This window comes from Nelusetta ayraudi, unplaced genomic scaffold (assembly GCF_046127955.1).
Source record: "Nelusetta ayraudi isolate G7.1 ecotype Tasmania unplaced genomic scaffold, CSIRO-AGI_Nayr_v1 ptg000013l, whole genome shotgun sequence".
Lineage (NCBI taxonomy): Eukaryota > Metazoa > Chordata > Actinopteri > Tetraodontiformes > Monacanthidae > Nelusetta > Nelusetta ayraudi.
In genome coordinates this window covers 1,106,517-1,250,695 of record NW_027466063.1, presented here as the reverse complement: position 1 = coordinate 1,250,695, position 144,179 = coordinate 1,106,517, and the positions used below count along the sequence as shown (strand labels likewise).

General features: G+C 46.4%; 1 protein-coding gene across 14 annotated transcripts; it reads left to right on the top strand.

Moving 5' to 3' along the window:
• Window positions 1-26,413: 26,413 nt before the first annotated feature.
• adgrl2a (adhesion G protein-coupled receptor L2a) lies at window positions 26,414-118,900 on the top strand. 14 transcript variants are annotated; one of them, XM_076022634.1, is made up of 25 exons: window positions 26,416-27,308; window positions 47,628-47,816; window positions 64,400-64,613; window positions 74,082-74,191; window positions 75,907-75,966; window positions 81,438-82,238; window positions 92,132-92,434; window positions 93,023-93,126; window positions 94,156-94,341; window positions 95,215-95,253; window positions 97,746-97,929; window positions 98,663-98,785; window positions 98,975-99,180; window positions 99,834-100,007; window positions 100,935-101,144; window positions 101,915-102,135; window positions 102,800-102,866; window positions 107,604-107,695; window positions 109,025-109,069; window positions 110,181-110,349; window positions 110,970-111,098; window positions 111,648-111,744; window positions 113,328-113,456; window positions 113,943-113,960; window positions 115,981-118,900. In XM_076022634.1, exons 2-25 carry the CDS (start codon window positions 47,741-47,743, stop codon window positions 116,946-116,948), a joined length of 4,725 nt encoding a protein of 1,574 aa, XP_075878749.1. In that variant the 5' UTR covers window positions 26,416-27,308; window positions 47,628-47,740; the 3' UTR covers window positions 116,949-118,900. The 14 variants fall into 14 exon arrangements, with proteins under 14 accessions (XP_075878763.1, XP_075878749.1, XP_075878750.1 ...); XM_076022648.1 differs by lacking the exon at window positions 75,907-75,966 and having other exon boundaries at window positions 26,414-27,308; window positions 113,943-113,994; window positions 115,981-116,186; XM_076022635.1 differs by lacking the exon at window positions 75,907-75,966 and having other exon boundaries at window positions 26,417-27,308.
• The last annotated feature ends 25,279 nt before the right edge of the window (window positions 118,901-144,179 follow it).

Sequence of the window (144,179 nt, the reverse complement as noted above, 5' to 3'; positions counted from 1 at the left end):
GCGGGGTTTTCTCTCTCTTTCTCTTTCTTTTTTTCAGGGAGCAATTGAGGTATTCCAAAAAGTCGACCCGTGACTTTTGTTTAACGGCCTGTGGGCAGCCTCTGTTTAAACAACCTCCTGTGAGCGCGGCGCTTGTTTGCGAGTGCGGTTGGTCGGAGCGCTTGAAACTAAGCGAGCAACAATGAAGTTTTGGAAAGCTGTCTTTGAAACAAAATGCGCCACTTCACTTAATCACATCAAAACAAGGTCTGGCTATAACAAATCAGAGTTCAAATGCTTGCGGAGGGGGGGGGGAATAAAAATAGGAGATCCATGAGACTGCACTATGGTATTTTTTCTCCCCCCTCATTCCGCCGCGCGTCTGCTCGTCTCCTGCTGCTCAGCTCGAGCTCAGCCACCGTCCGTCCAGGTTGTTGTCCTCTGGTGCCGTCTTCAGTTGCACCGTCTCCAGCAGCGTCTACCGGAGAGGGAATTCTAACCAGGGCAGCGAGAGGCACTGCTGGAGGGTCAGACTAGCACCTCCAGGACCTTCTCTCTGTGTCCACCATCTGGGACTTTCCTTTGGGAGAGAAAAGAAGAAAAAAAAAAAACAGCTGCCACTGGCCTTTCAAAAACAACAACTCAGAAGGAATTCAAAGTGCCACTTTGGGACCTTTGGACCACACCTTTGGCCAGACCAAATATATGTTTGTTTGTTTTAATTCTCCAAATGCAACCTAAAGTTAATTGTGTGTCTGTAGGTCTTGTGATGTGATTCACTTTGTTATTCCAGTTTTTAACCAGCATTTGCTTACATATATATAAATATGTATATGCTTTTCTTTTACTTCTGATATCAATAAAACAAATTAAATGCAAATTTGTGGAGCGTTCGCCATGACAGATCTTTAAAGGCACACGAAAAAAGCTTTCATTGGCTGGGGAATACAGTATGTAGGTGGAATAGCTAATAAAATGACGCTATTTACTGATTTGCCTGAGACTAAAGCCATTGATATGATAATGTTGTAAATTACAACTCTGGGTTTGCAGCTCAACTTGGGAGATTGACAGTGTTATTAATTTGCCGTCACCTTTTGTAGTGCTGTGAAAACACAAAAATTGTTATTTAATCAGATTTATTTTCTTATTTGCAAAGAACGCAATTCCTTCCAAAAGGCTCAGACAAAAGTGCACATTTTACTCTGCCACTCTGAAAAAGGCTCAGTGGCTAATGCTAAATGGATGTGAGCAGATTTTGGGAAAAGTAAATCATGCAGTGTATTGAAGGGAATTAATTAAAGCAGAAGGTGAATCGTCGTGGCTGTTGTGAATCCACAACAGCCAAAAATGTGACTTTCATGTGATGAAGTTGGAATCAGTGAATTTCGCGCTACAGGAAATTGGACATAGCCAAACTAGTTATTTCTAAGGAGAACAACAAAGAAAAGGTAATTATTTTTACCGTAATCGAAATATATTTGGCTCGTGAGATGACGCTGGGGAAAAAAAAAGGTGTTGTTTGCCTTTTTTTAATGGTAATGTGGGAAGACAAAGTCCATTCACTCAAACCCTCCTACCCCCAAAGAACTGAGGTGCCATAACATTCTCCTCCCTTCTAGTTGAGATTTGAGCATCTGGATGCTAAACCAATGCAAAGCTTATTAATAGAATTTATGTGCCATCCATACAGTCTTCTTGGGGGGTGGACTGCCTAATTATGGCACCAGAGGAATGATACTGCTGCGCTTTATTAATGCTCGTTAGATCGTCGAGGGACGACCTATAAATACTGCACTGGGGATTCCGACCAATGAAATGGGAATATTTCTTCTTCTTTTTTTTGTCCTTTAATGAAGCTCTTCCGACGTGCGCCACAAAAAGCCACAATTACATGCACGTTTCTTCAAAGGCGTGTGACACACTGAATGGTGAGGCGACGGGTTGCTCCTCACAGGACGGCAAACAGACAGAATTCACGGCACCTTTTTTGTCTTCCATCACGTCGAGTGCTGTAATGTGTCCGCCCCCCGGGGGGGCGGTGACATAACTTTACCATTGTTTATTTCGGGTTGAGTAATTTGGCTGCAGCTACAGTGCACATCACAGGCGCGGACATTTATACAGGCGAATCAACACACCGGCGCTACTTTCTCCCGGCTACATAACAGAAAATCAAACACCATTATCAATACGGCAAGCTGTAAAAGACAAATGTGTGCGTTACTGCTCGCACGCTGTTTTCCTCTGTTTTATGCGCTCCCTGGGGCCTGTTGCACCACAGCTATAAATCCCTAACTCGTGGTTCTTTCTTTTTTTTATGTCTTTTTTTTTTTAATCGCAAACTGAGCTCGTTGTCTGGCTGAAGATTGACCACAGCTCAGGGCCACATAGAGACTTATGTGGCAGGCCCCACGGAGGACGGAACGGACAGCGGTGACTGATGAATGACTCGTCTCCGTCCCTAATCACCAGGAGAGACGACAACACAGGCGAGTGCGAGGGCTCCAGGAAAGTCGCTACAGCTTTCGGCCTCACGCTTCGGCTATTGGCCGGCTGTTTGATGACACTGATGCTCTGCCCACTCAAGTGGGAAAGTTTTAGCTTGAAAAAAAAAAAAAAGCCTTTGTCTGTCTTCAAGTTCTGGAAGGAAGCCGGAGAACCCGGAGAGAACCCTCGCAGACGCGGGGAGACAACTTTCTTGCTAACCACTGTGTCACCTCATGGACGTAATGTCTTATTTATTCAGATCAGGTGACAGTGGGATCCAGAGCTTTTATCAGCCAAGTCATTTCCATCATCCTAAGTTCTCTGTTGCTCAGTGTGACATCCAGCACTTCCACTCTAAGAAGAAAGTGATAGACTGGAACTAATATGCACATATGGCCCATTGCTGCACATATTGAATGTGACATTTCTACATATCTACATAAATATTTGTCACCTTTAGCCTTGTTGCAGTGAAGTACTCTTTCCCCGACAACAGTATGTACATATATATATATATGTATATATATACATATATATATGTATATATATATATATATATATATGTTAAAAAAAATAATTCAAAAGAAAGCCTTTTTAAAATGTTTTTTGCACCTTTCAAAGGTGTACCATGATTCTCTTTCATGAAAAAGTCTGACGTCTCGCTCAAAAACATTCTGCATCCTGTGCTTCACAGAGAACTCAAGAAAATGCTTATCGGTCAGACGGAGAGCGGCTTCTGGCAGAGGAGAAAAAGTGACTCTAAATGCATCCTTCATTCATCCTTCCCGAGTATAAAGATGCAAAAATTGTCCTTCAGAGCCTGTTTTCTTCTTCTTGTGTTTTATTTGTGCGAGCTATTGCGATGCACGGTGCACAGCGAGGCCGGAGCACGACTTGCATTTGCTGTACACTCTGCTGCAAAATGAGACTAGTCAAGCTCTAATGTAACCAGCAAAAGCTGGATAAAAATCTATACAAACTCAATTATGAATCAATTTGAGTTTGTGTCAGACAGTCTGGTGCCAACAGAGTGGATTTTTTATTAACTTATGGTCTGGGAAGAATGAAACACTTTTCATTTGTGTACTTCAGTATGTTGCTCCATGATTCAGAGGAAGGGTGTTCACACTTTGTCTTGCAGGGACGCCTCTCTCACCATGGACCGCTGCTTTTTGTCCTGTTTCATGAAGTCAGTTTCTACGTTGACTGGTAGAGATTTCAGAATTACTGTGATGCCAGGACAACTGAGGTGAAGCTTCTTCTTTATGTCGCAGAGCAGAGCAGGTAGCTCAACAGTTGATTGAGCAGCTAAAATGAAATCCCTCCCACGCCAATTCATATTAACACAGCACTGCAACACATTTGACTTGAGACTGATTTTATTTTTTAAGCCCAGCACCCCTCCGCCCTGCTCTCACATATCAAACTGGGTCATAGTTTGAATATTCATGACCCTCCATGACAACTTCCCGCTATTCCATGTCAAGACCTATGTTAATTCTGAGATTTGCTCGTTTAAGACCACTTTATACCCTTTCACTTGTCTACCTCTGCTTCCACAGTGGATAACAAAAGACTTGCTGGAAATAAAGGCAAATGTTTCCCTGCACCAGGCTCATTTGGTCCTTGTCCACACAGAGACAAGTTGAAGAGCATACATTTTATGTATATATATATATATATATATATACATTTTATGTATATATATATATATATATATATATATATATATATATATATATATATATATATATATATATACATATGTATATATATATATATATATATATATATATATATATATATATATATATATATATATATATATATACATATGTATATACATACATACAGTATACATGTATATGCAAGTTTTTGACCAACCCAATTGTTGATCCAAAGCCATATTCATGGAGATATTTTTGCAATTGAAAAAAGAGAGATGTAAGTGTGAGACAGTTTGCTGTAGTTGTTACCAGGCTTTACTCTGGGGTCCGGGGTTGGGAGGAGTGAAATTCTGGACAGCCACAAGGGCTCCAGCTGTAGCAGTTGCAGTAGATGTTATTGATTTGAACGAGATAGCCAGGTGGCCAATGGGACTTTCCGGGGCAATGATGTTGTTTTCTTTTTTTGGGGCTACACAGATTTTTTGCTCCAACTCTCAGTTGTCACAGAAGACAATGACAGCTGGGACTTCAACATGTTGAAGAGGCAGCGACCGCTCATCAACGCTGCAATCCGAGTGCCAATCATTGTCCATCGCACCCCCCTCGCCAGCCCCTTGCCACGTCTGTAATACAGCAAAGTGTTGTGTGTGTGCGTGTGTGTGTGTGTCTGCGCGTGTGCGCGCGTGCGTCTGTGCACGCAGACAAACAGGTCCCACTGGCTCCATTAAAAGTTGCCCTACAGTAGTTTTGTCCCTTTTTTGGTCCCTAAGTCATACACCTGCCACTTGCCTGAAACACTGTACTTGTCAATAAAGCACAAACAGGACGTGTGTTTTTGACAGCGTCGCCTCCTGACATTTAAACCAGGTGGGATGACCACTCATTAGCAAGAGAGCGGGTCATATAAAACCTCGTTGTTATCGACCGGCGCCTGGAAAAGAAGTTGTTTATGCTTTATCTCGGGAAATAAAACAAGCCTCCTGGTAGTCATTTACCACGTGGCTGCCAGGAGCGGCGTCATTAATTGGAAATGATGCGGGAGCGCTTGGCATGGCGCTTCTCTAACAAGTTGACTGAGAACGGGGGATTTTTTATTTATTTATTTATTTTTTGTCTTTCTCCCCTGCAGCCAAACCGTTCTGGACACGCCGGGGCAGGGAGAATGAATGCGATGCGAAAACAGAACGTAGGCGGGAGGCTGATAAAACCGTCGCGTTTGTGAACGCCAACCACCTCACGTTTATTGGGGTTTTTTTTTTTCTCCTCCATCTCCACTGTTTTGTCTGTTTTGCTCCCATCTTCTTCTTCTCCCCTACTCAGTTGTTGCAAAAAAAAAAAAAAAAAAATCACAGACGCGCTTGTCGATGCACCTCGACGATGATGATTACCCACTGAGACCGGGGCTTCTGTAGCTGAACGAGCCCAGGGGAACCTCATCACCCCCACTGTAATAGACGAGAACAAAAGCAGCCGCGGAAGCAGAGAGCCGAGTCGGGAGAATTCCGCCGAGCAACAACAAAGGAACTTCTCAACCGCACCCCACCTCCACCCAACGCGCCGTTTGACGGCAAATAAATAAATAAATAAATAAATAAATAAATGAAAAAATAAAAAATAAAAGCCTACCCGCTGCCGCTGCCCAAGACCTCTCAATCCTCTCCTCACCCCTTGAGAGGGGGAGCGGCGCGCTGAGACATATTGATCATTGTCTGCTTACATCTGTCATTAATTCAGACAAGTCGGCGCTTAATGAGAAGTTTCACTTCTTGCCTCTCGGCTCCGTCTTTTGTTGCTCCGCTGCGTTCGGGAGCCCCCGCCGGCACCCATCGCCCCCCCCCCCCCACCACCCTCTACTGACCCCCCGCTCTGGCCCTCGGCCCCCCCTCCCCTTGCCAAATCCAACACTTAGATTTATCTCTCAAATGTAGAACCTGTGGTAAACAGGCTAATCTGTTTGGCAGCGCTCGCTCGCCGCGGCTGAATAAAGCGTTTGACAACGGCTAAGCCTCTGAATCTTCCTATCTCTCGCTGGCAAAAGGCCTCTCGCTGCCTCCCTTCAGGGCTCTTCGTCAATCTGCCCTCTTCCTTTTCCTCCTCCTCCTCTACCACCACCACCACCAGCAACGATTGCATTCTTTCAGCTTCTTCCAGATTCCCCCCCCCCCCCTTCATACTGCAGGGGTGTGGCCAGGGCTTTTGTCTCGTCTGACGGAGAGTTTATTATGCGATTGGCGAGGAGCTAATGCAATAACGGCCCGTCACGTGCTGCTCACCGGGGCCCGAGTCCAGCCATTCACGCAGCACTCTGCCCGTCTTCCTTCCTCGCAAGCGCTCCTCTTCCCTCCCCGTCTCGCCGAGGCAGCCTGCCACGTCTCCTGTGGTGACAGGTTCCCTCGGAGGTATTTAAGCACTTGTCTTGCAAAACCCCTTTTAATTGAAATTACCCATTGGCTGATAAGCTTCTGGAGCCTTATCAGGAATGAGATATAGTGGTTTAGGGTCTTTCATGCTGGAAGGTTTGGCTGCTCCCCTTCTTTTTTCTCTCTCTCTCTCTTGTTGTCTTTGTCTTTAGCAACTCGGGTTCTCCAGTCTGTCTCCTTTTCTCACCAAACGGGCAGTGGTAACTCTTTATCTGCTGTTTTATTCTCTTTCTAGCCCTCCTTTTCATCCACTTTTTCAAAGAGGCAACACCTGTCAAGCTTTATGTCCGCCCACTGATATCGTCGCCTTGTCGGGTGCAGTGTACCACACGGACTGACGTACACAGACCTGTGAACCACTATATTAGGCTCCTAATGCTGCCGGCTGTCAGGATCCCGCGGTTAATGAAGCAAACACTGCCGTGTCACCGGGAGTCTCATCGATTGGCCGAGTTTGTGTTGGTTCAGGCGCACGAAGCAATGAAGAGCAGGTTGATTGCCAAAACTTTACAAGCCCTTCCGACAAAATGAACTTCTAAGTATACGCGGGGAGGAAACGTCTCTGTTGTCTGGTCTCATCCTAAGAGGTTGCAGGGCGACTCAGAATGCACTTTGCAAATACTGCTATAGACTTTGTCAGTCTTTACTTCCATCGCTTGCTCCTTCTTTTCAGAAATCGAGACTTAAAATGCACAGTTCAGGTCACCCGCCTTTTGTGATGTCACAAAGGGTGACTGTTACGGGTAACGTATTTTGGGTGTGTATGTTGGGGCGTGGGTGTGTTTCTAACTCCGTTCGCCAGGTGGTTCCCCGATAATCAGCTGGATCAACGTCACCAACTGGGGGGAGTTCCTGTCTCCGCCCACCGTGATTCGCTGATCGCCGCCACCTGCGCAACAGCGTGAGACGGAATCCCTCACAGCCATAAAAGCTGCCGAGATCCTGAACGCAGGGCGGCAGTCTGATCGTGGCGTCCCTTTTTGGGAACGGTTTCCCGTGTCGGGTCTCAGTCTTAGACCACTTTTTTTATATTAGGTTATTGATTTGGCGCCACCCGCTGCCCTTCCTCTGTTGTTGCTGCTGCTGTTGTTTGTTGTTGTTATTGCTTTTGATAAAAACCATTAAAAAACATCTTAAGTTTGAAACCTGCTCATGGAACGTGTTTGTTGGTCCCAATTTTGTTACTAACCATTTCCCCCTAGACTAAGTGGTTCGTAACAGTGGCGCTACCTCACTGGAACTCCTTCAAGGTTTGTGCCGACAGGTGAGAGACCATCTGTCTGACTGTCTGTTAGTCTCCAAAACCTTTGAAAGATACAACAAAGCACCAAATCATAAACAGCACTCTAAAACAAGTGCTAAAGAGCTAAATATACTATTTTCGTGAGATCTGAACTGGGTTTTTGAATAATGAATCACTCGGGCCTGCTGCGCTGAGTCCTCGATTTAAAAATAAAGAGATTTGAAGACGGTTGGACTGTGTGATCCTTGAAGAGCTCCAGCTTCTTCTTCTCAGCTTGAAGCATCTCAACGCAGCCGCGCCCCCCCCCCCCTCCCCCCCCCCCCCCCCCCAGACGGAGCTCCCTCGAGCTTTGCAGAAAATCGGTTGTATAACACTAAGAGAACGAACGCAGAGGCTGTTGCCCTGCCAGTGGAAAAGCGCATTAGCCTGGTTGGCAATCGTCTGCAGCCGCAGCCACGGCGCGCTGCACTTTTGAACGCTCTCCAGCTCAACAGGCTGGATTGAGTATGAAACTGCAATCAGCGCCGAGCAAAGTAAACAGCCCCCGCTGCATCCTGCGCTCTCCAAAGATGAGATGAGTGCACACATTGCAGGAAGCGCCGACGAGCGCGCACAGCCCCGAGGAGGGCCGCGTGTTTTAGCTGCGCACATCGCAGCTACCTGGGAGGATGAAGCACCCAGGGACTTTTTTCCCCATTGTTTGATATTCAAATGCTTCTCCCGCCAGAAAATAAACTTCAGCCTCTGGCCTGTTGAATACATTTTGAGGCTACGTCCTCCTGAAAGTAATCTGATGAGTGCTTACTATGCTGAAACCAAACCGCTCTCCGGGCATGACACAAATGAGCAACTCGGTGGTCATTTATAATGAGGCGCCTGGTACTATCACAACACTACGAACGTATCAACGTGACGCCAGCGTTACATCTGAATAATTCATCAGCGGTTATTAGACCCTTTTCATTTACATGTCATAATTGGAGCAACTGCTGCACACTTGCCTTTATGACAATAATTATGCTTAAGCTGTCATGTGCATATGCCGGCCAATAGATCTCCCCATCTTTATTCTCTATACGTATGCGCCTAGCCACGAGATTGCTGGAATGATGTGTCAAACTGGGAGTTGTTTGATTAGCAAGCAGCACACGGCTAACTGCGCTACATTTTTTCTTCTTCTGTCAGAGAAGGAAGGAACTGCATTCATTTCACTTGTGTTGAGCCAACAATGTAACTATACAGTTTTTTTGTGAGACACTTTTTAAAGGGACCATCAAACTACTGTAAAATGCTGACGCAACCAGCTTACGCATTCACTGGCCACTTTATTTGGGACAAAGTTTAATGACTTGCTAACCTGCCAATCACATGGTATTGGTGTGCATCCAGTCACGTAGTCTTAGTGAAGACAGCGTGCCGAAGTTCAAAGACTTTGACCGTTGTAAATGTGGTTGTTGGTGTCAGACTGGCTGCTCTGAGTATCATACATTTGGCCTCTGATCTAGCGGGATTTTCACCACATCACAGACATCTACAGAGTTCACAGAGAACAGTTTCATCGAGAGGCAACGGAAACGCAAATAACCACTGGCTTAAACTGCAGAGCAGAACTAAATCTCTGGATGCACAACCTTGAAACAGTGTGCGTGCTAGCAGGGTGTAGCTAATAAAGTGGCCACGTTTCATGCTATTACAACACTTTAGGTTACAGCACTGGGATGTAACCTGACTGACTAAAAGGAGTGGTGGCAATAAAGTAATCGTGAAGATAATGACTAGTCTACGTTCAAGAAAAGGACGCCTGGAGTCAAATATTCACTCTGATTACTGTTTTGCAGAAAATTAAGTTTCAAGACTTCAAGTCACATATTATGTAAATAGGTAGTTTTAATACACTTTTACAACACTGACATTGGAATGAAAATGTGGTCACACACACATATACAGGAAAATAACAATCTGGAAATAATGATGATTTATAGCTAAAACTGTTGCGGCATCTGTACCAGTGGTTACACAAACCTCTGCTCCAACTGATTGATCGGGATGACAGCTCATGTTTCTGTGATTGACAAGGAGGAAAAAAACGTTTTGACAGGAAGCAGATATTTAACATCTACATGGAATCGTACGTCCAAATTGGATCGAACGCTAAACTCACCCCCCCACCCCCCGCCCCCACCAAAAAAGAAAAAACTGGAACTATGTGAGTTGACGACCACAGAACCAATGTGGTCACTCTGTCTTGCCCCATGTCTCCTCCCTGCCTCTGAATGTGTTCAACTGAATGGAAACTTGGACGACTCTTGAACGAGAAAAAGTTGAGCTTGTGCGAGAAAAGAAGGGTAAAAAAAAAAAAGGGGGGGGGGGGGGGGGGAGAAGGAGCGATGTGTTGCAGATGGAAGAGAAGTGCGGAAGTGCCGGCATTCCGGACGGGCGCGACCTGAGAAACACCATGTGGAGGTGGAAGGGCCCGCTGGAGCCACCTGAGCCCCGGGTCCGTCTGAAACAGGAGTGCTGCGTTGACAAGCCATCACTCAGGGGCTCCGACGCGGCTTTCAGCAGAGCGCCTGCGTCCCCGTGCAGCCGCTCCAACACCGACGCGTATGTCAGCGCTGCCATTAGAGCAATAGCTGATTACGTCCACCATTGTCTCCCTCCACTCTGCCAGACAGGCGTCAATCCACAGGGGGGGGGGGGGGGTTTCCATACATGCAGTCGAAAATAAATTGATATATATTTCTCCGTTTGGAACGTTAACTTCTTGCCTCACTGACAAATCATGACCTCATGAACGAGTCTTTGTCCTTTTCCTTTTTGCCCCCCCTTCTGACCGTGTTTTTCTTGTAATATTTCCAGCCTGCCCGCTCCCACCGACCACGACGGCGGCGTGAGACATGATCGGCCAGACGTTGCACGCACGCACGCACGCAATGAAACCGCACGGCGAAATGCCTTTTTCGTTTTTTGAGGCCTGCTGACGGATAAGTGGACAATGTGTCATGGACAGGTAGATGTGAAAGATTGCCCTTGTTATGCCGGTAGACAGTCGAGGCATCTGCGGAATTCAAAGGAGCGAAAATTCCCGCTGTCTTTTTTATGGACAATCTATCTACCTCGCCGGAGGCAAAAGAAAGAACAACGAAAAAGAAAAAGAAAAATGATGTATAGCCTTTGTTGCCGCTTGTTTACCATCAAGTCAGCAGCTTCCGCGGCCGCAGACGGCAATTCAAATTTCACGTCGTATATTTTGCCAATTTACAGTTTAAACTGGGTGTTTTCTCTCTCTCTCTCTCTCTCTCTCTTTTTTTTTTACCCCCCTGAAACCATTTTAAAACGTTTAGCCCTGATTTTTAGCAGGCTCCGTGTTAAAGGGATTAAATTCATAACAAAATGTAAAAAACAAAAAAAAAAGCCTTGTTCAGTCAAACTCCAGAGTCAATTTACAAGAACATTTGGAGCCCGGTGCTCACAGAGGGGCTTAGAGCGAAGCGGCGGGGCAGGCACACCGTGGCTTTTTTTAGGGAAATGTAAAAAGGAACAGAACCTTCTCCTGGACAAACGCCCGCATTCATTTATTCCCACCTGACTGTGTGAAAACACTGTTGCGTCCGCCTTGACTTACAGCTCCTTAAGTGATGAGGTGTGAATTTTTTTGATTTAACGACCTGTGCTTTAGCCGGCCGACACATTCCCCTGCAGCCTGTTTGTTAGATTAATGTTTGCTCAGTCCCTGTGCTGATGTCTGACGGTCCGGCACTATGCAAACAATTCACTTTTCCCAGTGTTGGAACGGCTCCATCCCGCCATTGGACGCCCCTCATCTGTGATAAATATTCGGCCTTTGCCGCTTTTAACTCGCATTTTTCAGAGCTGTGTGTGTTTTAGCGCACACAGCTCTGGGAAGCGGCCCTTTATGATGTCACAAAGGGTGCCGCTCACATCCCCGAGGTTCGTGGGTATGCACCCAGCCAGGTGTTGTCTGAGACCCCGTGACCACCCTGTTTATAACCCATTTACAACGGGTTACAGCACAACACTGCTAAGCAGCTGTTTCCTGGAGACCACAATGTTGTTGTTTGTTATGTTTTTTTTTTTTTTTTTTTTTTGGGGGAGGGGGGTGATTCGTAATTAAATATGCAAAACTATTTTGAAACAAAAAAAAAACAAGCCTCGCCCATCCATGACTTGGATGGGTGAGACATTTTTCTCTTGTCCCTAAGGTATTGAAATACACTTATGAACGAGGCTAGAAATGAGCTGTCCTGGTTAAAAAAGAATGCAGGATTTTATAACAGCTCCATGATCATTGCATTCAGCCAGTCAAACAAAGGCTTACCTTTGCAATTGAACAAAGCAAGGAGGACTTGTGCCTCCTGCATTCATTTATTCCCGTCTGAAAGAGTGAACCCAGCATTGTGCCTCTCGTTACGTTTTTTTTTTTCATCCGTCCATTCATTCATGGAGAGACTGAGGCTTTTGTTCACACGCATGTGGGCATTTTTGAAAACACATTTTTCTCAGCCTCCCGTGAAATTATAATTATAACTGAAAAAAAAAAAACCCATCGAAACTGAGAGTAAAAGAAAAAAAACAAAACAATCTCTGACACACACAAAGAGATATGCAGGAGGTGAGAGGATGCGAAAACCAAGAGGTGGCCGCGTAACCTCTCAGAGCGCGGACAGGAAGTCTGAAGGAGAGTGGAATCATCAGAAACAGCACAATACAACAACAACAACAACAACAACAACAACGGAAGGGGGGGGGGGGGGGTGACATCGGAAACCTCTTGTATTCAGTTGTGTGGCAGAAGAGTGAAACGTGCGAGAAATAAAATAAAGTTGCTACCCCGAGAAGAAGTCTGACAAGGAGGATAAAAACTGCTGCCGTTTTGTGTACTGAGGCCACGTAAACAAACAGAGCAGCGAAGGTGGAGGCGCTCACGCTGGGAGGAGTTTGCCGGCAGCGTTCCCATGACCTCAAAATGTGTTTGCCTGTCGATGAATGAGAAAGGAAAAAGATGAAAAAAAAAACTAAAAACCTGTGTGGACCTGAGAGGCCTTCAGATATTCCTGTTGCGTCTGTCTCTGCGTCATTTAGATGGAAAATTGCTGCCGCCACCAGTAAGTTAAGGTGGGGAGGCCGCAGAGGGCGGAGGTGCGCTGATTGTGTGTTGAGGTCTTCCATCAGCACCAGGTTGATGAGTTTGTGTGTCCTCACTCCCGGGAGGGAGATCCTGCGGCGATGACCTCCCACCCTCCCTCCTCCCCATCAAACACCCCCGTCACCCTCCCCCTCCCCCCCTTCTCCCTCTTGCTTTCAGTCGACGAGTCCGACGCGGGAAGGAAGTCGCCCAGGGTTTTGGTGCGCGACAGGCAGCGCAGGCCGGCTTCCGCGTCCCAAAAGGTGGAGCCTGGCGGAAGGGGGGGGTCGGCGGCGCTCGTGCACAGCGGCCACGGCGACGGTTGTGCGCATTGTAATATTCTTGGGAGCCTGTCGCGCGGATTAGCAGCTCATTTCGGAGGTCGCACAGTTGGCCCCTCACACAATCCCACAGGAGCGGGACAGCTGTGCGGGGGTGCTGTTTAGAGAGAGCGGTCAGGAGTGTTTGTGTGTGTGTGTGTGTGTGTGTGTGTGTGTGTGTGTGTGTGAGAGAGATGTGAAGGGGGGGGTGGGGTGAAGGGGGGGGTTGAGGGTCAAGGCGACCGCTTATCTGACACCGAAGGGGCAAATTTGAGATGTCCCACTCCCGGCACCCAGCCACCACACACCAGTGCACTTAACTGGGAGTGCCGCAGCTGACTCCCACCTCCGCACGGAGATCATCTTATCACGCTGCTGCGCATTTTAAACAAACTACAAGTCGTCGCCGTGAGGGCGGTGGGGTGGGGGCGGGGGGGGTTGCGGGCGGAGCGCATGCATGTGTGTTCGCGAAGCGACCGAAACAAAGGGGTGACCCTCGGAAATCCAGGCTAATTTATTTATTTGTGTTTCGCGGAGCAGGCTTCACGGCTAATTTGAAAAGAAAAACACAAACACCGACGACCCCCCCCCCATTTTTTTTTTCCTTTTCCTGTTTTAAAGCAAAACAATCACGAGCGCAAGCGCCAGGTTCAAGTCTTTGCTTTGATAAAGACTCGCGGAAAAAACAGCTAACTTTAATTACATTGGCAGCCCCAGTACGACCCGCCGCGGTGGCTGGCGCTGATAGGATCCAGGTGGGTCCTATTAAGGAAAATGTGAGAGCGGCCCTGAGTGACGGCGGGGTCATGTGAAGATGTGCAGCCGTGATCTCACACGGGAGCGCTTCGTCTGAGAGGGAACATGAGGTATCTGCAGGGACCTGAACACAAATAAATTTTTAAGTGGGAGTCGGCTGCCCCTATTAGCTAGAGACCAGGTTTCTTGGCTACCAGCCTCTGAGGTGGCGAGGTGTGAATTCTCTGATTCGAAGACCTGAGCTTCACCCTCGGCACATTTCCTGCTGCCACTGGTTGCTACTTGCGCTTGAGAGAAAGAGAGAGGAGAAAAAAAAACAAAAGCTGCACATGCTTTACGGCATGAGATTAGCGCTTAATGCGGCAATTAATTTTTCTAGATGTGCTCAAATCCTTTTTGTGCGGCGGCGCGGGCGACGCGCTAATACAGTATAGTAAATATTGAATGATTGAAACCTTGTTGTTAAAGGTTTAGGATTTCCTGCTCCCCGGTGGGCCGGTTTGTGTTGGGTGTCAGCTCCAAAGCAAACACCGCCTGGCTCCGGGAGAGGAGAGGAGAAAGGAAACAAAGAGCAAACCCAGAGTGTCCAAGCAAACTGGAGAGAAGAGCTGGAGAGTAATACACTGTGGCATGAGGCAGGGACTGGCTCGGAGGGGTCGCTAACCCCAGGAGCTCGGAGGGTTTTACAAAAGTGGATAAAGGACGGCGAAGGATCCGCGCCGAGTGATGTCACCGTTTGTAATTTTGCACACAAAAGGAGCTTTTGCCGCGTTGGATCGCTCCCATTATGCCGGTCGGCGCGAACTGTTGTGCCGTTTATATGAGAAATAGTTTGCTCCGTAATCCTGTCGAGAGCCATGGTGCTGCCAGTGCCTTACCAATGCTGTAGCAGCAGGTGACTTCTTTGTGGTGCTAGGATTTTTTTTTTTTTCTCCACTGAAGACCCCCAATCCAGGGGTCCTGGGGTCAGTGGCTCTGCTTTCTTGGCTTCCTCCGACTGTGAAGACACGAGATGTGGATCGAGTGGGGCGGCGGATTGAAAAGGAAGATTAGCTTTGCATCAGTTGAGGAATAAAAGGAGTCTGGAAAAAGAAAAAGAAAAATGAAATTAAGCTTTATCACACAAGAGGTGTGCTGCCATACCATTACCCACGTGAGGATAATCAGCGTAACAACCTACTATTGAGTGCCTCACTGCTTTTAAAGAGTAAATCTACAAATTGCGCAGAAAGAGATCATGATTCGGTTGTTTATTGAAACATTTTTCAGCATGAACTCACACAGAGTGACTGTTAGGTATGAGAAAACCGCCCATTAAATTCAGCACGATAACAAAAAGAGTGATTCCCATCATTTTAAAAAAGACACCATGTGGTCCCACAGAAAGCAAGTTATTTATTTTCTATTTGGATGAGACCGCTCCAACTGTTCAACATCTAGAACTGCATCTGCAATTACCCATCATGTCTGCCAAGGCTGTGGTCTAATGAAAGCATAACCAATGTCAAAACTCACAGCGCCTTTTCCATGAAAAGCTGAGCAGATTTGAAGTGCACTCTTCAAAATCAGAAAATCTAAAAATGAAAAAAAGAAAAAACAAGAAATGTGTGACAAACAGAAATTCTATCAACTGGCTGAGTGATAGCGTAATAACTTTACTCAATCAGTATCTTATGTTACGACCAACACAGTGGAGATTCCACTTGGAATCTCCACTCCACATTTGCATCAATGCAAATAAAGAAGATGTTTTTGCCCGTTGGTCGGCCACTTTGCAACAGAGGAAGAGTAATTCTGCCTGTCCGTTCTCATTAGACGAGACCTTCCTGGTAATAATGCTCGTCAAACACAGACACAGACGTCCATAAATATTTACTAAATCTTCTGGGACAAAGTTAAGACACAATTACTCTCTGACAGACACACACTCCTCACTCTGCGGCACATCCTCTGCCAGGGATTCAGTGTTTGGTCGCTGGAGACGTTCGCCTCATTGTTCCGGGAGACAACGGCCGTGACTTAATGAGTCCATTCCAAAGTGCTCACCCTTTCGCCCAAGACTGAGCTGCCTCCAGCGCCGCCTCCTCATTGACCACATGACCATTGTCACCGGGGGTATTCAATGGGTCTTAATGGTAAGACACACAAGAATGCAGCAGCAGTTGCTGAGCCTTTTTGCCACCTCGGAGAGGTGATGGGAAAGCTCCCCAACTCAATTCCGGCAGCTTACGTTTACCATGAAAAAAAAAACAGTGACCTGCAGGTTCACTGAAGCAATTTTCGGGGTCTGGATGCACTCGCTCTATCTACAGCTGTGTTTAATCTGTCTCGCTGTGTTCCTGTTTCTGCATCCTAACAAGTCCACGAGGAAAGAAAGGGAGCGTCCGTCTTCCCCTGTTCATCAGAGTGGATGGAATGACGAGAGAAAAATGCCATGTCTCGCGCTCGGCCCACCAAATATTCTTACCAGACAAAGAAAAAAAAAAGTGTCATTCTGTTTATAACTGTGTCGCCGGTGACCTCCGTGGCTCCGGTTCGCACCGAGCTGCAAAGGAACCAGACATTTCGCAGCACAAACCTGCAGACAGGCGGAGGGAAGTTAGAACGTTGCCATAGCGATTTGGGACGAAATGCAAAACTGGCGTTTTAATTAAATTCAGCCTCTTGTGCAGATTTGACAGTGAGCGGCGCGGTGACAATGGGCACCCGTAATATTAAAAGTCCATCATTAGACGTTTCTCGTGGAACCGGGCGGGTAAATTCATTTCACTTCGGCACTGGTGCAATTTGGCCGCCTGGGCAGCAGGAAACGAGCTTCATGCAAATTAATTATTTGCAAATGTGGCAATCTTGTGATATATATATGTATATATATATATACATATATATATATACATATATCACAAGATTGTGTAGTTATATAGTCTATAATAAAGACAGCTGCCTGCATGCAGTATTTAGACATTTCAGATATTTCTGTAATAAGGTCTGATCGTGTTGAGAGTCTGCCAGCCTTTTCCATATGCATACAAAAGTGCCAAACGTCTTTATTAAGGACTGCGCAAACAAGACTCTATTAAGAGCTGGGAACAGAGACAATGCTGACGAGGTAGGAGTTACACGCAGCCCCAGGAATAACACAGCATGGCACTGTCATTTGTGTCAGGTGTCATTATCGCGGCGGGTCTCACTTCTCAGTCAAGGCTGGCGGCTCTGTGGCTCTGGCAGATTTCTCTTACGCCGTGGAAGAGGCTACACCCCAGAGCCAGGCGGTCGCTGCAAATGCTTCGCGTCAAAGAGGATTCCTTACGAGGCATTTGATGCATTGAAAGGTCTGCCACCTGTTATACTATAGGTACTTTTGGTATTCTGCACACAAACAATGCACATTTGTGTATTGTTTGTAAGAAAGACTGGGGCATTTCTTTCACATCCCATTTCCCTCTGAAAAAATGTTCAAAGCATTTTTTTTTTTTAAAGCCGTGTGAATTTGCCCAAACTCTTTTCCTGTCGCACCACAGGCTGGTAATTGAATTCCAGCCCTGCGTCCTGCACACACACACACACGCACACGGACTGAAGTAAACGGGGCAAAAGTCGCCCTGTGCAGCGCTGGACTTATAACTGTGTGATAAAGAGCCCGCAGTCAAGAAAGAAGGAAAAGAGATATTTAAGAAAGAAAGAAGTGACAGGCCCAATGCACGATAACCTCTCCCCCTCCCAGGGCGGCGCTGGAGAGCCACTTCTCCTCCGTCTCCCTGCACTCGTCTCCTGGACATGCCATGCGAAAGAGACGCGATATTAAAGCACTTCCTCATCAAGATTGAAAGGGGCTACATTCATTTTTTTCTCCCCTTTTTTTTTGCCTTCAAGCAGTCAATTATTTGACAAGTACACATAATGAACAATGCAAGACTAGTCAGAATTTAATCAAAAGGCAGTGACGGGGTCCCGGCGCAGATGGGAAATGATTAACACAGTTAATCAAACATTGCGGCGTTAGGTTAAACATGGCAAGTCAATCCCGCCCGTCTGTGAAAAAAAAAAGAAGAAGAAAAAAAAGGATGGGATCTGTTGCGCAATTCTATTTTCCATTTCCTCTCTTGCCCGCGGAACATTTCATGCATCTATTATGCTGACCCCCCACCCCTATTTATTCCGCTTCCTCGAAGAGGTATTTATGTTTTTACGCCCTGCTGTCTCTCGGCTAATTTCCTGTCTTTGATGAACCATAACGCCAATAACTCTGAGGTAGCGAGCGCGGAGACACGGCGGACCACAGTCTAATCCGAGTGGTATTTATGTAAAGGTTGCTTGATTTTGCTTCTCAGAGGGTTGCTATTGAGAGAACTTTTGACAAAACGCCCACGCAGAGTGTGTAACACAGGCTCTCTGGAGAGAATCCAATACATCAAGTAGGTCAAAGCATAATAGGTGAGAAACTGTACAGACGCTGAGACATTTGATCTTTGATCCGTAGTTTTGTTTTGCTTGCTATTGACAGAAACATGGTGGCAAAACAAAAAACGGGCCACTTCATCTGATTGACAACATTTTCTTTTTTTCCCCCTGCTGGATGACAAAAGAGTATGGCAACGCACTCAAGTACATTTGATTGAACGGGTTGCTATATTTACACTACGCTCTGTATTTTCCAGCCTTGATATTGTCCATTGGTGTTGCGTAAAATGCTCCTGAAAAATTTAGTACAATCCATTTGCAATGACATAGTCAGTTGAAATATCTCCTAAATGGGTAGTTTCAGCTTGACAGTCAGAACTTTCTGCGGCTGATTTGAATATCTCCAGGTTTTGCCGTCCTGTACGAGGTCTGAAACAACGATTGTTCTTTTCCCTCTTTATCGCGCAACAATAATTAGCCATGATTGCCAAGTATCTCTTGAGAAATTAGGACAGAAAAATTTAGTTCATTGTCCTCATAGATTGGAGTTGCCCTTTCTCCCCTTGTCTTCTTCTCGTCCCGCTGTTGTTTGATGTGTCGGGAAGAGTGCGCCGCTAATGAAGCGAACACCGCGATTGGCTGACAGAGATTTCATTTAGACTAATGATCTCCAAAGCGGCACAATTTCACTTTCCACATTATTCAACATTGCCCCCTTGTGAGATTAGGACTTCCCTCTATGGCAAAAAGTCACTCGTCAGCATCAACATTTTGTCAGACTACAGCTTTTCACGTCAAAGAATTCACTAAGTGTGATCACTAAAATAATTGTGTGTTGTTGCCAATTACACAGGCCTCAGCGATTTCCCACAAACCATTGTACACAATGAAATTTAAATTGTTATTGTAATTACACTCCACAGCTGTAGGTGAAGCCCAAGAGCAAGAACAAGTCAAAATATTGCGTGATGCTGGCTTAATGAACAATTGGGTTGACTGACAAGAACGAGAACGAATTCATATCGAAGTCGGCGCACAATAAATCAAGTGCGCTCGCTACTGGGAGTTTTTCCGTGGACTCTGAGCTCCTGGAGTCGCCGCCTTGTCTGGGAACACATTTCCAAAAAGTAATCAGCTGTTTAGCCATTAGCGCAAACTTGAACAACTTCAGATATTGTTGATAACTTGGTAATGAGTTTGGGCATCAACAGCAGCCAGCAGGAGACAGGAATTTGGCCTTTTGTCATGCCTTGGAGAGCAGCGGCAGCATTTAGAACTCTAATGTTTTATGGAAATAAGCTATATGTATTTAAAAGTTATAATTGTGTTCCTTTATACTGGCACAAAGCGGCTACTTTTAAATTAGTGGAATTAATCGGAATGCAAAATTAAAGGGAGGAATGTCAGTGATGAATGCTTAAGTAAGATTTTGCTTCAATTAAAATTTCAGGCAATTATTCTGAAAGATTATTGACCTCTGAAGGGACCAGTGATGTCACATGTTTTTCCTTCTATCCCCTCACTCCGTCTTTGCTGTATGGTATTCGTCTTCATTAGTGAGAACAATTGGAGGCTTTTTTTCCCCTCGCACACTTGAAGGTATTAACGCAGACAGATTATCCCCTGCACACTTCACTAATAAAGTTGATTTCTATTATTGTCCGACCAGGTAGAGGCTGATTTAAAGCCATTGTCTTTCCTCACAATGACCTACTCATCCTTCGCATCAGTGTGTTTCTCCCGCATCGGAAATCCATTTTTCTTACTGTGGCCAAGGCTGTGCAGGCGTACCTCGAGCCTCAGGGGTTGGAACTTTTACAAGGCCCTTCCAAACCAACCCAAGCACGTTCGTGTGTCAACATCCTGCTCCGCTGACTGACTTGCGGAAATAAACCCTGCACAATTGACGGAGAGTTTGTGAAAATATATTGCACGTTAAAAATGATATGCATGGGTAGATGTCACACAATCAGTGCTGAACAACGGATAGGGTACAAGTCAAATGTTTTCACGTCATGACAATTTTCTGCGAACCTGTGCGTTTGTTGATTCATTTACGTTGTCAGGCTCTGGGTTCTTCGGTTACAATGCAAATCTTTGGTTTTTTGCTTCTTCTTCTTCTTTTTTTTCTTTTTTTTAAGTTAATCACATTACCCTGTAGACTAAGAGTGGATAATGTCCTTTGGTTTCGTTTTAAAAATAGGTGAAAATCTGTTTTCACTATTTTTGATTGATGCACCGCAAGTCAACTGATATGGCACACACAGACTCTCACACTTTCCTCTGTGCTCAGTGGAAATATTGGGGGATATATTACCTTTAAATGTGCAAGAGAAAAAACAAAAAAAAACTAAATGAAGAATGGGGGCAGAAGAGGGCTCGCTTATTGCTTCACAGTTCTTGGAAAAGTGTGGGAGAAAAAAAAAAACCCACAATATCGCAGATGTTCTGGGTTGCTGACCAACTCTGTTTTGGAATTATAATGTATCAACTTGATGAATTATAACTGTGATAAAAATGGAACTTAGCGGGGAGAGCGTGCGGTTTTTGCCGCAACGCCGAACAAATGGATCTTTCTTTTCACTCCGTCATTCCGAAGTGTAACGAGCGCTCGCATGGTTTACAGTGAAAAATGCCACATCTTTTTGTTTGAAAAGCACGTCCACATTTACACAACACAGAGCACAACATGGCAAAGTGAAGCAAATTGGAGCCGCTGGCCTCTGCTGAACCATATTACTGGTGACCATACATCACTCTTTATAGGTCACAAAGCGAAGCACATCTGTTTCCACTCCACTGGGTTTCCATGCAAACATTTGAATAGAGATTCCTCACCTATATCTGTTATTCCCCCGTGCTTGTTTAAACCAGCGAGCGTCACGGCGATCAAACCTCTTCAAGCCCGCCCACCCCCCCCCACACACACACACACACACACACACACCCGCACACCCCCTTTCATGCCAAGCGGCGCATAACAAAAAAAAAAAAAAGATTTGCGAGAGAGAGAGAGAGAGAGAGAGAGAGCTATGATTCTTTAATGTTTACACCGCAACGCTGCTTGTTTTAAATGATCTGTTTACATAGCGGGCTCTTTTAACACTCCACTTATTTGACAGTTGTGTAAGCCAGAACCATACGTGGCGAATGCTGGACCTTGCCTCCCCTCCCCCCCTCTTTTTACTCTTTTTCTACCCCAATTTGATCTCAAAACCCCTCCTGTGTTTGACTTCTTTTTAATTGCTTCCTGTCTGCTGGGTCAATTATAAGTCCTGGGCCCTCTATGTAACGGGGGATGGACTGCAGCGGCACCGGCCTGACTAAAGACGTGAAACTTGAGTGGAATGATGACATCACTCGCTGTGAGGCTTGATTTGATAGTTTTTTTCCTTGATGTACCAGCTCGCAGGGTTTACATGTTGATTTGCTTTTTCTGACAGAGGTCGATTGCTTGGGATTCCTTTCTAAGGTCTGTTTAATGGGAAAAGGGGGGGAGAGACAAAGACTGTCTTACTCTTTAATCCGCTATTGATTTTGGATCAGGCACACTCCAGTGTAAACAGCCCATCTCCCATTATGCTTAACACAAAGCATGAGCTTGGAGAAAAATGCTCTGAAGATTAAGTAATCTATGATCCAATTAAAAAATAAAAAATAAAATAAAAACCCCATAGTAACAGGTCTTGAATAGCACAAATTCAAAGCAAGGGTACAATATGTTCATGAAAGTGTCTTTGCAAAACAGAGACATAGTGGTTGGCGGTCGTATTATAGTTAAACATTTTTCCAGCAACAGTTGGTACTCTTGTCTAAAGCCTGATTGAAGCCTGTGAATTGAACCGCTCTGGTGTAAGTCAGTGTGAATCCCAGGGATTAGCCTAACGCATACCTCTCTCTCAAAGTGCAACTGCACATTTCGGTGTTGAGCACTGCAACAGTTGTTGATCGGGCTCCTTGTTTGACAGCACTTTATTAGCTAACCAAAGAAGCGTGACAGGCTTTACATTTACCAAGGGCAACTCCCTTCAGGAAGGATGCAACGACATGGCACCGTAGCTAGCGGCGATGCAGGCAAAATCACAGAGGGCGATCACCATCAGCCTTCCGTGAATATACTGACACACTGATGTGGAGTTAGAGGGAGTTGATGTGTGACACAACACAAATCATTCGACCAACTTGACCACATCCTAAAAATATGTGAAATGTATCAATTCACTGGACAAGCATGATACATTCACTCAACTATGGTAATATAATGGTAATACATGGTAATAATGACAATACTGCACAAACCCAGCATCAACATCAGTGTGATTTGAACACAAGACTTATGAATATATGCAAATCTTGATTTTAATAAATGCATTGTCTTGATGTAATTGAAATGCATTATTATTTCATCAGCTAAATGTAAAAGGTAGCAACGAGGCTCACAATGAAAAACGATCAGGCAGCGGCACAGTAATTTTGGTACGTAGACAATCAGTAACTCAGGTTGTGTAAGGTCAACACACCAGTGAAGAACCAGACCAGACGACCAGCGAGAAGAGGGAAGAGGGGAATATATACACACACAGGTGGAGAAGGTAGTAATGAGGCGCAGGTTCAACGCGTTAGGCAGGGACGGCTAATCACACAGGAGGGAGGACAGGACAGGAACTGGAGGAGAACAGGAGGTGATTAACTAAAGCACATAAGACACGGACCAAAAATATCAATTAACGCTGACGTGACTTGAGCCCAGGGTGGGAATGTGACAGAACCCTCCTGAAATAAAACTTTACAGTACAAACGAGTCATATACCCGCCCTCGTTTTCCGCCCTAAAGTGTCTATGTGTCAAATAAACCCGATCGGGCACAGCGGCTCCTCGACGTTCTGCAAATGTGAGGTCAGAAGCTGCACGGCTGCCCGTGGCTACATAAATATTAACCGGAGCTCCGCTGCGTGGAGGGGCCTTCTTTGATTGTGGGTCTGCACGGAGGGTTTGATATCCAAGGAGACGACTAAAGCCAGCTTGACAAAATTGTTGAGAGAATACCAAGAGAGCCCGAGAAGCTGCGATACGCCGGCGCTTCACTCGGCTCTGCTCCGCTCGGAAGAGATCAGGCTGCTGGGTTTTCATGCAAATGAAGCGTCGCCGGTTCACAGTTCACATATTGGAACATCACTTTGAACTTGAGCTCCGGCGGAGGGCGGAGATGCGACAAGTGGGGAAAAAAGCGGCAGAAAAAACAAAACAAAACAAAAAACCGCAAAGCCCTTTTTGGCGCGCGCAGCTGGCTTGTTTTTGTCTGTGCAATTTTAGGCTCTTTAAATTGCCGGCGTGGTTCAGCGTGTTTGATTCTTGTTTGGCTACGTGGGTAACATATGGAAATGGGGCGAGCTCTTGATGAGCAGGAGAGCAAAATAAGGAACGACAACAGAATACTTGGTAGAATAGCGATTGAGTGGTCGGGTGGGAGGGAGGGGGGGCAGGTGGGGGTTCTACCCCGACTGGGGAAACTTGCCATCGCAGATTAGTGGGGAGCCGGGAAGCGGCCCTGCGACTGGTCATGTGTGCCAGAAATGTCAATCACGTGCAAATATTTTGGGAAGGAACCAATAAGCATTGTTAGCTGAACAATTGGAGGTTAAGAGGTAAGCTCGGAGCCACATGGGAAATGGGGACGCATGTTTGGCCTCACCATGGTCCGCTGAGATCCGTCTAAAGCATGTGCCGCCCTTTACAGACCATAAAAAGGAAGGGCGGGGGTACGTCTTTACTCAAGGAGAGCCTCCTTAAACAGTCGCAGGAGTCCAGTTACGATCCAACTCCACTCCGTTCCAATGTCCTGGCTTTCTACCTCCGCCGTTGGGTTTTTATTCGTCGCACATGATTTGGGGAATCTTGCGCGGCAACGGTTGTGATTCATCGTGATGTCTCTCAGAGAAGATACTTGAGGGGCGCAGGCACGCAGGAGCGTCTCACAGTCAGCTGGAGAATATTTCAGTCCTACAGGGATCCGACTTATCTCCCACTTCAAGCCGCTTCATCTTTTGAGGCCCAGTCGTGACAGCGACGCGGTCGCCGAGAATTGAGACGACACAAGTCTAATGCCCTCTGTTGACAGCTTGAGGAAGCGGACTCAAATGAATGCCTTCACAATTGCAGTTTAAGCTGCTCAACACCGGCAGACCACATGTGTTTTAGGTCCTGGCTTATAAATAAACATTTCTCCAGATATGGATGCCTGCCACCGGGTGACCTTTTATTACATCTGTTTTCCCTTTTATTGTCCCCGGCCCAAAAGAAATAGCAGCCCGTATTATTATGTAAAATTATGCTTATGAAAACATACGTCTGCCCCTCTCTCACGTTCACCTTCACCTGAGCGAGCATGACTCAACTGCGCATTCCGCCGCGGTGGGTGAAGGACGGCTCTTATTGGAGCCAGGTGCGTACCCACGTCCCGCCGTGGTAATGTTTTCGGACAGAGCTCCTCGAGCAGATCATAACACGCTCAAGTCTTCACCCAATGCAGAAATAAACACAAAGAGGTTTTTGACCCAGTTTTTCGCGGCTGATCTTTCAAGCATGCCGAATTGAAGATAAGCGACGAACAAACGTGAGGCCAAAGGGGAGCCTTGATTGCAATATTTAACGCGATCAAGCTTTTTTTCTTTTGAATATATTTAAATAGATGTTCTCAGCGTTTATTTATTAATGCTCATTTCAAATTTTCAAACCGTCCTGGGTGTTTGGGCCTGGATCGTTCACACTGAAAACTAAGAATCCTTTGTGGTTATATTTCTTCCTTCTCTCCTTTGCTCTTTTAAATCTGCTTGGAAATCCTGGATGGAACTCTATTTATCTGCTGTAAAAGGGTGAAGAGTGATTGACCATCGTGCAGAGCAATTTTGCAGCTTTTTTTTTTTTTTACTTGGAGAGCTCTCAAAAGAAACAGGAGAATTTGATGGTGCCCTGGTAAGTGACAGATGCCAACTCGGCCAAGTGACGTATCCGCAAACCAATATCCCAGTCACGAATTTGACATGACTGTAAGTTGGAAATTTAAAATGCCGACTCATTCAGGTTGGTTGCTGTGAAGAAGTCGCAGGACGCTGTTTGCCACATCTGCAGCACGACGTTGGCATTTATAATCACTAAACCCTCAATAAACCACGGAGAGCAATTTTATTTCCTCGCACTTTAAAAGAGCGCCATGTAAAGTAAACATCACCGGCTCTTGCACATATAAAATGCACAGATCAGAAAGGGGGGTATCAATATTTACCATTTTTATATATATATATATTAAAGACGTCCCGGCTTCTCTACTTGCATGCAACGACTGCACCTCAAAGAGAAGAGGGCTCATAACGGGGAAATTAAAGTCCATGTAAACACAGTCCTATGGAAATATAAAAATTAGAAAAAAAAAATCACTATCTAGTCATAAATGATTCAAAAGAGAGATGCCCAGTCTCTCGTTTCGAGAAAGGACTTGGCTGGGTGCAGCGGCAGCAGTGTGACCACTGCTCGGGCCGGAGAGATGTCCTGTGGGGCCCCGGCTGAAGAAAGGAGCGAGGGCGAGGAAAGAAAGGAAGAAAAAAAGAAACGAGGAGAAAACGCAACTCTGCTTCCATGTTCCTTTTGATGCTCGGTTGTATTACAGTAGAATGACTGTCATTGGTCGGATGAACCGGACAGCCTACTATGACAGAGTGAGGGGCCTTTCTCTACCGAAAGGAAGGCAGTGGTGCATCTCGAAGCAGTAAGAAAAAAAAAGGGAGGGGGGGCAAAACTGCAAAAACTGTGGATAATTTAGCTTCCTTTTTTTTTTTTTTTGAATGACGTAGTGGAATTTTCTGTTTGGACAGTTGGGGGGAATCATACAAAGGAAGAACAAAAAAGAGGGGTGGGGGGGTTGGCTTGTTCCTTGAAGTGATTAGTCTCTCCTGCTCCCGCGCGCAGATCCATGCCGGGTTTTTAGCGGAGTCGCGCGCTCAGACGGGCTCCCGCTGGCAGCCTCGCTCTCCACCGCACCGCTCCGCTCCGCACCGCGCCGCCGCTGCTTTTTTTCACTGGAAGCCCCGCGCGCCTCCACCACCACCACCAGCAGCAGCAGCAGCAGCAGCAGCGAGTGTGTCGGTCGGCAGCGCTGTAACGGCGGGCGCGCAAACTTGTCCCGGGGTCGGTGCCACTGCAGCAGCTGCAGCATAGGAGGAGGAAAGAGCGCGTGATCGGCGTCTTTAAGTAAAGAGTGCGACCCCCTCCACCACCACCGGGTCCATCAAGACACTGTAAACCCCCTCCTCCTTCACTCTGGTCTGTCCCTCTCTGGACGCCCTCCCCCCTCCTCCTCCTCCTCACCACCACCACCAGAAAGCTGCGCGTGTTGTTCCTGCTGACGCACCGCCGCCGCTGCTCCGTTGGAGCCGATCGAGGCGCACATGAGAGGAGACAAGAAGCGAGGAAGCAAAGGAGACTTGACGACACGGGACTGAGTGCAACAACCGCTGCCGCCGCCGCCCCCCCTTTTTTTCTTTCTTTCTGTCTTTCTTTTTTTTTCTTTTATTGCTTTTTGCTTCAGCTCGGCCATGGAAGCGTGCGCCCGGTGCGGGGGAATGTACGGCCACAGATCTGGACCCGCCGCCCGTTAGACCTCCCCCCCCCCTCGACGCGGTTGTCCTGTCCCGGTCCGGAGCTGGGAGGGGGGGCATGTCCGAGAGCTGCGCTGTGGACATCCACACGCACGGCGCGGCGCGTCTCTCCCTTCCCCGCCACTAGAAGTGACTCTCTCGCAGCCTGCAGCGCCGCTGCTTCCCCGCGACAACTCGCAGTCGGACGCCGACTTTCACCCGAGCCCCGTTCGGCTCCACTGCTTTTTCCAGAAAGGTAAGAAATGCTAGTTTCTCCCCTCTCCTCTTCGTCACCCTCTCGCTCGGCTGTTTACTCTCACCCACATTTTGGATTTTCAAACCCCCCCCACACGCCGCTGTTTGGACGTGGGGGGCAACTTTTTCTGTTATTGCCCGCCGCTTACTTTCAGTTAAGCGGTGAAGGAACTACTTTTTTTTTTTTTTTTTTCCCCCCCAGTAGTAAATGTTAATAGCGGTCAAGTCGTAAATGACGTAAATTCGAGGTGACGTTGTTTGATTTTGAATCAATTTACAAGGGGCTTCGCCTGAAAATCGATGAATCAAAACGTGAACGGTTAATGTGGTGGGTTTTAAAAGGCGAATTTCTTTCTCTTTTCCCCCCCTCCAAACATGTTTTGTAACTAAAAGTAAGACGAGCGTCACGTTTCAGAGGCAATGCGTGGGTCGATTTATTGGGAGCGTAAATCGGCTCAGTGAAGTTGAGGTGGAGCTTGTTGCTGGTGCTTTTGCTTTCTTCTTCTTCTTCTTCTTTTTTTTGGAAGCCCTCTGCCGCTCCTGTTGGCCTGAATGGGGGGATTTACGCCGGGAGCTGTGACCTGAGGAACGATGTTGGCCAGATTCACGGGACCATTCACTGCCCCTTAATCCATTATAATTGGGGCCGGTTCTATTTGTCCGAAAGAAAGAAAGAAAGAAAAAAAAAAAAAAGAGTGAGGGTGGGTGAAAGAAAACAGTCGAGCCTCGCCTACCGATGTAATAATTAGTTTGGGCTCAGCCTCTGATGCGGCGGAGGAAGAAAGAACGGCACATATATAATACACATATATCATAATAATAATAATAATAATAATAATAATAATAATAATAATAATAATAATAATAATAACAATAATAATAAAAAAAAAGAAGAAAAAAAGAAGAGAGACGCGCGCAAAAGGGTTCAAGCTCGGCCAGCTAAGATCTTGACTCAGTTGGCGCACACTGGCAGTAAAATTAGATCCTCTTACTGCGCATTTATTATTTAGCCCGGCCGATTTCGAGCGCGTCTTGTCAACCATGTGTTAAAGAGCAACAAGCGCACACACGCGGCGCCCAACGCGCTCCTGCCGGCCCGAGAAAAAAAACAGGCTGGCGGGCGGCGGAGGAGGAGGAGGAGGAGGTGGTGGCGGCGGTGGCACGGCAGCCTGGAGTGGAGCTGTAAATCTGGAGTGATCGATGGCCTGATCTGGGGGTTAAATTTGACCCCAGTCTTGACCTGTATCTAAAATTGCTCTTCTATACGCGTCTATTATATTGTGATTCGAGGGACGTGGTTTCAACACTGCCACGCAAAGCTGATGCGTCCCGTTTTTCGCCCATTGGACAGATGGCAAGTGGTCGATGTGGAAGTGTACAGTCAAATATACAGTGAGCCGATTTGGCTCCCAGCGCTCTCCTGACCCTGGGCTGAGCAAATAACGAGGCGAATTATACGACGCAGCACAATGAAAGTGCACCGATGAAGTTCCACCATGGCGCTCGCCCATATCTGTGGAGCCCATCCTATCCAGAGAGACACAGAGAGGGAGAGAGAGGGAGAGAGGGAGAGAGGGAGAGGGAGAACGAGAGGCGCCAGCGCAAGCTTCCATCAGCCTCGGCAAGCCAGAAATTCCTGCTAAATTCTCTGTGATGGTTGGGGGGGAAACTCCATCTCACATGTTAGTGCATGAGAACAGACAGAGAGAGGGGGGGGGGAGAGAGAGAGAGAAAGAGGAAGGAGGGGTGCAGGAAAAAAAAGAGAAAGTTTGAATTAATGCAGTGCAAATTCCAGCTGTTTGGATGGAAAACGTATTAGCATATCAAAGTGGCCAGAGCACTTCCACAGTGGAAGGAGCCGGAGCCCCGCTTTTTGTTCTGCCACTGTTTTTTTTTTCTTCCTTTCTTTCTATCTTCCTTTCTCTGACTGAGCCTGCAAGCAGTGAGAAAAGTGAAAAAAGGCTAGTGTACACTCTCCCCTCCATCCCTCCCTCCCGCCCTAGTCCCTGTAAGTATAGCTGCATAGCATGTGTATAACATAATCTGTTTACACACACACACACACACACACACACACACACACAAACACTCCACTGTACCGTGGACGGATCACTGTTGTCAGCGAGGGGAAAGACACCAAACAGTTTCTAAGCTGGGTAGAGAAAAAAAATGCTTTGGGAATAAAAAATATATTTATTTATACATCTCAAACGCGCTGCCCTTTAAACATGCACACAATTTTGTGAACTGGTGTTGGAGGAAGAACAGGTGTGCCTTTGCTTCAGTGTGAGGGTTGGGAGGGGAGGAACTCGTCCCCTCGGTAGTGTTCAGGGCTCCTCGTCTTCAGCTCCGACTGCTCCGCCGTCATCCCTGGCACCAGCGTGGCGGCACCGCCGTCTTCCTGGAAGTGCGTCCATGTTTTTTTTTTTTGTTGCCTTTCCCGACAGATTGCAGCTGCTCTTCATATCACGTAGCGGCGCTTCTTACACCCCCCAAACCCCCCCGCCCCTGTCATTTTTGCGTTCACGTCTCGTCCTCGGTGGGAGTTGATGGAGTCCAGCAGGACACTTTTTCTTTTTGTGTGTGTGTGTGTGTGTGTGTGTGTGTGTGTGTGTGTGTGCTACGCATGCAGGCACGCAGGGCCGCATTTCACTCCCCACACCGCGACTCTCTCTGGCGGCGCAACGACGGCCGACTGGGCGTAAATGCACATCGCAACTTGTGACTCCACGGGCCGTTTTCTCCACCCGGTCGGCAGCTTGTGTGTGAGTGTGTGTGTGTGTGTGAGTGTGTGTGTGAGTGTGTGTGTGTGTGTGTTGAGCGTCGTCGTGTTTGATGGCAGCGCCGCTTTCTTCTCCTCTCCTGAATTTTTTAAATGATGAATAAATACGCCAGCCGGGCACTTCCACTCGACGGCGGCTTTATTAAGGTAATTAGTTATCGATCGGATTCAGAGAGCAACAATGACCAGTGGCGACGTTTCCTCGCTGCTTTTTTGTTTTGTTTTTTTTCCCTCTCTGGTCTCTCACCGCGCAGTGTTTTGGCTGGCGGAGCCCGGCCCACACCCACTGATCGGGGAGAAAAAAAAAAAGAAAGGCTTTGCATTGTGCTCGCGTTGCACGGCGGAGTCGTCGTGCTTCTGTTATCGCCCGACCCGTCGCTGCCAAATTCAGGCTCATCTCGCCTCTTTGTTGCCCGGCGCTGCGGAGCGCACGCCGGCTGATTTCACGTCGCATTCAAAAAAAATTGTTGCTGTTTTTTTCCCCTTCTTTAGATTTGTTTCTGCAAACAAAAACAAATAAGTGACAGACGTTCCGGATGCGGATAAGTGTTGCGGGGAGTTAAAGCGCTCATATTTACATCCCGTCGCTCAGCTTGGCACGCAAATTGCGGGGTTGACGTGTTCCTTCTTTTTTTTTTTTTTTTTTTTCCTTTCCCCCGTTGCTAAATCTTCTATGAGGAACCATACTGTGCGGGTAACTGCTCGCCATTTAGGGGAAGAAACAAGGCTGTAAAAGGAGGTTATGGCAAATTTGATGTAATGGCAGGCCTTTGGTGGGCCAAAATACCTCCCCTTTCATGACTGATTTTATTTTACGATCAGCAGTCAGTAAAAAAAAAAAAAAGAAAAAAAAGAGAAAGCTCTGCGCCGGCGTGCGCGCACCCCTCCCTGCCATTTTGTGGAACATTTGTTTCCACTTGCCAAAGGCCTCTGGTGCAGCGGGAGGATCGGGCGCCCAAGCCCTCCCCACCACCGCCACCGCCACCACCACCCTGAAATGGCAGGTGAAACTTTCTGCCTGCCTAAATAATTTGCGAGGCAGAACATTTTACACGGCTGGGATGTCGGGCGGCAGGCGAGCGAGAGGCGATTGAAACGGCGGCGACGGGAAACAACATGGGTATTAGCCGGTGGCTCCGGCGTAGCTGCTACTGCCGCTGCCGCTGCAGAGCGCTGGTTAAGTGGCAGCCTCTCTGAGCTTATCTGGCGTCTCTCTTTCATTGCATCACTCCTTTTGTGCCTCACTGGAAGGTGCCGAGAGAGAGAGAGAGGGGGGGTGAAAAAAATGGTGGAAGGGGCTCAAAGTTGGAGATGGAGCAGTGAGGAGGCAGGTCGTAAAGCAGTGGACTCGCTGGTCGTTCGGAAGGGCGGTGGGAGGGTTTGCATGGCCAGAAATCTCAAAACTCCAGTTTATCACACGCTTAGCTCAGAAAATGATACATTTCAGCGGAGACAATTCGAGGATGTGTGACAACACGGCGTGTTGGCTCTCGTTGAGGATCTCGAAGCCGCAGAATAAATTCCCAACACGTCTGTAAAGGAGGATGAGAGCAATAATTATCTCAGAATCCTGTTTAATGCCCACATTTTTTTTTTTGCTCTTGTTTTATTTGTTTTCTCGGTATCATTATGTTAATAAGAATGTCAACACACACACACACACACACACACACACACGCACGCACTGGCACAAGCGGTACACACACTCTGACCCGGGCTCATCCCTTTGTGCGGTGCGAACACGGCTCGGCCCTTATCTGTGCACAGCTGCAGGACTATTTGGGAAAATATTCAATTTCTGTGTGACAGAGGAGAACCTGGGAGGCGAGGCTCTGAGCAAACAGCGGCTATATTGCGTCTCCTCTCTGCCATGGCAGCCGAGGGAGAGCGAGCGAGCGAGCGAGCGAGGGCCGGCTGGGAGAGAGAGCGCGGAGGGATGGGTTGGATGGTGGAGGCGGGGGTGGGTGGTGGATCTGCGGACGTCTGCCAGGGGAAGGAGTAATGTCTCGGCTGGATTAGAGTCGGGAGAAAAGGCGCATCCACGCTTTAAAAAGCCCTCCCCTCTTCCAACAAGGCAGGGCTGTTATTTAGGGATGTTGTGGGTAAACACACCACAGCAATATATCCCCTGTATATAGGCTTCTGCTGCTCATGCGTCTTCTGCTGCTGCTGCTGCTGCTGCTGCTGCTGCTGATGCCGTCCTTGACAATTGTGACTCACTGAGAGTGGAACCATTTTTTTTTATTTTTTTTTACTCCTGCTGTTTTTTTTACTTCGCTTATTTTTACTTATTTATTTTATTTATTTTTTACCCTTTTTCAAGGCGAAACAAATAAACATCTCTGGTCAAAATACCGCCACAAATTTTTTTTTTTTGTGTTTCTTTTTTTAAAAAAAGAAGAAGAAAAGAAATTATTAATACTCTTCTCTTTGAAATGGGTTTGTAATACTTGCCGCTATTGTCCAGCCATTCAGCTGAACTGCGATGACACTCCTTAATTAACAGAAGCAGCAATTAAAAGTAAAGAAATACATGTCTTAACATAAAAAGAAAAAAAAAAACATTCACCGGCGGTTTGGAAAAAAAAAATGAAGCTTTTGGTTCGTACTTCTGACAGTTTTTTTGGGGTGCGGATGCATTTTGATGTAGTGAGAGCACTTTAATTTTGGAAAACCAGAGTAGGTGCTCACCTACAGCGTCCCTTTCAAAGCAGCAGCAGCCTTGGATGATGAAATACGCCAAAGTCAAACTGTGAGAAAACACGAGCCAAGCAAATACTGCCGCTTTTAAACACTGCGTCCGTTTGGAATTTTGCCAGACACAAATTACATTAAACACTCGTGGCCGCTTTAAAAAGAAATAAAAATAGAAAAAAAGGAATGCACACAACGGTGCTCCATTCATAGCGTGTGGCGAGTGGGCTTTTTTTCTTTTCTTCCAGGGGGGCGTCTGAGGCCATTTTGATAGATGATATTTTATTGTACAGTATTTAGTTGGAGAGTGAGGAGGCTTTGTTCTTCCCACTTCGGTTGCCAAGTCAGATGGAGTAGAGCGTCTGGTCTGGGACTTTCAGACGAATATCGCGGGCATGGGAAGTTGCTAAAAACTAATCTAATCAACAGAATAATTGTCTGTTCACTTGCCACCATGCCAGAGACATCAAACACAGCCGAGCCTGAAAAAACAATCAAATTATCTCTTAATGATTGCTCACGCTGACAGATGAGCGCCTGCGAGATGGTTTTTTTTTGTTGGTGTGTGTGTGTGTGTGTGTGTGTGTGGAGGAGACATATGTGAGGATGGAGAAGTTTAGTGTGTGTGGACGCCCCTTTTCTTTGTGAATTCCGCCTGCGTTTTTCTTCGACTCCCCATAAGATATCCATCATCACCTGTAGTGGGAACAATTTTTTCCTTATTACACCGGCTTTTTTTTTTTTTTTTTTTCGGGGGGGGCCTTTGAAGGGAACATTAAGAGCTGCATTACGCTATTAATTTGCTGCAGTTAATCACGAGCCCTGCTGCTTTTATCCCTGCTACACTCTCCATGTGTGGTCCACCAACCCCCCCTCCCGTCCCAAAAAAAAAGAAAGCGAAAAAAAAAAAGTTGCTGCTTGTCTTCCATGCAGGCTGAAGTTTGGTCCTGATGTCTGGCTCCCTCTCTCCCTCCCTCCGCCTGCCCTCCCTCCCTCCCTCCGTCCGTCCCTCCCTCACTCCCTCTCTCCTTCCCCGTCTTTCTCCACGTAGATAATGTCTCAGCAAATGATTTAACCGCCCTCGTCGTGCCTCCTTCCAGTAATTGAACGAGCGGGGGGACTGGGTGCTTTACAGGAAAACAATGGTCATGTTATCTGAGATCTCCGCCGCTACTGAGATTTTTTACGAAACGCTACCATTGGATCGGACTCGGGGAACTTCTTCAAGGGGGCCCGAATTGAAGAAAGGAATCAGGTTGGCTTTCCAAAAAAACAACAACACAAAAAACCAAAAAAATCAATCGACCTTGTGCGGTTGCATTTTTTGGTGTGTGTTTTGAAATGCACGACTGTATTGCATGGCTTGCGAGGCGCACCTCCGGCTAATTTAGCAGTTGTTCGGTAACATAGCGGGGCGATTGTGTTGAGATAAAGCAACGCTTTTATTTATATATCTATCTATCTTTCTTTTTTTTTTTTTCTCAAAGCAGCGCCCCTTGACGGGCTAACAGCTTGACACGAAAATTGGAGGCATCGCTTCAGGTTGGAGTTTGCTCCGTGTGTTTTTGGCAGCGCGGGAGGGAGCTGCGATTGTGTTGTTGCAGAGCGCAGTCGACCTTGTGTGTCAGAACGAGGCTTTTTCTCTCCCTCCCTCCCTCTCTATCTCTCTCTCGCCCTCTCTCTCTCTCTCTCTCTCCGCCCCGGTTCATACGGAACGGCTCCTCGTCTGAAACGGCCCCGAGGACGAGCCCGTTCTTTGACAGAGACGCATTGTTTCGGGGCGGCCAATAAACCAGCGCGCTGAGTGGCTACATCTGTGAACCTCATCTTGACTACAGTGCGCGGGGCTCGCGACAACACGGCGGCTGTCACAGCTGCACCTGCCGCCGCCGCCTCAGCACAGAGCCTCCCCTTCTCTCGCTGCTCACGGAACCGCATCACTCTTCCCTCCGTGACGAGCCAGAGGCGCTACAGCTCGGGTCAACGGGAGAGTCGCTGCCTGCTTCTTTTTTTATATTTCCAAAAGGGGAGGAAAAAAGGTTTGAAGAAAGAGGACAAAAATGTCAGGGCCCGAAAAAAAAGATGTTAAAATAATGCCTCGCGGGAGGGCTGGGTGTAAGACATGTCGGGGCTGGAGAGCCGAGACTGACCGAGCGAGCGGCTACTCTCAGGGCGCGCCAGCGACTCGTCTCTCTCTGTGTAATATTGTAAATGACGGATACAGATAAATGGAACTGGCTCTACTGTCCTCTCTTGCTCTCGCTCCCCCCCCCCTCCCCACACACACACACAGAATCACGCACATGCACACACACTTACAGCGGCCCCTGCTTGTGTATCGAGGCCATTCGGAAGATGAGCTGATCAGCTAAGAAGAGATTCGGGCAGCATTAAAGGCTTTTAAATCTCATATGTGCTCATATTCGCGCCCGCTCGGGTTGGAAATCACAGGGGGGGGGGGCAGGCGGGCGGCTCGGGTGTGTGGGAGGGTGGCGGGGTTAAAACACTTGAGCGTGTTATTTAGGTTCCGTCGCCGTACCCATATCCATACCTGAGACGGGAAAACAAGCTGGAAAAAAAAAAAAGTGGGGGAAAAAAACAAAACCTCGCTAAACAGAAAGACTTTTTGGACGGCCGGCGCCCCGTCTCGGAGAAAAAAGATTATTGGAGCAGAACAATGCCGAGAGGATTTATCAAGCCGGCGCGAGAAGTGATGCAACATGTCCACTTTGCTGCCAAATTGAACTCGGGAGTGTGAAAAGCAAGACAGGGACAGGAGGAGCGGCGGCGGCGGCGGCGGCTGACGTGAATGTAGATAGTGTGGGATTAACACACATGGAGAAAGAGAGAGAGAGAGATAGAGAGCGAGACAGAGAGACAGAGAGACAGAGAGGGCGAGAGAGATTGAGCGACGGCGGCCGCTGACGACTCGGTACTGCCTTGCTTGTACAGCTGTGCCAGGCCTGGCACTGGCTGCTGCCTGCTGCTTCCAACTCCTCCTCCACTGCTGGGGCTTAGCTAATGAACATCTTAAATACGGCAGATAAGTCCAGGCCCCTGCATGTGTGTGTGTGTGTGTGTGCGTGTGTGTGCGTGTGTGTGTGTGTGTGTGCGTGCTCGCGCGCATGTGCAAGATGGAGATGTCAAATTATTTATGCATTTCCCGATGAAAAGTGGAATGCCCTAATATGGGACGCCTGGATTTGATCATCCTGGCAGCGGCGGCGGCGGCAGCAGCACAGACATGTACGGGGGCTGCCACCGTAATTCACCATGCCTCCATCTCCAATGAGGTGCGATGCAGCTCCCGCTGTGTGAAGCCTGCTGTAAATCACATGTACCCGGGGCCAGCTCTCCGTCCGTTACGTCAACCCTGCCCGTCCGATTGGGCTACGCGCAGCAATCAAAGTGGGCGATCACAGCGATTACCTCCGGGTGACGAACACGTCGTACGGACGACGGCCGTAGCGCCGCTGTTTACCTTGGCTTCTCAAACGGCGAATCGATGAACTCCCCGTTAAAGTTGTTTCTTCTCCACTCAAGGCAGCTGCTCTTTCGCTGCTGCGTCTCTGTTGCTAAAAGACAATAAAAAGTAGGGAAGTAGGGCATGAAAAAAAATAATTGTTTTTTTCTGTAAAAAAAAAAAAAAAAAAAAATCCAAGTTGTGCAATTTTTCCCCCCTACTCACTTCCTGACCGGGCGGCCGGCGTGAATGTTAATTTTAATTTGCTAAAGGTCAAGTTTCTGCGGCTTCTGCAGCGCCGCTTTATGAAGCCGACCAAGACTTCATAAAACAGTCAGTAAAAACCGAGCTCGGTTTAGAGTTTAAGACGCGCACCTTACGGTTTCAGTGGGATTCGATACAAAAGCATCAAAATAAAATCAAAATTGGTTTATTATTTGATCAACAAGCGAGAAAATAGTGTCGCCAACATGCGTTTGCCCATTATACGCCTGCCGTGAAATAACCAGAACAACAAAGTCAAATCGTAACTCGGCAAAACTCACCAGCATGTTAAGTAAAACAAAAAAACCTCAGTGCCCGGCAACACATTTCATTTTTAGCTTCAGCATCAGTAACTGAACCAATGCGATGAGGAGCTATTCTTAAGTAGTTGAATCAAATGAGGCTGGGGGGAGGGGGGGGGGGGGGTTCAGAGAGGACAGTTTGTGTGTGTGTGTGTGTGTGTCATTGCCGAGCAGCCAGGAGCGTTCATCAGTCTCAGCTGATTGCGAGTGAGTCTGGCCTGAGTTGACAGGAAGTGGCTCCTGCAGCCATAACCGTCAGACAAAAAATGAAAAAAAAAATAAAACGGTCCGGCTGTAGCTCCCGCTCCACCAGGCCGAGACCTCACTGCAGGGCGGAAAAGTTTTCCACATTTTGACCCGTCGATATCCGGCCAGCTCACAGTCCAGCCGTCGATGTTCGGAGCCGACAAGACCTCAAAAAAGTAGCAACACTGCGCGATTCCAGCGGCCACTGCGGGAAACGTAGAGAGAGCGAAGTCGACGCTAGGAAAATGGTGTAAAAAAAAAAAAAGATCTAGAAACAAATAAAACTTAACACCTCCTCAATTCACTTGCCGGTGTCGGAAATAAAGATTCTTTTTGTTCTGTCACCTGAAAAAAAAGCTGGTGGAGGCGGCGTAGCGAAGGGAGACATGAATCAGAGCGAGCGCACTGTTTTTTTTTTTTTTGTTTGTTTCCTCTGGATGTCGGCGGCACGACACTCTGTTACAAAGTTTAAAAGAAGTTAGACTCCATTTAAAAAAAAAAAAAAAGGTTTTTGCAGTCGAGCCATAAAAATGTGTAATGAGGCATCCCTAACACGATTCGTACAACTGGAGCGTGTAGAAACAGCCTCGGACAAAAAAAAAAATTATAAAAAAAAAAAATTGGGGGGGTAATTGACGCTGCAAGTGTTTTGCTGCGCAAAAAAAAAAAAAGAAAACAAGGGAAAAAAAAAAAAACAAAAAAAAAAACGCAGATTGGCTGGATAACATGTCCAAGGCTCGGGATGGATTTCGACAAGACTGATGAGAATTTCTCATTTTCTTGTGTTTTTTTTATTTTGCCAAGTGTAACAGCATCAGGTGAAAATTTAACGAGACCATCTCAGTAAAAGCTTTCCCCTTGAAATTGCAGCCGCAGCGCTAGGCCGCCGTCCGCGAAACCACCCCAAAAAAAAACAAACGCTCGTTAGCTTGAATTGCTGCTTGCAGTTTTTTTTCCCGCCTTTCTTCCCGTCGTGTGACTCGTTATCGCACTCGCTCCCGTATTCATAGCCGTCCGCCGCTGCGCAACCCCGAGCAAACATTACACGTCGGTGGATTAGCTCCCGCGGAGATACGAAGGCCCCAGATTTGAATCTCGTCCGCGACACCTCCGGCGTGGGGAGGGGTTTCAGAGGTGCAACGTTCGGGTGTCCACAAAATCCAACCTTTCCAGGGCTCGTTTTGTGAATCCCAAACCCTTTGGTATTCAGAACAGGAGGGGGCCTCGTGACGGCGAGATAATTTCCCGCCGCCGAGCGTTGGTTTTATCGCAGCGGGCCGACTTGACAGTCTCCCGTATTTCCTCCTCCCCCGCCTCCCTCCCTCCCTTCCTCCTCGTGTCTTCAGTACTCCTCCGACTTTTGTACGCAGAGGGGTGGACGGGTGCGGGGGGAGGCTGGAGGAGGAGGGGGCGGGGGGGGGGGGGGGGGCTGTTTGCCCACCTCTCCTTTCGCCCTCCCCATTTTTTGTTATCACAAAAGAGCAAACACATATTAAACATACACAAGGTGCAGCCGCGGTGATTGCAGTGTCTCCTGGTCCTGCTGTGGGTGGCAGGGGGCGATAAAATAAGCCACAGTCACATTTACATATTTTTATTATTATTTATTTATTATTAATTTTTTTTTTTTGCAAAGCCTGAATTGTGGTCAGGTAGAAGCGGGTTGTTTGCCTAAAACAAAATGAGATGTGTTTTTTCCCCTATAATTTCCTTCAAAAAAAACAAAAACAGTTCGGCCTTTGTCTCCTGCCGCTTGCCGTCTCTGGATGAAAGTTAAAGCTCAGCAGCTTCTCGTTCTCTATTGTCAACTTCTTTCACGTCCAAATTGGAGTTGAAACTATTCCTGAATGAACTGAAATAAATAAATAAATAAATAAATAAATAAATAAAAGAATTTAAATAAATAGATAGATGTAAAGCGCCCCCCCTCCCCTCGCCCCCCTGCTCTGCCCTCCTCCCTGTCTCTGTCCTTTGTAAAAGGGGCTGATCCACTATACAGGATCCTATAGCACCTTAGTTATTAGAAAGGGGGGGCAGAATGAGCCGGGCTGAGCTTGTTTTGCATCACAATCCAGTACCCAGAGCTGATGTTATGCTAATGAAGACCGTGGAGGAGGCTCATGCCCCCCCCCCGAAAACCCCCCCCCAAAAAAACCTGTCCTCTCTTTCACTGTGCGGGAAGAGGGCAAAGGGAGGAGTTACGCCCGATACTACGCCAGGAAATCTCCCCACGCAGCCTGGAAAAATAAGCCAAACATCTCCAACACCAAAAAAAAAGCCACTTTTTAAAAGTGTTGCATCAAGATCATGTGGCTGAAGAGCTTTAAGATCTTTCAAAGACGTAAAGAAACAACGACGACGATGACGCCGACAGCTCCTCCCGCAGCCCTTCAGAATTGCAAAAACGCAACGCAATCAAGTACGAGTGAGCGGCGTCACCTGCCAGGAGCCGAGCCGAGCCGAACCGAACCGAGCCGAGCTCCGGGGGGTGACAGGTGATTCCGCCGCTCGGCTCGTCTGACATCTGACGACGACGCATCACGCCTCCTCTTCGGGGTTGACGCGGGCATTTCGGCGCCAACACTTTAGATTGGAAATAGATCGGGACGGGCTCTGCCGGCTGAGATCTCCCGACATCACCGGAGCAGCATCTGCCGCGGAGGACGAGGCCACTTTCGATTGCGGCCGAAGGCCGATATCGGCGTGCAGGCCGCTCAGCGCGGCCCTGATTTCCCTCCCTGCGAGGCGAGGCAAGGTTAAGAGCCTCAATTAGACTCCGAGCTGAGAGGTCAGCTGACGTCCGATGGAAACAAACGGGCGGGCCGACCGAACAGAGCGGCGCCTTCCGCGTCCGCGCGACCTCAAGTTTTCTCTTTATTATCATTTTGTTAGTATTCATGGAGGGAGCTTTGTTCTCGCGCTCAGAGAAAATACCATACTCTTCAAGAGCGACGCTTTCGGTGCATCCAGGTGAAAATTGTCCTGGAGCTTTCCGGCGCAGCAGTCACAGGAAAGAGACATAACAAGCAAACAACGTGAAGAGAGGAGGATTGCACAACTCTTTGCAGACGCATTTGGGACGGGGGAACTTGCAGAACACGGGCAGCGGCGCCAACACGGGCCGCACCAGTACCCAAGAACTGGCTCGAAGACACTTTCCCCTTCCAAAGGTGTCTGCGGCAAGTCATCTTCTCCATTACCTTTCATGCTTTGTGTTGCTGCCCTTAAAAATTAATCAGCCTGTTTTAATAACGCCTCACGATCACAGTGCATTATTGATGGTGAGGTGCTTAATAGAAGGTGGGAGCAGGTTTTTTTTTTTTATTCTTCAATGGTGCGGCTGCTCATTTTGACCGGGTGGTGGTGGGGAGGTGGAGGAATTGGTCGGGAGGTGGGGGATGTGGGGGGGGGGGGGGGGAATAAAGCTGCGTACTGGTGCGTGTATGAATAAATGCAGCTCGCCATTATCTCATTGTACCACCATTCCCTTTGGATCCTAAAGGAGTTGGCTCCCCTTCCACGCAAAAAACAAAGACAATAAAACAAAATATAGCATTTTACGCTAATGCTTCTCACTGACCGTCACCCTAATGAGCAAATTGAGCAAAACTGACCTCAGCTGTTTGTTTAGTTTTCTGCACTGCTCTTGTACGCAATTGGCTTGACTAATTATAATTCCCTGTATTTGCCTTCGGTACAACCTGCAGTTGGTCATGTTTCCCCGGCCGCTGCTCATCCAGAGACCCTCATCGCTCTTTATTATTGCAATTTTCATATTGCAATTGCGAGGGGAGGGACCGTCCCAGCCAAATGACAAACCTTGTTTTTATGTAATCCCTCATTTAATTGACACCATTCATCCATGTCAAACTGGATCAGGCAGCGACTGTTTCTTGTTCTCTTCTGTGCGCCAAGTCTAGAGTATTAATATGCACGGTTCTAATTGGACCGCGTCTCCGTGTGGGTGACGGGTACGGCCCGCGTCAAATGCACCTCCGCTTATACCAAGGTGAATTATGACATGTCAAGGACTTATTGGTCTTGATTGGCAGCTACTATCGCCATGAGGTGCCCATATAATGGCAGGTCTTCCCGCACCTGACCTTCCTATTTATCTCGCCGTATTAATGTCAACCTATTAATTCCTCGGCGGAGGAACACTTGGCAAAGACGCCGTTTAACGGGCCGGGGCTGAATCGTCCTTATCGCAGCAGACCTGAAAGGAATAGTTTTGCGCTATCAGCAAGTGGAAATGGCATTCTGAAATTCCATTCGAGATAATCCACTTCACTTTGCCGGTAAAACATCAAAATTACAACCGGAAAAAAAAAAAATGCATGGCGGCTGCGTCGGAAACTTTGTCGCCGTGGCAAATCGTCGAGCTATAATCCGCGTGGACGGACAGGTGAAGGTATCTTTCGCCGCTAATAGGATTTTGTTGCATTCCTAAAGTGATTATGAGGCTGCGGTGTAAATATATGTTCAGTCCAACATAGTGCTCAGAGCGCCTCGGGGCACGGCTGGGTAAGTATGTATCTATATCTCTTGCCTGTGAGGGTGGGTTTCCAGTGCAGCGACAGCGCGACTGTTTTCTATTCCTCACAATGCTCGTGCTTGTTTTGTTTTGTTTTTTTTGCCATTTCCATTTTTGTTTGCATCCGTTTGCCCTCGTGGACGTATCGACGGGACGCAGCGATCCGGGTTTTCGCCCATGATTGCTTTATTCTGCCGCCATATGTCTTGACCGACGGGGGAGTGCTCTAATCGATTAATTGAGTGGCTCATAAAAATGATCAATGGTGCAGACGCTAAGAGCGGCGAGCGTGAGGCCCCCCCGTGCCCCTCCCCCGCCCGCACGCTCGTGACGCGCGCTCCGCCTCCCGCTCGGCGCGTGTTTGCGGCGGCGACGCTTCGTTTAATCCAAACGTTACCATCCACAGATTTAAAAACAATTGCTTTGATGCCCTCTCGGACGATGATGATGATGATGATGATGATGATGATGATGATGAAATGGGTCGGGTAATGCGATGACAACAAGCCCCCCCCCCCCCCCGCCACCGACAAACGCGGTGTAACTACAAGAGAAGTGGAAACACAGCCGTCCCAATCAGACGTCCGCTCCTGATAGGTGCTTATATAACGGCCCTGGCAGCGGCTCAGCCAACCAAGAGCAGCCCTGGTGCTTTCCCCTTTGTCTTTCCCCTTTTCCCTCCTTTTTATTACCAACACAACCAACCCCCCCCACCACCCCTATACAGCCGTCCTGCTGGGCAGCGTGCACGTTTGACCTGGTATTTCGCTGGCGGAGCCCCATCGCGGGGTCAGGGTCGGCGTTCGGGGGGCCACAGGCAGCCGCCCAGTGTTTGGCGGGGCGTCGCCGGTTGGGCCGTTGTCGGGGGAGCGCAGGAGGGCAGGGTGGGGGTATGTGGGGGGGGTTTCGCTCTCAATCACTCTCCAAGCGCAGGGGTCACCCTCTGAGTCCTCGCTGGCCCATTTCTGACTCAGCGGGGGAGGGGAGGGGGGCGCCTCCAAACTCATCCTGCCGCCGGCCCAATCTGTCGCCTCTGGAGTGCGAATTTTCTGATTTGCGCTTGCAAATGGCACATCTTCAGCGGCATCAAGGCAGCAACAACAATCTCTCCCAGGAATACATTTCCGCCGCGCGTTTCTCCCTCTAAGACCGCAGCGTCCCCAGGTATTTCCGATCACCCCGCCGAGACAAGGGGGTGGTGGGGGGGGGTCCTATACTGTAGTATGTATGAACTCATGCGCGTCTGAGGGCTGCCGCCGGGGGGAAAGCCCGGCCGAAAGCCGAACACGCGGCTCAGATTAATCACGTGGAGATTTATTGGCTCTGATTTACATTTTCGTGGAGTCTCCGGCCGCAGCTGTCCCTTCCTCGGCGTCCCTGTGATGTTCCGTGACACTCGACATCCCGACTCTTTCTTGAGGCCTGCCGAAAAAGCTCAGGGGCTAATTCAAGGGTCAAGCAAGACTTGCAAGCTGTCAATCTTTTATTGTAAGCCGGCGTCCCCCCCCCCGTCCCAGCGCCTCCCCTTCCTAAGCCCAGGTTCTTTATTCTTCGCTCCGCCCCTCTCCTCCATTCTTCCAGACCTCGTTTAAAGAATAGCCTGACTCTTCTTCTATTCTCCCAGGACCCTCTTGCAGCTAGACAGGGACAAGCGGGACCTTTGTCTAAAGAAAGCTGCATTCTCTCACATCTGCCTTTTGTTTTCTGCCCAAATTTAAATTTTAAACTGCCCCCTTTCAATTAGGGTTCCTCCACCGCCCCTCTAATAACCCCCTTCCTTCCACTCATTGAGCCCTTTATTTACTTTTCTCCAGGCCGACCGAGTTGCGAGTCACAATTTCCTCAATCAGGTGCCAATGACAAAGCGCTCTGCTGTACCTCGCGCACGTGTTTAAAACCTCCGAGCCCAAGCCCCTCGCGGCTTAGCCATTTCTCAGAGCCCGTCAACGTCTGCCGGCGCCGACATTCATATTCAGGCCGAACACCGTGTCGACAGCCTGTTGACATGATAGCAATCTGTGGTTAACAATCATAGAAAATTGCCTCCACCGTTTGCAGCGCGGCGGCTCACGTTGGAGACGGCGGCTCTTTATCACCTGCTCGGACGCATTCGCATTCACGGAACCTGCTGTGAAATATTGGCCGAGTGCAGGGCAAAAAATAGAAAATAAACACATCCATAAACAAATCCAAAAAGTGAGGGAAAACGGCCAAGGTTGCTTCTGTCTAAAGGCAGAAAGAGAGAAGAAGCCCCCAGCTGAGAGGGGAGACCTCAGCACGTTTAATGAGGAGCACGGCAGTCAGCCGGCCTTCCTCCAGTCTTCGCCTTTGGTGCCTCAGCAGGATTCACAGCATGATGCAAAATATATTAAAGTATAAGACTGTTGTCATAGCTTTATTGAACATCCATCCCCATGTACTGGGGATCTACATACTGATTTTTTTTCTCCCTTCTTGGCAGGGGGTCTTGTCTGCCTTAAAGGCAAAACAGTTTAAAAGTGTGTTGTCTTTGTCTTTACGTTCCGACGCAGGAGGGCTGTTGAGCGCGCTGCCTTTTTTTCTTTTTTCTTTTTAACGCTAAGCAGTAGTGACAGGCAAGCACGTATAATCATATTGATTCAGCACCGTTACGTCAGACTGAGACTTGTTATGTTAAGCTTAGAGAGGAAAGCACAGGCTAACCGCAGCCCGAAGAGAAAAAATGTTTTGTATAAATCCAGATCTTGTTTTACCGCAACCAGGTTTGGGGTATTAATTGCTCCACATTGTTCATAATTCATTTCACCAGTGTTTTCTGTCAGTGTGCTCCCCAGAATTGAGAGAAGTCCAGCCTTTATTCCCAATCTGCTCCACTTCTCAATAAGTGTGTGTTCAAATGTGCGGTTCCCGGAATCCGCCTTAATGATGTCACAAAGGGCACTGACTTTTCTCCTCGGTTGTAAACAATGTGTAGCTTCCACCACTTTTTTTTTTGCAGGAAAGGAAAACCAAGTAGGATGCTGCAAACTTTAAAGATGACATTTTACTGGATAGCTCCCAGTGCAAGACTTTGGAGTCTGAATCAGAATCTTTAATGCTAATATACAAAAAACACAATGGGATTCTGTGTAATCCCATTCAGTACATGAAGCAATCAAACTTTCTGTCTTAAAAAAAATTATCTAATCATTTGCACAGCATGGAACCTTTTAAAATTGGTCAACGAAGGAGCGCCGCCTGACTCCAGAGACTTGCGAGACAATCTGACGCGACAAAAGACTTTTAAATGGTCATCGGATAGATTCGGACAAGTCTCGGGAGCAGCAGTTAATCCGGGGGATTAATCTGCTCAGCTGTGATGAGCAAATCTTTGTGTTTACGTGCCCGCGGGTAATTCCATTACGGCCACGAAAAGCAGGGCAACGCGTCCATAACTGCGGCGATCATGTGGCAACCTCAAGCAGGTGACTCGGCAGGCGTCAAGGTCACAGGAGACGCCGCATCCTGCGCTGAAATTACTCTTGGCATATCCCATAGTGCCCGTGTGTTTTGATTCTGCGCACGCACCGCAGAGGTCACCCGGTGAACCAGATGCAAAGTGGGACTATATTTGATAAAAGAGTGACAAGGCCGCAAGATGGCGGGAGGGAAATAAAAAAGGCATTTTACTGAGTGACAGTGAAGTGAATTTAAAAGTGCAGCCGGCACCTCCAGTGGCGAGGCCTCAGTGAAAACCCCTCGCTCACTCTCCAACTGACACAAGACTCACGTACTTTGCTCCATTGCCTTTATCTCGCACCGCTGAGGCACTGCCTGTGCATGCTTTAACGTCACAAGTCTGATATAGCGGGTCGACTTTAATAATAAGGTGGCAAAAAAGGAGGAGGAGCGTTAATCTGGTTTTGCATGTTAATTATTCTGTGGCCACGTAATGACTGAGCGGGATTAACATCGCTCAGGTCTCGATCTCGTGGAAACCTGCGTGATCTGCGGCGTTGTCCGTCCCATAGGGGAGGTGGACCAAAAAAAACCAAAACAAAACAGTGGGACTTTGTGGGCACCGGATGAAGCTCCTTAAGTCTATATGCTCACAATGCAGCTTTACAGTGGACACAATCTGCTTAAGGCTCTTTTATCCTCCATGAACCTCCCGCCGGCTGGAGCTGATTATTTGGAGCCGTGGCAGCAGCCCTTTCGGTGTGCCCTCAGCGATCAACTTTCATTTGTTGAGTCTCAGGACGGCGCGTCGCTCCGTTCAGTCGAATGCACCGTGGCTGCGCGTACGCTGCTCCTATTAACCTCTTTTAAAAGGCTCTAAAATTAGAGGTCTCAGGTGAGGCGTAATGTCATAGCAGATGAGCTGATTATGGTGGGCTTAATTATAACGCAGTCGCCATAATGTGCCCGCACATTATAACTCGCCGAGGAAACACCGCGACGTCTGAGATTTTGGACAAAGTGGGCAAAAAAAAAGGCGACGTTCTCCAGATGCTGATATTCTCCAGCACGGAGGAGACGGCCAGCGTTGATTCGTGTGACTGTACCCCGCGGAATTCCTCACCGTCTTTTCACTCGAGCTCTCCTGTTAGCCGCTAGCGCGATGGATTCAGCCCCTCGGAAATCTTAACAGTTCTGTGCTGTAGACAGAAAGAAATTGAAAAAAACAAACAAAAATGGAATGTTGTTTTCGAATGTGCTAAAAAAGAAGGCGGAGAGAAAAAAAAACACAGTTTCTAATGGGCTCCTATGTGTCTTGTTGCCGGAGTGACGCCACATCCCACGGTGAATGTGCTAATGGTTCATGGGAGCGAGAGTGCCGAGCTAAGCCCCGGCCGTGTAAACACGCAGACAAAAGGGGGGGGGGGGGGGGGAGTGTTCATCGTTTGAAACGCATGCCTGGGCGTGCAGGTAGGCAGCGGGTTTCGGCCTGACGGCGCTCCGCCGCTGTATCAGTGACAGGCGAGGAGGCCGTTTGCTTTTGTAGTGAAACAGCAAAAACAAACAGCCAAACAGACAGGTAGACTGGCGGCGGCAGCGGCGGGGTGGGGGCAGGAATTCGGCAATCGGAAGAAGAAGCAGTGGAGGGGGAGAGAGGAAGGAGGAGGGCGAGATAAGGCAGTTTGGTGGGAGAGAAGTGACCATTTGCTCGCGCTTTGTTGTTTGTCGTCTCGCTCTGGTCACCCGTGGGGCGATGGTGGTGGGGCGCTAGGGGGGAAATAACAACATGTCCATGTCTCGACCAGTGAAGATTTCCATTCGGCGGCGAGCGTTTCTTTGTTGCTGGCTGCAAATTTAAAGTGGCTAAAGGAAGTGGGGCCGCTCCGACCTGCCCCCCCCACCGCCCCCGCCCCCCTCCGGTTTGAAGCAACATTTGTATCAACCAGTCACCGAGTGTTTACCCGACACTCTGAGTCTTACTTTTGAAGGACCCAGACACCGGCCAGCCTAATGCCAACCAAAGTGACTGCGGGAGGAAAGGGAGCTTTCTCGCTAATGCTCATCAAGCCATTATCCTGGCTAATTTTCTGTAAATGTCATTTTTAGTTTCAGCGTCTCTCTCTCGACTTTTAATGGCAAGTTGTCGGAATCCCGCTGGAACTCTGAAAAGTGGCCTCAGCGACAGACGCGGCATCACGCGGGTTTATCGGACTGTTCGGGAGAAGGGGCCGGAGTGCTGGGGCGTGTGCATTGCCACGGCTTTATGAAGATGTCAGTTGACACGGCACTGATAAGGTTCGCATCACAGGTCACCGGCAGATGGAAAAGGGCGGGGTCCCACCATGTTTGCAAGGCCAACCCAACCCCGCCTTCAGTGGCAATGGTTATTCAGCTGCCATCAAGGGATTTGCAGTCGGAGGATTACTGACCTTCCGGGTCTTATTTAGCGGCCCGCGCCGGTTTGTCACTTCTCTTGGGCGAGTGCGACGCCGAGCGCCTTCAGAGGCGAGCGCGGGCGAAGGGTGGCGGCGGTGGTGGTGGTGGGGGGGGCGGGCTCTGGCTGGGAAGTAAATGTCATCCTCTGAACCTGAATGTCTTCGTCTTGGTCTGCTCCACAGGTGAGAGGATCAAGGATGAGCATCTCCTCCACCGGTCGGCTCGGACTGTATTAACCAGAACCTTTTAGTCGCAAACACAACGTCTGCCTTCAAAACCATCCACTCGGGGCGCCATGGCAAGCTCCCTGCGGAAACTTCACACCCTCTGCTGGTTCCTCATCACGCTTGCCCAAGTGCACTCCACAGAAGGTAAGCGCATATCAATTAAGTCCCTTTTTTTTGTGCTTTGAAGGAAGCAAAAAAAAAAAAAAAAAGATTTGCTGCCACGCCGGGTTTGTGTACCGTTCCTTGAATGAGTATTGTTTAGTATCAATGGCAAACACTGCCCGAAGATATCTTCTCTCTTTTGCCATTGTCTTATTGAAGAATATGAGCATGAATAGTGAAGAGTGTGAGTCATGCCAGATCCGCTCCTCGGAGTGCAGCCAGTGCTTGCGTAAGTAATGCAGTGTCGAGGACAGTGGGCACAGAAGGATTGTGGTTCGGTGGGGGTGGGGGGTGTAATCTTAAGTGGTTTCATTAGTTGGTAAATTGTGATTTGTCTGAGATTTTCTGCTTGAAAGCGTCGCCTGTTCCCAGTGGCATCGGCGCTGGATCCATTTGTGAATTCCTCGCTTAAATGTTCCATCTCATACGGCGGGCACGCACGCATTTCACACCTCGGGGAACACAAAGCATGGACGTGCCTCTAATCATAGCACGTTTAGCTGATTGATTAAATAAGTCTCCGCCGCATTGTAATCAGCCGACGCGTTTCGCACAAACTGCGTCCTTAACATCTTAGGGGTTAATCACGAGAATTAATTCAGATATTTGACGGCGAGGCTGAGAATGAACCAAAGTCGGCTGCCTATTTAGCGCCGATATCAAGGGAGCCGTTTGATTGGATTTTTCTTTGCGTCAACACGTGACCTCCTCATTGATGGAAGTGAAACGGCTCCGAGAGAAGCTTCTTTCACGCTGCGGCCGCGATATATGTTCACATATGTCTTTCTCGCGAATCGCACCGGCCCGGTTTTGATTTTTCCTTTTTCCTTTTTCATTTAGGTAGTGTGAAATTGGAGAAGTGCGCGGTGTGGATAGGCTTTAGCGGATTATGTGGGGGGGCTAAAAAAAAAAAACAAGTCGTCGCAGAAATGCCTTCAGAAAGTGTATCTGAGTGATTAGATGTATTCCAACACAGCATGTCAGCAGTTTGGGGTATCATTTTTTGAAAAAAAAAAAAAAAAATCCACATGCAAAGATAAGATATGACAGTTTTGAGGTTTAGGTGTATATGGATAAGGCCGGTTAAGAGGGCAAGGAAGTTTCAATCCTTGACTGCAGGCGACCCAGGTTCCTCCAGGTGCTCCCCACTCAGACCCTAAGGAATTCTATTACTATTACATGTGATGATATTATTTATTGACACTGGGTCTGGATACAGGGCTAGCCAGTCCATGTGGAGTGAAAGTCGGCAGGTGAATGGAAACATTGTGACAGTGAGTCTGTCGCGCTGAGGAAATAAATAAATGAAAAACAAAGGCATCAGCCCCAGTTATTGATGACACTTGTCATCGGCATTTCCCTCATGTTGCTGCCTTCGCCCTAAGACAGCTGGGATAGGCTCCAGCAGACCCCCGTGACCCTGAATAGGAAGAAGCGGGTATAGAAGATGAATGAATGAATGGATGGTTTTAAAAGAATGCAGTTATGAAACACATGGGATTATGAATTAATGACTATTTTTTATTATCACATTCATTCCTTCATTTGACGGCGAAAACCTTCACTGCGGAAGCTCCGTGGCCTCATTCCTTACAATATTTATGAGAAATCCATCGGACTCAAGTCCACATTAATGCCTAGATTGTAATCTGTATTTACTCAGCTGATTTATTGCTCACATAATCTCCCATTTTCCATATGTTCTTTGCATCGTAACCATGAGACGCTGCTTGGGTGCATGCTGTCAGTGACTGTAGGCCCTCAGGGCCTGAAGCCAAAGCCAGTTGCTCTAATGATACAGATAATGAACTGAATGTTATACACAGTCAGTGTGGTTTTCTGTTTTCTCTTTATTTTTTTCCATTTACTTGGAAATGCCACATTTGTTCCATCGGTGGCTGCTAAATCTGTGGCTTCCCTTACTTTACTGGTTCTAGATGCACGTTGATGACCTGCTGTTGTTTGACAGACTTGGAATTTGAGCCTGTGTCTCTGCCGGCGCAGTATGTCTGTAATCCAAAGGCCCATGAGGGCCATGTTGTGACACGGATACTGTAATCGATAGCAGTGTCAATACGGATATGATGATATTGAACTAATTATCGTGGGCTTTACGAATGACTGCAGACACTGTCCCTATTTTAAAGAAGCAATAATCATAAGTTTTAATGTGAACAAAGCTAAAAAGTTATCAATTCTATTAAGGAGCAATGTTGTGCTTGTGTTTGTCATTGTAACAATGTAATATTCAGTGGCATTGCAGTAGTTCTAGGGGTTTGATCAATGGCCAGCTTTTAGATGCTATGGAGTGTTTTGTGCACTAATTACCATTTTAAAAAGGGTCAGCCTGGCTAAAATGTTAAAGACATGTCTGCTACTTAAGTCTGTATGGTTTCATTGATTATATATAGTTTTGCATCAGTATTAATGGCTGTCAGATTTTCAAAATAAGGTTTCTCAACGCTAAATACTTCTTAGCTGTTTAAGACCACATCTTATATGACACGCACACACTACAATATACTATAACGACTATCATACTACTATAATAATCCCCACTAAAGGTGTTATTTTTCTTCAAAGCAACTCATGGCTAAAGTTGGTGCAGGGCAATAGGTCATTGATATCTTGTGTAACTGTGGTTTTCAAGAATTCCTTTTAAGGGACAGCATTTTTTTCTCTCTCCCATTTTATTGTAGATTCCGCAACAATCTGATGATATAAAAGCTGGATTTAAGTGGCAGAACTAGTTCAAACAAGTCAGAGACACAGTTTCTCTTCCTCGCATACACCCTGAAACTGCACCATTGTTTTTCTTTCAAAGCTTTGAATGTTTGAAGTACTTGAGATTTCTCAAGGGCAAGAGGGATGGGTACCTATGAAAGTCCTCTTTTTGTGCAATGTGAAAGAAAAAGAGTGCAGGCTCACAGCCTTCATCTCATAGTGAAAAGAGTGAATTAGACAATCAGGGTGTTCTGAAATGTAATTACTGGAAGTAAAAGCCTCAGGCTTATTGGGAGCCCGGAACCCACAAGAACAGGATCCAGCACCTTTTTGGATCTTTTCTGACTGGCCTACATTTGTTCCACTCCTATATACCCAGACACATTGGCACACATGTTGACTAACACAGTTTGACGGAGATCCACTTACTATCTTGCGCAAATCCAATAAGGGAAAGTATGCAGGTATCATAAGCTTAGTCTTCAGTGGCAAATTCACTGCAGGAATCGGCAGTTGCCAATAATCCACTTTCAGAAACCCATCATTGCACGATTGTGACCCCCCCCCGCCCGCCCACCCCACTCCCCCCAAAGAATTGTGCAGCAATAGACAGTAATGTTACTAGTTTTGAAGAGCTATATCAAATGTTGTGATAATTTAAATCCATAAAAAAAAATGCGTCACCCTCATCCTGCTTCTCAACCACTTAATTTGACTTTTAACAAACTCACCAACAGCTCTCCTGCTGCTAATTTGCAAAGAGGGGAAATTATTTTCTGGTCTATCAGATGGAAGTCTTATTAAGCTACATTTTTTTTCCTACTTTCGTTGCAATTTGACTTTGTTTTCGATAGTAAAACAGGGATGAAGGGGTCTCCCCTTTCCCATTATCTCCTGGATCTTTTGTCAACAACTTCTGTTGGTTTTGTCTTTCTTCCTCAGTCTTGATGTCACCCCAGTTGTTTGTGGCAGACTGTGGAATCTGGCTTCCCATGGAGCCATGCAGGCATGGGGCCTGTGTACGTAGGCCCACCATGCTGTCATGTCTCTTTCATCGCCAGCCAGGCTTGGCCAATGAGGAGATAAGGAGACAATGACTGGGAGAGCAAGCAGTGGCAAGGTGTAACCACAGCCCCCGGGTCTCCTCCCTGCCGGGCACTTCAAATCCTCATTAGGATTTTCAGCAAAGGAAGGAGGGATTTTCTGGCTTAGGGCTTTGTCACTGCTGGCTCCAGGTTGCTGTTTGTCATGCAGGAACATTGCAGAGCCCTCGACATCCTGCCATCTCGCGTCCACGCCAAACGCGGACCCTCCTCTCCGCGCAGCCACGAAACAGCTGAAAGATGTTCCACTGACCTAAAAGAACCCCTTCCACCCCAAAAAGAAAAACTCGATCTAATTGCCTCGCTTCACTTTTTTCTTTCAAAACCATGATCCCGGTGGCCTTTGATAGGCGTCTGTGGGTTTGTGTTGCTAAATCAGCGTTCTCCTTAATGGTTATTTATGCACAGATAACCTTGGAAAGCATCATTAGTTTGTGGTGGGCTGTCACTGCCCATAACTCATGGGGTGATGTGGACCGTGACAGTGTTGCAGTGCTCGGGAAACACAATACCCTGTTTCAACTCCAGTTACTCCTCCACACGTGCTGTTTTTAGCAGAGGGCAAAACAAATGCCATTTTATCAGGCTGAATAGCCAGAAACCAAAATTTCACTTCATTTGAAGGCTTCTGGACCGCACATAGTTATTTTTTTCCATTGTAAGATATATATTTTTTCCAGCGAGGTTGTAGTGCGTTGGCTTAATGAATTCACAGATTTTGCAAGACCTCTCCAACATAACAATGGACTTTGTTTCTTGACATGGTGCTCTACCTCCAACGTGGTCCTTAATTGGGTTTCAGACTTGTCTAGGAGAGTGGTTCAGCGTGACAGAGCCTTGGAGTTGGTGTGAAACCCACACCTTCTCTGGTCATTCTCGCTGCCGATCTTTGTGGATAATGGGCAATGCACACGGGTCCCACGAGGAACCACTCTGGGTGGGATTCCAGGAGCCCCAGATTAGTCATCCACCTACATGTGCTTATCTGAATCAGATTTCGCTGTCACGCTTTGTCTCGATCCAACTTTTTTTTTCTTTCCCCAGGTACAAACATGTGGGTTTCTAACTGGCATATCACAAAAAAAAACAAAAAACAAAAAAAACACACAAAACGCATTCAGACAAAGCGCCAAGACTCCCCCTCTCCGTCCCAAACGCAGACAATAACAAACATGACTTATCAATCGCCAGTGCAGTGGTCTAGAACCAAAGACCCATTATTCATGGAACACTTTTTGTTTGGAGCTTTTTCTGGGTTGTAGTGTGTGATGTGGCGCCGGGGCAGATGTGACTCGCAGCATGTGGGCATCATCTTGAAGCAGCCTTCCATTTGTCAGGGATATGCCTTCGGTTTAAAAGTTCTCTCCAGTCTGCGCATATATTGTTGCGTGATACAGAAAGAGAGAGCGAGAGAGAGAGGGGGAAAAAAAGACACATTGCAGCGGCAGAATTGCGAAGGAGCAGGAAGTATGCCGATCAAAAGGCTTGTGTTCAGGCCAGACTCTTTAGTTGTCGAGTGTCGTGTATGTGTGTGTGTGTGTGTGTTTCAGAGCCCATGCGGTGGACATCAAGGGCTACACTGTAGATCTCACGAGTGCGCGTGTTGCTGATGAAGTGATGTCTGGGAGGGGCGGATAAGGAGAGCATTTGATTATTCAGCGTAGATGGCATTTCAAATAGGCTACCGGCACGTATGCCTCATGCCAGGCATGAATCAGCTCGGCTGGTCAAAGGGCAAACGCTGCTCGCTTCTCTGTTTGTTACTGGGTGGGGGGGAATTTCAAGGTGATTAAATTGCGGCGCTCAGATCTCGTGGAGCGAGCGCTGCAGTGTTCTCTCGTTATTCATATAGGTCGGAGTTTCGTCTGTGAATAGGATCCCGCTGCCGGCTCTCATGAATGAGCACGCCGGGCGGATTTCCCCCCCGTACACCCGGATTACATGTTTTTCGAACTTTGTGCAATTTGGTTGCTTTACACCACCTGGTTGAAGCAACAAGAGGAGGATCAACGCGTCAAAGTGAGGAACGGCACAAATGCATTTCTGAAAACTGACTAAGACTCCCACTCCACAATGGGCAAAATACCCCATTTAAACAATGTTGGGAACATATTAGCATTTTCATTGCGACATAATTGCGAGGGGGCGGGTTGCACAAGGTTATGCTTTTGGATTTTACGTAATGGAAAGTGATTGCAGGACATGTAATGACAGATTCTGGGTGGAGATGATAATCCAAAGTCTTATGATTTTACAGCTCACTCTCAGGAGTCAGATGCAAGGCACTCCTGCTTGCCCTTAGTGGGATCCTATTTGTCCTCATGCTTTCAGTCCTGATTTAGAGCAGCTATAAATCCTGAAGAGGCTCCCATAAACGAGGGGTGGTGAAACTACGCCCATAAATATGAAGGCTTTCAAACCAGAGCCCTTTGAAAGAACAGTGAGAGCCCATTTGTAAAGCTTGTTAACTCTCCAAGTTTCACTGGTGTATATTTAGTATTTTTCGCTCTCCTTTTATCCTCATCTTAGCTTAAAGCTTCGGGACAAAAGGAAACATCCGAAAAATCAGCTACATTGTGCTGATCAGATGCAAAGCTAATTCAGCCCGCTGCGCTTGCTTCGCACACTGCATTGAAAATAAGGTTGGCTTCAAGTTCTAGTTTATGGCCTAGTTGAGACCATTTGTGCACTGGCTGATCTCCATGTGTGTCTTAGCTTTTGACCTTTTGGCACATAATGACCCCTAAGTGCGTCCGTATGTCAGGGCTTGGGCTTCCACTCCTAAGCCTCTCTAAAGTAAGTGATTGGCTTAGAGAAAAAAAAAAAGTCATCAGACAGATTTCCAACGGTGGAAAAGCCCACAGATCAATATTAAATAGAACGCGGCAGTCTTTTTGTTATTCAGCCAGACTGATGAATCTTGGTTTTTGGATGATCTTGTTCTTGTACTTTGCGCGGCACATTCATACCCCCGACACAAAGGCGCAAATTATTTTACTGGAATTATGAAGGCTGATACGCATGATATTCAAGTGAGAATCCTTAGATAATAATAAAAAAAAAAACTTCAAAGAGCTTGGGGTGTGACATGTGTGGGTAGGAAACAGATGGGACAAGTGACAATGTCAGTAAGGAGGCTTAGTCTGTCCACTTGATTCAAATGAGGTTAATCCAAATCCCAAAGTTTATTAAAGGGGAAAAAAAAACAGTGTTGAAGGGAACCTTTTTTTTTTTTTTTAAACCACTATCAATCTCAGTCAAAATCAATTCCCTCAGATGAAGGGAGAAAAATAGTTGACGTTATCATGATTCTCAGCATCTGGATTATAATGATTTAAACATGCAAAAGGAAAATTCTTCCTTTTTTTGCACTACCAGCTTGCTTCTGAGGGGTTAGGAAACAAAATCCTTGGAACTGCCTACAATCTACAGATAATAGTCCGTTGATTGCAAACATTCATTTGTGGGGGGAGAAGAAAAAATGGCATTGTTTCCTTTGTGTTTCATTCATCAGATAAAGGCTCCCTAAGTGTGCAGCATATGTACATAACCTTGAGTGAGTGCCGCGGGGAGACAAAAGCCTGCGAGGCCTGTGCACATGTAGCAAATTAGCATAGTGTCACATAACAGTCCGCCTAACCGAGAAGACGTCAAGTCTGCGGTTTAGCCTGAGTAAGAGATGCATAAAGAATTCAGCCGGAGCAGCAGTCGTGTCATCGGGGCATGACTACCCAGTTGGTTCGGGGAATTTAAATGCCAGGTGGGGGTCAGTGGAAGCACTCGCTGAATAATGTGGCACAAATGCATACACATGAGAGCCCAGTCGCGGGGAAGAGGAACCACTGCCGCGGCCTGCTGGTGGAAGTGCACTTTGGGAATGTGAACCAAGAAGACGGACTCTTCTCATTTGTGCGCGCCGTCACTGGTGACCCATTGGGAAATGGTTCCTTATTGAATCGAGGGGCATCAAACGCTTCATTGGAGCGGGAAAGGAAGTGCAGGCCACCCAGTGTGTCTGAATTTTGTTTTATTTATTTTCTTTCCCGCGCAATCCTTGGTAAAGACAAATTGATAGGATATGAAAGTGGGAAACCACTGACAAGACAAGAAAGAAAGTTAAAAAAAAAAAAAACACAGCCAGTCGTTATCACATTTTCAGTGTGGACGGTTCACAAGTTCGTCGCGTGGAGGCTGAGTAAGAGGGACAAACGGGCTTCCAGTTGCAGCTGCTAAAAGGCAGCATGACTCTCAGCAGGGACCAGTGAGTAAGAGAATCAATTCGCTGCTAATCAAACCAAATGGGTTCTTTGTAATCCCAGTCACTCGCTTTGCATTCAGTGAAAATCCGGGGACCAAACTCACTGAAAGACCAAACCATGAATCCTACCATCCCTGACATTTTTAGTTGAAGGTTTTTTTTTTTAATTCTTTAAATCTTTGCCAGATTGAACTTCATGCAATTGAATTACACAATCCCACCAAAAATAAATAAATAAACAAAAAAAAAAAATCTGTGATTCATAGCCCGGGTACACATCTCTCTGAGGGCCACGTGGCAAAATTCACGGTTTCGTGCTCATCGTAGCCATTTCATTACCAGAAGATGTCCTTGCTTTTTTGTGACCTAAAAAGAACACCCCTTCTCCCGCTCTCTCTCTCTCTCTCTCACTCACACGCACACTCGCACACACACAGCCGCAAACACACTCATACCCACGCGCACCGCCTGGCCCCAGGGCTATCCGATATTAGACAGTGAGATGACATTGTGTGCTTGTGCGTGTGCAGTGAGCCGACGTGTGCAGATGATGTGAAGTCAATAATGCATTATGAAAAAAGGGGATTTATGACCTTGATGAGCCCCATAGAGCTTAATTAGGCCTTAAGGTTGATTTACATACAAGTGTACTTGGAGTTTGATGAGGCTGTGTTGTCATGCTGGTGGAGTGAATTTTCATTCCGTCTGCCCGCTTCCACGGTTTAAATTTCTTCTTGAAAAAAAATAATCTTTCTCGGTTAAACGACTATTTTTTTTTTTTCCTTCTTGCTGCGAATGTCTCGCCAGTATGAATTCATCAGGCGGTGAACAGTGCAGCGATAGCGTTTTCAGCACGGGCTTATGCATCCTCACTTGCTAGTTTCTGAATGAGCAGCACGGAGGAAAGAAGAAAAAAATAGTCTCTGACTGGGTAAATTTCTGCCTGAAGGAAGCCACTGTAACAGCAGAAGGGGGAGGCGGAAGTCTGGGAGTGAGGGGCTTTTTTCTCATTTTTTTTCCCTCCGTGAGGCCTATTCAGCGACAAATCACAAGATCTGCTTCAGAGTCATGTACCTATATCAAAGATGCTCCTGATAGCCCCCCTGCCGTTGCTATGGAAGTAGCGCAGATGTAAATGAACTGGAGTGAACTGGATGGTGGGGAATACAAATGAGGCGGCAATGCTCATTTCCCTGCTGCTCTTTGCCTCCTCTGCTCCCGATATCTGCGCGCCTGTTACTGTCTTCCTCCCCTCGACACATGAAGATTTCAAAAGGCCCGACATTAGAAGCTATTCTGCAAATTTTAACGGCACATAAAATGGCAGGAAATTGCCTCACATTTTCCCCTTTTCCTCGCTGTTGATTTTTTTTTTTATGTCTACGTGTGTGTGTGTGTGTGTGTGTGTGTGTGTGTGTGTGTGTGTGTGTGTGTGTGTGTGGTGTATGTGTGTGTGTTTTTTCTCCATAATTCAGTTTGCTCAGTCTGACACTTCCTGATCTGTATGATGAAGGAAAAATAAAGAACTCAACTCTCCAGATGACTGTAGGCCAGCAATGTTATGATTAGAATCATGATTAACCAAAAAAAAAAAATGCAATACTAAAGATGACTGGGATATAATGTGAAACTGAAAAAAAAAACAATTGCCTAATAATAGACTTGGTACAATTGGAGACTCGGTTCACACAGGGTCACAACATTCAGCTCGTCGGTGTTTGCTATCACACTGTGTTCTGTCAAACAAACCAAACCTTTTGAAAAACAATTTCTCCTCCCCGCCTGTGGTGGTGCTGCATCAATAATTGCTGAAGGAGAAGAAAAGACAAACAGTGGACTAGGAAACTCGCTTATCGTTCTCAGCAACTTGTTACTCAGGTGTTTATATAGGCTGTGCATTGTAGACTGCTTTTTGAATTAGATTCATTTGAAGCGACCTACATTTTTCAGTGGAATATAATTTACTCTTGTGCCCATATGTTCCCCCAAAAAACTGGACTTTACCAGCCTGAAGGTTCTCAGTCGTCCTAGTCTTATAACCAAACTTTCAAGACTTTCTAAGAAAATGAATCGTGGCTGGTGTGAGTGAGCGTCTTTAAACTCAATAGAAATCTGATATTGCATCTTCTTACAATGGGCTCACAAAGTCAGTTCACACCCCGCTGTCCACAGGATATGTTTGCAATATTTTCTTTTCTGTCGTCCCCCATGTGGACACACGGTTTTGTAAAGGAGATCTCTGGATTACGGAACCGGCGCTGTGGGAAGAGCCACGACTTAAGGGTCTCTTCTCCCTCGCGCTTCTTTAGCTCGCGCCATTGAAAGCGCAAGGGTCAGAGGTGGCGTGGCGAAACCTGGAGGGACTCAAGCTGCGTTTCCTGTCGCTCACAACTAATACTGTAGGACGTACTCTTCTTTCACCCCGAAAATCCACCCAGCGAGCAACCTTGTCGGCCCCAGGAGCGCGGAATAATGGCGGAGCAAGCGGTGATGCTAGCTCATTTACAAGCAGCTGTGTTTTTTCTCGTTTTGCTCTCACCAGAAGAGCACGGGGAATCAAAGGGTCGTGTTAACGGCAGTAGACAAGCGTCAGGAGCGTCCCCGTCACACTTCTCATTGGCTCTCGACAGAGAAAATTATCTGGTTGCACATCAAAATAATCTGGAGACCTCTTTTGTGCTCTGCCCACAATGACAGCGGCGTGAGTGGCTTGAATGGGCCTTTTGATCAGCCTCTGCTTTGGCCCCTGGACCAACTGTGGAAGGATGTGTAACTCTAGTTGCAAAGCCTCATTTTAATATGAAAAAACATTTCACTGGAAGCGACATAGTCATAATGGGGGAGCGGAATAGTTTCTCTCCCGTTTATAGTTCAATCAACCTGCTGCAATAATGGAATAATTTCATTTAATTGAAAGAAACCTCAATTTGTTTTCCCTCGTTGCGGTTTCAGGAGCTGTTTTTTTCATGCGTCTATGTTCTTTTAAATTATATAAGGCTGGACGCCTCTGTGGATTTGACCATGCCGAGGTCTCACTATAGTAACCACATGATATAAGGTCCCAAAGTGGCTGATGAATATCCTAATGAGTCCTCATTCCGGTGGAATTGGAAGACATTTTGTTCATTACCCTTGCTTCAGTGACACTCATATGCTACCAGATGGTCACTTTCCAATTGATTGGGCTAATCTGTGGGAAAAAAAATAAAGAATTAAAGCATTACAGCTCCGGTGAGACAGTGTGTAATGGGTATGGACGGGGTTTCCTCACACTTTTTTCCTGGGCATGTTCTGTCCCGACCCAATGTAATCGCAAAGGTTACTGGCTAGTAAACGCCAGCCTGGGAGGCTTTGAATAGAGGTTTCTCATAGGTGTAATAAAGTGTTATAACCCATGCTAATAGAGGTCTTGGCCACCAATAAAAATCAATTACCAGCGTGTGTTCCCAACGCGCACAATACGCACATGTCAAGAGGTTGAATAGGCAACATGAGCTTTAAAAAAATAATTGGCTTTATTGCCACCTATCTGAGATTTAAGCCTCAATTTTTTTAACCTGTGGATTGTACATTGATAATTCAAATGGTAAAGTGTTTTTAAGCTTGCAAGTAAAAGGGGGGCAGTGAATTGATTTTGTGAAATGGCAGCAGTCATTATAAAAAGCATTTCCTGACACGGCAGTGGATGTGATTTGAAAAAGCTTTTATTCTCACTAGTGGGTGTCGGTGACCAGGATGTTGCAGTTAAAAAAACAAAACAAAACAAAAGGTGTCGGGGGAAAAAAAGGGTGTCAGTGGGGCCACAGTAAGAATCCGGCTAGTAATGCGTCGGCTTTGCCGAGTTGCTATGGTCACAGGATTTATCTTTCCGCATAATGTTGTCCTTGATGCTTGTGGCCTTCCGCTGTTTAGTTTCACGGTACAATGTAAAGCTCCACTGTCTACACTGAGTCTCAGTGGCTCTGGCCTCCAAAGAAAACTGTAGGTTGTGAGAGTTATGAGCAACAGGGTTTTTTTTTTTATGTTTCTGAACTATTTAGCCACAGTCACCCAAACCACCTGGCAGTCAGCCAACATTTCTTTATGTAGTGGCCCTTTGCAGCAACCCAAATGCGACCCACAAGTACTCTCATAAAAATCAAGATAGTTATAACAATACAAAAACTGAAATCCCACGTGGCATATGATAAACATTTTGCAAGGTTGGATTTAAAAAGTCCCCTGTCAGTGGTACTACATACACCGCTAACAATAAGTTGTATAAAAAGGACAGGGTATAGAGTCCAATTTCAGGACGCACCTAAAATGCACAATAAGCTGACCAAGTGAACTTAATTCAACCTTCTCTAAACTTTTGGATCCAGCTGTTCAGTACTTATTGCACATCAGGTTTATTATTAATGGCTCATTGAGGAATCATATGTGTGTGTGTGTGTGTGTGTGTGTTTAAGAACTGAGGCAGCTTGTGCGTTTTTCTGTTTTGCATTTGATTCATGTTCATATTATCAGTTGTGTAATCGAAAGGCGCAGGCCTCATCAGAGTTCAGCCGCTGTGTCAGTGTCTTGATATTACCAGCAAAAAAAAAAACCAAACAAAACAAAGCGAAACGCAAAGAAATCTTCTTTTGAAGGGCTGATGCAAACCCTCCTTTTTGTTTACAGTATCAAAGGATTAACATACAAATGACAAGTGAATCTTTGTGATATTTGTCTACAGCAGCATAAATTACCTTTTTCCCCTCTTGAACGTGTCTCTTTTCTTTTATTACTTCCTGCGTAGCCGTAGACGCACATTCCACCGTAAGAAGAGACATTTGCATTTCAAGAGGAGACGTTTTCCGAGAAAAATCACATCCCTCCTCAGACAAAAAGCAAGCGGGACTGAAATAGGCACGAGCTAATGCGAGAGATCGCTCCTGACTTGAATCCAATAGGGGCTTTAATCTATTGCATTAAAATTTGTTTGCAGGACTATTGGGTATCCCTTTATTGATTCGTCTGTCACTCATCTCCCCATGTGGTGACCAAAAATACCATCTGACACCAGAGTGAGAAAGTAGTTCAGCCTGCAGGCCTAATCAATGGGGAGAGAGGCTTTCTGAGGTTGTTTACGGCTATACTTATTCGGTGCGTGCGGCCCGGCCGACAAATAAAGTGCGCTTTTAAAGGGCTGCAATTTTCTTTGATTTTCAGAAATCCAAGCCGCAAAATTCACGGTTGCTACTCGCCCATGTTGCCGGTGTGATTGCAAAGCCACCGAGTCCTGCCGCACCTTTCCAGCATGCATTTATTTCCCTGTTTGCGCCGCACTCAGTTTTCCTACTTAGGCATACAAAAAAAAGAATCAGTGCAAAAATTATAAAACCAGTAGTGGAGCTCGCCAAGGCTCCGCAGAGTGATTTAAGTGCTTGGAGTGTGCGTGTCTTTTCTGGCCCTGGATTTGAAGATCAAACTCAATGGTCCATAAGAAAAAAAAAAAGAAAAAACCTCCCCGAGTTCACCCGCAAACACAAAATAGGCCAGTGCAACGTAATGCATCGCAACTGCCGGCCAATCGATCCATGTGTTGTTGTTTTTTCTTTCTTTGTGACCTCTGTAGTAAGACAACTCAAATGCAGTTGATTCCCTTGAAAAAGTAATGAAGAGCTTTAAATGTAGAACCTCTAGATTGATGAGGTATGAAATGTTCTTCTTCTGTGAGGCATAAAGTACACAACCGTCTCAGTTCTTCTTCTCACTTTCTTTTAAATGGCGGTCGGGGACAACGAGGCCCTCACTTCCAACGCTGCGAAAGAGACGCGCGGACATTATGTTTCTGCTCTTTTCAAATCATGATTTTAGTACAGTGTGTCCGGCTCATGCCTTACTCACATCCATTTATTGCCGCTACATTGTGCTGCTGCTTCCTATGATTGAGCCGCAGCGTCGACCAGAACTCGCTTGTCAAGTGGTGTTTCTGACGTGTTTTTCCCTTCAGTGGTTTTTCTTCCCGATCTCAATCTCAGATATATTTTGAGCGCAGTCACTCTGAACACACGCACGCACACACACACGCACACACACACACAGAAAAAGTGCATAATCCTTTTTTCTTGCCAGTCACATGAGAAGATTTTCAGTCCAAAAGAGCAAGTGAGATCCTCTCTCTCTAACGATGCTATTGTCTCAAAACAAATAAACCTCTTATGGAAGTTACAGGGGCCAGCTGCTCTCTCTTCTGAAGACATATCCTTTGTTTACTGAGTAGTACTTTTACCTGATTGGTGTACAAACAGAGGATCAGCCAACGCAAGCTGACATTTATCTTACATGCAAAAAAAAGAAAAGAAAATTCCACTGCGGTGTTTCCTGATGAGGGAGGCAGCGCCGAATCCTAATCCCCTGCCCGCGTAGCATAGCATTTTAATCAGACAAAGATAATTGTATTTGTAGTTAATTGATGAAGCGTCCAATAGAGCAAGATGAAGTCAGGCTTTCCAGACCAGCTAAGCCAATTTGGTGGGTCTTGTGCATTCGCAGTAGCCCTCAGTGCATCAAGGTACAGACAAGATTTACACGATGAACTGCAAGACGTTTGAAAAGCCACTTCATGGCGCTCATGCGTGATTTATGATTCTAATATATTTTTTTATTTCAAAATGATTTTTCCCCATTTTTCTTTAGACCTTGAAAAACTACTGAGCTTGTCATTATTTTGCCAGACTGTTTTCTTTCGTACGACTGCATTGCTGATAAGATCCTAACAAATGTTTACCTTCTAGTGTCTCCTACTGTAGAAGGATTTACAAGACAGCTTTTAGCTTCTTGGCAGGTTTTATCTTGGTTGGTGACTAAACTGAATTTGTAATTAAAATGGTTTGCCTACCGGGCTGCATTGCGTGGCTCTGGGTTCCACCGTGTTGGATCATGTGCAGCCCTGCCATTAGAACCCAACGCCCTTAGAATTCAAGGCCCCTCGGGCCGTTTCCTGGTTGGCTCATCGTGTCACAGTCTCAAGACAAAACTATCATCAGTAGAATGTCTGATGTTTCACGTCCTCACATGGCCTCTCCGGCAGTGGAAAGAAGAAAAAAAGAAAAATCAATCTGTTCTTCCTGTGAAGTTATTGCATCACGCCAACCATTCCAAAGCAACGAGCATATTTATTTTTAGGACAAAAAAAAAGAACTTTTGTAGAGCTGCTTGACTCACAGCATATTAGCCAGTTGCATTGTTTCCTCTTGTTGCTCCAGGAGAAGTCTAATCTATTTATTCACTCAAGAGGATGATCTCAGTGGTTCTTGTAATAGAGGAGGAAGAAGAAAAAACATAGAATACGTTGCGAAGAGTCCTTGGTGAAACCATTGATGGCTCCATGTCAGCTTGTATAAATATATATTTTTTCATTCCACAGGAGCAAACCAAGACGCGGCAGCGCGGAGCCGCAGTTGTTATTCTGCTGCAACTTGTGCTTTAGCCCCGGTGGAGGCAGCTGGCACTTCCTTTAAGCCGCACACTCCCCTTATCTCCTGTGTGACGTGTCGTCGCTACAGAAAGCTGTTCAAAACAATCTCCGTCCTCCATCAGCAGTGCCATCGTCTTCGCATGTGGTTCACTTTTAGTTTAAGTATGGCTTTTGGCATTGTTCACATTCGCAGTGCACAAAGCCACAATATTGATTTTTTACTCTGCCCCCTCCGCGTGCACCCACTCTCATAAACACACCATACACACACGCACACCATACACACACACATACAATTTTTTCCCCCCAGATATGCCGGCATTCAACTGTTAGCAAAGTGGATTAAATTACCCTGATATTGTACAGATGCTTGTTGTTTTGTTTGGATTTTTTTTATAGGACAAATGAGCTTCTTATATTAACCACAAGTGGCTGGTGATACGCTCTCTGTGTAAACAGAGCGATTGATTTCTCAAATAAAACACAATGTAATATAAATTCCAATAGGCCATAATTTCTGTCTGTCTTCTTCCCTGTTTTTGCTGCCCTGTCTGCTGGTTAGTCAGCCTTTTGTGTGCGTGTGTGTGTGGGCGCACACACGTGTGTGTGTGAGTGTGTGTGCGTGTGTGTGGGTGTGCTTGTGTGTGTGTGTGTGTGTGTGTGCCTCTCAGACGTTAAAAAGCCCCAGACATTTCGGCTGACAAACTACACTTTAATGACAATTATTGATTTTCCTTAGCACCAGTTAGGCAGAGGGATGACATACTAGTGCCATTAGCTCGCTGCTGTGGTTGAGAAGAGAAATGTGCACACCCTGATGTGCGTCAGGCGAGTCGTTTACTCGCCAGGTCTGCATGAGTCGTGTTGCTAAACACTTTGTGGCTTCTGATGCACAGAGACGAGACCTTTGTGTTTTATTTTATTTCATTTTTTTTTTTTTAATGCGATGTGTCCTTCGCCTTTAAATCTGAAACAGAGCAGCGAGCCTCTTCTATGATTAGCGCTGATGGATCTCTGTGTCTGTTCTTCCCCTCAGGGTTCAGTCGAGCCGCCCTGCCGTTTGGCTTAGTCCGGCGAGAGCTGTCCTGCGAGGGCTACCCCATCGACCTGCGCTGTCCAGGAAGTGATGTCATCATGATCGAAAGTGCCAACTACGGCCGGACAGATGACAAGATCTGCGACGCCGACCCCTTCCAGATGGAGAATATCAACTGCTATCTACCAGATGCCTACAAAATCATGTCACAAAGGTGAGGGAAAAAAGAGACACATGTTCAAAATTATACATATATGTATATTTATATATATATATATATATATATATATATATATATATATATATATATATATATATATATATATAAATATATATATACATATATATATATACATATATATAAATTACTTCCCCACTATAATCACAACATCATTCTGTTATAAAAAAATATATAGTGAGAATAAGGACACATAAATGGCTCCTTACGAAGTTTAGTGGATATTGTTGTAGGACTGAATAAAAGCTACAAAAGATGAAAAGACACTAAGAAATATTAAATAAAGCAAAAGCGATTGAGAAAGATGTACTTTATTCAGATACATTCTTCGTCTCAGTGTTACTTTGCACTTTCCTCATGAAGTTTATATGAGAAATTTTACCAAAACATTTATATAAAATCAATATTTAGGTTACGATGAGAGTGTAGAAATGAAATTGCACGGTGGCAACATTACCTCTCTTTCACAATTCTTACAGCCAAATCTAGACTTTTTAAAGTAATATTTTATATTTTTTAATATTTTTCAATAGTAATACATTATTTTGGGGGGTCAATTTCTATTCTAACAACAACGTGTGGCCCTTTTTGCAAACGCACTTTTCTGCGTCCCGTTGGTCTCATTAAGGGTCAGAGCGCTTTCTTTAGAGATTGATCGATCACCACAGTGTGAAACCACTGTGTCTGCGGCTATCACTCATGTGCAAAAAAACCCGGGATGATTTACTGTGAAAAATAAACCAGCGGAGGTGCGCAGAAGTGCGCAGACACACACACACACACACACACACACACACACACGGGTGGGTCAGGGTTCCTCCGGTAACACGGCATGCATGAGACCTTATACTTGAGACCAGTTGTCACGCCGGGATGCCGACTGAGCCAAAGTGCACAGGATGGAATGACATGCGAGTGCGAGGGGGGTCGAGAGAGAGAGAGCGAGAGAGAGAGAGAGAGAGAGAGCGAGATATTGGACGGCGGAAGACTGTCAGCAACTTCGGCGAGCCGCCCTGGGGAAATAACAAATAAATAATGAAATAATGAAATAAAGCGACAGAGGCCTTGTATTCAGGGGGTTTATTGTCAAGTCCTGTTTGATGAAGTCAGATCGCTGACTCACACTGTCTGCTCGGAGAGGCTCTGTGTGTGTCGTACCCCAAAAAAAACAAAAAAAACACACACGCACACACACACACAACAAAAACATTTGGCTGATGCAGGAGAACTGACCCAGCAGGAGCCACCTGACAGCAGCTCCCAGTCAAAGAAAAAAAAAAAAACGCACTCCAGGTTCATTCCTCATGTGCGCGCCTAGAATGCTGCGTTCTCCAAGAACAAAGACAGATCTTTTTCTCTGCGTGTGATACAAAAAATAGTCTCTCGGATGCGTGAGTTAAAGGGAGGGGGGGGGGAAAAAAGCAAAAAAAAAAAAAACCAAACAAACACAAAGAAACCTCAGCCGGGGTGCCGAGATAAAATCAAAAGGGAATCTACTGACGCAGGAAAGATGACTTGCATGCATTACCATAAAGTGTTATATCCTGAGTTTTTTTCTCCCCTTCAGTTCTTGTCAGAGCAAGTTTATGTTCTTATTTATGTGGAAATGAGCTGCAGGTCTGAAAGTCCACAGTGATCGTTGTGCGTCTCTGTACAAACAGCGTGCGGTCTCGGTGCCACGCAGTGACACGTGAAGACGGCCCTCATCAGTCCCGTCATTTGTGTCATTGTTTTCAGTTTTCCCTTCTGCAGAACAAACTAAATGTGGCAAGTTAATGAAGCTGACTGGCGTGCAGACAGAAATCCGTCTGCTTTTAGAACGGCTTGTTTGTTTTGCGAGGAGGTGCGAGCTCGTCTCCTTCGTTACGTCTCTGCCGCGGCTCCCGCTGAGGCCGATCCAGCTGACGCCTTCCATACGAGGGGCTTCCCGCTGCTCCAGAGCGGTATGTCTTAGCGCGAGGTCGCAGTCGGTGAAGGATGCATATGCCGAAACAGTATCTGTGTCAAGTGTGCAGGGAGGGCGCAAAAACAAACAAACCAAAAAAAAAAAAAAAAAACTCTTAATACAATAAATAGCAAACACATCGGCGCTCGTGTTCTCTTTGAAAACCTCCCCGAACTGATGTGTTGCCGAAGTGTGCAGAAGTTGACCGCGTCTGATAGATCCCGTCGGCACCCCCGACTTGTTTTTATGTCTGGGCTGGCATATTATATTAATGAGCACAATGATTTTATGAAAATAGCCTCAGGACTGCTGTGGCTCAATTAGAACATTCAGCTGCAAGCAATTAGTCGACTCAAGTGGGTGATAATCTGAGCAGGAATTTTTCATGTGGACACCTCCCCAGCAGATGTGAAACTGCGCGGCAGTTACAGTTTGAAAGTAATGAATTCGCCGATAATGACATTCCTCGAGGTTCCGCTTTGTCTCTTTGTTTGCTTGCTTTGTTTTGCTAATATTGTTGCAGAAAGTATTCAGAGGATTAAAACTGTCGTTTAATTCATGTTCTCCTTGCTTATTTTTTTTTTAATGCGCCGAGTCGCACAAACAGTGACCACCTGGCAGTTCGTTGTTATTGCCGACTTGAGATCCGACCGTGTGCCGTGATGAGATGATGATGCGTCGAGACGACAATCGAGACCTGTCTTGAGTGACCGTCTTCTGAAAAAAACAAAGAAAAAAAAACAAAAAAAAAACAAAAAAACAAAAAACCCACCACAGCAGGATATGAAGCGGTCTGCGGACGCTGCTCGCTTCTATGAAATCCATTCTATTGAATTCCGTTTGACTAATGAGCTGCATTGTAAGTATTCAGTAACGAGGTCATTGATCGCTGTAACACAACATGGCGGGGTCACGGTGTCCCGGGGCGGACCGCGGCTTTTTTCCGAAGAGTGCGTCACCGACGGGAATAATCACAGGAGACGGCTCCCCGCCGCTGGATGTCAAATGATACCGGTATTGACACGGCCGTGACTTAGAGCTGATTTTCATTAATAATTATCATGGAAACCATCCACCAGCCAAGACTGGCCGCTTGAGGCATTTTTCTCTTCATTCTGAGCGAGCTCGCGCACCAGAAGGAACATTTCTAAAAAATTTTTTCTTTATATAAAATTTCTCTCATGCAGCTATTTTGATAAAGAGTCTTTGGAAAGGGAAAGAAAAGCTGAGGGAGTCTAGATGAAGCCTTTTTTTTTTTGGTAGCTGGAAGTCGTTCTATGCCTCTCTAACTCTCTTCAAAGCAAGATCCACCAAGAAAAGCTTTCAGTAGCATTTTTTTTTTTATCAGTTTGTTGAAAGAATCCGAAAGAAAGCTTATAGTTTGAGAAATCACGAGGAAGTTTAAAAATGTTTTCTACTGGGTGGTGGAAAGATGGAAAAGCAATTTAGAGCCGATGACCAACAGGCTGACAGTTTGTCACGGCTGCACAGACAGGGAGACTCAGAGTGAGACCAGGTGTTTTAGGGTACCAGGAGGCAGGTTGAACACAGGTGAGAGCAATCAGGGGCGGGGCCAACAAAGACTCAGGTGAAAGTCATACAAAATCACAAAGAGCAGGGAAACTGGGACAGGAAGAAAACTAAAGATAACGCAACTGAAGATTAGGACTATCAAAACAAAACAGGAAGCCCAGACAAACAGATCGTATCAGTTTATTTTGGTTTGGTGTCCTGCAGACAGTTTCACTAACCTTTTAAGATTAATTATGCCTTATTTCAGAGCTTGGTCTGAAAAAAAAAAAAAAAAAAAGATCCCCCAGGCTTTTTATACCAGAATCATTTTCCTTCTGTAACAAAATTTAGGTTATTAATTTTCCTCTTCCGGAATAAAATCGGCCATTTCTCTTTAGACACGAGAAACATTTTTGCTCCATATTTCCTGCTTAGTGCAGATAAAACCGTTCTGAGAGATGTTGGATAGCTCATTAGGATGAACTCAAGTCTGCAGCTTCTTTCCGCACAGTGTGCAAACTCACACATGGAGAGCACTTTGCTCGAATGTAACAGACTATTACCAATACACCAATAAGATAACAGTGTTGGTTAAATCTGAATAAAGGACTGTAATCAGCTGTGGGATTTTTGTATTTAATTTGATTTTTCATTTTTTTTTTTTTGTTTTTTTACATTCTGGCCAATAAAAGTGAGGCAGTTCAAGAGACTGAATGACGCTGCCTCCACTATTTATATCAGTGACAGGACTGCTTGCGAGGCTCTCAGAGGAGCAGCATTGTTGCCGCCTGACAGCACTCTGCCTTGTTCTTCCTCTCTGCACACGTGGAGTTGGTGTTTATTTAAAGCACGGCAGATTAAGATTTTATAACGATCCAGAGTCAGCCCAGTAGTTTCACAGGGGCCTACACAAGTTCACCAGCAATGAAACTGCTTTTAGATGTGCCGTTCATCATCAGGCGGTTGATGCGGTTGGTCAGCACACGGAAGAGAGAGATAACATTTCTCTTATTGACAGTGGACAGCTGCAACCTCAGCAAACAACACAAAGAAACCCCTAATAAATCATGGAGTGGAGTCAAAAATTTTTTTTTTTTCCAAAGACTTCAGTCAAGTAGACCTTCATGTCATTCAGAGAAAGAGTCACGTTAAATTGTGTTCCGGACTTTTATAATTCTTCCCAAAACATTAAATTAGCTTTCTCAAATTGATGTGCAGGTCATGAATCCTAAATTGGATTGCTGCAAAACATTTAGTGCTCTACATTTAGTGCATGAGCAGCACTAAATGTAGAGCTTTCACAACAGAGACAAATCTTTATTTGTCACACGATCATCAGTGCAAAAACAGGGCTGCGTCTGTACCTGCACTCATCCCTGAGGGGCAGCCGGCAGCCACACAACAACCCAGAGGGACCAACTAAGGAGGCGTCTCAAGTCAAGGGCACTGGCCAGAAATTTACCCTGGTTATATTGTTTGCATGTTGAAGGAGGCGGGTTAATGAGGCCGCTTTGATCGTAAGTATTTGTACAGTTGTTCCCGCTGGCTTCGTACGAGGCGTTCCGTTAGCGAGCTAGCGTGCTGTGGTGGATGTAGGACTTTTTGTGGCTTCAGATCCGTCGGTGGTGGTGGAGGTGCAGTTGCGTCGACTGTCTTGCGAGGGTGACCTTCAGGCTGACACAGTGTCACACGATATTCGCCTCGACCCCAGAGCGGCTGGGCGCTGATTTACCGCTAGCTGCTTTGAAAATCAATATGCGAGATGGACGGACGCGAGGCTGCCCAGTGTTTGCCTGGTACCCCATCGTTGAGCCCCTCCGGCAGCTCCAGTAAACACAGCGTAAACACAAGCATGTGATAGCAATTACAAGTCCTGGCCAGACGTTAGGTCAGATCCCGAGTTAAAAGCAGGGACGCTAATGGCAAACGTCTAACGACCTATTTCCCCTGCAACGTTATTTGGCCAAACCCCTTTAAAAAAAAAAAGATGTTCTCAATGTACGAATATTAGCACCGATTATACGCTCGGATGTGCGGGCGTGTGTTTTCTCTCTGCGTGTTTGTTGTCTCGCCCTCGACAGATTGTTTCTGTCTCCGCCATTTCATGGCCCTGGAAATGATTTAATTTTTCTATGGCCTGTCTGCTATCAACAGGCTTGCCTCTTGAGAGAGATGTCTGCCTTGATAATTGTGCCATGAACCTCATCAGCATTTCAGATGAAATGGAGCCAGACGGGTCACTTTGAGTTTAAGAGACGCTAATTTGATTGAAATTCAAACTGGGAGCACCAGGAAGTAGATTGTGCCTTTTCCTCTAATGTGCTCCCCTCACTCATGTCATCTTCCTCCTCCGGTTGCACGCCAATTGTTTTTTTCTGCCGATGCCTTTTATTTTTTTTTAATATATATTTTGAATTACAAGTGGCTGCTGAGGCCTCCAGAATGAATCCTGCTGTTGGAAGATGGATGGAGTGGGCGGAGGGGGAGGCACAAGGCAATCTGGGTTTCAGAAATTAGGAGGCACCTCAGCCCTCTTTTCAAAAGGCTCCAGTCACATGAATCACATGTCACATGTCACATGAGCCACTTTTACAGGGTGTTAGAGAGTCTTTGTCTGTCCTCAGTGCTGCTCTGACGTTTCTGGCCCAGTTTTTAGTTTCAGATGCCTGATAAAAAAATAAAAAAATATTCCATTGCAGCCTTGTGGCGCGCTAGCTTAGTAGCTACTGACACAGCCACTTGCATTCCCATCTTTTGAACAGTTTGGCATTCTTCTCACTGTGAAATGAAATGTCTTTTCAAATGTGCTGTGTGAGATCAGAATATTCTGATTGACATGTTGACAAAAACATTTTGTCTTTGATCTGACTCTCCTCCCAGACTGAGTTTTCTTCCTCTAAACTCAGCTACCGTCTGTTTTATAAGGTCGGTTATAGTGGAAAAACAACTGAATTTCGGGCACTGGTGAGTTATCCTGCCTTTTAGAGTCAAGTAATGTCTTTAACTGCAATTGTTATTGGAAATTGAGTTTTTTTTCATTTCGAAGGTAATTCATCATTTAGCCGCTCATCCCTCTGTCCAGCACCGCTAATGATGGCGGTGGAAAAGGTTAAATTGCATGCCGGTCCCCGGTATCACGAGTGCCATCAGTTACACCTTGTTGGCATCCTATCGCACCCCATCCACGCTGTCAGTGGGGAGTGCTGCTCTTTTTTTTTTTTTTTTTTTTTCTAAAGGGGATTTGCATCGAATCCAAGCTGCATTTTCAATGACACTCTAATTGTGCTGATGTCTGCCTCCACAAAAAAGGTCAGAGATGTGACGGGATTACATCCAGAGAGCCACAGAGTGAGGAAGGAACTGGCAGAAAAATCAAACAATGACGCTCAGCGCTTTTTTGTAGTTGTATACAAGAAAAAACTGGTCCGACGTTGTAAGAATCTGTTTCTTGTAAATAGAATGATTGAATTTGTGGCTTTATTACATTTTACATGTAACATATTTATTACACTTTTAATCATTTTTGTTTTAAATTCAACTATTTACTTTGTGTTTGATAATGCTAGATTAATTGTAAAAAAATAAAGAAAACTTAAATAAGAAAAACACATTTTCATCTGGATTTGGCTTATTAAATGCACTTTATATTACAACAAAAACAAAGGGACTGCGACCTGAATCGCTGCATTTTTCCCCCAAAAGCATTGGTGAATTCTCCTCGCTCCATGGCCGGCTAATTATCCTCACTGGCGCGTTACGCAGTGAAATAAATGAGTCCTCTCTCACATTTGCCTCAGTGAGATCCTGAGGTATTGAATGTTTCACTCGGGAGGAAAGTGAGGAAACTCTTCCTTTCACTTAATATTCATTATGTACATGATTAATTACTGTATAGCCTCAGACTATCAAAGGATAGTCGGAGATATCATATTTTACATGTATTTAATTAGCGTGCACATTGAGACCTGTGCCCTGGCAGGCCTGAAATGCTGAACTTTTTTATGGGAGGAATTTCAATTACATGCTCCCTCTGAAATTGAAGGCTAGGACGATGCATGGCAGAAGTCATTAGGGCTTTTTTTCAATTGGTCTCAGGAGATGCCTATGTTTCACAGATGAGAGGAAGCCGCAGTCAAACAATCCCGTAGATCAGGGCACCCCGGCTCCACAGCTCTGAAATTAGGGCAATATATCAGCAGGACCTATCAGCACTTATGTCAACATTGTTTCAAAAGAAATATGAGTTTTCTCTCTTGTGCTTACATCTTGTTGTTTCATGTATTTGCCGAAAAAATGATGGCAGGCCCGCGTCTCATTAGAGCCATTAATTTTATTTTCTGATTTCGTTTTTGCTCCATATTGAATGGAATTCATTTCCCCAACCTCGCTAGATGCGTTAGATAAAGCGCCGTAATTTATAGCGCAGCCGCAACGATGTTCTTATGCATGAGCAAAGGGGGAAGAATCGTCTGAGTGACCATATATTACACAGGAAGCGCTGCCAGCTCATTTAATAGCGTGGTAGAAAAGGTGCCGCATTATGGGCCGAGCTGCGTGTTTTATTTGCAAAACATTATTTCAGCGAAATCAAATACAGCATGCTCGCAATCTTCTCAGTGGGCCACAGACACAGACGCACACAGATAGTAAATGTCAACAAAACAGAATGGTTTCATCCAGACACATTAAAAGATCACATTACACATTTCTTCACGTCTACATTTTTCGTGCCGTCAACACAACTCATGTGACTGATCGTCCAAAACAAACTGCACAGCGGACAGCATGATTAGCCCTCTGTTTAGAGCCTCGCAAAAAGACTGAGGGTTTATTATCTTTGAGGCAGCCGTCAGTCAGCCTCACAGGGCGAAATGAACACCTGCCTCAGTAGCAGTGGGATTACAACTCCTGTTGTGACGTCGCAAAAGTTTTTTTTTTTCTTAGTTTCAATCCAGCGAAAGCAAAACAAGCACAGTGCTTTCTTATTTCTTGACTTTTTATTTCCAGAGATTTAAACAGTAGGCTAGTCTAAATTGTAAGTTGATGCTTGAAATGTGACCCTCAAACTAAAACCAATCATTACACAGAGAAAAGAAAAGAAAAGAAAAATGTTATTTATGTAGATTTCTGGTACCGTGCAATCGTGTGTCCAATGTGTCATGGACCTTAAAGCCCAGTATGCAAACCGTTTATATACTCACAGTAGCGTTCTGTTTACAATCTAAAGCCACAATTTCCATCTCGCCGTGTTGTTTATCCAGCGCCACACACCTCAGCAGCAGGCAGCTCCACACTGTTCCACGCTGCTGCGCAATAATATATTAATAACACTTGGACACAGAGCTCTGATTACCTCAGCAAGCCCAAAACAAAAGGGAAAAAAAAAACCCAAAGCACAACACAAGGCAAGCCGATAATATATTTACCAATGATCTGCTGTAAATGGGTACAGCGGTCCGCAAGGAAGCAGGAACAAATATTATCTCTGGTCCCTGCTAGATCAGCAGAATGGACTTATTGATCCGACTCCTCGCATTGCCAATAGCGTTTTAAATCCCCCTCAGTTAGCAGGGATCCTCTGCCCGGGATATTGATGTCATTATCATAATTTCACTCTTGACAACACGGCGGTCACCTGAATTCAGGGTGGAAGGCAGCGATGAAAAAAACAAACAAAAAACAGTCGTGTGCAGAAAACAAGCAGCAAATATTTCAGTCAGACCTGTTGGGACTCAACAGGCAAAGGCTTTGTTCAGTCCATGCAAATCAGCCTCTGATGCAGTTGTAATCAGTCCTGCGTGAACGGGCCCTATTTGCATGCAGGCGTGCGCCGATCTGTCCCCCTTTCATGGACATTTAAAGCGCTGTAAAGTCAACAGCTCTTGTCTTTGTTTGCTTGCATCTTTTCGTTTTCTTCCTCTGATTGGCTTCAATTGGATTTCTGCCTCTCACCCGGCGTTCCGTCTCTCTGTCTCTCCCTCCGCCAGATGCAACAATCGGACCCAGTGCATCGTCATCACAGGTTCGGACGTCTTCCCTGACCCCTGCCCGGGGACCTACAAGTACTTGGAGGTCCAGTATGAGTGTGTGCCCTACAGTAAGTATGACCTCTCTGCCATAAGATTGAGCCGATCCCCTCCCCCTCCCCTTCTTCCTCTTCCTCCTCCTCCTCCTCCTCCTCACTCCTCCTCCAACCGCACTTCCGATCTTCCCCTCGTCTCTCCCGGTGTCTGGCCCCATCTCGCCCTCGTCCAGACAGTCTTTCTTCTCCATGCGAGGCACCTACCAGCACCCATTTCTTCTTCTTCTTCTTCTTTTTTTTTCCTTTGACCCCTGTTTTTTCCTCCATCTGTGTCACACCATGACCTTTTCATTAGATATAGGCCCGTGAAACCTCTGGAGCCTACTTCTGTTCTGCTTTTATTATTGATGCGCTCGTCCGGCACTTGCTGAGGATCATCGAGCCTGGTTATGAGGCAGCAGAATATAGGAAAAGACGTCACGTTGACTCACTGCCGCGGTTGGCTGCCTCATTACTCAAGTCTTGTTCCGGAGAATTCTCTCTCCGGAAGGGGGAAAAAAAAAACGGAAAAAAAACAACAACCCTGCAGCGCACCGCAAACAGCTTCATATACATCCAGACAACAGGTGTTGGCGAGTGCGCTGGCAGATGTTTGATTACGCAACGCCGCAGAATGGCTCCGCTCGAGAGTCAACAAGGCAATAATTCATTTAAAGAGACAGCGTTAACATTTTGTCACGCTGAAATATTCATCGACGCTCGGCTCCCAAACAATCTTTAGATTGCCCCCTGTCCTTTAAGCTGCCGCCTTCATTTGCAACTTGCGGAGGCGGTGGGGCCGTGGGGGGGACTCCCCCGTGTAACCTTTAGCAAACTGATTAACGGCAGAGATTTGGATGACTCGCCAGAATCGCTGATCAGGTGGAATAATTAGGAGTGATGGGAGGATTAGGAGCTGTCGGCCGCTCTCTCCACTCTTTCCCAACGCCGCCGTCTTTGGGTGATGCGAAGTAGGAACGCTTGCATCTGTCTTGGAGTTTGCATGTTCAGGGAAGCTGGAAATCAAAGGAGATAAAACATACTTTTTTTATCACCTCCTTTCTTCAGCATTGCTCATTACTACTGCTGCATCCTTCTCAGCTGCCGGGCTTAGTGTCAAATCAGAATGCATTAGTGAGCATCATTAGGTGGTGAAACTCATTACAACTTAAAGGTTAACCTCTCCGAGGCTTTAAGGACCTGTGATTAAAAATGGAGTAAGAGATAATTAGTGCTTGAGTCCACTTTATTGAGCTGGTCAGATTCCCCCTTAAATGCCTCTACAGCTTGTAGGTTCTTTGTTTTGTTGTTGTTGTTGTTGTTGTTGTTTTTTTGCTGTTGTTGTTGTTGTTTTCTTTGGTTTCTTTGTTTTTTGTTAACTTCCACTTGCCTCATTGAACGTGCATCTTGCTGCGTTAACTTGAAACCTTTAATATCAGGATTAGCCCCACCCCCCCGTCCGCGGTGCACTCCGGTCCACCCTCTGCTCAGATTGTCTTTTTGTTTGCCCTTTCTTCTCACACCAAGGAAACAAGAGAGACAGAGGGAGCGATGCAACGCTATTGTGTTTAAGAAAAATACACACACAACCTCTGCTCAAGGACTCTTGGTCTGGGAAAAGTCTTTCTCAATATAACAAAAACAGAAGAGAAAACAGCTGCTCACTTCACCTCCAAGCAGTTTTTTTTTATTTTTTTGTAAAAGAACATATATGTCATATGTAGCTCCGTCTACTTCTTTTGCTTCTTAAGGTCCATGCCCAAGCAGAGTAGGAGCAAGAACACAGAATGTACCCTATCGCAACTGCCCCGGTAAGTGCTTCGTGTTCTCCCAGTCTGATCCAGCCCACACGAAGCCCAGTCCAGCCTTGACCCCCCACTCAAGCCTTGTTGTGACCCGTGTTAGACCGTGATTGGCAGACTCGTGCTGTGCTGTGTCCCCTCCTTGCACCAGACCTCCGTCTCCTCTTCTTCCCCCTGCGGACAAAATCTGTATTCACACCTCCCAGATTATTTTTGCGTAGTGAGAGTCGCCGCACAGTTGTTACACTTTTCTTATTATTAAGCTTTTATCAAGGTTTTTCTTTTTTTCTTTTTTTTTTTTTTTTACAGTTTACAGTTACAGTTGACCGGAAGGTGGGGGGTGGGGCCGACACAGTTTTTCTGAAGGGATGGAACACGTGGGCCAAATACTGAGTTGTGTGATTAAACAAACACGCCGCTGCGTCTGAAGCTTATAGGATCCCCTGGATTTTCTTGGGTACAAGTCTTGACAAGTTGTTTTTTTTTTTTTTTTTTTTTTTTGGAAGAAAATGCATTAAATCCCCATTAAGCTGATCCAAGGACGAGACCACAGACAGTGTCCTCATTTCCACATGTAGCCGCTGCCCCGCTAAGTCTGACCGTCACACTGAATTTCACCAGCAGTCCTTAAAAGAAATCCTGTCAGCAGTAGGTTTGTTTTTTTATATCAGCCTTTCAAATTTAGTCTACAGTGTCTGACTCTTTGGTTAATAATAATAACAATAGATTTTTGGGCCACTCAAAGTGCTTGACATTGGAATATTTATGCATTGACATAATGGTGCTGGTAAGCTAGTGTACATGTGTAGCCGCAGCTCTCCTGGGGCTTCTCCGACCGCCACAGAACGCTCACATTCGTACAAGGCAATGTGGTGAAAGTGTCTTGCCCAAGGACACCACGGCAGAGACTGGTACGCGTCATCACACAAGCGATTTAGGATTTTTGGCTTTTGTGCAGAAGGGTCTTGCATGGAGCACTGCAGCCCTCATCTCTGCTACTTCATCCTTGCGGCTTCATAATTTGGATCCTTGTCATGAACTGCCCTCATTAGCCGCCTTAAGCTCACGTTTCAGCGAGAAGGCTTTCACCTGGCACTAAAACCGCCCTCCGAAATTAGCTCGAGCATTTGCTCGAATCAGGCTACACGAAAGCCGTGACATTTTATCTCCGGGCTCGCTCAGTGTGAGCCGAGCTTTCAAAACAGTGAAGAGAGGAGGAGGAGGAGGAAAGGAACATGACGAAGAGAAAAAAAAAAACACAAAACACTGAATCTGCTGCAGTTATTTGACCTTTCGCAGAACTGCAGAGTCATGCCGGCGGGCATAAAACACTCCTCTTTTCGAGTGTTTTCATTTTTCATCACATTCTAATGCCAGTAAACCAGCTGCCCCCGTGCGACACTGATGGCCAGATTACGAATATTGTGGTTAAGCTGTAACAGCGGGATGTTTTTTGATTTGGGTCCCCTTTTGGTGTTTGATTTTATGTTTTTATTTTTTTTAACTGTGCGCTTGGTGTTCGTTCAGCACACACAAAGCCTTGCCGAGCAAGCTGTCGGCTGCAGACACTCATCCGCGTCATGATGGGAAGCCTCGCTGTCGAGATCCCCTGCCTGTAGTCGTCCTGGTAGCATACAAACTAGCGTTCGCTCATCTAGACAGACAAAAAAGGTTGAGGGACATCTCGTCTGGGTTCTGTGTCGTCTCTTGTCTGCTTATTTCAATGTTGTCGTGTTAAAGATGACTGACTCTTCTCCCTTCCCCTGTGCAATCTGCAGGAAACCTCTCGGCATTCTGACTCACTCTCCTCACTCACTGACCGATTTTCTGACTGCTATTTTTACATTTCTTCTAACGCCATCAGGTTTTTCCGCCATGTGCTCTCCTCTTCCTTCCAGGTTTTCCTTTTCGCCATCTCTGTCTTTCTGTCCTCCTCTTTTTCCGCCACACATGTGTGTCGTCTCGCTTTTTTTCCTCCCCCCCCCCCCCCGAGGAGACTTCCGGGAACTCAAATGTCTGTCTTTTTTGTTGTTGTTGTTGTTCAATTTGTTGGCTGCCTGTCTTTGTTTGATCTCTTAGTTTGCTCCAACACGTTTTTAATGTCTTCCCCAGAATGCCGCACATTTGTTTGAGGATTATTATGAATCTCAAGTTTTCATCGCTTTGTTTGGTAATGAGGCCTCGGTCAGACTCGACAATTAGAGCGTAATCAAATTTTTGTATGAACCTTGATGAATTGGAGCCAGAGGCGCTGATGAATTCACAGCGAAGCCTTTTTGTGATTTCTGTTATTCCAGGGTACAAAGTGGCCTGAAATATATGCAATAATGATTTATAAATTTGTGTCTGCTACTAAGTCTGAATTGCAGAGCAAAATCTACCAAAGACCTGAAGAACAATTCTCTGTGTTGTTGAAAGAATAAACAGGAAGGCAGAAGGTATGCCTGAAAAAAACAACAAGAGGAAAAAAAAACTACATTAAAATAGGTTAGAGAAGCTTAATCATTTGCAAATCAGCTACAAGTGATTGATTGCATGTTGTGTATTTAATAACCAACGCAAAATCATGTAGCTGATCCTACAACCATTTTTTTTTTTTAAACCTGAGAGGACTTTCATTACATGCTAATGGACAGGGAAAGCCAGAGTGTCCACTAAATCATCTATTAAACGCTCTTAATTAGCTCTATACAACATATGAAGGTGAGTCGCCACAGTAATCTGATTAGCAAATAAGACAAGGCACAAATTGTAAAATGAGAAGCTTCTAATTAAAGTGTTTCTTAGAGCTGCCTTGTCCAGATCGTTTAGCCTGCTACCTCTAAAGCAAATCTTGGCCCAGACTGCGGGAATTTTCAGGCAATTTAACCCCAGTTTGTTCCTTTCCAACCATCAAAGGACAAATTTGCATTACACATTAGCATTAACATTGGCTAAGTATATACAACCTGTGTTCTGCATCAGACTCACGCAGCCCTCAGTTCAACTCATGTCCGACTGGCAGGGCCAAATTTGATCTCAGTCGGCACTGTCAGTCTGCCACGGATGTGTCACACTGAAAACATTCCCAGTGGCTAAAGAGAGCAGTGTTGCACAGAGGACAAGTGCGTGGTAGTGATGCCGAGAACCGATAAAGAATCTTTTCCGAGTCTGACCAAGGCTTTGTGCCAGCCGAAGGAGAATCTTTCCTGTGGAGTCCTGGTCAGCCACTCTAAACAAAGCTTGTTGTTGGAGTTGATGGATATAAATAATTTTAGATTATTTGAATTTGCTAAATATATCCATGATGCATGTTTCAGATAAATGGACAGAGTAAAGATTCTCAATTTCCTTCAGAGTGCCTTGTTTCAATAAACCCTTGTTCGTTAATGAGTTGTTTCGCAAAACAGAAACGCGCAATTAGATGTGGAATTAAATATGTTTTAACATTAACTTCCGGTTATGCTAATCAACTCTACTTCATCAAGCTACACTAATTACTTGTTTTCTTCATAAGGCTAAAAATTGTTGTGTCTGTGCAGCTAAAAGACAAGCAAGAACAAGAGCTTGATGTAGGAACATTTTCTGGGGCTTTATAAAATAATAAAATAATATATTTTTGTCTTGATTTCATATATTTGTCTATTTTTTTAAAAATATATATATAAATATGTACAATCATACATTTGCAATTTTCTAATGTTGGGTTTGGTTTACAGTGGTGGGTGGATCGGAGGAAACAAACTCAGCAGCTATTTTGTTCTGGTTATCAACAAAAAAATTGAGCCATTCAGCGGGACATGGTTCCAAATATTGTGACTCAAAACGGAAAACCAATATGGCTTTAACTATCATTCACACAACTCAGCTCCCGTCATATTGTTTAGCTTAATTACTGTTAGACTTGTGAAAAGGATTGATATATTTACCAGACAAACAAAATAAAAATAATGCTATCCATCAGCCAGAGAAATTTCTACAGGGACAAAATCCACCCACCATCCGCTGCAAACCAGCTGTCTTGTTGAATCCGGTCTCTATGTGCTAATTGAACCATTTCTCTAAGACAGGACCCTTGTGACTGTGCCTCAGCGCATTTTTCCACAACTCTACCATTTTCTCGAAATAGGTCTACCTGTTCGTTTTGTCCTTGTCTCATAACCTGTTTTGGCATATGTAACCATAGCAATGACAGCTAATTCATATTAATCTCTTTTTTTCCCCCTTTGCAACCCTTTCACTCTCTCTTCCAACGCTTAAAATAGAAGTGGAGCAAAAAGGTAAATAACAGACACGATCCGAATCCTAGCTCCTTGTTTTGTGGCATCTGGCTGTGAACTACCTATTTTCCCTTGGTGGCCCTGACTAACGCATCGCAGATGCTGTCTTCAGTATCTCAGTATTCAGTATCCCCCCACCCCCCTTCAGTAATGTTAGCAGCGAGTGTAGTGCAACAAGGGAAGTGGGGCTGGCGATGAAAAAGACAGCACACTGGCAGCCAAAAAATGTAAATGGGGGGGGGGGGGGGGGGGGGGTTGGGGGTATTGGCTGCAGTCCATTGGGGGCTTCCTCTCTCCATTCTCCCTGGAGTCTTTTTTGCTGCTCAGCAGATTTTCATATTGCCTGGCTTCCAAACCCTATTGCATAGCATGCTGTGGTAACAGTGTTTCTTGGGCCTTTCCTCCAAGCTATTGATTTCTACTATCCCCTCTCTCTCAGAGCCCTCCTCCCCATCCTCACTCTTGTCCTCACTATTCTCACCTGACCACTTGCTGCTCTTCGTCGATCCTTTGCGCGTCTTATACCCCCAGAGCAAATCAAAAAAGAGAATCTCCATGAAGGGGAGTTTTTTTTTTCCTTTACGTTCTTTTTTTTTTTTTTTTTTTTTGTTACCTAAATTCTAATGGTTGAGACAGTCGCACCACTTCATATTGAAATGCCTCTCAGGTATATACTGTAGACATGGTGGTACATATACCTCAGAGTACATATAAACGTGTTGCGGAGGCCGCTGACTTCTGCTCTCTCATAACTTCTCCTGTATGTTGCCAAGTGACTAAAGTTGGCTGCATTCATTTATTTATTTATTTGTTTGTTTTGTTTACAGGACCAATTGTTCCTTTATGTTTTATTTCTCTTCTGTTCCCCCTCAGTTCTGCTCTACTTGCCACAGTAAATGCCTATAAAGCCAAGCTTCCTTTTGTTTCAGACAAACCTATACATTTAAACATTCTGCTTAATGACTTTCTTATCCCTTCTTTTTTCCTTTTTATGCACACAATCAAAATCCTCAATCTGCTTGTGAATATTGGCTATAGCTGTTAGTTGTGTTTTTGGCCACTCTGTAATGTGTGTTTGTCCCCACTCCTCATGGACAACCAATTATACAAAAATGAAGACATTTAAGGTTACATGACTCTTGTTTTGTTTTGTGTGGCATCTCCTGTTTTTCACTTGTTAACCTGTGGCTGTTTCTCATTCTATTTTTCTCCCACTACTAGTATTTCTTTGTCCTGGGACTCTGAAAGCTGTCGATGAGCCTTCCTTTCAATATGAAGCGGAGCAACAAGCCGGTGCCTGGTGCAAAGACCCTCTTCAGGCCGGTGACAAAGTCTACTTCATGCCTTGGACTCCGTATAGGACAGACACTCTAATTGAGTATTCCTCCCTAGACGACTTCCAAAACGGTCGACAAACCATAACCTACAAGCTTCCCCACCGGGTAGATGGGACAGGATTTGTGGTCTACGACGGGGCGGTGTTTTTCAACAAGGAGCGTACCCGCAACATTGTCAAGTTCGACCTGCGGACTCGAATCAAAAGTGGCGAAGCCATCATCAACAACGCCAACTACCACGACACGTCCCCTTACAAGTGGGGTGGTAAGACAGACATTGACCTGGCGGTAGACGAGAACGGTCTGTGGGTGATCTATGCCACCGAGCAGAACAATGGCATGATGGTCATCAGCCAGTTGAACCCTTACACCCTCCGCTTTGAGGCGACCTGGGACACGGCCTATGACAAGCGCTCAGCCTCCAATGCCTTCATGGTTTGTGGAGTACTCTATGTGGTGCGCTCCACCTATGAAGACAACGAGAGCGAGGTCAGCAAGAGCCTGATCGATTACATTTATAACACCAAGCAGAACCGCGGGGAATACGTGGATATCCACTTTCCCAACCAGTACCAGTACATTGCAGCTGTGGAATACAATCCGCGAGACAACCAGCTCTATGTGTGGAATAATTTTTACATCCTGAGGTACAATCTGGAGTTTGGCCTGCCCGATCCGGCACATGGTAAGGAGAGCACCCATCCCCACCATAACAATTTGTTTTTGCAGGCAACACAACTTCCAGCTATGCTGCTGAAATCATAAGTTTAGCTTTTTCTTTGCTCGCCCCTTTGTCCATATTTAAGTGTTACAGCTGATTTTTTATTTAGATTCTAATACGTGCTAGACACGTTAGAAAAGCCTTGGAGTATAGGAAACTATCTCGGGGGGGTGAAATGAGCAGGGCTCCTTGGTAAACAACACCTTGAAGCCAGTTACCATATCATGAGGGATCAGTATCTCAGGGATTTGTGAAGGTTTACCATCCGGGCGTTCCCTGAGTCCCCGATGCTAAGGCTCAAGGGACCCCTGCTAGCATGTCCCTTCTTCAGAGAATAAGACAGGGACAGAAAGATATATTTTCGCTTCTGGAAACATACATGGCTGGACAGGTGCTAAGTCTAGCCAGCGGCAAGGTGAGATCGTTCCCCCAAGTTAGACTGAAATTCCAAATCTTTTATCGGCTGTTAAATGAGCCGGCAGACTGGAGAAAGAGAAAGTGACGGTACACACCAGGGAGACGGATCAGTCATCCAGGGTCACGTCAGCAGTTTATGTTTTAAATGTATCTGTCAAGCGCTGAGGGCAGACTAGCCGAGGCCTGTGATAGTTCTCACAATGAGAATATAATACCAGTAATTATCCTAATCCCTTCCACACCCAGAGTCCTAAATCCACGTCATGCCCAGCGTAGCCAGTGATGAGCAGCAGAGGTCAAGCAACTTTCCCACAGCTTATCCCCGAGCTCCATATTTGTTAATGTGTTTGCACGTCCACTTTCACATTACAGGGCATGGGCAGGAGCAGATAAACCGAGTTCAACCAGTGGAGCTTTGTCAAAACAATTCAAGCTGTGGCAAGCTTCCCTGCGACAAAGGATGTCATCCAGGTCGAGAGAGAGATTTAGTGTGCAGGGCGAAAAATTGATAGGATACAGTTCAGTATAACTAAATGAGATACCGCAGGCTCAATGTGTTTGTATTCTCATTTCCAGACTTTATGTACCAACAGGATATCACACACGGATTCTTAGAATAAACTGCATGTTATGACACTGCGTGTTATATTTCCGAACAGGAACTCAAAATGTATTTACAAGGGTCCAAAATGACATTTTCTTTGCGTTGTTTGTGTGCAAAGACAACAATTTATATCTCTGTTCTCGCAGTCAGACCTCCCAGGCACCCAGCGGAACAAACTTCCTCCTCTGTAGATCATGTTCAGATACAAACATTACCTGACATGCTCTATCTGCTCTTCAGGCCGTCTCTCTTCGCGCATCTTTTATTTTAATGTCAACACGGCCCACTTCCTTCTTCCTGACAAATGAGACATGGGTCTGGCCCCGCTGCTGACTAATGTATGTTGAATTGCAGTCGATGAGCGGCAGGGAGAATGGTCCAGGATGATCATCAAGATGTCAATAAACTTGTCCTCCCACATCGCTGAGGTTGACACATAAATGATGGCACTTTTTTCCCCCTAGCTGTCACTGGGTGTCCTCTTGGTGATATCCTGATGCTCATCTCAGCGCCTGCTTCACTAGGCAGTGTAACAGCCTTTGCCTGCCTGGTGATAGAAGTTAAAGGGAGGGTTTTTTTTTATCCACCATTCTGAATAAAAGAAAAAAGAAACTTTTTTTTTATTTTCAGACGGGCAGATAAAAAGAGAAAACAAAAGGGATTCAAAGAACATTTCACCTTCGCCGAGATAATACAGCCTGACACATGCACATCCTTCCATCAGCCGATTACGACTGTTAAAAGTTCTGTTAACAGGCCGAATCAAACCAGCGAAGATCTGCAGGGTGTTAAGTCAAACACGAGTTCCCTTCAAAGAATTCCAAGCATGCGCTTGAAGATGAGAAAAGTATAGACAGATTGACGCGCTATGCCTGATGTCACGTCGCTCTGCATCGCCCACACTCTCTGTCTTCTAAACTGCATTTCAAGTGCACAAACAACTGCGTCACAAAATTCACTCTGTCATGGAACGCAGTCACATCAAAGTGACGCTTCGACCCCACGCGGCAGACAGTGGGGTTCTTGTCACGTCCAATCATGTTGCTCGTGTCGAGGCGAGATCATCTCTTGTAGGATTATGAGGGGATGGATGGGGGTCACGTCCAAAATGCGGCTCCGCTAGAAGTGGACATGAAATGGGTCAGTAAGTCCCTCTTTTGGCTTTGACCGACAGTGCCATAATCCACACAGTCTCACCGCCGCTTGGTGCATTTAGTCCTTCATTTGTGCAGGCAGTCACAAAAAGAGGAACTTATTTGCGTTGCGTGTCCAAGTGTTGGTTGAATTGATTTTAAATGATGTATCCCCATGGAAAACAAAATGTACCCCAATTTCATTGAAGTCTTTATTTGTACCCAAAACTGCTCCATAATCATACCAACTCTTTTAATTTTAAAAAATGATTTCCCCTCGACAAGTGTGCACACTGTTTTCGACCACTAAATGGGATACAGGTGAGCCCCACCAAGGTTTAACGCATCCCCTGTCACAAAATTAGACTTCAAACAAGTTTCGTCGCACCTGCTACCAACAGGTGCGACGAAAGAGTCAAGGTGACCTCTTTAATTGCTCACACATCAAAACATTTGCATCCAGTTTCACCCTTTGTCGCCCCTTCAAATCACATATTTCGCAGAGAGAAAAGCGAACCAATTTGTTGGAGATTATAAGGCACTCTTTCGCCCAGGCTACTTGGCAATTAGCTTTCGAAAAACTCTGCATGCGGCCACAAGAATAGCAGGTAGTTTGCACGTTACGAAAGTGCTTAACATTGCAAAAAAAAAAAAATAATAAAAAAAGCTCCCCTGCTACAGATGCTCACGAGTCTCATGCATTAGCAGTCACTGGAGAGCTCACCTCTTCTAGTCTGATGAATATACAGCTGCCTAATAAGCACTGCTATGATTCATTCCTGTCTGCTGCGGTGCTTACACAGAGGTCAACTTGTACGTGGCAACGTTTTTTGAGGCAAAGCAGGGAGAAAGAACAGAGGCTGATATGGCCACTTTAGACGTCCAACTAATCCGTTTGAAGGGCCGGGGAAAAAATAAAAATAACACTTTAATGTTTTCAGGAGCTTGTCACGAGCGCTTTAGCGCTGATCTGGTTGTATTAAAATTGGCAAATTTGCCTTGACAAAGCCCCATCTTTCAAAGCAGGCACTTGTCAGATTCCCCAAATGGACACCCTGGTGTCCAAAAGCAGGATACTGATTGCAAAAACAGCTTTTTCTTGTTTTGTTTCCCTGGCCCTCCGGCGTATCATTACACCCGTCTTCTCTCTGTCGGTTCGCTTCTGTCTCTTTGTCTCCAGCCGTCATTTCGCCCCACTTCCTGTCTCTCTCTCTGCCACTCCTTTCGCCTCCTCTTAACCTGCTTCCAAATTCTCTCGCCAGCCCTCCTCCGTCGGTAGTCTTAAGTTGTTTTCCTCTCAGGCTTTTCCTCCTCTGCCAAGCGTGCCCTACATCTGGATATTTGCATTTCAGTGTGTGCGTGCGTGTCTAGTCAAACAGTATGTGCCGTCGCTTTGGCTCCCCTACTGAAGTCGGGCTAAAGCTTTTGGTCAGACTGTTCAAATCATGCCCCGATGATAGCAGCGCTTACCAAATGACAGGATTTAGACAAATCCTCAGCTGTGCTTCCTGTTGTGCGTACACACACAGACACATATACACACACAGTGGCCGGACAAAGATGTAGATCACTCACATACAAATCACTCACTACCCCAGTGTTTGTTTTTTTTTGGGGGGGTTTTTGAGAATTTTCTTTTCAATAGTTTTTTTCTTAAACCAGAAAAAAATGGGATTTTGTGCCAGGTAATAAATAACAAGTTGCTAAGCTTCTCAACGTGTCCTTCAAACAAGACAAAATCCAACAACTCTTGCTTGGTAAAAAATCACAAGAAATGGCTCCAAACTTCTAATGTGATCTGCGGTGACCAGTGGTAGGTTAGTTTATAATCCCAGCTTTGTTGTCTCAAAGTTTGCCAATGTCTAGAATTCGTTATCGCAGCGTATTGATTAGCTTCTGACTAGTGGACTCCCCTTCTTCGGGGTCATATTTCCTTCTTCCCATTCCTCCGGCGGACTCTCCCTTACGCTGCCGTTTAATGACACACCACGACGTCACCGTGTCTGCGTTTCTCAACCGCCCTCGCCCTCGTTCTTGGTTACGACAGCGGGTGAATTTATCTCGAGGCAGTAAAAAGGGGGGGCAGGGAAATCCCCGCATGACAGTTTACAGCCATGTTCGCCGTGTCTCTGGTGTTACATGGTGGGATCGCGCCCAAAACCGCCCAGTGTCCGGTGGCAGTAAACGCGCGCACAGCGTGAGCCCACCGGGTCACCTGTTTCCGCTGAAACGTGATCGGCCCATCTGTGTGCCTCCTCTCCAGTCCAAACTCTGACATTGCGGGGTGGGTGTGGGGGGGGTTGAGTTGCTTCCCAGACAAGGTAGAACATTTTATCCCCCCCGGACCTAAAACGCACCCTGAGATAACATTTGCTCCCGTTCCCAAGCTGCTAGTCAACCGCCGCTGCTGTGCGACGAGTAGCCAAATCTCCGCTGTCAGCGAGCAAGTATGTGGGCAGCAGCCAACCTGGGGTTATGATTTAAAATGTCGCAAAGAGTTGTTTTACATTGAGGAGGGGGGAGGGGGAGAATCGCGAGAGGGAGTGGGGGGTGGGTGGGGTGGGGTGGGTGATTATGGTTACGCTGAGCCTCGTAGCCGAGGGGATCCGCAGCCTCTTGTTTGATTACAGACCGGCTGCGAAACACGGTCGCATTAAAAGAATTATTACCCAGACATCACAATGGTCCCACATCACTGCCTGACACGCGCCTTTGAGGAGATTTATTTCGCTCGGGCCTGATTATTGTGTCTGTGCGTTCCTCTAATCAGGTTCGCGTGCTTGCCTGCCGACGTATGTGCCCGACGTTGCGTGTGCGCGCGCGTGCGTGTGTGTGCAGACAGCTCTGAAATAGTCATCTTGCGCGCACGCGCAACACTAAATGCCCAGCGAGTACGCCGCTCTTGGAGTTAATGCTTGAAATTTGAGGCACGTACAGTACAGAGGAGGCTGAGAGAGAAGAGAGGGAAAAAAAAAACAAAAAAAAAGACTAGGCTGTAGTCTGGCAGCTGCTTCGTCTGCGCACTTTACTTTGGTCCCATTCTTTGTGTGAGAGCGTGCACACGTGTGTGTGTGTGTGTGTGTGTGTGTGTGTGTGTGTGTGTGTGTGTGTGTGTGTGTGTGTGTGTATGGGTGTGCCCGCCCCCAAATGAATCACTGCGTTGGAAATGAAGGAAAGTGTCAAACTGCAGACGGCTGTAAATAATATAATCCAGCGATTAGGTCTTCCCTCCACCCCTCCCCCGCTTCCCCAAGACATGGATTCCACACTGTACGCTGCCCTCCCAAGGACACGACTCGTGGGAAATTACACAAATTTCCACTCAGCTCTCCTCATATTTACTGCCGACACGCAAGCAATCACGCGGCCGCTCTCCTCGCCACGGACACAAAATGTGACACGAGGTGAAAGACGCGTAATTCAATTTCCCTTCATGCGCCGCCGTTTGAAATGCAACGCCAGCGCATCGCAGGGCCGCACCGCCCGCCGCGTCGCGCTCAAGAGCCGCCTCATTTCCACGTGAACTCGGTGGGGCGGAAGGCGAGGGGATCGAAGAAACCTTCGGTTCGGCTGCCGCGTCTGCAGCGAAAACAATTTACAATTCTCTTCTTTCTCCACCATTCAGCACCTTGTTTCAATTAACCCCACGTTCTGCTGCCGAAATGACTTGAAAGCTGATGAGTTACTCGTTTAGTTTCCATCCGACACGTCGTCCCAGTGGCGGCAGGAACAGCCATCGAGTCGGCCAAGGTGCCGTAAATGTTTCAATTCCTCCTCCATTAGGGGGCGATTACCACCCAGGAGTTGCATTTCATGGTGTTTGAAATGCGCAATTCTTTTGCTTTTAGCGGGGCTCCGGCTTAAAACGGAAGACTGGAGGAGAGTGGAGGTAAATCTTGCGAGTGGCGTCTCGACGAACGACGTTACGGGGGATGAAGGAGGGAGACAGATGAGGCCTATTAATGCTTTTTAACAATTTATGGGGCAAATTAGCTGAAACAAATGCTACATCTCGGTTCCCTTAACACCCCCCACCCCCCGCCTCTCGCTATTCTCGAAGATAAACAGCACCTGGGAATGCCTATGAAACATTGCCCTGATGAACAACCACACGGTGCCTACTGGAAGTGAAGCCATTAAGCATAATACAGAAAACGCGCACGCTGTCGCTTTCCATCCGTCACTCCGCTGTAACGGCAGACTTGCGCGCAATCGCTTCCTTTGAAACGCATGCGTTGTCTGTCATTAAATTTCCATCCTGCGGCCCCAAAGGTAATAATAACAGCGCTGCTGCCCAGATGCAGCGCGGCAAATTGTATGTAAACCCAACGACGTGTGGGTGTCGAATCTGGCGGAGGGCCGTTTATGAATAAGTCCGTCGCAACTATTGGCAGCACTTCAGAGAACATCAGTCGACGCACCCGCGCTGTGTGACAGCTAATTGAAGGTTTCCCCCTCGGGCCGAGGACGGTGTAGATGTAATAATCAAGAAACCTGTCCTGGTTTTTCGTGGTATTTGCTGCTTTTTCTTTCTCTTATCAAAGGAAACATCGCGAGCAGGGAGGGAGTGGGGGTGGGGGGGAAACATTCATCAAAACGTCTAAAATGGTAAACAAAGCAAATACTCGGTGGTCGTGTTGTGAAGGCCGCAGAAAATTTGGAGGAAAGAAAAATCTGCAGCAGCAGCAGCAGCAGCGGCAGATCGATGTCCATCTCTCGCAGTTGACTGATTATAAACTCATCCACTCTGACTCCTCCGCGCAGGAGTCGCCGCCTCGCTGTCCATTTTGATACCTATGGGTTCTGTTTGCTCTTCGCTCTCATTGGATAAAAATTAAGCCAAACTGCAGTGCAAAAAAAAAAAAAAAAAAAAGTAATAAGATTAGCGTGTTGCTGGCGGGATTACGGGATGACACGTTGTGTACACAGGAAGCGCGGCGGCCAGAGAGGCGTCATTGTTCACAGCCGGGTCACGCCGGGAAGACTAGCGCTCACATTAGCGGCGTTTTGGCTTGCGAAAAGAGGATTAGTTTGCTTCATAAACACGGAATAAATCGGTGCTTCGTTATTTTAGCCTTTTCGCTTGTCTCTCTCTCCCTCTCTTTTTTTTTTTTCCTATGAAACGCCTCGTTAATAAACGAGATCACCTGCAGCTCCAGCATCCGTTCTTTTTTGGGGTAAGCCTGCCCGAGCGGGAAGACCTCAGGTGATTCAGACACATTGCAGTGTGTCGAAACATTAATTATTCCCACGGTGAGGACGGGAGAGAACCTCAGAGTGATTTATTTTGCAGATGTTGGCGGGGCTGACAATCCCAGGGAGCCGAGACAAGCAGGCCTTTTTTTGACTGAGGGGTGTAAACAAGATACAGTTGTTAGCAGACATGCCCAAGGAATGTGCTTAAATTACAGCAGATGCCTCGCTGATTTATTGGCCGCAGTGGCGGGCACGCTATCTTAAATCATGCTGCCAGACGGCGGTGCATTTTCCGTTTTATTTCTGTCTGGATTCTAAACTCCCCACCCATGGTGACGGGGATCTTATCATTATCATCTTTCATGCTTTGGAACGAGGAGCCCATAAAGGGGGTCCACTATACTTTCTTTTGGAGGCCGTCTGGATTCTTGCCAGACAGCAGTGACCCAGATGATAAAAAAGAAACAAGATCGTAACTTAGAAAATTCAAGCCCCCTTTTTGTTTGGACGGAGCTGCCAGGGTGTAAACTTAACCAGACATTTATTTCTGTTGTTTAGTTTTTAGTTTTTGTTTTTTTTTTGTGTGTGAGAGAAGGAATATTGCTTTCACCTCGGCGAAAGGCACAGAAAGACAACGGTTGCGGCAATCACAAGGGTATTGGTGCAGAATGGAGATTGGCCATTTCTCCTCGGGGGTCCGGGGCTAAATGCTGGCGCCGGGACGACACCGTAAGCACCGGTTGTCCATCGGCTGTTGTGACAGGCCGCCGCCACTGAGCGGTCGGCTGTTTTGAGTAAAAGGATACAGGTGGGGGAGGGAGGTGGAGGAGGGGGGCGGTGTAGCCAGACAGCCAGCCAACAAAAAAAAAAAAAAGTTGGCCTTGTGCGCACTGAGCTGGATGGGAGGGTGGTGGGGAGGGGGTTTTCTGCTCTGGTCAATGGAGCCTAATTCACAGCAGGCCGCGGTCGAACTCAGAGGTGACGCCCCCTCAGCTCACCTGTGCCGGAGCCTCTAATCCACACTGTGGGACTTGTGCTGATACATGTAATGGTGTGTGTGTGTGTGTGTCTGTGTGTGTGTGTGTGTGTGTGTGTGTGTATCCGTGTAGGTGTGTGTAAGTTCAAGGAGAGCGAGGAGCCGCTGCTCTCAAGCAGACCCATTATCCAATGGATGAAATAGAAACGGAGGCAGAGAGGAAAAAGTCTCCTTTTCATCCTCCAACTTGGCCCCATTGTTTCCGAATTTTCCTCTCATCATCCCCCACCCGTGCCTCCGTTCGCCCCCCACCGGCCAACCCCAGATCTCCCCCCCCCCCCCATCCCTCCTCTCTTTGACTCTCTGTCTCTGCGATGTTTTCACCATCCGTCTCGCCCCTCGGAGCGGCCGCGCTGGGCTCAGCCAGCGAAACAGCACCTCCTCACATTGTCTGCATGCTCTACAGGCAGCCTAATGGAGGAAATCAAAGAACTCAAATGCGATTAGATCCAGAGGCGCGCGCGCTGCATTCCAATCGCCGCTCTGCTCATTGATGTTTCCTTCTTCCCCGCTTGAATTTAACCAACAAACAAAACCTCCCTCGTTTTTTAATGAAAAAAATAAAGCAGGATCAATGCTTTCCTCCATCCTGTTCGCACTGATTCGAAACGAAAAGTGATTATCGGCATTTCATCCATATCTAAAAAATGCAATTACGTCCGCTGCTAAAGCCGCTGTCGTGTGCCGCATGAAAAATGCCCTAATAGTTTCCCCTCCCTCTGTGACGCACTATTTCCCTCCTTCCCTGGGAAGGAAACATTGTTTTTTTTTAGCCCCGGGGGGGGCATTGCATGAGTTACTGCACACCTGCTTTAGCATGAGTAGCGGCGAGAAACAACTGTAAAATAAGTGTCGAGGCGCCGTCGTTACGCTCACGACTCGGGCGTGCGAAGCTTTAGTGAAATTCAATCAGCCGTGCCACGGAAATCTCCCAGGCACGAATGATTGCCAGGCAGGCAGGCAGGCAGGCAGGCAGGAGGATGTTACTGTAATTATTGTCTCGCTCGCTGCGGCACTGGCTGACTCGACCGGCTGCCTGGGATAAGACCCAGTCAACAGGAAATACGCTTGTTGCACAGAGCACGCGGCAGGATATTTGGATGTATAAGCAATATATTGTTGAAGCTGTTGGGGGGGGGGGGGGACAGCAGGGATGCCCACCACCCCACCCCACCCCCAACCCCCGAGTCTCCCCTACCGGGCCGGGGCTAGCGGTTTAAGATAAGCCGGTATATCCGCACCCACCAGGGGGCAAAAGCGTCGGAATACTTTGTTTAGTGTTTGTTCGGCCTCATGTGGACCCACATGAGGCACTGTGCATCTTTTCCTTTTATTCCCTGTGAGAATTAAACCTCCACCGTGTTGTGGATAAGAAAATGCCCCCCCACCCTCCCCCCGACCCCCCCGCAGCGGTCCCCATAACCACATCCCAAAAATGACGCCTCTATCTATCTCCTTTTCTCTCCCGCAGGTCCGCCTCTGTCGGAAGTCACCACGTCCGCCCAGCCTCCCAAGACCACTGCCGCCACCGCCACCGCCACCACCACCACACACAGGGGCGTGGCCAACACCACCGTCACGACGGGGCAGAAGCAGGGCAGCAGGGGAGCGCCCCGGCCGCCTCCCGCCGCCCCACAGACCACCTCTCCTCCGCCCCTTGAGTCCTTCCCGTTGCCCGAGCGCTTCTGCAAGGCCACCGAGGAGAGAGACATCATGTGGCCCGAGACCCCCAGGGGCATGCTCGTCGAGCGGCCGTGCCCCAGGGGGACCCGAGGTAAACAGGGCTCCCTTTTTTTTTTTTTTTTTTTGAGCTAGCCCAGAGTTTGCTCCCTACTGTCCGGCTCCTAAAATACCAAGAATATTGGTGTGTTCCAGGAATCAGTGTATCATGGGTGTTAGCTGAGTCCCTCTGGGTGGAAACTTGATTTGGCTCAGCTGTTTTCCAGCAGTTTTTAGCGAACGTGTGCATCATTTTGTGCGTGAAATTATGTGAGCACTCCGCATTTCGGACACGCTTTACTCAGGACGGGGAACAATAGAATTTTGTCACTGTTATGACTGTAAGAACAAAATGCTGTTGTTGTCTTCTGCTGGAGAAGATTCTGTGATATTCCTTATCATTCTTTAGAGCCAAACAATTTGAATGAAGTTTTTATTTACCAGCATCAACGAATACTATCCCGCAGGGTTAATACATTTATATCCAGAAACAAACAGCGCGTGGCCGGCCACATATTTGTCTAAAATACATGGATTTGCATGTTGTATGTGAATGCCTGGTTTGCACACGAGTTTGTCTTGTTCATATCTGTATATTTGTCCTGGGCTTATCTCAGCTGTACTGTTCTTGTTTTCCTCCCAGGCACTGCCTCGTATTTATGTGTTCTTTCCAATGGGACCTGGAACCCAAAGGGCCCTGATCTCAGCAACTGCACCTCCCACTGGGTCAACCAAGTTGCCCAAAAGGTTTGTGTCGTCCAATCTCACTGCTGTACCTTCAAGTAGAAACAATACTTGTTTAAAAAACAAATGGAAAAAACAGAGGGGGCATGCAAAAAAAAATCCCAAAAATGTATTTTTCCATACATTGTTGTGTATAATGTATGGCTGTTTAAGTTTAACAAAGCAAAGAAAAATGCCTTAAACTGAGAGCTATAAAGAGGGATAGCAGTACGGAGCAACAGTGTGATGATATAGTTTCAAAGTTCAACAAAGGTTCAGCCTTCAAGCCTTCTAGAGATGCACCAACTCAACATTAATATTGTTGCTGCTGTAATACATGCATACTTACACAAAGTTGTAAGCCCGGCAGCACTTTGTATCATAATAAATGTAGAAGTATGTTTTGTTTTTAAGTTGCATGTGTTCAAAATGAATTCACTTCAGTTTGCTGTTAGACAGGCAGCAGCAAGAGCTGAAAAACACTGAGGTGCACAACAACAAATCCTGTTCAGTAACTTAAGAGCAAAAATAATCCTTATGAATAACAAATCACGCGGCAGTGTCTGGTAGCACAGCAGCAGCTAAAAAGAAACAACAGAGCTACATTACTTATAGTGCTGAATGCTTCCTGCTAGCTGCCAGCTGTTAGCTGTTAGCTATTTTTTAGCATGAAGAGTCGTACGCCCTTGAGGCGCCTGCGCTACACACACACACAAAGTTGTTTTAATTTTACAGTAGTACCTTGCCACAAATATCGTTATCAAACTGCTAAGCTACTGCTGTACTCTGCCCATCAGACATTGACCAGACTGGGCGGAGCCACGCCGCCGGTCCATAATCCACCCTGTAAATTGAGACTGTCGAGTGGGCAAATTATGTCAACATCAGAACTGATAGCAGCCTCAGATCAGATTAGCGCCATCTCTGTTTTTCTTCATATATTTTTGCGGTTGCAACATAATACGGTATCTGGTATTTTTAGACTCTGATATTGCCTGTTGACTTATTTTCCTTGCGTCCTCATGAGAACTTATTTCCCCCCTCCCGTCGCAGATCCGCAGCGGCGAGAACGCGGCCAACTTGGCCAACGAGTTAGCCAAGCACACCAAAGGCCCCATCTTCGCCGGGGACGTGAGCTCCTCGGTGCGGCTGATGGAGCAGCTGGTGGACATCTTGGACGCTCAGCTGCAGGAGCTCCGACCCAGCGAGAAAGATTCTGCAGGGCGGAGCTTTAACAAGGTAAAGCCCACAATTCGCAGCCCCCTTTCGGGACCCCCCACAGAATTTTTAAACGACGGAATAATGGAGAAATTTCTGGCTGGCCGAGGTCTCCGCTGCACTTTTTCTTCTTGACTTAAAGAGAGCCGGAGCCGTCTTTTCACATGCATGACTTTTTTTTTTTTTGCCCGTAAAGTGCTACTCCTAATATTTGTCAAGAGGTATTGGAAGGACGATATAAGATGTCATAAATGAGAGGAGAGGTAATTTTACTCTTTAGCCTACAGGGGGAACGGAGGCCTTGTTTATAAATCTCAGTCTTTACATCATATCCAACAGTTTGCTTTTGCTTGATTTAAAAACCATGCCAGGCGTAAAGAAGAAGGTTTTATGAATACCATTTGTATCTTGTTCACCTGTGATCTATAGCTCTCGTATAAACTCAGAGTGCCTTGTAATTTACCAAGTGTGGCAGCAGCGGCAGCAGCAGCAGCAGCAGCAGCAGCACACTGGAAGGCATCGTGAATAAACTGAGAGAGAGAGACGATGTTTGTGGATGATTTTAAAAAGTCAAAGTGCCAAAGTGAAGCGCTTATCTGGTGGAATAAGATGAAGCAGTTTTACACCCAAAAAAAGCAATAACACGCAGCGAGGGAGAAAAAAAAAGTGCCTCCGACGTAAAACCAACATCTCTGCTGATGAAGTGACACAGTTTCCCTGCAGTGCGCTGAGCCCTCTTTAGGATACGAGGTCCCAGGTCCTACGCGATGACGAGTGGCTCTTCATCTTATTCAGTGTCTTGATTATGCAAAAAAAAAAAAACCTGGTGAACTTGCAGATTATACAGTGTGGGTCTATTTTTATCTCTTTTTTTTTCCTTGTCTGTTAAAAAAGCTTCAAAAGCGAGAAAGGACTTGCAGAGCATACATGAAGGTAATGGAGCGACGCTTCCGCCCCACTCTGCTCGCCCCCACCCCCCACCCCCCTCCACCTTTTTTCTCCGCTGTCGTGTTGACCTCAGCCCAAGTTCAGCAGCATGCTCCCTCTGCACTGTCATGTATTCCCCTCCTCCTCCCCGAGCTTCATTTTCTTTCTGTATTTGTATTTATATATTATGTGTATGTTTTTATTGCCTCATGCGCGCAGGCACACATCTTGTATTATCTGAGGGGGGGGGGGTGGGAGGGTCTTATTTATGCAGTTGTGCCTGTTTGTTTTCCTTCTCAACGTGCGACGACAGCGGTGAACTTTTGTTGTCCTTCCCGTTGTTCCCTATTGTGTCTCTCCTGTACGTGTTTACCCCGAGACTGCACGTGTGGATGGCTTCGCCTTCTCTTGTTCCCCTTGTATATTTTTGCCTAAACCTTTTTTTTTTTTTTTTGTTTTTGTTTTTGCTTACACCTTCAGCCTGAAAGAGACCTTCAGTCTTCATCTCTCTTGAATATTGCCAACTTGGCCACGGCAGCAGTGTTTGGAAAAATTGTTTGGATTTATTTCATGTACGCTTCTGGTAAAGAGCCCGTAAAATGTGTTAGCATTAGCTGCGCACCGCCGCCTTTTTACGTGTAATGCTTACGTGGCAGTGAACTTAACTCTTGCTAATGTTGGGCAGGGGTAAAACGAAAGGGTGCTTTACACCACGAAAGGCTGTCACTGCGGGTCTTTATTGTTCTTTTAACATGAAAAATGTCCCCTCGTTCAATGCTAATCGTTGTAGCAGAATTTGTTATTTACAGCTCATGCTAATTCTTCCTGGTCTTCTTCTCTTCTGTGGCTGTTCAAAGAAGCCGGGAGGAGCCTTCTTAGAATTCAAACAAAACTTGATTTCCTGAATTGGACCCAAATTGAAAATGCTTTCTGTGGGAGGTTAGCAAAGATTGACAAGTCATGTTTCAGTTATAATCTGAGTGATCCCGGTGCCCTGAAGGTGTATTGTATTGAACTTGGTTCACCTGTGATTTATTTAAACCTTCATTTTATTCAAAGGGTCATCCCTTGACCGCTCACTGATTGTGATATTTATTTCCTACAAGGTCACAGGTCTTTTTAAAGGTGAAAGTAGTGGGTTTTTGATTTTTTTTTTATTTCCACAAATGAAAGGTGGAAATCTCTCTATCTCGCTATGTCGGGTTAACAGGGTTGGTTGGGTCAAACTGTCACCGCTGCTGCCAAGCCCTGCTGATACCTCCAAGTGTTTTGGTGATATACTATATCCGTCAACCATTAGGGAGAAAAGTGTCCTCCACCTGCCACCAAAGTCACCCCCCTCAATCCTGATCCCTCCTCAGGGACGCTGCTAAAATGGATCATGCTAATTAGCCAGTCAATGGCCGTGAGCTCGTAAAAAAAAAAAAGACAAAAGAGGGAAACGGGATGAAAAGAGAGATGTGGGCAGACGTGCAATGTCTTTCATTCTACAACATTTCAAAAGCCGAAATGTAACGAGGTAAAAGTGGGGCTGCACTTTATTTCCCTAAAGGCAACGTAATGGGATGCGGAAGAGAGAGATTTGTTGAGTCAGCGCTATCTGACATCTGCCATACTCGATGTAACATCACTATGGCTCCCAACCACCCCCACCTCTCAGGCCTCCCACCAGCCGTCACCGCCATCGATTACCTGATTAGACTCATTGATTTGATTGTTTCCTGAAGAAAACCCGCCGTCATCTTCCGGCTGCTGTAGCGCAGCTTCCGCGCCGCCGGCGGAGTGCCACGGTTTGTCTGGCGCAGAGTGAAAATGCAAAAATGTGTTATTACCCCATTAGATTGCCTCTTTTCTTTTCATTTTTTGCACGCATCCCCTCCCTTGTTTATTCATTCATTTGTTCATTTATTTATTCATTTTTCGGATGTCTGCATCAGTGGGTCTGTGTTTTTCTGCGGCTTGAGAAAAGAGCGAGAGAGAGAGAGAGAGAGAGAAAGAAAGGAAGAAAGGAAGTTTCCACTCTCTGAACACTTTGCTTTGCAATTAGAGAATTTTAATTGAGCCCTCGGCGCCGCCACTTTGATCAGGCCATCTCCTTAATATCCTGCCACTGGACGAGCTCGATACCGCGTGACCCCCGATGCGGCAACCTTGAGAAAGAAACTGAATATGCTGCCCTTCTCCCTCTGCCTCTGCGGTTCCTCCTCCGTGATCAATATGGTTGCAAAGCAAATAAAAAAAAAAAAAAAAAAAAGTCGTTCTCATCCAGTGAATGTCCTTAACGAGTGCAATACCTGCCAACACACGCTCTCGTTTTCCCGTTTACGTACCCACTTCACCTCAACGTCTGCATGTCAGCACTATATCCTTTATCTTTTTTTGTTGTTTAGTTTTTTTTAGCTCGCTCTATTTGACCTTTTTCAACTTCTTATATATATATATATATAAATGTGCATGGCTATTTTTTATTTTTTTTTTCTTTGCCTGAACCGACACAGGCCATCGTGGACACGGTGGACAACCTCCTGCGACCAGAAGCCCTCAAGTCCTGGCAGGACATGAACAGCACGGAGCAGACGCACGCGGCCACCATGTTACTGGACACTCTGGAGGAAGGAGCCTTCGTCCTCGCCGACAACCTCATGGAGCCCGCCATCGTCAAAGTTCCCGCAGAAAACATAAGTAAGTCAAATAGGAGTTTGCGGAAGGCCGGGGGGCGGAGGATGGGTGGGTGCGGAGGAGTGGAGAAGAGGCTTCTTTTTTTTTTTTTGTTTTTCGTTTTGTTTTGTTTTGCTCATGAGCGCTTAAACCTCGAGGGAAGAGAAAACGTCGCATATTAGGTTTAACGAGCCGCTCAGTGACACAGTGATGAATATGGGACAATTAAATAGACTGGATTCTCTGATTGCCCGCGTTTTGTTTATAAATGTATGTGTCTAGACCTTGTAACTTTAGACATTAATGTGAACATTAGCCTGCTGTGGAGTCGTGGAGGGGGAGTGTTGGGGGATGGCGGGGGGGGGGGGGGCAGATAGTTAATCCGCAGCCTCCTCCTCATTTTCTTCCGCTATTAGACCATATAAGGACGGAAGTCCTCCTCTCCGTCTGCCGCCTTCTTGCTCTCATGTTAGTCAGAGTTTTTGCCGTGGCTAGAATTCTCAATTCTGTGATTGATGCTTTCATTGTCGCTCACTGGCACAAAGATTTACTGTTTTACCGCTGACGTGTTCCCACACCGGTGCCAGTGCTGGTGATAAAAAAAAAAATAGAATAGAATAAAATTGTCAGGAACAAAGCTGTGGTGTTTGTATTCACAGCTGTTTTGCTTTTGTTGCCGAACAACCGGTTCTCATTGTCTCTTTTTTAAGTGTGTCTTCAAAATTATCTCTTGTCCCCTGTGTTCTCTGCCTGACAGTCCTGGACGTGTACGTACTCAGCACGGACGGCCAGGTCCAAGATTTCAAATTTCCGCAGTCCAACGACGAGGGCATTTCCATCCACCTGTCTGCCAACACCGTCAAGCTCAACAGTCGCAATGGTGAGTTCAGCTAAACTGAACAAGAGTTCAGCTTAGGCTAATTCTATGACAAAAACACTTTGTATTTTTAAGGATGTATTTTAATTTCAGAAAAAAAAACAAATAAAAAAAAGAATAATAAAAAATAATGATTTGATTAATCAATGAATTTAGCTTCTTAGATGAATTTTGCATCTTTTCTGTTTCCAGGTGTTGCCAAGCTCGTTTTTGTGCTCTACAAGAACCTGAGCCAGTTCCTCAGCGCGGAAAACGCCACCATCATGATGGGCAACGAGGCCTACGGCCGCAACATGTCTGTGGCCGTCAACTCCGACATCATCGCCGCTTCCATCAACAAGGAGTCCAGCCGCGTGTTCATTAATGAGCCGGTCATTTTCACCCTGAAGCACATTAATGTGAGTGTCCCCCGCTGGAGTGAGTGGTGGAGTCATATTGAAAACACCAGGAGGGAGCAGCCCAAGTAGCTGGAGATCTGCAATCTGAATTGTAAATGTCTGGCTAGGTCACTCGCAGTTTATTTAAGTCATTGAACATCAAATTAAAGGAGTCTTTAGAACCTAAGTGAATTCTTAATGAAAACTAATTCTTTAATCAACATTGGGATATAGATGATACCCATTTTCTTTTATAGTCGGGGAAATTAACTCCTAGATTAGCCGTACCATCTAGGATGAAATTATTGGAGCGCCAATTATCTTCCGTCTTTTAAAGTTGTCACGAGAGTTCCCAGAGGGCTGCGCTCCACTCCATTCTTTATCAGGGAAATTGTGCAATTCCAAAAGACGTGCCGTCAAACAATTACGCCCCTCTGTTATTAAGGCCCTCGTATAACCGAGTCAGTTTCGCTTGGTTTGGCAAGCACGCGCCAAATGAGATACAACATATGAATCGCCGCGTCGGAGCTGTGAAGTGAAAAATCGCCGCTCGCATCAGCGCGGGGGAAATACTTTGTATGAGTAGGGGGTAAATGGCCTCTGTGTTCTGCATGTGCTCCAATTTCAGGCAGTCAATTATTTGGACACTTAAGCATATCTCTTGTTATCTGCAGATGGAGCACTACTTCAACTCCAATTGCTCCTTTTGGAATTACTCTGAGAGGAGCATGATGGGTTACTGGTCCACGCAGGGCTGCAAACTCCTGGAGTCCAACAAGACGCACACGACGTGCTCCTGCAATCACCTCACCAACTTTGCCATCCTCATGGCGCACCGGGAAATCTCGGTACGGTTGGTGTTTTTCTGTGCTTGTTTTTTCCACATCCGCGTCTCCATCATCCCTCTCTCCCAACTGACTATCTAGCCCTCACAAATACAAAACACTTAACATTTTAGCAATAACAGCGAGGGTTCAGAGAGAAAGAAATGTGTACGTCGTCATGGCAACCCTGCTGCTTTATCACTCCTTTTGGATCTGTTAGAAAATTGGATCACTTCAATCAAACCTTCAGCATTTCATTGAACAAAAGGAAAAATGTATATTGAAAAAGACAATTGCACATAAAGAAGCACATGTTCCTTATTGTTTTTTCATTTAATGGGGTATCTTTTTGTGGCCCACTCAATGAAACAATTATGTGTTTTACAATAAAGAAATATTTCAGGAATTTTTCAATTCAAATATGTCAGCCTGGATATTTAAACCACTTCACATGTGAATAGATCAGAGTAAACAAAACCAAATGAAAACTTTCAAAGACAACAAACAGAAATGGAAATAAATAATTGAAGATGCTTCCCCGCTCTTTATTTTAACAATGGGATTTTGAGTCAAAGACTGAAAACAAAAACTAGGGCTGTAAAAGAAATCCCATCTCTTTCCAGTGCTGTCGGCCCAGAGGCCGATCAGAAGATTGAGCAATTCTGTTACATTGGTTGTTGGATCTCAAAATATCACACGTAGCTTTTATATTGTTTTCAGCAGCGACGATGTGCTTCAGGTACTAGAAAAGCCAGGTGCAGGGCCAACTTGTTGGGTCTTTGCAGACTCGTATGAAACAAATTATTTTGTCTTTGCTGTCGCTTCTTTGGCGGCTCTTGTTTCCAACTGGGTGACGATGATTCTAAGTCACCAACGGCACGTGCAAGAGAGTGCCGTCCTCTCTGTTTCCAAACACGTTTTCTGATAGCTTCATCCTCCGCCCCTCCACAGGGAGTCGACATGGGTCACGAGCTGCTCCTGACCGTCATCACCCGCGTCGGGATCGTGGTGTCGCTGGTCTGCCTCGCCATCAGCATCTTCACCTTCTGCTTCTTCCGGGGCCTGCAGAGCGACCGCAACACAATCCACAAGAATCTGTGCATCAACCTCTTCATCGCTGAGCTCATCTTCCTCGTCGGCATCGACATGACAGAACCCACGGTGAGCCAGACTTACCCTCCCGTCCAACCCTCATTGGCTTGGATTGGATTGGTTCCTATCTGCTTTGTTTCCCCCTGGAACGGCGAAAGCAAACGGCCCTTTCAGAAGGAAATGGATGAGACTTTAAGCTTTGTTTGTTTCTAACCTCCTGGGCTCGTCCCTGACACGACAGGAGCGGGACAGCGCCATTAATATCGATTACCGAGGGGCCAAGTCGTCCATTTGACGGCTCTTTTTTCCCTCTCCCACCTAAATCTCCGGTTGCCATGACGCTGTCGGCAGCCATACCATTTTTCTCCGCCTCCTTTTGTCTCCGGTTTCTCTGCGTCTTAAGAGGCTAGCAAACGTGTATTTTCCTCCTCCTCTATTTTTTTTTTTTAAACTCCCTTTTCACGACTGACAACAAAGGCTCGAGATGTATGACTCACTTTCTGAACTCTAACCTTAAATTACGAATGCTGTTTTTTTTTTTTCTTTAACACGCCGACGGAAAGCTGAAAAGTATACACAGTCTGAGCCTGTGCGGCCAGATGAATATTCATGAAATTCCCGCCACACTTTGGCTGATACGTGTGAATTTGCGAGGCGCCAGCGATGACAGCGCGGCAGGTCATGAAATATCCAGCGTATGAAATGCAATTTTCAACAAAGGCAACGTTTCCCTTTGTCCTTAAAAATCCTTTTTGCGGCAGACTTTATTTGAATAAAAGCTCACCACCTTATGGAAATTGACCCCATTATTTCTCCTCTCTCCGACATCTGAATCCCAGATCGGTTGTGCCATCATCGCCGGGATCCTCCACTTCTTCTTCTTGGCTTCCTTCTCCTGGATGTGCCTCGAGGGGGTCCAGCTGTACCTCATGCTGGTCGAGGTCTTTGAGAGCGAATACTCCCGCAAGAAGTACTACTACGTGTCCGGTTACCTCTTCCCTGCCATTGTGGTCGGCGTCTCCACAGCCATCGACTACAAGAGCTACGGGACGGAGAAAGCGTGAGTGCGGCTCAACAAACCCGCGGAAAATGTTCTGAACCGACGCTGGATGCTCCGCTCGGTGAACTCGGCCGCTGTGGCGGCTTTTCAAAAAAGAAATGCACTCTTCCCCCCCTTTTCGGCCGGCTCCACGTGCGCCTCTCAGGGCGCCACGCTGAAAAACATTTGAGCTCCCTTTTTGCCAGAGAGGACAAGCTTTTCAATTTTTCATGTCATTTGAAAGTGGCTGACAGACTCAACACTGTGGTTTGGGGTTGGGGGGTGGGGGGTGGGCGGTGAGAGCAGCAGCTACATTAAAGCCTCTCTGCTTAAAGACCCTCCTGTGACCTCTTGTTTGTAAATGCTCTCTTAAAGAGATGAGCTCTGTGTCGAAAAAAGCCTTTCACTCAGATTAATGGCCATATCTCGGCTAAAAACCAGCCATCAAGAGGGGCTGCAGGGGGTTGGGGGGGTGTCCTCCATGGGTTCCTAACAGCTATATTAATGTTCAACCTGTGAAAGGCACCGTTGAATGCGGCCCAAGTTACAAATTGATGGCAGACTGCCCCGCTTCGTCAGCCCCAAAATTAATTTGTTCCTGATTACATGCGAAGAATTGCTAGCGTGAGGATGAGGCTGTTGACTTTGGCTTTGTTTGATTTCGTATCGCTTCTCCTTGCCCCAGGTGCTGGCTGAGCGTGGACAACCACTTCATATGGAGTTTCATCGGACCCGTCACCTTCATCATCATGGTGAGCTGCTTTTCCGATTCCTGGTCGAATCCCTGAATCCCGAGACTGACAGAGTCGGGGAAGGAGACCGAGATGAAGGAGGCCGATAGAGGAGGCGATGGGCTTGAACTGACGGAAAAGTCGGCCCGATTGTGGTGACAGCTTAATTTTGCGCCAAAGACAGATTTCCTTCCCCGTCCCTGCAATCCTACCTGCCTTTCACCACCTGACAGAGATCTGGATTTGATAGCGTGCTTAAACCCCAGGGTTTTTTTTTTAAATATATATTTCTTTTCCTAACGTCACACATTGCCTCATGGACATTTCTTTGGCCACGGGACAAATCAGAAATTGCCCTTGAGTGTGGGCATGTTTTTCTTTTTTTCCAGAGCATCACATTAGAGTCACTATGTGTGCCTGTGAAAAAAAGAAGAAGAAGAAGAAGAAGAAGAAGAAAAGGCACCTCTCTGTTTGGTCAAGAGCCGTCGGTTTGAAGGACGCATTGCATATCGGGATGACTTATGTCCCATTGAGGCGCGCAATTATTTACCGGTCATGACATTATTATCTCCCGCTCCATCAGAGAGGCTCAGAAGAATGAGACCTCGGGGAGTCTTGCCTCCCCGGCAACAAAGAGAGGGGTGGGATACTCCTCCGATATTTCCACCGTGCCGAGAGCTCTGCCCTGGTGCTCGCCGGGGGACGAGGAGGCTCTACAAGCCCGCTTGGCGGGCGCGACCCGGTGGTATTTGTACAGCGCCTCCCGTTCATTATCCGGCGTAATGCCCGACACTGTAACTACAGATGCGGTGACCTCTGCTGCGCGCGTAGACGAGAGGGGAAAAAAAAAAAAAAAAAAAACGAATACTGGAGAGAAAAGGGGGGCCGCCCGTGTCAAATACCGCCGAGTCTCAGGCAGGTGGCGAGGAGCGTTCAAAGGAAGGATGCGGCGAGTCTCTTTGTCTGCGTGATAACTGAATATATTTTTAAAAAAATGGCAGACGCTTTTCACAGTTTTCCTCAAAGAGACGCCCGCAACTCGATGCAGCGTTTTAAAAGAAATGGAGGAAGACGGGCACAGAAAGCTTGCTTGGAGAAATTGTTTTGGCTCAGATTCTGTTTTACGTGTGTAAGCTTATAATTGAGCAAAAGCCAACGGCTTATAGCATTGGACCCCCCCCCGCCCACCTCTCCCATTTCTCCTTCTCTCAGCAAATGCTCTGTCAGCCACACAGGAATACGTTTCCTCTCCTCTAAATTGGGCCCCTCATTGTTTTCCGATCGCGGCTTCCTCCCCTTCATGATTTGCATGAAAAATACATTCCGGCGTTGGAAATGATGATCAGAAACCCCGGCGGTGATGACCGCAGATGCAGAAGCATGACCCCGTGAGGAGCTAATGCATTGTAGCGGAGCGGGCGTGTGACAGGAATGAGGTTCCGCAGAGCCGGAGCGCCGACATCTCACGCCGCTCCTCTCCGGTGCGGCCGCGGCAATTGAGTCGAAAAAGACAAAGCGCTGTGGCGAGGAGAAAAAAGGGCGAGGGCGGGGGTGGGGAGGGGGGTCTCGGGGGAGAGCGCAGGAGCAAGGTTTGTCTACACCACCCGTGACCCTGGTTTCCGAACAAATTGGCTTTGTCCTTGTCAATGAGGGGGAGAGAAAGCGAGGAAGGGAAGGAGAAAAGGCAACGTGAGCGAGACAAAAAGAGAGAAAACCGAACTGCCTTGGCTGATGTCCGCATCCCCGCCCGCCCGCCACCCGGGCCGCGTCCACGCCAAGAAAACACCACTTCAGTTCTGGTGTGGTCATGCTTTTTCCCCCGTCGTCTTTTAGTTCCTCTTTTTATTGCTTCCCTGTGTTCTTTTTTTTCCCGTCCTCCTCCTCCTCCTCCTTGCTGAAACTGGCCCTAAATATTGACTGAAAAACGAAAGCTAGCCGAAGCCACTTAGATCCTTGTTCTGAGGCAGCGGTTGCCCCTGTCTCTGGGCACCGAGGGTATTAGCTCCATGAAGGGGGAACACGGAAGTAATAAGTGGCGGGGGAGGTTTTTGGGGGTGGTGGTGGTGGGGGGGGGAGCCATTAGTATGCTTGAGATAGCTTCAACACAAGGCCTCTTGGATCATGACACGTCGCAAGCAGTTCTTATCATCTGGACGGCTCCATCTGCACCTTTAATATTTTATCCTCGCCAGTTCATCTGGAGTTCAGTGTGTACACACACAGTCCACTTCACGGGAAAGAAAAAGAGGTGGGGTGGGGGGGCGGGGGGGGAGAAAAGCTCTCTCCTCGGTCCCACTGTGGCAGGGTGCTTCTGCATGGCTTGCAGTGATGATTCAGAGGCTGAGTGAAAGATCGAGTCGAGGCAGCTCGGCAGAAGACGGCTGGGCAGAGGGTTGGGGGGGGGGGACTGGGCTCTCCCCAGGCAGGGCGGCTGCTTGTGTACGTTGTCGTACCGTGTCCCTCCACTCTGTCTCATTGAATCCATGTCAACACTCAAGGCTGTGTGAGAGGGTCGCTCGTCTGTCCCCTCCCCTCCCCCGCACCACTGTCTGACTCAGACATAATGGCCCATAGTCGCTCAGCACAACCGGCTTCTGAAATTGCAAATCATGGAGTGGCGAACGGGCCTTGACTTGGGTGGCCTCGTCCGAATGGCGCGCTTACGTTTTGCGCACTGTGTGCTTTTCTTCCTCTACTTTTTTTGATTTCGCTTTAATGCTCTGTGAACGGATAACAAAGAGGGCATAGATTGTTTTTTTTTTTGTCACACGTAAACTTGAAGGAATACTTTAACATCAGTCCCGTCATGCACAGTGTTTTTTTTTGCAAAGACGCGATTCGACTTTGATTGTTTTGCGTGACAGTTGAGTACCACCTCAACATGGGCGGAGTCGTCAGAGCGAGGCGGACCGAAAGGCCCTTGATGCAATACACCTCAGTGCCCATCAGTTCGAACAGGATAGATCCTCTGGTTGCCAGTTGCTCCGTCAAACTCCCTCTGTTTTCTCTCGTCCACCACCGAATACAAAGAAATCTATCCCTGTTTGACCATGGCACCGGTTGGCTAGCTGTTTCCCTTGCCTACTTCAAGATGAAAACTCACGGTCGCTGTTGCCAGGTTAATTCAAAATGACGGGAATACATTTTCCAGGCCAATTAGTGATTCTGTTGATGTAACGTTTTTGGCTAGGAACGGCTAGCTCAGATCCCCCATAGGTAGGAAGTAAAATTGTACTGCCACATAAAGGAAAAGCCCCATTAGCTACAGGTATCTAGCGCACGCTAGCGTTAGCGAGCTCACTGATGCCACTCTGTTACTTCTGACTCGTCTTGAGCTTGACAGTCATTAAGGGTGTGAAGCCTTTGTGCTTCTAGTCACATTAATGAGTATTTATGACAGAAGGACATGATTTGGGTCACGCCGAGCGCTTCATTGCCATTTGATAAAACAAACAACAACAAAAAGCAAACAAACCAGGCCCACTGTTTGGCCTTGCTTCCTCCCTTCTATATTATCTGCTCTCTCTTTTTTCTTACCGCTTTGGTTATTGTGCGCAGCCCCATGAGTAGACTGCATGTGGAGGAGTCCCGTATTGATCCAAGGCAGTCTTTTGATCGCAGAGCGCGCAGGGAGCACAGGGACACAGAAAATGTCTCTTGGAGAGCAAATGACTTCTCTGTGTCCAGCGGCCAACAGGTCAGCCATTCAGTCCGCGTCTTAAAAGGCGCACCTTGAAACCAGGCTCTTTTGTCGCGAGCCGACGTGGCCGACGCTTACATAAATGTACCTGCCCAACCCTGCCTTGCGCGCTGCAGAAGACACTTTTTTTTTTCTCTCTTCCCTCTCTTTCTCTCTCTGTGTTCTTAGATATTCCTTGACATTATTTATACATGCCTGGCCCGCAGCGAAAACACACAGCGTGGTTACTCTCCCGGTTGAGTGCATGTATGCACTTTGTCAAGGACTAGTTTAGCCCCGGCACAAATAGTTTTTGAAGTGAATTATTTGGAGCAGCTCCTCGCCGTCTAGCTTCTTTCGTGTATGTGTGTGTGTGTGTGTGTGCCGCTAAATGGCCCTATTGATTTTTTTTTTTTTTAAAGGTGGCGAATAAACACACAACGGAACTCGAAACACACACAACAACACTGTATCCACGTCTCTATCAGACGTGTGTGCCACCAGCTCCCTTAAGATTTAATGCATTAACAGCAAGCGGCCAGCCAACATGTGTCTGCCTTTTGCCCTTCTCCCTTCTCTCTTTGTGTCCGCCGCCCGCTACGGCGGAGGGAAAGAAAGAAAATGGAAACAGTGTGTGCCGTCCTCCCCCAGCCTTGCTCCTGGTTATACCTTATAATATTTCACCGCGCCCATAAAATGATAGACAGTTGTTGTGCACAACAAAAGGCTCTCTTATTTCCCCCGCTACTTTTCATTCCTCACTGACAGTGCCGCCCGTCGACTGGGGTTCCTTGCCCCCCCCTTCCTTCTTTCCTCCCCCACCCCTCCGTCGGTGATGGATTTTAATGCATTTCCATGCTCTTATTGATATAGAATGACACTAAATTTGGCGCCAGTCGGCCCGGCTGAGCAGCTGGAACGCTAGATGTTCATTGGATTAGTCTGTGGACATGTAGAGAAAGTCAAGGCTCGCCTCTTTTAATACTTAGAAGCAAATTAACAGTTTTTCCCTCTCTGTCCGCCGTCTCCTGCCTCATACATCTCCATGTATTAACGCCGCCGCTACTCTGTTTTGACAGCTCAATCTCATCTTCCTGGTCATCACCATGTACAAGATGGTGAAGCACACCACCACCTTGAAACCGGACTCTAGTCGACTGGAGAATATAAAGTGAGTAATGGGTCACACGCATTCACGCATTCTCTTGTGTAACACTGATGCTCTCCATCCACAGGGAGCTAAAGCTGCGTGACATTTTTTTTTTTTTTTTTTTTTAATCATATGGTAGTGGAATTTTTATCCTCCTTAGCATTAAGTCCAGTACTGGATGACAAATACATGTGCATAAATGTGTATGATATGTAAATTTTATATAAATATATACACATACATACATACATTCACACAGATACACACATATATATATATATACAGTGTGTCTATATGAATTTTAAGATGCATTTTATTTTCATCCGCAAGTCAGAACAATATCTAAATCAGACTTTCTGCATTACTTTGCCGTCACGACTGCATGTGACTCATCTTTTCATCCTCTTTTTTTTTTTTTCTGGGAATTTCTCCCGTTTTCTTTTTTTTTTGTTTTTGCTCCAAGCCACCGGCCACAAAATTTCACTGGCATGAGCCGCATCGCTCTCAGGCTGCGACTTAACTATGCCCTGTTAGCTCTGCGAGGGTGCGGTACGCTGTAACAGTTACCATGTGTGTCTGTTTGCCGCTGGAACATGTCAAAGCTTTTTTTTTTTTTTTATTTCCCCCCTCTCTCTCAACGTCTCAGAAATGAAGAATTTCCTTCCTTACACAACCGCCACCGCTCAACCGCCACCCCTCCCTGCCGTCCCAGTGCACTTCAAGCCGCAGCATTTATAAAGTGTTTTTCACTTGGGGAAGAAAGAGCGTTTTTTTTTTGTTTTTTTAATCTGCTTGGCTAATTGTTCAGATTTTTTTTGTTTTGTTTTGTTCGCTTGCAGGAAAATGCTGCTCACTGCCAGTTACTGCAGGCTGCTGTTTGAGGACCTTTTCAGTTTAGAGTCGGCTGGTTGCGTCGCTTGAGCTGCCGCATCCCAGAAGGCAGCGGCACCGTTTTCTATTTATTTATTCCGTCAGAAATTTGTGTGGTAATGTGGGAAAAGTTGCAATCAGCGAGAACCGGTTTAAAAAAAAAAAAAAAAAAATCTGTATTTAGACCTTTTGATTTGATCAGAATTCTACTCCCTGATTAGCTAACCCACAGCGGAGCAGCACACCGGGATGTTAATGTTATTTTTTGCGCCCCTTTTGCAGGGACGTGTCCAACGATGCTTGCAGCTTTGCATTTGTCCCTTTTCCCTTGTGTGGTTTTTCTTTGTTTTGTTTTTTTGCTTGTCTATGACCAGTGTCACTGCATGTTCGGCTGTAACGCCAAAGTTAACGCACCGCCCTCTGCTTTCTCCTCTGCTGTCGCTCTTTGTCCTCCTCTCTGTCCTGCGACCCCCACACCAGTAATTATCGCGTTTGTGACGGCTACTATAACACAGATTTGCCGGGGTAAGCTTTTTTTTTTTTTTTTTCCCCTCTCCCCACCTCAGTACACCTCAGTCTGTACTTCACCCACACACGACCACCCGTGCACTGCAGCTGACACATGAAAGTCTAATTGCGCAACACCGACAGTATGCTGTGACCAAGCACTTTTCCCTCACAATAGGCTTACATCTCCGCGAGCGCCAGCCGGGGCGTCTCAGATCTCGTGCGAGCCTAATCTCGCAACCTCTCGCGACTTTCCTCCCCGCATAGCAAATTAATGCGCTCTGCCTAAGATGCCGACTCGCACTGTAATGCGCTCTGATCTAATTGTGTCTCTCTCTTCCTGCCTATCTTGCACTCTAGCTATGAAGATAATAAACGCTTTATCAAGTAAGAACATCTTTCCCAGAAGTCCCCTCTCCAGCCTGTAGTTTGACTCTCGCTACCTTCCTTCCTTCCTTCCTTCCTTTTGCAATGCCCATCCTTCTCCCACGACTGCGGCTTCAGAGCTCTTCATCCCGTGTCCTTGTGGCTGTCGACTCGCACCGTGTCCATCACCTTTAACTCCAGTTTGGTTGTTGTTGTTGCTGTTGTCATTGCCGTCGTGTCTGAACTGTGACCGCTGCTGGTGTCCGAAGGCTCCGCTGGACCTTCACACACAAGGCGGAGGCCTCTTTTGTTTTTGTTATTATGAGTGTTTTTATTATTTATTCCCCTCCTTGAACTCTTTTCCCCCTCCTTCAGTTCTAGTTCTGCAATTGTGTTGAACACACACCGTCTATGTCAATATTTAGTTAATGATAGTCTTGTTGATTGTGCAAACATGCCGTGCAGTTGCTTCGTAGGACCTTGTGCGTCTTCTAACATAGAGAGAGTCAGTTTGATGGAATGGAAGTTTTTGAGGTTTTTGCCTCCTGTCAACATCGTTTCTTCTAACAGCAGCAAGTGCAACCCAGTTTGCTTGGACGACATGGGTGTGATTTGCAATTTCCTTTCACACAGTTTGCAGGTTTTGACCCTTTGTTTTCATGGTGGCTGCAGGTCAAACTCATAAACCCGTCATTTGTCCTCTACCTGTGTGTGTGTGTGTGTGTGTGTGTGTGTCTTTGTGTGTTTGAATGGCGTCCTGCAGATCCTGGGTGATGGGTGCCTTCGCCCTGCTGTGTCTGCTGGGCCTCACGTGGTCCTTCGGCCTCTTCTTCATCAACGAGGCCTCGATCGTCATGGCGTACCTCTTCACCATATTCAACACCTTCCAAGGAATGTTTATCTTCATCTTCCACTGCCTCCTCCAGAAAAAGGTGAGTGGTTTCCTTCCTTCTCCCTGTAGCACCAGAACAAAGACCTGGCCGTGTGCTCCACTCACTCATTTTGGTAGATTTTGCTTTTGGCTGAAATTTCACAATGCAAAATCACATTTACAGATTAACCTAATTCGACCTTCTCCATTTTTTTTTTAATGCATATGTCCAGCTGTTGAGTGAAAAATGTTGAACACAGGCATCTGATCCATGAACTGACCACTGACAGTCCTGATCTAATGAGTTTGTTTTTTTAACAGTTATCATCACGCTGTTCAAATCTTTACATTATAAGACAACACTTCAAAAAATATCTCATGACACATTATTTAGAAACAGAGTTTTATTGGTGGTCTACCCACCCCTGTTCATAGCTTCTTCTTTTTTTTTTACCATTGCACCCTTCTCCCATGACACAATAACACCACTGCCGCCTCAACTTTTTTTTTTTTACATTGTCAATAAATTCCACCCCAAAGTGGAAAAAGTCGAATTCCCCAACGTTCCCTCCAAGCACTGCACACATAAAGAACAAACTGCGGCGCCTCTCAAGACTTCAGCCGAGGCCCCGTCGCAGGCTGGCAAACGTGTTGAACGCTGTGGCCGTTTTGCTCACGCAGGTCCGCAAAGAGTACAGCAAGTGCTTCCGCCACACGTACTGCTGCGGCGGGCTGCCCACCGAGAGCTCGCACGGCTCGGCCAAGACTTCCACGGCGCGGACCAGCGCCCGCTACTCCTCCGGTACCCAGGTAGAGCATCGACGGCTTCGCACAGAGTCCTTGACTCCGCCCGGGGGGGCGAGAGTTTGCTCCTGAAACACGGAACATTTGCATTGTTTTGCCCGAAGAACAAACGATGGGAATATGAAATGCACATATGTCCTGCTTTCTTCCACTTTTTTTAGGGGGGGGGATGCTTTCTGTGAGCAGCATCTGCTGTCCTGCATGAGCACCTTTCTGCCATTTTGCCCCCTCTAGCACCTGCTTTAATCTCTCTCTCACTAACGCCATACAGTGCTGTGCTGTTTTCAAGCCCACACGTCAAAATAAAAGAAAAACACTTTTTTTTTTGTCGCCCTAGCAAACTTTTTTTTTCACTTATTTGATTGACAGATAGACAGACAGGTAGATAGCATACTTTTTTTTTTTTTAAGTAGCCCCTTTACCTCATTGGCATATCAGCAGGAAGCGAGGACAAGGAAAGTCATTAGCTTGCGTATCCGAACCAAATCGGAATTGATCTGCAAGGCGAGCGGCCCTGTTCAAAGTCCTAATCACTGTCCCTTGTTGACCTGACAGAGTCGTATCAGGAGAATGTGGAATGACACCGTAAGAAAGCAATCTGAGTCGTCCTTTATCTCAGGTGACATCAACAGCACCTCCACCCTTAACCAAGGTCAGTTCACACCTCCTTTCTCTGTCTCTCTCTCTCTTTCTTTCTCTCTGCTGCTCGCTCGCTCGCTCGCTCGCCCTCTCCCGCATTCACACCCGCACACAACATTTCATCACCCCGCTAAAAAAGTGCCGCCTTCGATCCCGGCGATTCCCCGCCGTCACCGCCCACTCCTGTAATAGAAGCTTCTGGCTTTGAAAATGGCACAAAGAGAGAGGGAGGACCGGCAAGGAAAGGAAAGGAGGGAATAAAGGGTGGAAAGTGCAGGTCTTTCGTCTGCTGCTCCGTCCGCTCCGCCAGCGGAGGATTACAAAAATCCGTCCTCAAATACCGCCTCGCCTCTCTGACTGGTAACGTCACTCATCAAATTGGGTCGAGAGCTGCTTTTTTTTTTTTTTTTTTTAAGTGCTGGCTGTCCAAAGTTCATCGGCAGACTCGCGAGGAATAGAAAAATCTACAAAAAAAAAAAAAAAAAAAAAAAAAACCTGGGGGAAGAAAAAAAAAAAAACTTGACAAGCAGAGTGAAGCCATTTGTTGCCTCGGCATATAAGGTGACTTCTGTTCCATCATGTAGGAGGGAGGGAGAGATGGACGGAGGGAGTGGAGGAGCAGCAGGAGGAGGAGGAGGAGGCGGGGGGGGGGGGGGGGGGGGGTAAAAAAAAAAGGGAAAACGCCGTCATTTATTATTTAGCTTGAGCACAAATATGATGATGAGAAGATGATGTTCAACTCCGGCTGACCCCTCCGAGCGAGCGCCCGCTGTGTTCTTGGGGCTTTTCTGCTGCCTCTAAAATGGCTTTCCAAGCATGTGCAGGGCGGCGGGGAGTGTTTACACTGCGCTGGCTCCGCCCTCCTCCTCCACCTACTCCTCCTCCTCCTCCTCCTCCTCCTCCTCCTCCTCCTCCTCCTCCTCCTGCTGCTGCTGCTGCTGCGCCTCCTCCTTTTCCTTTCCGCTGTCGCTCCCGCTAAACCTCAGACAGTTTTGACGCAGGATGCCGAGCGTCCTGGAGATAGAAACGCAAAGCTGGTTATCGATCACTTGGTAGTGGGCGGGTCGCAGTGGCCCGGTCGCTCCCCACATCCACCACCACCACCACCTCCACCTGTCAAGTTAGTGTGTTAAATGTGGGCCTGGAAGCACTTACCTGTCATGACAAACTTCCCCGGAGACGACGTCCCCGATGCGGCATATGAGCGTTTAACGGCCGCGATGGATGGCGGCGGCGGTCACGGAGAAACAAGGCGTGAAGAAAAAAAAAGACGAGCGTTTGGGAGGGCGACGGAAACATTGGATCGTAGTTTAAAAAATAAAACATCTATAGGTGACGCAAATTTAGTTCCGTGATGGTTGCAGTTGATGCTCGTTTCGAAGCGGCGAGAACGCGACTTCCTCCCCTTCTTTCATCCCCTCCGCCCCGACTCTTGGGAGCGAGCGCCTCACAATGCAGAACCCCTCACAACGACTCACGTTCGCTCCAACTTCTGTCCTCTTTCTCTCTCTCTCTGTCCTCCCTGAGACTTTGATCGACCGCCGGCCAGCTGCGCCGGGACTGACCTGCTCCGCTCTCTTGTCTCGCCTCTTCCAGGAATGACCGGGAACTACCTACTAACAAACCCACTTCTTCGACCGCAAGGCACTAACAACCCTTATAACACCTTGCTGGCCGAGACGGTCGTGTGTAACACCCCGACGGCTCCAGTCTTTAACTCGCCAGGTGTGCTTCTCTCAATTCTTTCTCCCCTGCAGAATTCATGCCCTTTTCTTTTGGCTTCTTCTGTCCTCTTTTGTTCGGCCAGAAAAGCAGAATGCTGCCGTCTGCCTGTCCTATTTTTTTTTTTTTTTTTTGCTCTTCTTTCGGAATTACTGCCTCCTCCACCCCCCAAAATTACTCTACACGGTGCATTTAATGTGTGCTGTGTACTGTATGCATGTGCGTGCATGATACTTATGATAAATGCTGCCACGTTTATCAGGTGGTTTGTTAGCCCTGCGCTCTGCGACGGAGCTTATATCTGCTTAATGCAGCGTTTGCATTAAGTCGCACATGTAAATTAGTTTCGGAGTCTGATGAAAACCTTAAGCCCTCATTCTTCTTCTTCTCCTTCTTTTACCTGTTATGATTGTGCTGTGATCATGTGTTCAAAATTGAAAAGGCATCTTTTGTCATGTTGTGTCCTTATCCCCTGTGCTTTCCCTCTAGTGACCTACAGAGAGACAAGTATGGGAGTAAAACTTAACTTTGCCTATCAAATGTAAATTTTTTTCAGCATGCTTATTTAAAAAAAACAAAAAAACAAAAAAAACAACCAACCAACCCTTCCAAACCTTGGCACAATCACTGTTCTTTTGCTTTTCTTTATACGTTTGGCCATTAACACACACTCACGGTGAGCAAGTGGTTCACAAAAGTTATCCTCAAATTCGGCTACAAACTTTTTACTGAACCTCGGCGGCTTTATCGCAAAAACGCCAATTTCTCTGCTTCTCTCTCTCTCTCTCTCTCTCTCGCTCTCCTTCTCTCTTTATCTCTTCGGCTTAATTTGTGTTGTGTTTTATTTTGAAGAGACTGAAAATAAATTTAAAAAAATGAAAGTCAGTCGCTCTACCCCCGCCTCCCCGCCTCCCTGCCCCGACACATATCAGCGGTTTCTTTTTATGTTGTTTCTTCTCTGTTTTCTTTTCTCTCCAAAATTGAAAAACTGTCTCTCCCGGTGTTGCATTCGGCGGTCTCAGCGTCCAGCAGAATTCCCCCTTCGCACCTTCCCAGACAACACCTGTCTGGGCCAAATTGCCTCCGAGCAGCCGCAAAAAAGAAACACATGGACGTCACGGAGGCAGCTGTTAAATCCCCCCCCGTCTGTTTTCCTTCCATTTCTTCCCACACTGTTCCTGTCACCGCCCCTAATTTCTTAATGGTGAGACTCTCCAACAATCGCAACGACCCCCAGTCCCCTCCTTTTTTATCCCAAGGACAAATCATCGCTGTAAAATACCCCATTAGTCCACACCTTGATCCCCCTCCCCCAGTTCCAACAGCTTCACATTCTTCCTTTATCTTCTCTCCTAATCGCGCACACGACTAATATTTATCCTCTCCGCCGCCGTTCTCCGTGACCTCCATGCTTTGAGAAATTCCTAACATGACTGCGTCTGACCTCTGCAGCGGCCGTGTTATTCTCGGGCCGTTCTGCTGGCGACCGCGGGGTCTCGCTGGGAACTGTCACTGTGACGGATGCCAAGCGCCGGGCTGCGGGCGAGCTCTGACCTTTTGCCGGCTTTCGGTGCACAAGCTGCCCGTTAATGGACAGAACCGATGCTTGCACAAAAAAAAAAAAAAAAAAAGAAGAAGAAAAGTAAACCCCCTGAAAACAATTCAACAAGACGTCGCTCTTGGCATTTAAATGTGTAAACTTGAAAAGCTATTAAACGCTTGTTTGCTTCATTTGCTGAACCCTTGCTCCTCGCTACATTTGCAGCTCAGACTTTCCTTTCTTTCAGTTTCTCCTCTTTGGTTGTGATTCTCCTTCATGTTCCAATAAAATCATCTTTTCTTTTTTTTTTTTTACTTTCTTTTGTACATCAGCTGCTCTTAGACCAGATAGCCTGAGCAGACAGACATGATGTGAGTGAGTTGAGTCTTTTCACCTGCTGTGTGTGGTGATGGTGGAGTGCTGCTTGTGGGCTCCCCCTCCTTGTAGTGAGAGCAAAGATGGCTGCCCCATGTTACCCACGGCTGCTCTCCCCCTCCGTCCATGTCGCCCCCCCATCCCCATCTCTGTCATCTTCTTCCCCTTTGGTACATCCAACCTATTAGTTGCTAGAAAGACCTCTGAGTGTCCTAGCTTTGTGGCTTCATCCCCGTGGACATCTACTTTTGCCTGATGTGTTGTGCTGGTGATTCCCGTTTCCGTTTGTGCAGTTTAATGTTGTTTGGGATCCGTTTCAATTGCTCCGCCACTTTGGTGGCGGGCCAAACCGGCACTGCTCGGCTTCCAAGCACGTGGCCAAGTCAAAGGAGGCTCTGAGAGAAAGTAAAAGGATTTCTCAGAGGTGCATGCTTGACACCGCAGGCTGAGGATTGTGCCAAACTAACCTGATCCATGGCATGGCTGACTTTGACTTGAGGCTTCTCCTTGAAACTGCATCCTGAACAGCATTAAACGTTGTCCGCGTGACGGTGCCCAGGCGTCGACTAATTCCAAACCTCTCCCCTTCACCTTTCCCCCCCTTCCTTGCAGGGCATTCACTGAACAACGCGATGAGGGATACAAGTGCAATGGATACTCTACCGCTCAATGGTAACTTTAACAATAGCTACTCGCTTCGCAACGGGGACTTTGGCGACAGTGTGCAGGTCGTGGACTGCGGCCTCAGTCTGGACGACGCCGCCTTCGAGAAAATGATCATCTCCGAGCTCGTTCACAACAACCTGCGTGCCTGTAACAAAAGCCACCAACAGCAACAGCAACAGCAGCAGCAGCAGCAGCAGCAGCACCCCAGTTTACACCACCCACCCCACCACCACCACAGCCACCACAACCACCACAACCACCACCAGCACCAGCAGCAGCCGCCACCGCAGTACCACCATCACCAGCGCGCGGAGCGGGCTCCGCCCGAGGTGACGGTGGTGGGCGGCAGCAGCAGCGAGGACGACGCCATCGTGGCGGACACATCGTCACTGGTGCACGTGGGCGACGCGGTGGGCCTCGAGCTGCACCACCAGCGGGAGCTGGAGGCTCCGCTCATCCCCCAGCGGACTCACTCGCTTCTGTACCCCGCGCCCCAGAAGAAGGTGAGGACCGACGGGGGCGTCGAGACCCTGGTCGGCGAGCTGACACCCACCAACGGCGAGGACAGTCCGCAGTCCCCCAACAGAGACTCCTTGTACACCAGTATGCCCAACCTGACGGACTCTCCGTACCCCGAGAGCGGCCCGGAGGTGGCGGAGGACCTGTCGCCCTCCAAGACGAGCGAGAATGAGGATGTTTACTACAAAAGTATGCCTAACTTAGGGGCGGGAAACCAGCTGCAAGCCTACTACCAGATAGGCCGAGGCGGCAGCGACGGCTACATCATTCCCATCGCCGCCGACGGCTGCCTCCCCGACGGCTGCCTCCCCGACGGCTGCCTCCCCGAGGGCTGCATCCCTGAGGGCGCCGCCCAGGCACAGGAAGGACAGATGCAGTTGGTGACGAGCCTTTAGATGCATTTAAAAAAAACAAAATAAAAGAATCCACTCCGAAAACCTCTGGCAGTCAAGGTGTGTTGGAGGACACGCCCGTGAAAGGAGGAGGAGTCGCTATTTTTGAAGAGGGCCGAAGAAAAACAGACCCAGTCAAAAAGAACAAAACACTTTCCAGCTCTTTCATCCTCCAGCCGCATCGCCATCTCCGTTTTCTCCCTCAAACATGCCTCTTTTCCTGCCCTCCCTGCAAGAGAGACTCACAGCACCGGCCTGGAGATGCAACGTTTCCATGAGACTGTACATACAATGCAGAGTCAAATTTCAATTTTAAGAGACAAGCCAACTATGTATTTAAATGTGCTGCTGCTGTTGAATAACTGAGAAAACTTTAAAAAGGTATGAAAATGTTTTGTTCCTGTTTTGTTTTAATTTGTTTGTTTTTTTTAGGAAAGAAAAGACCAAAAAAAGTGAACATTTCTGGCTACATCAGATCAGCTACCTTACCGGTCTAAAAGGTTGTACATACACCCCCTCCGAAAAAACATCCTTGTTGATTTTCTCTCCCCATTTTCTTTTATTTTAAATTTTTTCTTTTTCAAAAACCATAAACAAAATGACATCCTAGGACCAGGACATGGACTCTTTGTACAACGTTCCCGTTCAGACTCTCAGAGGGGGGACGCACACCGTCCTGGTGTCCCAGACTCTCCATCACCACGATGTTTGGATTGTAGAACCACTAGCAATCAAGCCCCTGGCCTTATATTTTCTCAGCTGTACATTGAACTGTTGTCAAGGAAAAATGGCTAAGAATATATATTTTGTTGTATTGCTAGTGTAAATTATGGAATCATGGGGGCGGGGAAGGGGGCGGGGCAAGGGGCGGGGCAGGAGACGTAAACTATGGTGAAACATTTAACTGCAAAGTTTAACATTGGAGAGACTATTGTGTAGAAGTTGCACATGTGTTATACAGCGTGTTTCTGGTTCCAACACTTCATTCATGGTAGTTAACGGCTTAGTGAGAAGAAAGAATGGCGGATTTGATGCATTATCACCTTTTACCCCCACTTGTGAACAGTGTTTTTAGCTCATCGAGCTCCGACGATGTTGCCCGTTGAAACATTTGAATTTTGTTTTTGATTTTTTTTTTTTTTTTGCCAAAGTTTCTCTTTTTTCTTTTTTTTCTTAAAGTAGGATGGGAACACAAAAGGAAACCCAGTAACTGATTTATGCATTGCACAGTTTTTTTGTGTAATTTTTAAATGCCAGTTTACCAGTTTTTTTTTGAAACAGTCATAGCAGAGCGATGGGAAAGCAAACGGTTAACAGCAAAGCTTGAGTCATTATTGTAGTTCTTCTGCCTGGGTTTGAACATTTTTTATATATATATATATATTTATTTAAATCTTCCCAAAAAGAAATCAATGGGAAATGTGTGAATATTTTCCAGCACTGGTATACATGCTGTACTGTAGCTCATGTTTTCTATGTAAACATGTTACCAAGGGGCTCATCACTTAAGACTGATGTAAAGTTCAACACTTGTTTAAAAAAATAAAATAAATGTGAGATTTTTTGTGAGATGCCAGTTGCTTTTTAATGCTTGTGTTTTTGCTACCATTTGAGGAAAAAAGAGAAAAAAAAGAACAGGTTTAATTATTTTGCTATGGACAAAATACACTTTTGACTCAGGTTATAAGTAAGTCCCGAGCACCTTGAGAGGTAAAATGGTGAATTCTGTTTTGTGAGGGATTTTATTTGCTCCTATATATAAATATATATTCCTTTCTTTTAATTTTTGTTCTGCTTTTTCTTCCATCGCTGCAGAGTAGAGAGAACTCATTTCACAGAATGTGTTAGAGAAGCCAAATCTTTCTATGTGATTCAAAAATGAGAAACTCAGGTAGGAAAATTGCATTGTAATGTTCCTCTGTGTGGTTGTAACTCTAATAAAGGCTCAAAAATGACACTGGTTCACAGCATTGTGCACTTAGTATATTATTGAACGGGAGATTTAGCGCCAGCACCATTAAAAAGCCCCGCGTGGAAGTCTTGAGGCTGCTTTTAATGGTATGTGGGAGTGGAAACATGTCAGTGGACCTAACAAGGGGTCAGCGTTGCATTCGGCTGGGCTTCGAGAAGTACATTACACATAATATGTTCGGCGTATGACACATATTTGCACTAATTAATGTCTCCTGCTGCCGAAGCCCACAATCAGCGCCCGTCCGATTTAACGCCTTAGGTGATGCAAATTTATGGAGCCTTTTTAATGCTACGCCAGTCGAGGCAGACTGACAGCTCGCAGCAGGGGTGCGGGAAATTGCGCTGTTTACCATTTGGCATCGAAGGAAATGAGTCAGAACTTAGCGTGAGCATAATGCCGTGTGGGCTTAGGTGTTGTTTTGACTTTCTCCGCAATAATGTGACATTTTGCGCAATTATCTGAGGCTACAAATTGTCAATGAGGAATTTTGTTCTCTTTGTGAACTTCTGCACAGACCCCTTAAATGTCAGTTAGGAATCAAGTCTTGAGGTGATTGTTGACTCTCAAATGGCAGGCTTAATGACGCGCATAACAATGAGTTGGAGGTAGGAGGAAAATCATATTGATTTGCATTCAACAAAACAAGAAAAAGGGAATATTTTTGTTTGCGTGTTTGTGTAGAAGTAGTTGTTGAAAATGGAGTGACTTTTTGCACATTGTGCATGACTTCCAATTCTATATCTAACCCCTAATCCATTTCTAAAAAGAAATGGAAGGTAAAAAGAAATACATTGATAATATAAAAGCTAAACTATATTAAACTAGACAGGCATGCAGGTAGTTAGTATCCTCGGCTTACTTGGATGGTGTAATTTTGCACCATTTCCATCCAGTTCCAGCCCTTCATTTCAGCACAGTAACCCAGGATGTGGCTTATTTTCATAAGTCAGAGTGAGGAAATGTGATCTTGGATTGGTCATCCATCTGAAGGAATGCGGATCCCCTGCTCGGCGTGTGGCCCTCTTTCTTTCTTCCTTCCTTCGCTCGGGGAGACACTCGCCGATTGTCCAACCCTGATTCAGAAGTAGGCCAGGAGCCGAGGGGCCGACAGCACGCCTGCTCCCACAGAGGCCCAAGATTCAGCCCCTCGGAAGCCCGGGGAGAGATTACCGTCAGCAGAAACCACCAAAGACAGATGTGGAGTTGATGAAACCGAGGCAGGTGACTAATGTGTGACCACACAAAGATATTTGTGATTGTAGAGTCAGAGTTAATTTTCAGGATCCAAGGATTTTTTTTTTCTTTTTTTCTTCTTCATGGGATGATGCAAGGCTACGAAATAGGTTTTCGTGTTGGTGAAAAAAAAGTCTGTGCTGTGTGCGTGCACGTGTGCGTTTCAATTTGAGGGATCAAAAAAACTAAACTCGTGGCACTTTTTCTTTTTTTTTTTACATCTAATTAAGTCATCATCAGTTTAGGGTTCGTTTACATTACGAGCTTCACAAACCAACATTTAATCATTTCAAGGTTGATTTAGCTTTGTTTCAACACCTCTAAATTAATGATCAGAAAAATGAGCCCGCGTCTATATTTTTCATAGCCTTGAGCAAAGACGAAAAATAATTTTAAAAAAATAAATTGAAGGCTTTTTTTTTTTTCTTCCTGCCAGTGATTTATTTCCTAAAGTTCAGAACGAGAAGTTCCATTTCAAAGCCTTTGGGGATTTCTGCCGGGTTATCAATAGTGGCTGCAACTGCTGGAGTGGCTCCTGTGACGGTAAACACTGCCAATTATAGATGCCATCAACGTGGATGAAAGTAATTGCACGCAAGAAAGAGAAAACCTCTCGAGCAGCATACACTCGCTGGCGGGGCAAAAGTAACTTCCCAAAGTCTTAAAGTCAAAGGGGACCCTTTAACCACTCACTCTTTTCTTCCTCCAGTCCCTTTTGTCCTGTCCCCAACTTCAAATGGTCTGATTTGCGGCCCATGGGCGACTTAGATCCGGTCCCGTCGAGGTGAAAAATCCAATTAACCTGCAGCTCCAGCTGCCTGCGTTATAATTCCCTCCCATAATTATGAAATTACCAGATGCAGGATTTCAAATGAAAAAAGGATGAGAGAGTTTGACTCAGAACAGCAGATGAAACAAACCATTCGCTGCCAGTGTACACAGTTCCAATTTACCTCAAGGGGAAAAGGGCTAATTCTTCCGCCGGGTTTGAAGGTGAGACCTGCAAGCCCCGTAATCAGAATGAGAAACATCCCGGCGAAAGGCGACGGCTGCGTCTTGAGAAAGTTGAGAGTGGCGCTCGCTGTGTCACGCAGAGGAAACAAACTGCATTTGTGGCATTGTTTGCCGCCATGTCCGAGTTGGGAATTAATTGTCTGATAGCACAAACATTCAGTCGTATCAAATTAAAGGAGAGAAAGAAAAAACAACAACGTCTAGACATTTTCTGCTTTGCAAGAAGAAACAGATTTTAATACGTAACAGCGCAAATATTAATCGCATTAAACATGCAAAATAAAAAAAAACTAAAAAAAAACAGTGATTTAATTTTCCCCACCTATTTAAAAGCGATTCTCCAGTTTCTCTGCCTCAGGAGCTGAAGAGGAAAAACAAAAACCACATCACATGCATATTTGTTTATTTTCTTTCCTTCCACTGAGCCGCTCGGGCGTGCCGCGTCACCCTCGGTGCAGGACCTTTCATCTTAATATTCAATTACATTTGAGAGACAGGCTCTGCAAATGTTAAAGGCCTGAGCTGTGGGAGCTGAAAACAAAAGCTGCAGAGTCCCTGCAACCGAACTGGGCTCTTGTTTCCTCCCAACGCCGAAATGAATTAATCATCATTCCAGATGATGACATTTTCATCCTCTGACTGCAAGTGTCTGACAGGAGAGAAGCTGGGAATATTTGGAGCATTTAGGAAGACATGAAAAGGCGTATTTCTTAATAATTAGTCGACGTTAATTATTTAAATTCAATCCGTCTGTGACCCATTTTGTCAAAAGTAAAAAAAAAAAAAAATCTGACTGAGGCAGGCAGCGCCATACGCAAGGATGTTTAATAACCGGATTACACAATCTTCTTATGTAAAATAAAAAGAAATTATAAAATAGAAACAAATGGAAATGAGTTGCCGCCCCAGTCCTCTGCTGACAGGAACAATTCTGTTTTTTTCTCCCTTCTTTTTCTCCAGTTTGTTTCTCTCCCAGCGGGGCGAATCCGTCTCATCAATAAATCTAACATTTCTCTGATAAACTCGTTGCTGAGGGGAAGTCTCGGGCAATAACTACAGGATCTCCTGCTGTGTTCAAGGTTGGCCGGGCCGATGCAGATAACTCCTACTCGCTCAGCACAGGCTGTGTGCCGAGACCCATAAAAACGAATCCATTATGCTGCAGGATTGCACAGCAGCAACATCTCTATTCATCATTTAGTGAGGAATGAAACGTGTTGAACCCTTAATGGTCCACACCTGAAACGCTTTTTGTTTCGTCTCCATGCTTATGGCGCTGATTTTATTGGCATGGGGTATTACTGGGATGTTCCAGCTATGAGCCTTTTACCCATTCACTGCACATCTCTTTATACTTGACAAATATTAGTATTCTGGATTATGACTCCAGCATATTATTGGTGCCGGTGGCTGCAGGGTTTGCTCGTTACAGCACAGACCACAGCATCTTGATTTCTTTTTGCAGGCTTGCTCTTGTTAAATGGCGATTGTGTTGCAGCGTCCTGGATCCCGATCACCACGAGCCAGCCAAATGTTCAATGGCTACTAAAAATGAATAGTTGATCAGCCAAACACATGGCAGCAACTCAATCCGCAAAGGGGAAAAAAAAACAAAACTGTTTTACGGAGATAGAAGGTCAAACTAGAATATTCACTCCATAAAATCACTCGTGCAGGAAAACGCACAGAAAAAGCTCAGAACAAACAAAACAAATCAAGCTAAGCAGGGCAACAAAGCAAATGAAAAATGCTCACGTGTCATGGAGCAGAGGCTGCTTTTCTGAAATGGAGGACAAGACAATCTGGGAGGCCAGACTATATAGACACAAGGTAACAGGGAACAGGTGGCAGCAATCAGTGCAGGGTAAACCAGTCAGACTGGAATGAAACACAGAAGGGGGAAGGTCAAGTTACCGAAGAGGAGAGGAGCACTTTGTTTTCAGAGTAAAACAGGAAGTGTCAGGACAACATAGACGAGAAAAAAACTCAGAGCTGGAGAATTTTTTGTTCTTTATAAACAACAGGATACGACTGTCAGAAAGGTCCGTCCTACTGGTAGCAGTCAAGTGGCCCTGATGAGCAGAAACCTCCACGTGCAGCAGCCTTTACCTAAAATATTGATGACTTTTCACTTGAACATGCAATTACGGCACACGGCTCTGAGTCGCAGGTCAGCATCTGATTCGCCATCAGCTGCAGAGAAAACCTCGAAGGTTCCTCTCTGCAAGGAAGAGAGGTCTCCAATCGATGCCCCAGCCAAACTGAAGATCCTCTGAACATGCAAAACCTGCTTGTTTGCGCCGTGAGCAAATCTCAATTATTAAAAGCTTTCTTCCCCACCTCGCCCCTCTCTAAAGAACATACCAGGAAATACACACATGTGCATGTCAACCTCAAAACAGCTGAATTATTTAGACTGATTCATGAAGCCTAATCCTTGAATTACATGCAAACGTGCGATGCGGTGATGATGAAGGTCTCTAATAAGATAGATGGCGCACGGGACGCACACTAGGAGCGCTGTGCGGCTGATACGTAACAGTCGGCGCCGTGTTTATAATTGATAATGGAGGCAAAACAACTGTAGCCTTGAATATTGATATTTATAATGCACTGCCAGCAGAGCATCGACTCCAATTCTCCTCGCTGATGGCGAAGGCGCAATGAGACTGCGAAGACGAGGCACAAAATAAACCATAAATGTTTCTGTAGCTCGGCAGCGTCTCATTAAGATTCAGCGGGAGCCTTTGCGGAGGAACCCCGTCATGCTAATCCTGACCAAGTGGTCCCACAGGCTCCCCGGCAACTGCGAGCGAGCCAGCAGTACATCTGGAAGAATATTCTTCTTCTGTGATCTTTGTCACAATACTTTCACTGCGTCGCCGCGCCGCCGTTTGTCGACCCGTTTGTCTTAATCACACGGACGATTAAGACACCAGGACGTCTGCGGCTTGAGTCGGGCGACAGAAAAGCTGTAAGTGCATGTGTTCTCTCTTTTTTTTTTTTTTTTCTCATGTCGCGACAAAACCAGCCTGATATTTATGGAATCATATTGATATTGATTCCTGTGTTGGCTGAGGTAATGAAACGGGGACAGGTGAACCCATGTGGTGAGACCAGGAGAGGAAAACAGCGGCGTGTAATTTAATGTCGACGGCGCAGTCAGCTCCAATATGGCATGAGTGAAGTGTAGTGAGATCTAATCTGATTTCACTTTATTAAAATGAAAATGCATTTCAAGGAATCAATCGCACTTTTATTCTGATTCATATCAGCTGTTCATTTCACCCACGGCGAGCGCGTGGCACAGCGTCGCCGGCTGATTATTTGTAGAGATACTGAGGTGTAAGATTGAAGGCTGGCAAACACGTTTTAAATAAGCAATTTGGAAAATGTAGACACACTGAATAATGAAGCAATATTACACAAGAGGGACGTGGTACTGCATTTTTTTCTGTTTTTTTTTTTTTTAATCGATCTGACACCATGCCATTACGAATGTGATACTTTTTACCAATAAAATTTACATAAATGTCAGTGAGGAAAACCTTTTAAAAATAATTTGAACAATAACTCCATGTCATGAGCAGCAGAACATGCCACTCTGAGAGCTGCTGAGTCAAGCGACTGCATGGAGAAATAGCCAAGCGGCAGGTGGGGCGATGGATATAATGTAAGCAATGCAGGATGTTAAAGGAGTGCCGTTTGCCTCAACGTGGCTGTTCTTTGATGGAACCCACTGCACTCGATCCCACTGCACTAGTAATGATCTGAGTCACCAGTACCAGTTCTCATGTTGGAAGCCATCCAATAGCTGGAAGTAGCTGGAAGGGAGGTCTGGAAGTCTGCGATAGCAATCATTCTTTCAGCAATATTGGTGATATTAGACCATCACACTGTGCCAATGTTCAGCGTAACAGCACGACCTCGAGGGTGAGGTCGCCTTTATGACAGTTGTGCAAGCGTTCATTAGGCCCAGTTGACTGAATTAAGGAGAGAGGATTTGTTTGTTTACTTTATTTCAATACATGTGTGGAATTTAAAAACAAAAAAACAATGATTCAATCCAGCACTGATGTGAATAAAGCAAGTTTTCCCTCCATTTCCAAAGAGACTCCTGTGGTTGAACAGCAGGCCGTTGTCTCGACTCGAGATTTTAACACGCCGATGGTGCGATTGGCACGAAGAAGTAATTACATCGCCTGCGAAGCAGAGTGATACACCAAGTCCCAGCGCTGTTATACTCCATCAGCACTCACGGAATCCCTCTCGCGCAGTCTTAATGCTAGGGTGAAGCTCACTGTTGGTACACACGCCACAGAAGTCACGGCTGGATGTATTTCAAGCCGGTTATTATTGATAAAGGCCTGAAAGATCCAGCAGTCGGAGGCTAAACGTGAGCAATGAAGTGTTTAATCATTCCGTTTAATTTTTGCTCAACTCTCTGTGACGCTTCAGAGGCGGCGCAAAGATGCAAAAGATGAAGGCCAAACGAGCCAAAGCCATTGTTTCATGCCCGAATCAATCAACTGATTTCTTTTTTCCTTCCTTGCTGATGAAACTGCGAGCGTGACCTTTAAAGCTTCCTCTCTAAACTTTTTTTTTTTTCTCCTCAGCCACCTGATTTCTAACGAATGACAAAAAGACGTCTTGCCAATCATGTAAATTACATCTCGGATTCGGCGGATCACGTTGCACCCGCCGAGGGAGGGAGGGAGGGAGTGAGGGAGGGAGGTAGGGAGGGGGAGGCATTATGTTGACTGAAAAGGAGGGAAGACAAGCAATTAATGATATCTGAACTGGTGGTTTCATATCTCCGGCAAATCAAAAATAGATCCAAATGATCAGATGGTCTGATGTCTGGAGCTGCTCCTTCCTGCCTGTCTGCCTTCCCCGTCCGTTTGTCCGTCCAGACAGGAGACTAAATTGCTTTTCAGCTTATTTGTGAAAACCGTAGTATTGACGCTCGGCGGTATGAATGGCGCCTTTCACGCGGTCCGGGTGCTGAAGCCCTGGAAATGGACTTTTAATTTGAATGTGTTTCAATAACGCTGGGGCTGTAATGGATTAACGCCGGCGCTGCCGCCTGATTGATTAGTTTCCCCCCTTTTATGTTGGGCGCGAGTCTGGCTGCCGCCGCCGCCGCCGCCGCCGCCGCCCATGTACTTCCGGGGAAAAGCATTTAAATGACAGATCGCGAGGGCCGACTTTGCAGCGCGCAGTAATCGTAGCAAAATGCTGGGCGCGCCGTCTGTCTTGCGGGGTCCGGCCGTATTCTCTCCCCGCACACGCCCTGGCACATTAGAGGGGTGCCGGCGGGAAGATCCAAACAGATGTTGAGTGGTTGTTTTGTCTTGAGTCAATCGGGAAGGATGGGGAGGAGGGCGGGGGGGGGTTTGGCTCAGAGGTGATTTCAACGAGGAGCAACATTATGACTCACTTTAATGTCGTAGCTCGCAGCGTTGGCTGCCAGAGCGGCGAAATGAGATCCTCGGCAGATAAGCGGGGAAAACGGGGTTATTGTGGGATTTTTTTGTGTTTAAAATTCAAAGCACTGCGAGTTTGGAAATCAAACATCCATTTCATCAGTCATTTTTGTTGTTGTTGTTGTTTTTGCTTTTTTTTTTTTTTTCTTCCAGGCATTAATTGCAGCTGGGTGGAAACAGCAGAAGTTAAAGTGTTTCTTTTTTTTTTCCCCTTTTCTTTTTGATGCAGAAGCACAACGAGTTAAGCGTTTAAATTCCAGAGGTCACCGAGGGCAGACGCCATATGGTGTTAGCGGCCGCGCTCCAAGGTGTTTTGGTGTGAAAGTAATGACTGATGGACGCTGGCTGCTGGGTTAAGTGTTTTAAACAGGCCCACTGGTAAAACATGGGAATCTGCTCTGATTTGAATAAAAGGTAAGCCACAGAGTCCCTTTATACATTCCATCCAAGCGTGTGTGTGTGTGTGTGTGTGTTTGTCTTTGTGTCCTTGTAGGGAACGGGCGTTTATCAACAACAATATGAGGACAGCTATTCAGATTGATTGCATTTTTATCTCCCTGGACGACCATCACACAAGTTTATCATTGAGTTTGATGGTGATGAAGTGGGATGAGTTGAGGTTGGGGTTAAGGTAAAGCTACTCAAAAGAATAGAAAATGAATGAGAGTCCTCAGAAAAATAGACAGACAGACATGTGTGTGTGTGTGTGTGTGTGTGTGTGTGTGTGTGTGCTCACCAACGTCACTTCAGCTCCCTGTCTTCAGTCATCTTCACTATGTCTACATGCCTAAATACACTGAGTTGGTGTCATGTGATTGGCTGGTTAGCTATTGGTGGTCTATCTTCTGAGAGGAGGTGTCTGATAACATGCATCTGAACATTTTTACATTGCCTCTTCTTTATTTGTCATGATGAAAGGGGCTCAGCCTCAGCATCAGCGAGGCTGAGACCCGAGGAAATCAAGCAAACCGAGTCCACAGCCAAACCATTAACTGCGTGTCGCTCGGCTGAAGGTGTCGACTTCGGGGCGGTGCTGCCTGTGATGTGATGTGATGCCTACGACTTGAAGCACTCTGCACTCGCTTCCTGTTGTTGCTCGAGTTCAAAAGACCGTCGGTCACTTTTTCCTGACCGGCTGCCGCTGCCGCGTGGGCCTCGGCGGGGCCGCAGGACACGTTGTGGCCCCGGGTCAGCCGGTCGATGGAGGGGGGCGGGGTCAGGGCGGCCGACAGGGATTCCCGCTGTTTGCTCCCTGTATCGCCAAAGGCTCAGAGGATTTATGGACACAGTTTATGTAAACTCCTCTCTCTCGTCTCGCCCAGCAGGATTTCGAACTGTGTCGCGGTCTTTACATAATGAACATTTAGAAATTGGTGCCACGCTGTTGGACAAACCCGAGCGCCGGACAAAACAAAGGTCTTCTTGATTAAACAGTGGCGCAGATTAACGAGACCCCCGCCCCGCCCCCACCACCATCACCCTCCCTGTGCATATTTGCTCACAGGCATTAATCAGGAGTGGCCGGGGTCACTTGCTGGAATCAGCGGGGTAATTACAGACCATTGATATGTCGCCCTCGTTGTGCCACGAGCCGCCGTCGGCGCCACTTGGTCGCCTGAAAGTGATGCAACAACACCAATTGTGAATCACAATGGTAAAATCAGTGCGGCAATCAGCGTGTTTGATTTGCTTTAAATGTGGAGCCTTCTGCCAAAACAGGGTGTGATTAATGGCTCCCTTGAGCGTCTGGAGGAAATCTGGGCGTGCTCCAAAAGTGAAATCTGCTTCCATTACGCCCGTGCTAAAATTTTTTTTTAACTTGGTTGACAAATGTGCTGAAATTGAATGTGCCTTTTTGGGGGGGGGCAAAACGTTACCGGGTGGATGTGAAGATTCCACAACTGTAACATCCGGTAATCGCATCAGACAAATTATTTCATTATTTCTGAAAATAAAATAATAAAAAAAAAAACTTCTTCTTGCTTGTTTTGTTTCCCAATAAAACTAAAGTATATGTATTTGCATATTGGTAGTCAAAAGAAAAATAATACATTTAGACTGTGTGTGTGTGTGGCTATGAATTTCTGTACGTTCAGCTTCAGCCAGCAGCTCTATCCGCACTGTATTTCATCTTTCTGCAGCCGGAACGAGCTGTTTCAACGCGGAGGCAAGGCAGTAAATAAAACACTCCCAGTCCACGAGCGCCAATCAATTCAGTGTTTTACAGCAGCACAAACCTGCCAGCGCTGGGAAAGAATTGGCGTATAACATCATATAATTGCTGCTGATTCATAATCTCACACCTTTTTTTTCCAAGCGCCAGATTCCGTCTGACAGCGGCCACGATAATGAAAAGGTATCAATTTAGGACATCCTGTAATTAAACTCATGAATATATATTGGTTTGTTAGTTGTGTTTTGTTTTTAGTTTTTTTTTCACCTCAGCGTCTTAGATTCTCACCTGCGCATCCAATCAACACCCTGCGCGGCAGAATGGCGCGTTATTAAGTCACGGCCAAGTAAATCAAACTGCTGACTGCTGTTTTCGTAGCCCGACTGTGTCTCAGCATATAAAAGTGTGTTCTGTTTTTTTTTTTTTCCAGAATACTCGAGTACAGAAAGTAACCCCCGTCTCTCCCTGTGAGTAAAACTGACAATTTGTCATTCTTAAACTTCTTCCGTGCCTGACGCTGACTGGCGGTGATCGTTAAAAATCCGTCTTGCCGGATTGCGCCACTCTAAGTAACGGACGTGAACGCTAATTGGGGTCATGTGCTCCATGTCTGATTCCGCAGCCCTCGCCGTAATACGGGCAGGGTTGCGCGAGTCGGCTTCCAGTCTATCAGGAGGATCCGATTCATCATTTGGGAGGAAGTTGACAGTAGTCAATTAATACTCGAGCAGCCGTGCGGCGCGCCCTTCCTCCTCTTGTCTGTCACGGAACTGTTTGCCATGCCAAGCATTAACAGGTATTAGGAAATGAATACTGTCACAGTGTCGGCAGGTGGCGGGGGGGAAGCTTTTGCAACTTATTTCCACTCATTATTAGCAGCCCTGGTGGGATGAGAGGAACGTTTTTTCTCCCCCTCTCTCTCTCTCCATCTGCAAGAACCAAAACGTGAGCAGGCAAAGGCTTCAGTGTCCGCTTTGAGTCGGTTCAGGCATGAAAACGGCAGCGTTGGTTGTTATTTTTGTTGTCCAGTTGTCCCATTTTTAAACTCCTGTCGCGTCTCGTTTCATCTAAAACTGTTGAAAATTTGGAGCCGATGCACAAAACTCTTAATGGGAGCAGGTTTGCAGAGTGGCTTCTGACGATGCAAACATTCAATTCAGGTGACTCTGGTGTGTGCAGGATCTCCCATGTGTTTGGTTGACAACGTCCCGTTAGTGATGCCAAGACCGCATGCATTAAATTTATATTGTTGTTGTTGTTGTTGTTGTTGTTGTTTCTGTTTTATCCTGGTGTGAGAGCAGTGTGTTGCTCATTTCCAATGTCAGCTGCGCCACAACGATAATTACGACTTGGGTGCAATCCTCTTCCCATTACTCTGTTGCTTTTCTCAAACCACTTAGTCAATACGCTTCACTCACATTTTACAAAAAGTCCCGCTAAAAGGCGTTCCTATGGAACTGAATGTCTCACACTTTCTTTCAGATTTATTATGGGTTCTTGGTTTATGCCCAGTTAACAATAAAATGTTAAAAGAATCAAAATGCTAAGCGATAACGAAACCGTCTGCAAAGCCATGGATAATGAAAGCAGCCAGTCCTTAGAAGCATTTTAATAAAGATATGCGTGTGTGTGTGTGTGTGTGTGTGTGTGTGTGTGTGTGTGTGTGTGTGTGTTCGCCAGTGGAGCTGTCAGGACACAGATGAGTGTGGAGGATCAGGTCACCGCGAACCCACCGAGGAGAAAGGGAAGGGGGGCTAATGTGGAAATGAAGTGTCATTGTGTTTCACCTTCATTAGTCGGAGTCGCTACACATTCTCACCTGGCCTCAGCGTGGTTAACCATCTCAGCTGCCGTCTCGCATAATGACAAAGTGCCCTAAATGGGCAGAGAAACAGGCTGATACTCGAGTGACTCCAGCAGAATATTAGACCTCTTCAGTCATTTATTGTGATGTCACCGTGCCGCTGGTTTCCACAGTGACGCTGGAGTCACAGGATGAACAGATTCCACTCTGAAAGCCATGTTAAGATGGTTTGCAAATGGAATGGCTATATAAGTCACAGGACTTGGGTGAGTTTTCCTATTTTCACATCTTTATTTGTCATTTCTACTACTTTATTACACTGTCTTGCAATCGATTGGTCAAAAAACAAAAAAACAAAAACAAAAATATTTTTTAATGTTTAGTCTGTTTTCTTTATGGGCCTGTGCACAAACACTTCAGCTTTAATTTGTTGCTAAAACGGCACAACCTTCTGACTTCCCCCGAAACAAGATGGTAGGGCAGGGGTGTCAGAAGGCACAACAAACATCTGGCTGGAGATGCGGTCAGTCATGTGGGAGAGGTGTTGTAACACCACAAAGGGCCTCTTACACTGACACCCACTTTCTGTGGATCAAAGACCACAAGATTAAAGGATGCACTTTTTAATTTGAAGGGAGTTCAGTGACGGGCTTCAGAAAGACTGCGGTTAAAGAACGTTGGCGAAGTGCATTTTGGTTAATATGATATCTGCCATGATGGACAGGCAGCTGGTTCGGATCTCACGTTGCATTCCTGCTAACGCTAACCCGCTAATGTGAGAGTTGAGTCAACAGAGAAAGCATCTTTCAATAGTTTTAAGGAGTTCTTCACCAATCCACCACCAATCCAAACTATCAAACAATTAAAAGCCAGTAAAACGTCGAGTGAAAATGAGCGGAATGGACTCAAGGTGGTCTCGGAAACAAGCTAGCGCGCAATATAAAACGCGCGGCAAGTCATTGAGACGGCATTGAGACGCGGCAACGCCGGCATGTTTTAATGATGAGCCTTTTCCCCCCCTTTTTTTCTGCGCACATTTTATTCATCCCTCCTTTTACGGCTGAGCCTTTTATTGCTGCAGCTGTTGTTTTTCACGTCCCTCGTATTAAGGGACGGGGGAAATCATCCTCTCCCGTCATCGGGAACACTGACACCGCTGTGATTGATAATCCCCGCGAATAATTTGCAAAACATATTTCTTCCTCCTCCTCCGTCTCGGCGTGAGACGAGCTGATGGGAAGGCACTCGGATCGGATCGTTTTTTCGGACAATCGGCGGGATATTTTGGAGACGGTCGCTGGCTCCGGGCCATTCGGGCTGTTGTGCTGTTAACTTTATTTTAGCCGAAAACTTACGTCTCCCACAGATGTGCAAGCATATTTATGCCTGGTTTTCCACGAAGCTGCAGCGCGGCGGCTGTATTAAAAAAAAAAAAAAAAGAAAACTAAACAAACATTGCACCAACAGAGATGCAGGCCTTGAGCTGCAGAGCACGTGGGTGTGTGTTTTGTTTTTTTTACCTCCCTCGCTTCCTTTACCCTGCTTTATTTGCATTGCTGCATAAATAAATCACTTGACACCTTTATAGTCCGGACTAGAGAGAATTGCTTTTTCTGGAGGAATGCGGTACCTTTGTGTACATAACCAGCGCACGCTGCTCGATTTATCATGAGACAGTAATTTAAGTAATGAGGGCGACGATAAATCTCAAACGGGAGGGGAGGAAAAAAATGGAAGAAAGTGCAGAACGGCGGGTCAAACGCAGTACCTGCGGAGAGCAAACGCTCTCTCATCGCGGCCGCTAAGTTCCCGTGCCGCGTCGCTAAACGCGGAGCATTTATACACATCCGCGTTTTCAGCGGAGCTCCTTCCTTCGTCTTTCTCTTTGTCTTGGAAACGCAAAAAAAAAAAAAAAAAAAAACCTTGAATCGCACGAGGCCCCATGCATTTTCGGAGAGCGATTCCTCCGCGCGGAGCCCCTGCGATCCCGCCGAGGCGTGCCCCAGATGAAACAAAGCATACACCTCAATAGGGCTCCGTGGGACCGCCGGCTATCTGACGGCCTCTCGGAAGATTGACAAGTGAGCACTAGTTTTCACTGGAAAGTGTCAGGCGGTCCCTGAAGTGATACGGAGGCATGTGGAGGGGCTGCACTCCATCTTCCTCTTTGCCTTGCTTCCTTTTTTTTTCTCTTGCTCTCCTCTCTCTGCCCCCCACCACCCTCCGTCCACTCCTCCCCCCCCCCCCCCCCCTTTTTTTTAACACCTCTGCTCTTCAAGCAGGCCTCTGAGCATTTAAATGATCTGAATTCTGCAACATGGCTGTCTGCCCCCGCCCTGTCAAATTTGGACGGATATGTTTCAGCAAGCAAGAGAGGTAGACATTGACGATACACGTACCACTACACATACGCGCACGCGCACCTTTGCCCCTGAGTCCGGCGGCGGCGCTCCTCCCAGACAGGCTCGCGCCTCTCGGCTTACCCGGCAGTTGAGCCGGGCAGAAAAGTGGAAAAATGGGCTCCTCAGCGGAGCTGCAGTCAGTCCGACAGCTGTCCAAAACCAGCAGCTATCTGTTCAGTTAGAGACTGGAGGGCAAAAGGCCAAAGTCTTTTTATTCAGCTCGGTCTTCAAGTGTAAAATCTGAAGTGAATAACCTTTTATCCTTCGGAGCATTCTAGGATAAAAACGGCACCACGCGCAGCCCTGGATCGTAATGTGGAAGAATTCCACTGGATCTGGAATGAGCAGAATAGAAGAAGAAGTTTGTTTTTAATTTGTGTGGTTTCTTTTTTTCTTGGTGGATTACGTGTCTATGATATTTTAATGAAAGGCAAATTGTGCAAATTTTAAGAAGAGTCTTCAAGGTTTGCAATTGCATTACGTGCTTTTCATCAGGTGAAACCATCCACCCTTTTATTTCTGTCACCGCTTATCCTCCACTCAGGGTCGCTGAGCTTGTTGGAAGTTATCCCAGCTGCACGAGGTGAAGGTGGGGTCACACGCTGGACAAGCTGCTAGTTTTTCACAGGACCATGTCGTTACCCAGTTCTGACTAATTTGCATGTCTTTGGACAGTGGGAAGAAGCTGGAACATGAAAGCGTCATACAGAAAGGCCCTGGGTTGGAATCAAGCTAACAACCTTCATGCCATGATGCAGTGCATGCTAGATGCTAGGTGTTCCCCACTGAGGTGCAATACCTCAGACACCCTCAACCTCTCTTAGAGCTGAAGGAGCCTATTGGAGAAAAAGGAAAACATCTTGGGAGTTCAATCATCTACAACTCAACGACTGACTTGACTTCAATCAATTCACAATACAATCAATAATCACTTTTGTTCACTTGTAAGGAGACGACCATAGTCTTGGAGATGGGCAGCGGCACTAAATGTGGATCTGCTGAGGGTTTTTGCAATTCTCCAAAAAAATCATAGCTTCCATAAGATAAATTTGGGATGAAGCAGGGCATTGACTCGTCTCTTGGCCTTTTTTTTTTTCTCAAGACAGAATTTGTTGATGAGAGAAAAATGTTTGCTGAGGCGCCTGTTTTCTGCAGGGCCGACCGTTCAGCCTGTTAATCTGATTAGGATTCATCACTTTAGCTGCGCGGCCACACTCAATAATAAATAAGCAGGTTCCGATTCGCCTCCCCCCCATTAGACGCACCTGAGTCTTCACACGTCGGACATTTCAAACCAGATCTGGTGCACGTCAACGTCCATCTCTGCAACGTGCGCGGCCACGCCCGGAATTAGCCGCACCGCCGCCGCTCGGCAGACGTTGAATCCGAATGGCAGAATCTGGCGTCGGGGCGCATAAAAATACACACGTGCGTCTCCTAACTGGTAGCATTTGGAAATTGCTGAGCACAGATGTCACAGTCAACACAGACTGATTAAAGCCGATAAGAAAATAAATAAGCCACAGGCAGCCATTGTTATTGACAACACCCTAGCGTGCCTCCAGTGAGCCGGCGCTTGCCAATTTTCAGGAGAAAAAGCACAATTTTGTCATCACGGCGAGATCCGTCTACCGCGCCTGCCTGCTGGCGCCGAGGGGGAATACGGCGTCCTCCTGCGCTCTTATCACTCGTCATTTGAATAAAACTTGTTTATGTCGCTATGCTAAGCAGTAATATGCTCAGGAACTCATTTTAAAGTGGTTATGATCTGGCTAGATTTCCAGCAAAAAAAATTAAAAAAAATGAGAGGCTCGCGGATAGACATAAAAAAAAGAGAAAATAACACATGAACATGTATGCGGACCACTCGTGTCTTTCTTTGAAAAAGAAGCAAAGAAAGGCTGAATCTTCCTGCCGGAACGCAGATGCCTTCGAAATACTGGATGCGTTTAGCGAAAAGGCCTCTGCTGCCCAGCGAAGATCGATCTGGGGATGTTATCGCGTGGGTGATTTGTCTCCGGGCAGCCCCCTCTTTGTCTGCATTTTAGAAAAATTCCTTTGGATAATTTAATGAAATCGGGCACATCTCTCATATCTCAACCGACCAAATTGAATTCCTGAGACATGACCCGAGATAGCGCGGTGCGTTTCACTTCATTAACGAGTCGTTCACATTGCATCTCGTGCACAGCAGAAGGAAATCAGCAGAATTTTTTGGAAAACAAAGTGTCAGATCTTAGTGGCTGTGGGGCTGATGGCGGCGAATAGAAGCAGCAGCAGCGGTGCCTTTAAATTTGTCTCAGATGTGAGGAGGCCAGTCTCAAGCGAACCCTGACCCACTCGAAGGAATCGTAATAAATTGCCAAGAAGCAATCTCTCCATATCGAGACACGGAGCTTTTCCTGGTCAGCAGTACACGTGTCTGCTGAGGCTGAGAGATGTCAAAACCTGCCACTCTCGGCGCCCCCTCCCCTCGCAAACAGACTGTGAAAAATTGACATATTGGTCACAAATAGTTTCATCTCCCGGGGAAATCCAATATCCCCCAGGATATCTCTGGGAATCATCTGTTTTGCCGTGTGCACGGGACTCTGAGTAGACCTTGGAGTCCTGAAGCGGTGGGATGTGTAAAGCGCCACGACGGCTGTGATGCACAACATTGACATTCTGAAGACGCTGCCGTCTTGCGGATTTTTCACGGGAGCGAAATTGAACAGAAATCAAATACGCCGTATCGAGACAGAGATCTAAATCCCCAGAGTCCTTTTTACAAACCATTTGGATATGAGATGCATCGCTAACTCTGCGCGGAGGTGGCTTGGCGCGTCACGCCATTCCGTCTTTGAGCGCCGCTCAAAGTGTCTGAGGGGACCGATTGCGTTTCGTTTTGCCGGGAAAGTTCAACGTTGGTGGCTGAACCGTGTGTGTTTGTGTATTTTTATTTTTTTTCTCTTCCCCTTATGAAGTCGCAAAGATGAAATGGAAACGGATCAAAGTTTCTCACTCCCGGATAAACAGGGACGGCGTTCCTTTTTCTTTCCGCGTGAGGCCGACACCAAGCGTTGCGGTTTTCTGAACCACGGCTCTGATTGTTGGCCGGGAGGTTGGGGACGGGGGTGCGAGCGAGAAGCCTCTCTCGTTTATGCCGGTCGAAAAGCACCCTTCACTGGGCTTAAGCCGCAGATAACCCGCCGACGAACAAGAGTCGAAGGCGGCTAATCTCCTCATTCCCCGACAAATAAATAGAGGACAGAACAGAGGGGCCGAACGAAGAGGACACAACACTACCGAGAAAAGGCTTCCAGTTGTCTGTTTCGGATTCTGCGGGCCGACGACCCTCGGAGATGCGCAAGAAACACGAAAAAATTTTGGCCAGAGTTTCTGGATCACCGACTCAACCCCTCGTTCACTGGCGAGGGAGGCGCCAACAAGAGGCGAGACGGCTAAATTTGTTGGGGGAAAAAAAACAGAAAAGACCTCAATCCATAAAAAAGGAGTGTTTTCCCACACTTAATTCCAGGACCTCTTCACGGCTCGCTTCCTTGTTTGGAGAAGATCAAAGCCTGGCTGCTAATTAATATTGTGTTTGGGGGTGGGTGGGCTGTGCTTCACCTGGATGAAAGACTCGATGATAAAGAATTATCCTTGTTAGCGCGGAGTGGCGGGACGGCGGCGGTGCGCAATCCACGTTGGCGCGCTGCCCGTTAATTTGCAGGTGGAAAACAAAAACCAAAAAAATCCCAAAGCAGAACAAAACATGTTTTTCCCTGCCTAAAATGAGCAGGTGAAAAGTAAAGTGGAGCAGCATTCAGAAACTGTGTCATCAGTGCTAATGTGGTCAAGAGACGGATGAGAGGAGGTAGAGCACGGTGGCAAATAAGACCAAACAGTTACTATGGCCGCCGCACAGATCAAGGACAGGACCGTCAGTTGGCTGAATGGGGCCCAAATAAGTGGCCAAGTGTGCAGCACAGGGTGTAGCTTTAATAAAATTTGAAAAAAAAAAAAAAAAGAAAATCCACAAAAGCCCAGAGTGTAACATTGCCAAGGGGATCTATTGAGATGAAATCGAAGTTGGATCTTGCAGAGAAGAAAGATGTGACAGAATTGATGCCTCCCTGCCAATAAATGCAGCTAAATTTTGGCCATTTGGAGATTTTTCTAAGGCCTGCACAGCGAGCAGATTATCGACCGAACAAACCTTGTTTATTGTCAGAGGTAGCAGACCTACAAAATAAATTTATTAGAGACGGTAATGGCTACAATAGGGCCCCTTCACCAGGTCCACATCCATCAGTTCTGAGTGACGCATTCCTGCGCCGCACGGCCGTACCGCGCAGCAACGAGCAGGAAGAAGAGGAAGAAAACAAATCTTCAATTTACCGCGGCGGGTCGACCCCCTGCTGCTTTTGCATGTACAGCATCAATCCGTTCACAGCGGGGAAATATTACGGCGTCTGCCCGCGCGGAAGGGGAGAAACAAACACGCTCGACACGCACAAAGAAGGCGTCTGAAGCAGGCGCCAACACATCCCTCTGTCTGGCTCCTTTTTCTTTTCCTCGCCCTCCTCTCCTTCTCTCCATCTCTCCGCCCTCCCTCTTCCCTTCCACGTGCGATATGTCACGGCCCTATTTCCATGTCCTGGCGCCACTTATAGTCAAGGCAAACACGGGGCGGTGTGTGTTGATGATTGTCAGCGGTGGCCATTTATCATCTGTCAAGCTTCTGTCCTCTGAGGAGGTAAATACACCCAGTGAATTATGGTTGTTTTAGTCCGCGGGCGGAATCCCACATGACAGCCAGCAGAAGGCCGTGACAAAATCATTTATGAGGAAATAGTTTATCGTGGCGGCCGGCAAACATTGTCCATCACACGCGAGAGGAGCAATGGATCTAAGAGTTCTGACGGCAACTTGAGACGTTTGGGAGAAACCGATCGGAAGCAGCGGAGATGAAATTCAACGTGATGTGAGGGGAGAGCAACATAATCATCACGTTTTTTTGGTGTGTGTCTCTCCTCGTGTTTTGTTTTTTTTTCCCCTTTGATTTTCATAGCTGGATGAATCCGTGCGTGCGACTGCCGGGTCCTCTTGAAAATAGGGAGCGGAAACGTTGGGAATTATAACTGCTTTCAAAGCCCGAGCCTCGTCAGAGGGGCTGCGCTGTTTGTGTCAGCTTTGTAATGGCTGACATTTAACTCTGCACGGATTAGTCACACTCTTTTATTGTCAGAAAAGTTTTTTAACGCCCCGCTACTCTTTATAAATTATTCGCCGCAGCCATAAAGTCGCGGCGTTCAAGTGATTTGTAGAAGTATAAAACAGATCTGGCAGAATTGAAAATCTATCCGTTTTATGTTGTACTCAGGAAATAAAAAAAAGTCACGTGTAAATATATTCCTTCAAATCCAAGCGTTTCGCTCCGACTGCCCAAGTCCTCATCTGCATTTATCGCGTGCGGAGATGAAATGGCTCCCAGGTTTCGCTGGGCAGGCGACCCGAACAACGAGCCCTTGTTCCCGTATTGCTGATAGGAAGTCTTGCAGCGGTTGTGCCAGATGGACGGCTGGCTGCAGTGAGAGGCGGCAGAGTGTGTGGGTACGCGGGGGCCTGTTCCACACCTCATCGAGGAAAGTGGAACAATCATTAGCAAGATCTGACCTCTCTTTTCCTGACTGTAAGAGAGATTTATGGGCCGAGTCGTGCAAAGAAATCCGGAGGCGTTCCCGGCAAAACGTCCCCAGGACGGCCGGAGAGATGTTTGCGCCGCCGAGCGGAGAACAAAAAAAAAAAAAAGCGGAAAAAGATATGTGCAAAAGCACTTAACGTCGTCAAGCGCCGGGCATCGATCACCCTTGTCGTCCACAACAGGGGGCATTTGGAATTTGCACTTGTCAAATATGGTAATTTCTCTTAATCCAAGATAGAGATGACCCTGAAACCCCTCGGCTGCTGCCAGCAAACATCTGCATGCTGACAGGTGCCTCCACGCACAGACACTATGGGTATGTATATATATATATATATATATATTTATATGTGTATGAATATGAAACAAGGAAGTTGCTCACAAAGAAAAGAAGAAGAAAAGTTTTGTGGTCTAAAACTTCAGTGGCTGTCCTAAACTTCTGCTCGGCACCAAGTCAAAATACCTGGGCCGTTATCCAGCAGGTTCAAATCATTTCCCTCCCCTGCCCTCCTTCCCGTCGCTCCGCCCATCAGCCAGGCCTCAGAAGTTTGCCGGTGTGCCGTCTATTTGCCATTCGCTCAGGCAGAACCGTGAAAGTCGCCCGCCACCCGCACCCCCCCCCCCCACACACACACACACACCCTTGTCTGCGGCGCCCCTAATAGCGCGGCGAAAATTGGCGAGCGCTGTCAAAGTCTGAAATGATATTTCAGACGGAGGGATCATTAGCGGGCGGTGGAAGTTAATCAGCATGTGACCCGTAAACGTGCAGGTATTGGTGGGAGTGTCCGCGCGGCTCGCGGCAAATGGTGTTTTTCGGCCATTTGGGCCACTTTATATTCCATTTGGAGAACAGGGCCACTCATGCATTAAAGGGTGTCTTGTGAGAGTTGCTGCTCAAGTGTCTCCGCTGAGAATTGTCTCGCAGCTAGAAATTAAAGGTAATTCCACTATTTATTTGCACTCCATTTTAAACATCTTTTCTCATAATTGTTTCCTCTCGTCAATTGTCACAACAAATGGCTTTTTTTTTTTTTTTGTGGGTGGGCAGGCGCATTAGGGGTGACGTCTTCAAAAACACCGACAGCAGCACTACGTCTCGTTCGAGACTTTATCGACGACGCAAGGGCCAAGTAAACAGCTCGGCATCCTGTTTGTCGGTGAAAATTCAGTCTTTGCTGGTGTTATTGTTATGGCTTACCGAAACAACCGGTGCTGAGGTGTAGTTTATGTGGAGGAGGAGGAAGGAGCGGGGGAGGAGGGGGAGGAAGGGGCAGAGCTGCATAATTTAGTACTAGTCCTAAGGTAAACACAGACGTTTAAACACTGGGAAACAGAGTCGATGCTACAACTCTAATCCCGACTCTTAAACACGGAATAGGTGTCGTGCTGATGGAGCACAGTGGAACCAACTCATTTTTTATTTTGTTTTTTTTTGGAGGGAAGGGGTTATACAACAGAGTAGATAAAAAAAAAAAAAAAAGAAATGAAATGTTTGAATCCTCAGGCCACCCTGGCTCAACTGCAGGAAAGGAGAGTCGGCACTGCTCTTCCTTCCTGGCCCTGGGTTTTGTTGGGTGCAAGCCACCACACGATCCCGGTGATTCCTGCAGGGTAGTTGTCCCGTGGCCCTGGGCTGACAAACTGAAGGCTGTTTGTCTAATGTACTGACTTGCGCTCTGGGTATTTACTGTGAAGTGAACTTTTATTTAAGTGTAATAAATGCTCGCAGGCTACAGGCCTCCCATCACATTCTCTGTTCCCCATTTCAGTCTTGGATTTTCTCTTTTCGACTTTTCTTTTCTACAGACTTTACAATATTGTTACTGGCATGTTTGTGGGGGGTTTTGAGCACCACATGCACGTAAAAATCAGGGAGATGCTGCATAACAAATGATGGGAAAACCACGCAGAATGGAGACAGGCCAGAACCATTCCTTTGCAGATGAGTTTACTCTTAGAATTAAAATGCAAAGGGCATTGCAATCATAAAAAGCTTCTGCAAGAGTCAAACAATGACCAGCCCCTAATTGCTTCTAATCGGGTTAAAGCTTGGGGTTAGGTTCTGGGTTAGTGGCAGTGTAGGAGTGAAGGCGGAGAGAGGTGACCTGTCGCTCCCAAGAGTAGCATTCAATTCTCAGGAGGCATTTAAAACTCAGCATGATGTATGGGACGTCCAAAATTTGGTCTAAAGTGTTTTTTATTTATTTATTTTTTTGGTTTTGGTGGGGAAAAAAAGAAAAGAAAACAAGAATATTGTGATACATGTATTGTTTCTGCAAATTTCCTACTTTGACCTTCAGACCTGCCCGTGTTGATATAAGCGACCCAGTGCCAAGTTACAAGCAGTAAAACACAATTAGTTACAAGCCCAATAAAAAAATGTCAATTGAATGCATACTTTTCTACTACCAGATATGGCTAAATCCATCCCGACGTACTGTTATATTAATATGGGGACAATAAATCAGCTGAGTGGAAATCAGATTCAGTTGTATTGATATTCTTTTCTCCTCACATTTATCTCACAGATGCATCTGAAAAGGTGTTACGGCTTTATTGATTCACTCACCTAATTTGCTTATTTATTTAATCCGCTTCCTAGACTTCTGTCTGGGACGTGCGTTGTGAGTTCTTGTTCAGTTAAACCAAGGAGGGAACACTGACATGCAGCTATGCAACAATAACATGGTTTAAGCATTTATATTTAGTATTGGGGAGTGATTGACTGCTTGTCATTACACTCAAGCAGACGTCCTGAGCTTGCAAGCACAATGATAATGACAATTTGTTGTATGATTTTTAAACTTCATCCAATGCTACATTATCAGCAGCCTCTTTGTCTCATGACTTTTGTAAAAAAAACAAAAAAATGGAATGACAATTTTGATCACTGCCACTACCAGAGGTATGTATCCACAAAACGATTTCCTGCCATCCATATCAGGGCCAGAATCACACATACCTCATAGCAAGGTTATTTTTTTGCCCTCTCTGAACACAATAAAACAAGTTTAATCTCATCATCTTCCCTTCCTTCACCATTTTTTATTCTTTCCTTTTTTTTCCCCCCTGTGCCTTGGGCTCATTGCTACGGAACAGATGAGCTAGCCGCTTCTTACTAGAATATGACGACTTTAAAGCCTAAAGTCTTCCTGCCCAACTTTGTTTGTCTGTGAGGCTTTTCTGTTGTTTTGAATGCACACACACACACACACACACACACATTGCACTCCACATACAACATGCATGCAAAGGCTTTGAACTCAGTGAAAAAAGAGCAGTCGAGGAAACCTAAAGAAAAGACAACAGATCTGAACAAATTACCCCCTATTTGTCTTCTTTTTTTTTTATCACCATCTGTGTACTCTTTTTGAATCCGACTGATTTTTTTTTTCCCCTGTTACTTGCAAACATTCTCCGTCTTTAATCAGCGCAAGCTGTTTGTTTCTCTTTGAATGTGTGCTTGTTGCGCCGCTGCGGCTCGGCTCTGCCTCTCGCCGGTCTTTTAAGGCTCCCCGTGGTGCAGCAAAGTTTAAAGATGCCTCGCCACCTTTCGTGCTTATTGCGCTGCTTGGCGGCACATTTGCCCGTTTTTCTTCTTTATGTCCGCCTTCAATCTCTGTAAACAGGACGTCTAGAGACTTTGAGGGCAAAACCGTTTCTTTTTGTTTTTGCCTGCAAACCAAAATTAAGGACCAACCTCGATTCCGCGGCATAAAACACAATAAAATGTGGGGCGGAAAAACACCCCGGCGACAAGGTTCCGTGTGATGTTGGCATTATAGGGAAGGGGGCCTGTTTGGTTTAAGCTGGTGGGTTTGCCTGACCGCTAATCAAGACATTTAGCAAGGGATCCTTGATGATTCAGAGTTTATTTTGGGACCCCCATCTGATGATATGAAGTTATATGTGAGGCACCAAAACATCGCGAGTGCGTGCGCGCTCACCGAGCAATCAAAGGTTTTTTTGGAGCGGGGTTTTCATCAGACTCCTCTCTGTAAACATTGGCATCCGTGAGCAAACCGCACAGTGATTAAGAGGGGTCCGCAGTTGTTGCTCAGGCTTTCAACGTTTGCCAAAAGTTTTGGGGTGATCAAGAGGAGTCGCGTTGTTTTCTTCCTCCTATATTGATAAATATTCTTGGGTCTTTGACTGAATTTAGGCCGTGCACGCCGATAATCAGCCCTTGCCTTGCCTCGCCTCACAACGCTTAATTACATTGCAGTCCTGGAGTCGTACCAAAGTCTCACTGATCTGAAACAATTTGGCTTCATGTCCCTTTTTTGAAATGATGTATGGCACTGGCATGCTTTTGAACATTTTTTCCCCCTCGGTTGTCATGCGACACTGATGTGTCAGAGAGCGGTTATAGTTCTGACTGCTAGCCAGGTCCTGTAATGTTGGGAAATCACAAAGTGTTGTCGCTACGTTTACAACAGAAAGAATTCTGGAAGAACAACATTACCTCACTGCCAAGCACAAACAACTCCTTCAATCAATTATATTTATTGCACTGTTTAAACAAGTGCACCCAAAATACTTATCTGGACTTTGTATTTGACCAATCATATCACCTTTTCACAAATGGGACTTTTGGAAAAGGCCCATTTGTGAAGATCACAGATTTTTTTGGATGAACTGCACAAACAAGATTTATCATCACATTTCTTTTGCTCTAAAGATTTATTTGTCCTACTGTTGGTATTGACTCTATTGTTTCGAGCTGTTGCGGAGATCGGTATGAACGAACAAGACACGCTGGTTCTATGCTTTATTTGTTGAGCGCGCTAAGGAGCCTCAGCCTTGGGGCGAAGAACCGAACAGCCTGGCTCCTCCTCCACCTCGTGCTGGTCAGCAGCCTGCTGGCTGCGGGATGGCATCCCATTCCTCAACCCGGGAGTTTTCAAGCAGGTCAGCCAACGCGGTTGTCTCGGTCACTCCGGCGTGTACGGCATGAGCTGATCCCACAAGGGGTTCAGCTGGGTTGAGGTCTGGGCTGCTGGCAAGCCGCAGCGTCCTCTCCACTAGGTAGTCTGCGATAACCCGTGGGGACGAGCGCTGTCATCTTGGACCATTGGGTCAGGTTCCCCAGATTGTGGAGATATGGGACCGCCGCCGGCTGTAGGATCCCTTCCTCCATATGTTACAGTGTGAAGATAGTCTTCAGTGGCACTAACACTGTTCAGGCAGCAATGGAGAGGCTTCCTCCCAAACACAAGACACAAGATGTGACTTGATCACTGCTACAATCGACATGTAGCTCCACGTTGTCCCTCCACTTTGTACCATCAGTAGTTGCCAATGAGGTACAATGATGGTGAAGCAAAGAGAGAGTGGGACATTGTCCTAATTTTTCATTGTATGTTAATATAATGACAATGAATTTTTTGTCTTTTTTCTGTTTACCTTTGGTACCTCACTCTCCTCTCAGATGTGAAATGCGCAATCTTTACGG

What these genes read in the sequence shown, in the direction of transcription:
- adgrl2a (XM_076022634.1), top strand. Translation starts at nt 47,741, where the DNA reads ATGGCAAGCTCCCTGCGGAAACTTCACACCCTCTGCTGGTTCCTCATC. An exon ending in CCTGCCCGATCCGGCACATG is followed by an intron (nt 82,239 to 92,131) that starts GTAAGGAGAGCA and finishes TCTCTCCCGCAG; the next exon opens with GTCCGCCTCTGTCGGAAGTC. An exon ending in CAAGCTCAACAGTCGCAATG is followed by an intron (nt 98,786 to 98,974) that starts GTGAGTTCAGCT and finishes TTCTGTTTCCAG; the next exon opens with GTGTTGCCAAGCTCGTTTTT.